The sequence below is a fragment of the Sceloporus occidentalis genome, unplaced genomic scaffold (assembly GCF_023333645.1).
Source record: "Sceloporus occidentalis isolate IW3139 unplaced genomic scaffold, rSceOcc1.0.p SCAF_5, whole genome shotgun sequence".
Lineage (NCBI taxonomy): Eukaryota > Metazoa > Chordata > Lepidosauria > Squamata > Phrynosomatidae > Sceloporus > Sceloporus occidentalis.
Window position 1 is genome coordinate 94,070,702 of NW_028316985.1, and position 144,179 is coordinate 94,214,880.

The 144,179-nt window shown below is 40.6% G+C and overlaps 2 protein-coding genes across 6 annotated transcripts; both read left to right on the top strand.

The window, feature by feature from the left end:
• The first annotated feature begins 9,743 nt into the window (after positions 1–9,743).
• On the top strand, positions 9,744–117,578 carry PROM1 (prominin 1). 5 transcript variants are annotated; one of them, XM_089524763.1, is made up of 29 exons: positions 9,744–9,825; positions 24,892–25,306; positions 51,946–52,004; positions 63,184–63,210; positions 67,267–67,472; positions 73,033–73,153; positions 74,717–74,780; positions 76,589–76,678; positions 79,578–79,795; positions 80,225–80,299; positions 81,797–81,860; positions 86,944–87,103; positions 87,622–87,774; positions 88,917–89,040; positions 93,182–93,285; positions 95,525–95,609; positions 97,647–97,793; positions 98,324–98,395; positions 99,551–99,643; positions 101,349–101,366; positions 103,891–103,944; positions 105,167–105,247; positions 105,353–105,421; positions 106,429–106,521; positions 108,550–108,665; positions 110,997–111,020; positions 111,512–111,580; positions 115,223–115,262; positions 115,754–117,578. In XM_089524763.1, exons 2-28 carry the CDS (start codon positions 25,084–25,086, stop codon positions 115,239–115,241), a joined length of 2,628 nt encoding a protein of 875 aa, XP_089380889.1. In that variant the 5' UTR covers positions 9,744–9,825; positions 24,892–25,083; the 3' UTR covers positions 115,242–115,262; positions 115,754–117,578. The 5 variants fall into 5 exon arrangements, with proteins under 5 accessions (XP_089380889.1, XP_089380893.1, XP_089380891.1 ...); XM_089524767.1 differs by lacking the exons at positions 101,349–101,366; positions 110,997–111,020; XM_089524765.1 differs by lacking the exons at positions 101,349–101,366; positions 110,997–111,020; positions 111,512–111,580.
• Positions 117,579–121,450: 3,872 nt separating this feature from the next.
• FGFBP2 (fibroblast growth factor binding protein 2) lies at positions 121,451–122,122 on the top strand. Its single transcript, XM_089526887.1, has one exon. It carries the CDS (start codon positions 121,451–121,453, stop codon positions 122,120–122,122), a length of 672 nt encoding a protein of 223 aa, XP_089383013.1.
• Positions 122,123–144,179: the final 22,057 nt, after the last annotated feature.

Genomic DNA, 144,179 nt, shown 5'->3' on the forward strand with positions numbered 1-144,179 from the left:
CTGGGGTTGTGTGGTGCAGAGAAGTGTTGCAAGGTAGGGGTGGACGCCTTGCCAACATTCCCCTGTGACAGGGAGCATCCTGGACACTAGTCAGCAGTCTCCTCTGTCATTCCTGGGTCCAGCACTGGGCTGGGCTGGGGTTCACTGATCAACAGATAGGTTTGTCGATGCCTGGAGCTGGACCCATGCTTTTGACCAACCCAGTTTTCAGCTGCAAACAATAAAGTTGTGGCCTTTTTCTTCCATACTGTAGTCCTGTGTTGCTTTCATGCCTTGCGACTTCGCCCTTGCATCAGCAAACTAGAAACACAATGTCATGGACAATCCTGACTTTGGTATTCAATTATGTATCTTTGGTATCCACTGGAGTTTGGTTCCAGGACCCTTTATGGATACCAAAATCTGTGGATGCTCAAGTCCCATTTGCCTTATGCAAAATGGCAAAATCAAGCTTTGCTTTTTGGCATTGATATATACATTTTTTGAATGTATACAGAGGGCTGTATGTAATTAAATGACTGAAAAATTGCAATACTTGGGATGAGCAAGCTGAAATGTCCACTTTAGCTTGCGCACCCTAAGGACTGCAATTTTATATGTTACATTTTTTGTTTTACAATGTCAACCTTCCCCTAACTTCTTGTGTTTCATGTTCCTATAATATGAGTTGTGCAACTTTGGACTTTCCTTTCACCTCCGAGGACGTCAAAAGCTGAATGTCCTTTCGGCTTGAATCTCATTTCAATTATGTACAATCTTTGTGGCCAATTTTTCATATAGGGCCTGAAAAAGGGCCAGGGTCAATTTCAGGGTAGGCCCTGGTAGGCCAAGCCTAGAATAGCTGTTTTTCCTACTTTACTGTGAACAGTCACACAGCAGAGAAATGCAAAACCAAAAAACCACTCATTTGTTCCTTCTGGTCTCCCTCAATATGAGGACCACACAGAAATATATACTTATTCTCACACTGTCCACTGCAACACTGCCTGAAACACAAGCAAAAAATAAACTAGCCTCATGACACAATGAGTCTAGGATTGCCAGACTGAAAGCTGGACAGGGCTCCTGTACCTTTGATAGTTGTGTAGAAAAGCGAATTTCAGTGGGGCTTGCTTGTCACACAACCAAGTAAGAAGTAACACCTGCTCCAGTCTTCTATACAACCACACAGGAGATCTCTCCAGTTTTCACTCTGACAACCCTAGTCTCAGTGCACCACTCCAGGACAGAAGGTGGCCACAACTTTGATTCTCCTCTGTAGGTCTCCACATCCAACAACATAACACAAAAAGTTGCCCTTCAAGGCTGTTTCTGATTTTCTGAATTTCACAGTAAAATAAAATAAGCCAAATGTGTCTTCTTCTCTCCTTACCAGAATGTAGCTACAGTACTGCTCCAACAAGCATTAATATGGAACTGAAGGTGAAACGGCTGCAACCTATGAATTCACCCAAACCAAGCAATAGCACATTTCCCTTAAGGCAGAGGTGATCCTATGAATAACAGACCTTTAAGACACCCTGAAATTAACAGCCCTGCTCAGGTCCTATAAACTCAGGGTTATGGCTACTACCTTGATTGAGTTGATACACCTGTAATGTGATCTTCCTCTTTTCTTACTGCCTCCCACTTTACCAAGTCATATTGTCTCATATGGCCAAAGTATGATTGCCTCAGATAGGGACAGTTCAGGCTTGATTTGCTTTAGGTTCTAGAAACAAGTGATAGACTGGAATATAAAAATATCCATTCCATGTCTGGCTGGGTTTTTTTTAACTTTCATTGCCCTCCAAAAACATACAGGTTTACCTTTCAGCTCTGTTTTAAAATATAACTGTATGAGTGTTTGAAATACTTAAATACTATGGCAACCAGTTTGAGCAAAAAGCCCATGAGGACTCTAATAATTCCATATTTAGGGCAGTGTGCAGTAAAGGAGTGTAATACAGATTTGCAATGAAAACAACAACAACATTGTTCAGTAATTTCCAATGTAAGTAGGGTAAGAAGAAGCATTTGCAGAAGTAATAATGATGTGAAGCTTTTTGTCAGTCTCTTGTTACTAATTTTAAGCTACCTTTTAAAATGAATGGTTTATTGCTGAGTTCATTCCAATAAATTAACTATGAATATTCTAAGGCCTGTTACAGACAGCCAAAATAAAGCTGCTTTGAGTCACAGTGGAGGTATGGTGTTTCAATGATGCATGCGTCCTAAGAGTCCAGAAGTCACACCAAAGCCACGCTCCAGCCCTAAGGACTGGAGCATGGCTTTGGTGCGACTTCTGGACTCTTAGGACGCATGCATCATTGAAACACCATACCTCCACTGTGACTCGAAGCAGCTTTATTTTAGCTGTCTGTAACAGGCCTAAATACTTCCCAGATCTGCAGAAGCTGCAAAGCTTTCTCACTAAGTTTACATTCTGATTGCTTTTTCCTAATATTCTTACATGATAACCCATATTTTTAAAACATTATCATGTCAACATAATAAATGATTATGCAAATTGGCACATTTGTAAAATTTTGGTCTGTTCTGTTCTGATCTACTAAGTATCATTAACAGCACAGTTCTGTGTATCTGTTCAGACAGAAGTTCAGCCCTGTTTCATGGAGTTTACTCATGCATATATGTCCCAGTGGGTATATGTGGGTACAAGCTTGTAGCCTAAGGGTTTTTCCCTCTTCATATGAGAGACAGAATTGTTCTGGTGAATAAGATTGCTGCTCTGTTTTACAGTATGAAGAAACAAAAAGATGCATGGAGGTATAGTAATGTTTTAAAAAAATTAAAAACAAAAATAATAATCATAGAAAATATTGTATTTCTAAGCATACTTAACTAGGAGGTTTATCACACATCTTAATAACATGACTTATCAGGCTGCATCCTCATCCTACCACTTGGCTTTTGTCTCCCTATCCGCTATGTGAGTACAACCTAGCTGCAGACCACATCCCTTCATGTGCTTTGGTGGCCATTTTTTAAAGCCAGAAAGCTCCCAACTTTGAAAAATGGCCGCCATAACACGTTAAGGGATGCGGGATGCAGCCAGGCTGTACACACATAGCAGAACGGGACACAAAAGCCATACAGTACAACAAGGCTTCAATTCAGGAGCAGTAAGTCGCATTATAAAAGCTGAGTGATAAAGTCCTAGGACAAAGTCTCAGTGAATTCAATGACATTTATTCTTAAGTAAATATGTTTAGGATCCTAATGACAATCCTATCCACAGTAGAGAGTAGCTTTCTTGAGTAGCTTTCTTTATTTCTTTCTTTCTTTCTTTCTTTCTTTCTTTCTTTCTTTAAGCTTAAACTGTAAATAATTTTGATGGTCTGTGACCCAGTCCTCTTTCTCAGTGTATACAGAGGATACGTTTCTTTTTGACATTTTAAAAATATCATGGATACTAGTCAAACCTCTAAGTAGCCAGATTTATTTTGTGCTTGCTAATTATCTCCTGGATAATTAGCCACACATAACTACTTCGTGCCTCATTGGTTATTGCCTTAGTCAAAACCTATTGTGAATTTTGTTAGAATCTCATGGTTTCGAGTGTGCGCTTTATGTTTGCAGACTTACAATTACTCTTCGCAGCATTCAGAATTTGTTATGGCTATCTGGCTGAAATATACAAGAAGCAGAATTGAACCAGTAACAGGGCAATGTTTTGGTCCAGGAAATAAGACAAGGGCCATAGCCATTTACTTTGGGTTCCCTTCTAATTATATGCTTCTATTAGCTCAGGAAGAGGAGGGGGATTTTGGGGTTGTGCCAGAAGGCAGGGAGAACCACAGATCTGTCCATACCAAAAGACATAATTTCTGTCAATCCTGGAATAAATGTAATATTCAGTGGGAGGGTTGTGGGCGGCACAAAAGGAAAACCCTCACATGGAAGGGAAAGCAGGAGTAACACTCCCCTGCTAGCAAGAAGCCAGAAGATTTTGGGATATACTTGAGGATCCAGAAACATCTATGTACATGAAGCCATGCCATTAGTTGCCCTTAATACTCCAACTGCTTTCCTAAGTGAGACGTGGAAGTGAGCTTTCACTTCAATGTAATTTCTGAACATTTAGATGCAGAAAGACAGACAGACAGACAGACAGACAAAAAGAAAGAAAGAAAGAAAGAAAGAAAGAAAGAAAGAAAGAAAGCTGAGGTTTTTGAATTCTCTGGAAAGAAGCACACTGCCTGCTTTCTTCCAGGTCTGAAAGGTCTGGAAATCATGTCCTATGAGGAACGACTCAGGGAGCTGGGGATGTTTAGCCTGGAGAAGAGAAGGTTAAGAGGTGATATGATAGCCCTGTTTAAATATTTGAAAGGATGTCATATTGAGGAGGGAGCAAGCTTATTTTCTTCTGCTCCAGAAAACAGGACCCGGAACAATGGATGCAAGCTACAGGAAAAGAGATTCCACCTCAACATTAGGAAGAACTTCCTGACAGTAAGGGCTGTTCGGCAGTGGAACACACTCCCTCGGAGTGTAGTGGAGTCTCCTTCCTTGGAGGTCTTTAAACAGAGGCTGGATGGCCATCTATCAGGGATGCTTTGATTTGGATTTCCTACATGGCAGGGGGTTGGACTGGATGGTCCGTGTGGTCTCTTCCAACTCTATGATTCTATGATTCCATAGGTATCTAGTTGGTCTCCAAAAGGACACCTGTATAGCTGTTCCCAAATCTCAAACAACCTAAAGTAGTGTAGCAGCTGAGAAGTTAACAGTGTGACCCTAAGCACTGAATCTGCTGGCTGAAATAGGTTAGGGTGACACAGAGAGGTCCCTCTGCCAGCAGAGCAGAGCTCTACCAGTACAGCGTATCTGTAGCAAAGCTGTAAGGACACTATTGGTGGCCTTCTGCTGGTGTTAGCAACTGCAAGGTCCTCAGATTGTAAGTGGAACTAAGTATCCACTCCATCCAAGTTCTTTAACCGTTCATCAGAGAAACTCCAGGGTCACCCCTTCTGCAGCAGTCAGATCTGAATGGAAAAGGAATTTCTTTTTTTTTTCTTTTTTAAAAAAACCCACACATCTATTTTCATTGGGAAAAAAACAAGTCATTTCACACATAGGAGTTTATCAAACAGGAGGAATTTCTCTTAAATTCGAATGAAAACAAAGTGGGGCCAGAATGCATTCACTTAAAGTCACTAGTTTAGTGCAATTACGTTGCATTCGAACTGCCTTCCCATTGCCCGAAAATAGCATGCCACTGGCAGAATTTGCGTGTGGCAGTCTATCACGCAATAACGTGAAACCACATGATTGCGTATGGAGTGACTTCCCATTGCCCGAATTTGCATGTAGTGAGTTATCACGCAATAATGTTAAACCCCATGATTGCGTTCAGATTGCCATCGGATTATACTTCCAATTTCCCTTGTCTGATAAACTCCATTGTGTGAGTGTGCTGTCAGAGGTCTGGAAGCCATGGCATATTTTCCCATATATTCCCTGCCTCTCAGCCTAATTAGGATTGTTCTATGAGTTAAGATGAACCAGGAAGTCCTGGACTTACTTAGAAAATGTTATAATCTGTTTTGTAGTCAAAAGAAGAATGCCAGAGATTCACTATAGGTGGTCTTAGGCAAGCCATCATTCCTCTTAATGCACCCATATGAACTTCAGGTACAATAATACCATCTGCTTTATGGGATTTTTTTCACGAATTATAATAAAATGCATATGAAACATTTTGAAATTCAAATGCAATATATAAATGCTCAGATAATAACTACTACTATTATAATAACGATTTCTTTTTGCTGGGAATGCATAGGGCAATGTTGGGTTGTTTTTTTTCTACTCTAGTTATGTACAATCAGACATAATACTAGGATTGCAGCAGAAAAGTAAGCCTGACACAATACAGCAGGATAGGTGGCAGAATATTGAGGTTGCTGAGCAAATTGTATTGCTCCAGATTAAAGCTAGGAGACATAAGTTTTGAATGTTCCTTTGCTTGGTGGGGGTGGTTGAGGAAGAGGAGAATAAAGTGTCTAGTCTTGTCCAGTACTTGCTAATGCTCTCCTTTTTTTCACTTGCTGCACATATGTAGTTAGTTAGCAAGGGTATGAATAAAGAATTTATATATAACTGTGCAGGAACACCGTTGCTAGACAGAGGTATCTCATGACAAATATAGAAAGCCTAGGGTAGTTTTCAGCTTGGCTGCTCGCTCAATCTTAAAGTCGGTCAGTCTGATTCCAAAACTAGAGTAATGATTAGAAATGAGGACAGTAGCCAAGGGAGTTTCACAGCTGTAATCTTGACAGGAAATCAGAACTGCTTCACAATAGCTATTCATTTTCTTTTAAGCTCAACATGTTTGTTGCTTTAACGGAGTTACTTTTAAAAAGTTATTTAGCTCTGAAAACAGTATTAAAACTGCATTCTCATGGCATTAAAAAGCTCAGTGATATACATTCCTTTTCTGTGTTGTCCCACATTTGGTTTGATCACATTTGTCCAGGTGTTTCAGATGTCTCAAATGTTGTGCCCCTACTGAAATGCCTAAGTGCACAAGAGTACACACATCCTGTCAGATATAATTGGAGAAGTAATTTCTCAGTGTCAAAGACCTGGGCTTTCATCACACTTACAGGCTGGGTCAGACAACCTTTGCTTTTGACTCATTCCTCTCTCTATCAACTGATTTTTGTACTACAGAGCACTTGGTTTCCACAAGCACCAAGCAATTAAGTTCTCTGTGTTACTTTTGCTTCCCTGGCATCAGTGGGAGATTACTACCTGCATTTTTAGATTCCCCCTTTCCTCAGTAGCAAAGGGAGAGCTGAGTCTGCAGATTTCAGTACACTGAGCTTTGCGCAGTACAGTCCGCCCTTCGTATCAATGGGGATCCATTCCAGATCCCTGCCCCCCCATGGGAAAAAAAGTGGGACCTCAAGTCCCACTGATTTTAATGACAGGCACAATTAATGGGTGCACACACATTCAAAGCAATGAAGCTTGTTGTCCATGGATGGTTAAATCCACAGATAGCAAGTCTGCTGATATCGAAGGCCCATGGTATTGGGTTGCTAGCTAAATTTCAATAACAATGGTTGGCATCCTGTTAGTGAATTATTGGCATAAGCTGGACTTAAATAATTGCAACTCACTGTTATGGTTGTTGCAGCCATACCCCAACATACACATTTTTGTGTTGTCAGAAACCTGGGAAATGAGCATGGACCCATCCAACTGTTTTCCTGTAGTTGGACCCACTACTGCAAGGAGGTCATCCACAGAGTGTGGACTCACCTGGCAGCATGTCAAGCCATGGAAAAATATGGAAAAATGGATGTGTCCTCATCCATTCTCTACTCCCCAACATGACCAAGAAATGGTCACTTGGGGATGATGTGCAGCTGCTTAGGAAGGGGCTTGCTAGTTTGGGAGCATGCCTCACTTCATACTGGGGTCTTCTAGCACCTTTGAGCCTAATTGAAAGAAAGTAGTCGGCAGCATGAGATTTCATAGATTTCAGCCCACTTCCTCAGATTTATTTTGTGGAGTGGAAAGCCAGAGACTGATGTACACAATTCATTTCTGTGTGAGAATGTCGATTCACACAAATGACTTATATAGGTCTGTCTCTGAAAGCTCATGCTGCCAACTTCTTTCTTTCGGTTAATTTCAGAGGTGCTACAAGATCTCTTTGGGGTAATTCACACTACGAAATAACCCGGTGTGAAAACTGGGTTATTTCAGGGTTGTTCACACTGTGCCCTGAACGCACACAGCATGGCATGTGGGGTGGTTGTGAAAAAGCAACTTTACCTGGTATATTGGGCACCGGGTAACTGCATCTTTTTTCCTTCAGTAGTACAGATGCGTTACCGAATCAATCCGAATCATTGGGATCCATTCCGGCCATGAGGCACCGTCATGCTGATCCGAAAGTGGTGCCAATGTGAATGCTGCACCAGGTTGAAGAGATTCAATCAGGCTACACATAGTGGGGAAGTCGATACAGTATCACTGTGCAGATCCTCACCTCCTCAGTACAAAAAAAATGAGCATGAATGACCTCTTTACATACCAGTTTTACAAACCATGGGGATTATCACATGGAGGCACTTATGTGGGCGAAACATTGCTGAACTGTTGCCGAAGTGCGAAGGTGAGATTGTCCGTCGCACTTCTAAAACGTAACTGAGACTTCCTTCTTTCCTTCCATCGACAAAGTGTTCCTGGAGAAGCCAGAAGGAGCCATTTTTTAAAATAACGGGATATCCCATTATAAAAAAATGGCTTCTCCACGAACGCTTTGTCGATAGAAGGAAAGCAGGAAGCCTCTTATGGTTTGGAAGCACGATGGACAGTCCCGCCTTCACGCTTTGGCAACAGTTCAGCCATGTTTCGCCCACCTAAGTGTGATAAGGTCCTAATGGGGCTATATCTTTGAAGTCATGGGGGATGAAGGGGTGTTGGAAAATCATTGCATTCTCTCTTCCCCTCATCAAATAGATAGACAGGCTTTTCCCTGCATACACTGTCTTCTCTCTATTTGCATGCCATTTCGTCTTGCTGGATCACAGGGGCAATAAATACCTTTGTAAGTTGGTAGGCACATCATGTGATTCAGCTAACTTCCTTAGGAAGTTCTAAAACCCAAAAGATTCTCCTGTTTTTCCCTTTGATATTTTTGTTTCCTTAACAAAGGCTGAATCCTTAGGAAACTTGAATTTCCCCACAGCGGGTTATTCCAGATATTCTGGGGAGTCCAATCCTCCTTGGAAAGGTCACCCCTAGACTCCCAAGCTGGTGAGGAGCATTGCACTTGCAGCCTCTGAAGACCCAAACCTTTAAAAACAAGAGTGCTTAGGAATTCATTGAAATCGTAGAGTTGGAAGAGACCCCAAGGGCCATCCAGTCCAACCCCCTGCCATGCAGGAAATCTCAATCAAAGCATCCCCACTGGCAGATGTCCATCCAGCCTCTGTCTAAAGACCTCCAAGGAAGGAGACTCCACTACACTCCGAGGGAGTTTGTCAGGAAGTTCCTCCTAATGTTCCTCCTAATGTTGAGGTGGGATCTCTGTTCCTATTGCTTACATCCATTTCTCCGGGTCCTAGTCTCTGGAGCAGCAGAAAATAAGCTTGCTCTCTCCTCAATATGACATCCCTTCAAATATTTAAACAGGGCTATCATATCACCCCTTAACCTTCTCTTCTCCAGGCTAAACATCCCCAGCTCCCTAAGTCTTTTGTCATAGAGGGCATGGTTTCCAGACCCTTCACCATTTTAGTCGCCCTCCTTATTGGACACGTTCTAGTTTCCTTTTTGAACTTGTGGTGCCCAGAACTGGACACAATATTCAAGAAGAGGGCTTCCTCTCAGGTAAAAGGCTCCATCCCTTTGCAGCTGGGAGAGAAATCAGTCCCACCAGAGAACACACAAGCTGGCTGCCTATGCTGCAGAAACCCTCCAGGTGTGGACACCACTCTTAAACTGCCTCAGTGCTTTGGGGGCTTTGTCTTTTGGCCTTTAGGGCTCTGGAGAGCCACAGCAAACTCCATAACCCTAACATCCCCCAGCAGCAGGGCTACCTAGTTACAACTGGTTGGTTTCTGCAGTGTGGAATCTACAGCCAGGAAGATAACTCCCCCTCTATTCTTGGAAACCTCTCTCCCTCCAAAACCCATCCCCTAAAAGCAGGCAGAGGATTAAGTCACGCGCCCAGGCGCAGAGAGAGAGAGAGAGAGAGAGAGAGAGAGAGAGAAAGAGAGCGAGAGCGCGCATCGGGAGCGCGCCACCAGGCTGAGGAAGAGGAGAAGGTGGAGGAGGAAGAGGAGGAAGAGGAGGAGAGGGGTGAGGAGGGAAGCAGGGCTGAGGGGAGAGGGGTTTGGGGGGACTGGGGCACAGAGGGGTCCACAGTGGTGGTGATGATGGCTTTGGAGAGGGTGGGCTCTCTTCAGTGGAAAGGGGCGTTGGCAGAATTGGGACTCTGCAAAAAGGAGCAGCAGCAGGAGCAGCAGCAGCTCTCCTCTTCCTCAGGTTGCCTCCTTCAGGTGAGAGGAAGCCCAGTGGATCTCTCTTCTGCAGGGCTCCCCGGGAGGGTCCTCCTCCCCACCAAAGGAAAAGCCTCGCAGGGTCAATCAATGCATGCTGCTTATCCAAGTGGAAGGCATTTGGCCATCAAAGGTGGAAGGCGCCTGGGCTGAACTCAGCGGGAGTTCAGCTCCTTGCAGAGCCCGAGCTCCCTTGGAAGGCTGCATCCACACTGGAGACATAACCCGTTTTGGCACCGCTTTAACAGCACTGGCTGTAGGCTGTGGAATTCTTGGAACTGGAGTTGGTTCCTGCGCCAGAGAAGGCTGGATCATGGCTTAGGCTGGATCATGTCTTCCCTACGTAGGGCGACCCTGTCATGGGGTTTGTCTTGGCCAGTTTCTTCAGCAGGGGTTTGCCATGGCCACCCTCTGAGGCTGAGAGAGTGTGACTTGGACAAGTTTCTTCAGCAAGGGTTTGCCATGGTCATCCTCTGCGGCTGAGAGAATGTGTGACTTGGACAAGTTTCTTTACAAGGGGTTTGCCATGGCCACCCTCTGAGGCTGAGAGAGTGTGATGTGCCCAAGTTTCGTCAAAGGGGGTTTGCCATAGCCATCCTCTGAGGCTGAGAGAGTGTGACTTGTACAAGTTTCTTCAGCAAAAGTTTGCCATGGCCATCCTCTGAGGCTGAGAGAATGTGTGACTTGTACAAGTTTCTTTACAAGGAGTTTGCCATGGCCACCCTCTGAGGCTGAGAGAGTGTAACTTGCCCAAGTTTCTTCACAAGGGGTTTGCCATGGCCATTCTCTGAGGCTGAGAAAGTGTGACTTGTACACGTTTCTTCAGCAAGAGTTTGCCATGGTCCTCCTCTGAGGCTGAGAGAATGTGTGACTTGGACAAGTTTCTTTACAAGGAGTTTGCCACGGCCACCCTCTGAGGCTGAGAGAGTGTGATGTGCCCAAGTTTCTTCAAAGGGGGTTTGCCATAGCCATCCTCTGAGGCTGAGAGAGTGTGACTTGCCCAAGTTTCTTCACAAGGGGTTTGCCAGGGCCATTCTCTGAGTCTGAGAGAGTGTGACCTACCCAACTTCACCCAAGTTTCTTGAAAGGGGGGTTTGCCATGGCCGCCCTCTGAGGATGAGAGAGAGTGACTTGCCCAACATCACCCACAGTTTCCGTGGCCAAGCCAGGATTCAAACCCTGGTCTCCAGAGTCATAGTCCAGTGTTCAAACCATTACCCCACAATGGGACCAAGGTAAAAACCAAGGATATTTAGGATTTTTAGACTAGACTTCCCTTGCAGCTGAGTGTGTCTCATTGTTTAAGGTAGCCATGCATCCACACTTTCAAGGAATTCCTGTTTGAACTTGTCTTCTTTTCAGAGCCCTGAGTCTAGTCCCCAAGGAAGGAGAAAGCAAGGAAAAGCTTGAAGTTGCCCATCAACACTTATATCTGGACATCAGGACCAAGCAGATAGACATATCCGGCTGCATCTTGCCCCTCTGGGGCAGAAATGCATTGTATTTCTGTGGTAAAACTGGTTGTTGTTGTTGTTGTTGTTGTTGGGTGCTTTCAAGTCATCTCCGACTTATAGCGACCCTGTCACAGGTTTTCTTGCCAAGAAAACCTGTAGTAATTATTTCTAAATGGACATGTATCCATCCATAGAAACCAGTATATGTGTATGCAAAGTTTATGCAGATTTCAGCTTGTAGTTTCTGTCTCCGCAGTTTGGAAGAGGCCACCCTGATCAGTGTGGAAATTCTAGCTGCAATGCAACTGAGCCTTACGGCTGCTTTTTGTACTGAATGGCAAATGTGTGAAATCCTGCCAGCTATCAATGCACAAAGCTTCTGGGGATAGTGATCCGCCTTCTGTAATTTCGAGAATCGAAGTATAGGGAAGGTTAGCAAGTACTTGCTGCTCTGCGTTACTTCAAGGCGGTGATGCATGTGTAGTGTTAGCTGAATTTAAAGTAGATTTGAAGTCCTTGTCTGATCTGAAAAGGTTTTGGGAAACAACCCCCCCCCCCCAATCATTTGGCTCTGAAGGGGAGCAAAAGAGTGAAGAGAAAGGGAAGATAACCTGCTGCCCCCTTCTTGTCCTCTAAATCCCTATCTGTAGCAGACCTGGATGGCTAAGATTTCTTGGATGTGTTTGGACTTCATGATTTTTGAAACAAAGTTCAACTGCTTGTACTTGGGTTTAGACAAGTTTATGTAGACGAACATATACGTGCCTGACTCACACTTACACACCAGCCATTCCATCCATCCACAGAACTGGTAGCTACTGTAATTTTTATATGTTTTGCTGTTAGAAGGGTGGAGTATCCCTCCTTGGAGGTCTTTAAACAGAGGCTGGATGGCCATCTGTTGGGGCTGCTTTGATTGAGAGTTCCTGCATGGCAGGGGTTGGACTGGGTGGCCCTTGGGGTCTCTTCCAATTCTATGATTCTAAGGGGAGTTTATGTTGACATTTTTAAAAGAATTCCTTTCTAGCTTTACATGGGCATCTAGCTTTCTGGTCTGCCCCATACAGGCTTATGATCTGTTTCTAAGTGAGGATGTTAACTTGAGTTTATTTCCTTTTAAAAGAACAGTTGGCTGTCTGATCCTCCTTTTTTCAGTAGTAGAAACTATTAGAGCCTGGTTGTTGACAGGAATTGTCTGGGAACTAAAAGAGAGCAGCTTGAAACAATCACTAATTATACAGTGCAGCACATCTTAACTGCTGCTGCGCTGTAGAATTTCTGTCCTACTGAATGATGCAGGGAATTGAACTTGGGGTCTTCTGCATGCAAATTTTGCTCTCTGTCACTGAACTATGGACTCTTTTGGATGCAGTGTTCCAGTCTGATATGTGTGTATCAAGTTGCCTGTTGACTTATGGTCTCCCCATGAAATTCATGAGGTTTTCTTAGGGATACTCAGGGTGGATTTGCCAGTTCCTTCCTCTGAAATATAGTCTACAGCACCTGGTATTCCCTGGTGATCTCTCATCCAAGTACTAGCCAGGGCTGACCCTGTTTAGCTACCAATACCAGACAGGATCTGGTATCTTTAAGGGTATTTAGGCATGGCTCATAATAAAAACATAGATCATCATCACACATCTTAAAAGTAGACTTTGAAGTACAAATCCCAGAACCACTTACCTTTTAATTACTTGTCTTTATTAGGGAGTCAACTTGGCTTATTCTGGGGGACTTTAACATCCATGTGGAGGCTACTCTGTCAGGAGCAGCTCAGGATTTCATGCCTGCCATGACAACCATGGGGCTGTTCCAAGTAATATCTGGGGACACCCATGTTGCCAGCACTATACAACTGAGCACTTAGAATTGTCCAAGCCATTGTATTTACCATCACCATGTATGGATGTGAGAACTGGACTGTGAAAAAGCAGATCAAAATAAAATTAACTCATTTGAGATATGGTGCTGGAGAAGAGTGCTGAGAATAACATGGATAGCCAAAAAGACAAAGAAATGGGTACTAGAACAGATCAAGCCTGAAATCTCCCTGGAAGCCAAGATGATTACATTGAGGCTGTTGTACTTTGGGCACATCATGAGAAGGCATGAATAATTGGAAAAGACAATAATGCTATGGAAGGTAGAAGGCAGCAGAAAAAGATGCCAGATGGATAGACTGAATCAGGGAGGTGACGGGCCTGAATCTACAAGACCTAAGCAGAGCAGTAAAGAATAAGAGGGGCTTGGAGATGTCTCATCCACAGTGTTGACAGCAGTCAAAATCAACTTGAGAGCAGCTAACAGCAACAATGAACTCATGCTACAGGACACACTCTGGACCTGGTTTTCTGTTCTGGGCAGGATGACAGTGATCTGGGTGTGGAGAAACTGATTAATTCCATTGTCATTTTCCCATTGTGTCAAAGGCTGATTGCTGTACAGCTGATAGCTAGCAGCTAATGTGCAAGTCCAGTCATAGAGCAGCTTACAGTTCAGCACTGACATTACTTTAATAAATAAGTCCCAAACAGAATTCAGCAATATCCAAGTCAGGTAAATGGCATCCAGAGTCAACAAACACAGACCAGGTCAAGAACAGAATTCAGGAACACGTTGGGGGAGCCAAGTAGATAAAATAATCTATGACAACTCCTGGAGGGCAGGTCTGGGAATGTATAGATGAGCAGCTTAGTGCAGCTGCTGCATAATGAGGCCTCTTCAAAACTTTCTTTGTTATGTCCACTTGGCAAAGGTAGTTGGCAGTAACCCCACTTCTGTATCTGAACAGGCAGGACTCTCTTCCAGGGCTGGTACTGCACTCTGGTCTGTCTCTGAGAAATGTGGCTGTGGAAGCTCCTGCTCTGCTTCAGCAGCAGGTCCCACCAACTCCACCTTCTTCAGTCTCTGAGTCAGAGTCCATGTCCATGTTTTGAAAGCAGGGCGTGGCAGTCATGGATTGATTGGTTGGGTTTAGACTCACTGGGATTCAGAGCCTCTGTGGGGCTGGGCGATTAAGATGGTACACCCCTGGAGACTTATGGATTCAGAGGGATTCCTGTTTCCCTGACTGGTGGTCCTGTTGAAGCCCTGGTGGATTTCTAGAATAGGGAAATGTCCAGAACAGTGGACACAATTATCCCTAAGAGTCCCCTGCTACAAAGCAGAGCCAGTGAGCCCTCTGGTTTACTAGGGAGCTAGCAGTGAGAACTGAGTGGGATGGAGACTAGAGCAACAATGGCAGAAGACTTGAAATGAGTCCAACTGAACTATTTGGAAGGCCTGTGCTGTGGCACCATCGTATCTGAATAGTGTCTTCCAGTGGAGTTGTCTTGAGGGGTCAAAGGCCATTTACATTATGTCCTACAAGAAGAAAACAAAGACCATTTGACAGCCCATTGTGAAGAATTTGCAGATAAAATTGCTTGGATTCACTCTGATTTGGATGCTATAGTTGAGACACATCCAGTGGATGTCACCTTGGCACTGCTTGTCCAGTGTTATTGGATACATTTCAGTCTGTGCAATCTGAGGATGTGGACAGGAACGCTAGAGAAGTGAGAGCCTCCACTTGCATATTGGACTCATTCCCTTCCTGGCTGTTGAAAGCAGCTCAAGGGGGACTAGCAAATTGGCTAGGGGGAGTAGTGAATACTTCACTACAACAAGGCAGCTTTCCATATTGTCTAAAAAGAGGCTATGGTAAGACCATTATTGAAAAACTTTTCCCTTGGTCCCACCATAATGGAGAACAATTGGCCAGTCTTCAATATCCCCTTTTTGGGGCAAAATACCAGAGTCTGTGGTGGCTCCCAGCTCCTAGATGAGATGGATTATCTAGATCAGTTTGATCTGGCTTCAGGCATGGCTATGGGACAGAGACAGCTTTGGTTATCTTGATAGATGACCTACACAGGGAACTAGACAGGGAGTGTGTCCCTGTTGGCTTTGCTGGACATGTCAACAGCTTTTAATACCACCAACCATTGTATCCTTCTGGGTTGCTTGCCTGAGATGTGGTCTGTGGGCACTATTTTACAGTGTTTCCGATCTTTTTTGGAGGGCAAGACTCAGAGACAACTATCGTTAACACCAAATCTTCTTTTGCTGGGGGATGCCTGTTTGATATCCTAACTACTATCCTACAGTGCCCCTCAGAGCCTGGTGTTCCCCATACTGTTTGATATTTACATGAAACCACTGGGAGGGGTCATCCAGAGTTCTGTGGTTCAGTGTCACCAGTATGCTGATGACACGTCTCTCTCTTTCCTTCCCATCTGATTCCAAATAAGTTGTTTTTGTACTTAACCAGTGTCAGCTGTCAGTAATGGACTGGATGAGGGTGAACAAATTGCAACTGAATGCAGATAAGACAAAGGTATTCCTGATCAGTCAGAAGACAGGTCAAAGAATAGGGATCCAGCCTATGCAGGATCTGGTCGCACTCCTCCGAAGTTTCAGGTTTGCAGCTTAGGGATTCCCCTGGACCTAAGCCTGGATGCCAAGTTTCAGCTGTGGCTAGAATTGCATTTGCACAGTTACAACTAGTATGTCAGCTGTGCCCATTCACTGAGAAGTCAATCTGGTTATGGTGACACATGGGAGAGAGGGTGTAGTGTTTTTCGCTTCATCATATTTTAAATGCCTTTTAATGCTGTTTTAACGTATGTTTTTAAATTAGGCACTTTAATTGTAGTTTAGTGTTTATATAAAGAGTTTTAAATTCTGATGTGTTTTTAAGGTGTTGTGCACCACCTTGAATCCTGCCTGGGAGAAAGGCAGCATATTAAATAAACAAATAAACAATTGTGTACCCCCACATTCTTCTTAAATGCATACTTATGGGAGAATTCTTGCAATCTTAATTGGCCCGTGTTTTATTTTTCTTCATGTTGCTGAATTTGGTACACTCTTGGAAACAGCTCTCGTCGATGCTTAAAGAGTGAGGACAGTCCATACTACTGCTATGCCCTGCCTGCTCTATTTGTATTGACAAAAGTCTTGAATAAATACGTTTCTAATGGGTAAGTGGTGATGTGAACCTCTATACTAGAATCCCTATTAGGGGATTTTTAAAAAATACTCTTTTGTAAAAATGTGATTTAGTACCATGTTATTAGGATGTAGCCCATCAAATAACACCTCAAATTATCATCCAACTTTAATATCTTCTCTGCTTTGACTGTTGGGTTCTGTTTATGTGTATATTTTTGGAATTAGCACACCAGTCAAATGGTCCATCCGGTGTTGTTAGCTGGCCACCTGTTCAACCACTGTCAGATATTCTGTGATGCTAAAAATGCCACAGTGTTTGTGACAGTTTAAAACTTTAATTTCATTATGATGTCATCTTTTGGCAAGGGCAGGAGTGACGGCTGTTTGCTAGCCCATTAGCAGACATTGCTATAACTCAGCTGAAACAGCAACGACCATTGACGTAGTAGCGTATTATTACAGCAATAATAACATTAATTACAACTTTAGTTCTTTGCAAATTTAATATAAAACCATTCTTTCTTAAAGACATTTAAAAAACCAAATTAGTAACAAACTGTAGGCAAGTAAAATACCTTCTTTTATTCTAGTAAAGTGAGTACGTTAAAAATACATGATCAAAATTTTCTTCACCAGTCAGTTGACCAAATCTCTTTTGACTAGTTAAATGCCCAGACTTGTTTTTGTCTCTTCTCATCAATCAGACCTAGGAAGCTCAAGAAATCCACACAACACAACTGCTATGTGATGTATTATTTAAAAACAAAGTAAATGGGAGTGGGAGATCTCAAATTTCTTTTTAAATTGAGGCTAATAAAGTCATAATAAGGCAGGGAAGTCATTCTTTGCTAATACAGTCGGCCCTTCTTATACACGGATTTTTTATACACGGATTCAAGCATACACGGTTTGAAAATGTTCCCAAAAAGTATAAATTTACCTTGATGTTCCATTTTTTATTAGGGACACCATTTTGCTATGTCATTATATTTAATGGGACTTGAGCATACACGGATTTTGTTATACACGGGGGATCTTGGAACCAAACCCCAGCGTATAACAAGGGTCCACTGTATTTTCTTTGCAGAAAATGCTGCTCTTGGGAACTTAATCTGTGCAAAGTTTACACTTTTTGTACAGAAAACTGTATTTTCTGCACACTAAACATTTGCTGTACAGAAGATAATATTTGTATTTGTTTCCTATATTGAGCAAAAACCCTCATGCTCCATTTGCACAGAATGCTGGCGAATTGGTCTGAAGGAAAACAAAATGTAACATCCTTTCCTTGGAGCTGTCCCTGCTGCCCCATAGATGTGCATGCCTTTACATGCCTAGGAAATGATTTAAAGACCTTCCTTCTATTTGCACTGTTTTAGAAATTTTCTGGGGATGGTATTATATTGCTTAATAATGTTGCATGTCTTGCTGCCTGGTGCTCTCATGGGGAGTGCTTTATAAATAATAACTGACTTTATTCCAATTAGCAAAATTATAATCCAAACATTTTGGTAGCTGACTGAAATGCAAACTAGATGCCAGTTTGAATATGGGTAAATCTTGCTTCTGGAGTTAATTTTAGGATTATCACTCTTTTGATGCTTTCACTGTGCTTTAATAAGCCAATTATTGCTCAGCTCATCATTTACAGAGATGCTTCTCATTGCACAACTTTGTTAAAAAAAAATCACTAAGCCCACTCACATTAATTCTGCTGTAGTGAAGTCCACTAACACTTGTTTGGTCACCTGTGAGATTGCCAGGTGCCCATGGTTTGTAGTTTCCTATTTATAGTTTTGTTGAAAACCCAGTATACACCAGCCCTTAACATGTCTCCATGTTAATAAAAAGTTATAATAAAGTAAATTAAAACAACATGATATTGAAACAGTATAACAGCAGTGCATGCAAGGCCCTGGAATTCTTTAGAAGGCTAATACTTCCTTCTCCTGTGGTACCGTCTTGTGGTCCCATATTGGGAGAAAGGTGGGATATAAGAAATAATAATAATAATAATAATAATAATTATTATTATTATTATTATTATTATTATTTCATGAGCTTTGGGCAAATCTAGGAATTATTTTGTTAGCTCAAGAAGCATTTATTGATTTATCCATTCCAGTTTATTTACTGCTACAGTACTTTATATGAAAATGGTAGAAAATTCTCATTATGCACTTAATAATGACAAAAAGTAGTTAAAAACTCACAGTCTTCAGACTGCTGGCCTGACAGTGTTACAAATTTCCTGATAGAAGTTCTCCCCCTACTTTAATGAAAACAATTTACCTTTTCCATTTACCCTTATTGCTTTGCCAGAGGGCTGCCACAAAGTATTTCAGCGGTCTGATTTTTGACTGACTGACTGACTGACTGACTGACTGACTGACTGACAGATTGACATTCTTTCTCACCAAGTGCATTAGTTCCATAAGATGGCCACCATGCATCACTTAGCACTATTTATAGTCAGTATAGGCTATGGATAGGAACCATGGAAACCCACTTGGAATTCCCACTCACCCACTGAACTCATTGGGTGAGCTGGGGAATATAAGGCATATAAGACACATTGAGCTGTTTGGGAGAAAAGCAGAGGGTTGCCACAAAGTGCTAAAAATTAGCAATCACTGTTTTGATTTCTTCTACTCTGTAGCCTGCGACAGAATTTTTTTTAAAGTGGCAAGAGAGCTATATCCTGCCTATCTTCAGTAAAATCTGTGTTTTATAGTAAACTAAACAAAAACAAAAACAGGTGTAAGACTGAAATCATTTTACTCTGCAAAAAAATATATATATGTGGACTATATGTATATCCTTGATCATAATCTGTGATTATGACTGAAATAATTCTCCCTTTTCCAGCCTCTGGATTATTAATTTCTAAATATTTTAGGGTAGGTTTGAAGTTAAGCTGAAAATCAGGAAGCCCTAAATTCAAATTATATCTTTGCTATGAAACTCAGTAGCTGGCCCTTGGCAAACCAGATCCTGAACCCCTATCCCATCATTACTATGAGAAATTAGAGGATGAAGGTTTGGTTGATGGGATGATAATTAGTTAATGCATGGTGAAGCGCTTTAAACACGGGAAAGCAGTACACAAATGCTAACAGTTACTTAATATAGAAGCTATGTATGAGCATTCAGGGAACTTGTTTAAATATTTTATGAAACTGGAAGGTAGCAAATTTATCCACATTTCATAGCCCTGCTAAGAAGACTTGATATTACTATGAAACAGCTAGTATTAGTCTTTGGTATGCTTTCCCAGTTAATAAAATGGTGTGCTGTGCTAACAGTCCTGTTAAAGATGAAGTAATGCTTGATGGTATAATTGAAAGCAACCTTCTCTTGGAAGCAAGTAACTAACAAGGGCAATTACCAAACTATAAAGAGAGCAATGGAAAGCTGGTATAATATTATTTTAGCAGTTTTCTTAAAGTGGAAGCAAAGCAACACTTTCAGAGTAAGAGGAGCATACTAACCTCAGGGTTAAGCGCCATTAAATATGTACCATACATCTTAAAGTAATGTTTTTGACTTTTTGTTATGAGCAGTTGGTGGCCTGTGCCACAGTCATCTCCTGGTCTGGTTTTGACCACAAGGATAGAGCTTCTCCATCTTCTACTTCCAATTATGTATTATGTCTGTTTTTTGTGTTTACCATCTGGTGATGTCCAGGTGTATAGTCTCCTATCTGGTTGTATGAAGCAGGTACAGTCCGCCCTTGCCTTACATAGGGGGTCTGTTCCGGATCCCCCTGCATAAGCCAGAAAGCACGTATTAGATATAATGGGGCTTGTGCTCGCCATGTGGCCAAGTGTATGTGCCACAAATGCACATGCCATTCTCCCATTCTCCCGGCGGCTTACACATAAGCTGAAAGCCACCTATAACAAGCCCGCGTATGGTGTGGGCTCACTGTATTTGCAATGAATAGATGCTCTCCTGCTTTGTTTCTTGTTCCTAAGCTAAATCTTCCTACTGTTTTAATTCTCCTTTGTTGCAGACTTTAGCATTCAAGTCTGCAATGATTAGTTTGAAATCTTGTGATGGTATGTTGTCAATTTCTTCCTGGACTGCATCATAGAATCTCTCAATTTCCTCTTCATCTGCATCTGTAGTTGGTGCATATACCTGAATTGTTGTGATGTTTATAGGTTTACCCTGAAGCTTTATTGATAATATACAGTCTGACTTTGAGTTGTATCCTTTGAGTGCTCTAGCTATATCTTTCCTTAGTATGAAAGCCACCCCATTTCTTCTTCTGTTTTTCATTTCCTGAATAGATTACTGTATAGTTGTCTGAGTCAGAGGCGGGGTACATACCGCTGCTTTGCGGCGGTCTGCCGCCGCCGCCAGTAGGTCCGCGGGGGAGCCGGAGCCTTCAGACGGCCCGACTCCCGCGCGGACCGAAAAAGAAGCTCCAAAATGGAGCTTCTTTTACCGTCGCGTTTGCGACGTAGCGAGGCGCCAGGGGCGCGCTCGCTACGTCACAAGCGGCGCGACACGTACGGACGCTCAGCGTCCGATACGCAAAGATGGCGGCGCCCATGTGGAAGGGGCGCCGCCATCTTGTACGTATAGAATACGTACTAGGGTTAGGGGGGTGCGGAAGCACCGCCCCTTCCTAACCCTAGTACGTATTCTATACGTACTAAATGGCGGTATGTATCCCGCCAGAGTGACCCATTCCTGTCCATTTTAACTTACTCACTCCTAGTGTTGCTATATTCATGTGTTCCATTTCCTTCTTTACGATATCTAGTTATCCCTGGCTCATGCTTCTCACGTTCCATGTTCCAATTACATGTGTAGTGTTGCTTCTAACTATGCTTGTTTTATTGGACATGTTTTCTGTCTGGCCTCCCCCACTCTTGTTGTTAGATATTGAGCTGTCTCACCAAAAGGGTTTTCTTGGTGAAATGGTCTCGCAAGGAGGGACACCTTTTGCCTCCTTTTGTACAGTGCTGACAAGTGTAAACTATGGTGATACTACTGTTCTCTCTGTGAGAGTTGACTTCAGTGTCACCCACCACTGTGGCTGCAGTCCAGTTCTGCTCCTATATTTTATGCCTGTTATGCTACTTCCCTCCCTCAATTCTCTTTTCCTGTTCCTTTTTACACTCCTAGATGTTTTTCCCACCCTCCCCTCTTCCTCCCTGCCTCCCACTTTGTCCCCATTGGCAACCCTGCTGAAATTTTCCCACCACCTTTTCTCTGTTCTTACCATAGAAAGTTCCATAAGGAGGAAGAGAGAACAGCTCTGCAATGCTTTTTGACTGATAGTGCCAGTAGTTGCACATATGAAAGCATGCTAAATTACTAATTGAATACCTCGTTTGATAAAAAACAGTATTTACATATCTATTTCAGAATAAATAGCTGCTTCATTTTTACTAGAATAAAGTGGGCATATTGCTTATTTCTGATTCTGAAGATTGACTTTTCTGTGTATATTCATCATACATATTAGAGGGGAAAGTACACCTTTCCTTACAAGTTTATTTTGAGATTTGGGGAAAGAAACCCCCTCTTCTAATGCCTCAAAATTATTACCCAAGTAACTGGAGAACCCAGGTAAGAAGAGGCTTAAATTATTTATATAGAAATTTAATATAATTACTTAAAGTTCAAAATTACTATTCTTTGTGTAAAGGTTAGTACTCATTGTTCTGGGTGGATAATTTTTTGATAGGTAATTACGTTTAAATTCCATGTAAAAGCTTTCTGTATTATGGCTAGCCCTTAAACTCATACATTTTTGAGAGCTTAATAAGTTTAATGATCTGATAATGACAATGGTTACTTCATAGTCTGCAACTTCACAACTGAACCCACTTCCCGGGGTGAGTTGGACTGGGTAATTTATATCTTTTCCATCTTTCTATTTCTGTATTAGCTGGTTAGGCAGTGGGAAAAAGCAACCTTCCTGGGAATGGAACTGGCTGTTCTAGTCTTTTTTGGGAGCTGTATAGAAAAAAGTAATAATACTTCAGATAGAGTAGAACTTCTGAGGAGTGGTAAGATAGCAAGGGAACAGAAACAGAAGCACTTCATTCCCATGCCCCAAACAGTCATACCAGTTGTGAAATTTTACTGGAAAACTACCCATATAAAACCCAATTCCTGCACTCTGTTGCAGGCTCAAAAACAGGCTCAAAAGCTCAACATTCACTTTGTCCATTCTGAAATGTGTTATATTTTATGCCTGCAAATGTCATGTATGGAAAACACAATAGCATCAAGGAGGATGAAATGCAGCAGAATATCTTATTTAAAATTTCTGGGAAGCTGACCCAATGTGTGCCTTTTAAAATTTCCTGTAAAGTGAGACATTGCTGTCCCATGTGTCTGAAATACGATAGGTATAATAGCTCAAGGATGTAACAAAATTCCTAAAAATATGCCATTTGACTGAAAAGGAGCAAAGTTAAAGGCAGCGGAAACCAGTCCAGACAGTTGACTATTTCAGGACGCTATGATATGGGACTGAGTATTGGTAAGATGTGTTGGAGGGACATGATGGAAGATCAATAAACTTTTGCGGCTTCTGGTGTCCATAAAAGATTTTCTTAAAAGTTCTTAGTCTAATCTGCATATTAGTCTTGGTCAGGCTATTTTTTGGATCCATTGGATGGGCATGGCTGAAATAACTTTTAAGAGGAGGATGGTGTTTCATGAGCTTTGATGTTTAAAGGAATACTGCAAAAGACAAGATAATTCTGATTTTTTATTTTTTTTTAGATTTACAAAAGCTATGGCACGTTACAGACTGCCCAAAATGGGCAGTCTCGCGCGGTTGCTGCGTCCGGGAACCGCAGCAGCCAAACCATGTGGTTCCTGGGCACAGCAACAAAGATGGCGCTTCTTCCTGGGTCCCGGAAGAGGCACTGCAAGGCACGAGGCGCACACTCGCGGCGCCACTTCTGGTGCGCGGCATCCGGACGCTGTGTGTCCGCGATGTCAAAATGGTGGCGCCCATCTGTATGCGGCGCTGCCATTTTGACGTAGTCGTTACGCGTGAGGGGCAAGGCACGTGGGGAAGCACCGCCCCTTGCGCGTAACGATGGCGCCCCATAGGGCCCGTCCGGAACGCGCCTAAGTCACTTGTTTGTCTAGAATTCGAAATCATTTGAATACATGGTTCCATCTAGCTGTAAAGTGTAAAATGTATCTCCGTATTACATTTTCAAAGTGTATCCTTAAAGTGTAAAGTGTGATGTGTTATAAAATACATGGCTGCAAGCATGAATATGTACATTTAGTAGCTATAATTGGCTATAGGTCCTTGCTGGATGTGTAATCAGTATTTAGTTGCAAACCTGGCTTTTATTTTTTGTCTGATGTTGTTATAACTCTATCTGTACTTGGGATATTTGCTTTCCTGTGTGCAGATCTACAGCCCTTTGCAGTTCTTTTCAGACTGTGTTCTAAACCTTGGCACACCTCAGAAGCTTGTGAAATTATCCCCAAAATAATGGCAGACACTCTGTCCTGAAAGTGCTGCTGGCGGGAGGTGGGGATGTTTGATGAATTCCTCAGTGCATATGTAGGATATGGGACAGAAAGGCAGGGCTTTCCAATGCCACTGCTATGTACAAGGAGACATGTGAAGATTCTTTGACAGTTATCTGAATTAACCTGAAAAGAGTTTCCAGAACATAGGCCCAAAGCAAGACGGGCCAAATAAATAAGCTTCCAGATGCTTCAGGAATGTGGCGTTTAGACAGTGCTTACCCCTGAAGTGGCCAGAAGGCACTCCGAGGCTACCTAAGGCAGCCCAAAGCTGCCAGCAAGTGGAGTGGATTTAATCCGCTCCTGCTGGTGGTCCGTTTTAGACTGTGGTGGCAGCCTGCTTCGGGAGTGGGCCATGCGGTCACTGCAGTCCTGGAACAATCGTGACTGGAGATTACTCCTTCCAAGCTATCTGCTTCAGCCCATAGAAAGCTTGAAAGCCATTCCTCTACAGTTAATAAAACCATGTCTTTTGAAATGTCAGAATGGCTGTTTGAGGGTTTGACTGTTGCCATTCTCATGTTAAGCACCTGTCATCTGTGACCCTGGATCTGTGAAAGACCTAGCCCCAGATGGAGTATTCATCTGTTGAAAGTTTCTAAAAATGGCAAAAAGCTTCTCTTAATTTCAGTTCACTTCTGTTCTTGTCTCCCCCTGGACAAAATCCAGTGTTACATGGGAGACTTGTGTGCAATTTTCTCCTCCCTCTTTAACAGAGTTTCTCTTAGTGATGCTTGGGAGCACAGATCTATTCTGTCTGCATAGCTTGCCAATAAGGTAGCATGTGTGGAAATTTCACAGGAGGTTTCATACATTTCACACCATTGTTATGTTCCCTCCTAGGGTGAGATGACACTTATTAAACAGCTGTTTTCTTCTTCTTCTTTTGCTAGAGACGGAGGACTAACTGAGTCTTGTGAAGTGCTGCCAAAAAAGCATTGAGAATTGAGCGCACATTCTGCATTGAACAAAGGACTGAGAAGATTTTCCTTTTTCACTTGCTGGATCTTCTTGCTGTGAAGTAATATGCACTGAAGATTTTATCCCTCTGCCCTTCTACCTCATTTTATGCATTTTGGCCAGCCATGGCTGGGGAGCTCTCTGTATTCCTTATTTTATTGCTGTGTGGGAGAACAATTTCTGAAGTGCAGCCTTTATACCAACCGCCTTCTGAAGCTCTGGATTTTGGGTTTGTCCCTGCAAAGACATATGATACTAGCGCATACCATGAACCTGGAGCGATAGGGATTTTGTTCCGAATTGTCCATGCTTTCCTCTATTTAGTGCAACCAAACTATTTTCCTCAAGGTAAGTATCTGATTTTAAACCGCTTCTCCCCTAAAACACATGCATTGGAAGACACTTTGGCTTGAAATGGCAAATCTGTATTCTATGGGAGTTTTGGTGTAGGGGGAGATGTGCTGAAATAAAGATGTGAAATGTCAAAGGCTTCTTCTCTAGATGAGCAGAGGCTATAGCTACATTTTATTTAAAAAAATATTATCACAAATATGGAGAACAAAATGACTGCAGGGAAAACTCTCTAGCAGCCATAATGTTATGTGGATGCTCAGTAAAAAGCCAAGAGCTGGCAATTCCAGATGAAAGGAATAGTGTGGAAGCACGGTGAGAACTCAAGGGGGCTTTCAGAATATTCTGCAGTAACTCCACCCTCCCTGATGGAGAATATACAGATATTTTTGTGCATTGAAATGTGATTCTTGTTAAAATAAATACTTAATATACATATAGGGTAAAGGCATATGCACCTACAGTATCTAAGAGAAATGGAGATAGTTGAAACATAACTCTGCTGCCCTGAAAGTACTGTATATATTAGAACAGGAGGGGCCAAAGCACAGTCCCTCCCCTATTTGCTTTTATGATCTCTTCCCTAGACCTTTCAGGAGTATCCATTCCTCATTTAACATTTTTTTTTTTTTTTGCTCTTTAGAATTTTTTTTTAAATCCTGTATTTTTAAAATGAGAAAATTGTTTCCCTCTCTCTCTCTTTGAAATTTTCCACAGTTCATGCAGGTCCCATGGGCAAAAAACTATCCCCTAGATTTGCTGAAGCTCCCCACCCTAGTTTTAGTGGGTGATTTCTATTACTTGTTCTATACTTAACATGTTACATCAGTCTGTCTGTACCATTTTGTCCTCCTTTTTGGAGCACTACAGGTCCTGCCATGTGTGAGTGATTGTTATGCCTGCATTTTCTGATAGCAGTTTTGTTTACTAGTTGGTGTGGGCCAACAGATACTGAATGGTATATCCTGGGGAATGCTTTTTATTTAAAAGAAATAACAATCTAAATAGTCTCATGTTGTTGTCCTGATCTAATTGCCTACCCCCCTCTTATTTCACCATTAGGGAAAATATATATTTTCAAGTAGCAAAGAGCAGCTGGGAGTGTGGGATTTGTAGACTGGGGTAATAGCACAAGGAAGAAGGGCTAACCTCTTCCCCTACTAGACCTGATCCAGTTCAAAGGCTATTGCAGATGTTTGAAAGAGAAATCAAGAAATTTGAATTTGGATCTCAGACGCCAACTAGAATGGCCTGAAGTATTGACTGGGGCAGGGGCTAAGCAGGTTCTTTGTCTATTTGCTGTTTCCAAAGTTGACCACAAGATTTTGGATGTTCAGGGAGCCTGCAGCCTTCCAGAAACTATCGTCTATACTTGACTATAAGTCAAGAAATTTGTGCACAAAAATTGACCTAAAAACACAGTGTCGATTTATTTATGGGTCAATAGGGGACAGCCAAGCTGAGGAGGAGGAGGAGGAAGGGTGGGCTTTCACCCCTCAAATCTATAGTTCAGCCCAGCTCTCTTTCACAGGGTAGCCAAGCTGAGGAGGAGGAGGAAGGTGGGCTATCTCCTCTCAAGTCTCCCCTTCAACCCGGTTGTCTTCTATGAAGACAGCCAAGCTGAGGAAGAAGGGTAGGCCTTTGCCCCTTAAACCTCCCCTTCAGCTCAGCTGTCTTCAAACATATTTGAGAAATATTTGAAAAACATATTTTCCTGACAAGAGGGATCCTAGACTGACAGTAATCTTTGCTATGCAGAATTTATTTTGAGCAAAATATGCACATGGTGGTTTTGAATGGAAAACAGCATTTTCTTCGTAGGAAGCAGCTGTTATGCACATCAAATTATATATTCTCCCTGCAGATTATTATTTTTTGTGCAAAAAAAAATATATGCTATTTTCTGTGCAAAACAACTATGTGTGAATTTGGTAGCGAATAAGCCTCAAACTGCAAGTTGGCTTTGAAAACTGTGTGGTTTTTCAGACTTTCTCGCAGCAGGAAGAACATTGTTAAAATCACTCCTTGCTTCGTTTGAGAAGAAAATGAGTGAAGAATTACATCTCTGTCATGGACAGTGGACCACACCATAGATGGGCCATCAAGTTTCTAGTAACAGATGTTTGACATTGCAGCAGCTGGGGACTTACAAAACTATGGTAGCTGAATCAAGGCAGACAACATAGAACATGTTCTGGCCATATTGTGATCTTCCCTGTCTTTTCCTTGCCTGTTCTGTTTTTTTTAAGCAATGTGAGATCTCTTCTTCCAGTACTTTTCATGGTTCTGTGGGATTAGTTCTCTATGTCATGATCTTGGTCTACAGTGAAGTTTCTGTGCTTGTTTGTCTGCTGAAGAGATGACTGTTACTGAGTTGGTGGTTCAAAAAAAAAGTGAATGTTTTAAATAGAGATGGTAGAATTTTAAAATAACTTTAAGAAATGGAGGATTGGGATTGGAGATGTACTGTTTACATTCATTTTGCAGCTATAATATGAGTTTGCCTTGACTTTAATCCTTAATGGATCGAAGCAATGTGTGTGTATTAATTGCCTTCAACCCATCATCAATTTATGGTGACCCTATGAATTAGGGTCTCCATGGCCTGTTACAGACTGCCAAAATAAAGCTGCTTTGAGTCTCTTTGGAGGTATGCTGTTTAAATGATGCGTGCACCCTAAGAATCCGGAAGCTGCACCAAAGCTGCACTCCAGTGCTTAGGAATGGAGTATGGCTTTGGCGCAACCTCCAGACTCTTAGGACCCATGCATCATTTAAATAGCATACCTCCAAAGAGACTCAAAGCAGCTTTATTTTGGCAGTCTGTAACAGGCCCAAGGCAACCTGTCTTTGATAATCCTGTTGAGGTCTTGAAGATTCAAGGCTTTTTGGCTTCCTTGATTGAATCTGTCCATCTGAAATGTGACCTTCCTCTTTTACTGTTGCCTTCTACCTTACCAATCATATTGTCTTCTCATGATATGACCAAAGTACAACAGCTTTAAGTTAACTGTTTTGGCTTCCTGGAACAATTCATGCTTGATTTGTTCTAGGACCCATTTATTAATCTTTTGATCAGTCCACAGTATCTGGAGAATTCTTCTTCAGCACCACATCTCAAATGAGTTGATTTTCTTCCTATCAGATTTATTCACCATCTGGCTCTCACATCTATACATAGTGATGGGAAATAGAATGGCATGGACAATCCTGATTTTAATATTCAATGATATGTCTTTGCACTTCAAGATCTTGTCTAGTTCTTTCATATCTGCCCTTCCAAATCTTAGGTCCAAAAGACACTGCAGAAATAATCCAGTTTGAGACTGCTTTAAGTCTCAATGCCAAGGAATTTTGGGAACTGTAGTTGGTAAAACATTTAGCCTTCTCTGTCAAAGAGCTCTGGTACCACAATAAACTACAGTTCCCAGGATTCCCTAGCACTGAGCCAGGGCAGTTAAAGTGGTCTAAACTGGATTACTTCTGCAGTGTGTTTCTGCAATTTGTGTTCTGATTTCTTGATTGCACTTTCCATTCTGATTAATGACTGACCCAGAATATGGACCATCTTGAATTATTTCAGTTTGTTCATTGTCTACATTAAAGTTATGTAAATCATCTTTGGTCATTATTTTTGTTAATGTTCAGCATTAAACTTGCTTTAGCACTTTCATCCTTGACTTTCTTCAGTAATTGTTCCAGGTGTGGTGCCATCTGCATATCTTAAATTGCTGGTGTTCCTTCCTCCAATTTTTACACCTATTTCTTCCAAGTCCAATCTTGCTTTCTTTATAATATTTTTGGCGTACATGTTTAAGAGGTATGTTGATAGTATTTATGCAGCCTTGCCCGACCTCACTTCTGATTCAAAATCATTCTATTTTTCCATATTCTGTTCTAACAGTAGCTTATTGTCTTGAGTACAGGCTATGTATCAGATAAATCAAATGTTGTGGCGCACCCATTTCTGTAAGAGCAGTCCATAGCTTTTCATGATCTGTAGAATCAAATACTTTGTTGTACTCTATAATGCACATGCTGATGTTTTTCCCTGGAATTCTTTGGTGCACTCCATTATCCGATGTGTGTTTGCATGTGATCTTGAGTGCTTCTTCCCTTCCTGAACGTAGAAGAATGATATAATGTCTTGAATTTCTAGCATTGTTCACTGTATATATGGTAGGCCTGAAAGATTAATTCATTGGTTCTTTGGTTACTGTAATCTTTTGTGCCCCCCTTTTTGTGGACTGGAATATATATTGTGGACTGGAATATATATTGAGCAATTCCAGTGTGTGGACCATTGATCTGTTTTCCATATTTGTTGGCAGATCTTAGAAGCAGAGAGGATTCTTTCTCTGTAAACTGAAACAGTTCCATTGGTATACCATCTGTTACTGCTAATGTATTTCTCGCCAGTGCTCTGAGTAAAACGTCTCCTTCGCTTTCTAAAATTGGAAGTTTGGCTTCATATGAATGAATGAATGAATGAATGAGACTTTATTTATATACCGCCGTTCCTTCGATCACGGCGGTTTACAACAACAACAACATATGGCTGCTCTTCAAATGAATCTTTCACCCTTTCATCTCTTTTATATAATTATTCCTATATAGTTATATAGTTCTTCATATATATAACTATATAGGTTTATGTAGTCCATTGTTTCCATCATCTTTTTATTTCATCTTGGTCATGTATTGTGTTCCCCTGCTGAGGTAGAGCATCCCCACCTTTGGTTTAAATTTTCCTTTTATTTCTCAGATCTTGTGGAAAAGGTCTCTTGTTCTTCCTTTTTTCCTTTTTGCCATACTCTATTTTTCTGCATTGCTTATTGAAATAGTTCTCTTTATTCCTGCACACTAGTCATTGAACAGTTGGACTCGGGGTTCTGGCTCTCTTTTTGTCATCTTTTTCTTTTCCTTCTAGTCTGTACTTTATTACTTTAAGCATTTTATCTGCCATCAATTGAAGTGTCTCTTTCTTTTTGGCAACAGATAGTGTCTTTCTGCATTCCTTCCTGACAATATCCCTGACTTCCACCCATGGTTCATCTGGTTCCGGGTCAGTTGATTCAGTATCATATGTCTTGCTTGGCCACCTACTTCTTACAGAAAGATGGTTACTACCTGGATAACTTTTTAATGTATTTTGAAGATTTAAATGTTTACAATGCAGGAAGAATTGTGCTCTCTCTCTCTCTCTTTTTAGTAGCCTTTGTCATGTGCCTTTAACAGCAGTCCGAAATGCAGAATTTAAGAGATGACACTTGTCCTAACAGGGAAAATATTAGTAAAAAGAGCCTAATAATGAACAGTTGATTACTTGGAATGGTACCATTGAGAAGGAAGAGGTGTGGTTAGGCAAGTCAACTTATGCCCATTCCAATAAGAACAATAGGTTTGTGGTGAGATAGTTGTTCACATTAAAAATATCATTTGTGACAAAATGCCTTTTTATTGTAGTAGCTGTACTGCTCAACTGTTCTGAATCTGGGACAATCACTTGTATTAGAAAAGACCTAATTTCTCAGTTATTAATAGCTGCCAAGGTGAAAAAGCACTGAGAATTCTGCAGGGATTTGGGGATATGAGAAGTAATGATGATAGGTGGTATTTATTACCAATAAAAAGTAATTACTAATCCATGTTACACACATCTATTTGGTTAGAATGTTCATACATGTATGAGAAGCAACCCGTCCTGGGTCAAAGGTGGGGTTGCAGCAAGTGCATGCTCACTTGTTCCTGAGGGAATTGATTGAAATACTGATGACATGAGAAGCAGGGATGAAATGACCTGGTATAGAGATTGACAGATGGTTCACTGTAGAGCAAATAGACATCATCTGTGAAGGCTGTGGGCCAAAGAAGCATGCAAAGAAAGAAACAATGCTGGAAATGCTTGAGTTGCTCCTCACAGAAGACATTATCTGCCACAAAATCTGTGAAAGTTGAAGTGTGGAATTTCCTTGACATCATGAACTGAGTGCATACATTGGTCTGTTACTCCTGGCAGAAGTGTGTCACGGGCAACATGAAACCTTAGGACTTTATCACATAAGAGGTTTTAAATTGAGTGTAATTAAAATTGCAGAATAGCATTTTTGAAAATATTTATCATACTATGTCATCTTTGTCTTATCACTGCTGTGCCTGTGAAACATTGTTAAAATGTCCCTTTTCATTGACAGGGAAAACCCGTCAAACCCAATTGCACAGCTTTTCCATTATCCCACAGGTGCAAAATGTAATTGCAGTGGCAGTTATAGTATTGAGCTATCACGTAGTATCAGTGTCTACTCTCCCCTTGTCCCCACTCCCCTGCACTATTCCCAAGCAGGTTATTTTCCTTCCTGCTACCTCATTTCTTTTCCTTCTCCACCTCAACATTAGGAACAACTTCCTGACAGTCAGGGCTGTTCGACAGTGGAAAAAACTCCCTTGGAGTGTAGTGGAGTCTCCTTCCTTAGAGGTCTTTAAACAGAGGCTACATGGCCATCTGTTGGGGATGCTTTGATTTAGATTTCCTGCATGGCAGGGGGTTGGACTGGATAGCCCTTGCAGTCTCTTCCAACTCTATGATTATATGATTCTTTTAAAGATCTAATTACATTAGCATAACTTTGGAATTGTGTTAAAAATAAAAATAAAAAATCTGAAAGGCATGCTGGGTGGGGCATAGGGGGGCAAGGCATAGGAGAGTGCAAGGGACTGTAAACAGCAGCTTCACTCTATTACAGATGTGCGATAATGAATGCTCCTAAATTGTTTAGATTTTCTTTTACTAATCTGTTTGTGACAAGACAAAGGCTCTTGTGATAATGCACTTAAAGTAATTGTAGTACCCTGTCCTGGGGTACTGCCGCTTCAGAGCAAGAATGAACCTAAAGAGTGTTTCTTCCTAAAATATACTTGTGGTATAGCAATAGGGAAATAAGCAAAAAGTGTAAAGTTACGGGTAAACTGCCTGTCTTTCAGGGCAAGTAGAATCATAGAATCGTAGGGTTGGAAGAGACCACAAGGGCCATCCACTCCAACCCTCTGCCATGCAGGAACTCTAAACTAGACTTGTTGAGTAAGTCTAATGATCAATGAACAAATGCTTATGTTCAGAGGAAAACATCCATTCTTTACATACAGAGCATGTAAACCCGGTAAATAATGGGATAAAAGTCTGGTGATGTTGGGACATCATGTCATCTGAAGGGAAGCATAATAATGGTGTTGTGACAATGACAACACTAGATTAACCATGTTTTTATACTGGATAAAATGTTGTGTTTGATTTTTTTTAAGCCATGCTAGAACTAGAAGATCTGTAAACAGAACCCTAATATATGTTAGCAACATACCACGGAATAATTAATAGAATCATAGTTGTGGAAAGGGCCTCATTGACCACTGAGTCCAACCCCTTGCTGAATGCAGGATCTCCAGCCAAAGCATTCCCAGCAGGTAGCTGTCTAGCCTTTTTTTTTTTTTTTTGGTAAATATCCAGAGGAGACCCTACCACTTTTCTAGGCACTTGGTTCCATTGTCAAACTGCTTTTACTGTCATGAAGTTTCCTCTGATGTTGAATCAAAATCTATCATCCTATAACTTCAAATCATTAGACCTGGTCATACCGTCTGGAGCAGCAGAGAACAGGCCCACCCTTTCCTTTCTGTAACAGCTCTTGACGTAGTTAAGGAGTGCAATCATGCCACCTCTCAGTCTTTTCTTCCCCAAGTTGAACATGTCCAGCTCCTTCAACCTTTACACTTGTTTTATTCTCCATAGCGCTTACCTTTCTTGTTGTCCTTCTCTGAACCTGCTGAAACGTTTCTTTATTCTGCATAAAATTAAATGCCCAGAACTGAACACAGTACTCCAGATGAGGCCTGACCAGCACAGAACTGATGGTTCTCAGAACGGGATTAGCAGCAGTGACATTATCCAGGAGCCACAAAGATGTTTTGCCACCTGTGGTCTCAGTTCAATAGAGTTGTGGCTGTGTTTTGAAAGAGTTTAGCATCCACTTAAGTCTTTTGGTTAGAAACAGACTGCTTTGTCTTGAAGAAGCATGTCTATTGGGAACAGAATCACCAAGGTCTATGGAAAGTATAGTTTGAGCCTTAGGTTTACATTCTCAATATGACATTAAAGAGTAGTTTAAATTGCCTTCTTGATTAGCTCCTTGAGCTGCTAAAATATAGTAAATTGATAGTGGGCCTGAAGTTTCTTCTGCCTTTGCTTTTATGAGTAATCCAATTAATCATGTTGACTTCTCTGAATAAGAGGCCAAGAAATATAGATCTGAAGCTGAAGTGTGAAAATGTTATCTATTAAACATTGATCTTGCTGCTATTTTGATAGATTTCATATCTTAATGGGATAGAGGAGCAGGGATTGAGATTCAGAAACACTCTGAAGCAAACTTCCTTAGTATATATTTATAATTTTGTTTTTCTCTTTAGGAGTAACTGCTGGTCTGTTCAATGGCTTCTGTCTCCCTATACAAGTTGGTCACATCACTTTAAATTGTATTGCTTAATTGGCTAATCCATAATCTCTTGTACCATATGTTTCTCTGTTTTATATGCTCGTTGCATAAATGATTTTGGATTGCTTTTTAAAAAATGGGTATACCTTAGTTAACAAAACCCCTGACAATTTTAATATGTATGTATGTATGTATGTATGTATATTTTTATGCCAGCCCAGAATCTCTTTCCCTCCTTGTTATCAGTATAGCTTGAGAAATTTTTTTAGCATCAGCATTGGTAAGAAAGTGAAGGATGGTGAAAAAGATTTCTGTTGTCAGGTTGCAGCAGGTGTGTTAATAAGAAATACAACTCTCGGTGTGTGTGCGTGCCTACAGCATTGTTGTTAGCTGCCCTTGACTCAATCTCATGGTGATCCTGTGGATGAGACCTCTCCAGGACCCCCTGTCATCCATTGCTCTGCTTAAGTCTTGCAGATTCAGGCCCGTGACCTCCCTAATTGAGTAAAGCCATCTGGTATGTGGTCTTCCTCTTTTTGTAATACCCTCTACCATTCCTAACATTATTATCTTTTCTAATAAATCATGCCTTCTCATGATGTAGCCAAAGTAGGACAGCCTGAGCTTGATCATCTTGGCCTCCAGGGAAAATTCATGCTTCATACCGTCTTTTTAGATTGTAAGCCTGAGGGCAGGGAACCGTCCAATTATAAAGATTGTATGTACAGCGTTGTGTAAATTTACAGCGCTTTATAAATAAAGGTTAATAATAATAATAATTCATACGATTGGCTGTCCACAGTATTCTCACCACTCTTCTCCAGTACCACATCTTATTTTTATCTGTTTTCCTCTCTGTCCAGCTCTCACATCTATACATGGTGATGGGGAGTACAGTGAATTGAACAATTCTAACTTTAGTGCTCAGATGCATAACTTTACTCTTTAGGGTCTTGTCTAGTTCTTTCATGGCTGCCCTTCCCTTTTACAGTCTTCTTATTTCTTGACTGCAGTCTCCATTCTGATCAACATTTGATCCAAGGTGTGGGAAATCTTTAAATATTTCTATTTCCTTATTATCTAGGTTGAATTTACCTAGATCCTCAGTGGTCATTATTTTCATTTTCTTTAAATTCAGGAGCAAGCCTGCCTTTATACTTTATTCCTTGACTTTCCTTTAAGTCTGTGATAATGCAAGCAGGCTGCCATAGTGAAAGGTGAAATGGAAACAATATGAGATTCTGCTGTCATACCTAGGTTTCCCAGTATAGATTATTTTGGACTGCATAGCAGGCTTCTGAACAAAATATGACTTTGTATATTTGTAACAGGCTCATCTCTCCAAACAATGGCCAATGCACCTTAAATAAAGCAAAGGAACAGAGCATTAAAACAACAGTGGCAAGATACAATATCAAGATGATTTATATGTTCTTTATTCTGAATACTGTATGCACAGCTAAATAAAACTTCATGCCAAGGAAAGCTTAATGTTTCATTATTAATTTGTTGTGCAGGACAGTGTGGGGGATAGTTTGTCTTGAGAGAATAATAATAATAATAATAATAATAATAATAATAATTTGTATCCCGCCTCTCCCTGTATTGGATCGAGGCGGGTAACAACAAACATAAGAACAATAAAAATAGAACACAACAAGCCACAAGTAAAAACATAGCAAAGCATATAAAATCCAATTCCCTATCTCCCTCCCACCTTAAAATAGCATTAAAAACAATAAAGCATGGTTGAAAAGAACTCACTGAAAAGAACTCAAAAGAAAGCCACTGTGGTAGAGCATTAATGCAGGTTGATAAATGTTTGATTTCAGAAATTGTCAAGGGAAAGTGCTTCATTAGAAAAGGCGGCAATGGAACATCACACAAATTGCGGCTTTCCTGGGGCACGTTGCTGGAGCCCTTAAAGGCTTTATGCATCATGAATTAAATAATTATTCTAATAGATTCAGTATGGGGGGTACTTATAAGTAGTTCATAGGAGGAAAATTAGGCATGGATTCAAAACTAGTAATCAATTATATTTTAAAAAATACTTCAAAAGATATATGCAGTGGTAAAACGGAATTATGGTGAGGTGTTTCTACAGGCAAGCGTGAAGCTATTTACATGCACACTTTAAAAGTTTCTCAGCACTGTGTTTCTCAGGACAGGGTAGCATGAAGTAGAGTACATGGACTGTTAAAATGAGTGTGTGTTTATGTTAGCTGTACATAGGTTTACAAATAATAAGAGTAGTATAATTCCTGAGTCCTGTTGCCCTTTCTCTTGCCATGATCTAGGTTTGGCACACCAGTCAAACTGACTAGTAAGCTGGCCGCTTTTTTATCACAGTGAGAGCCATAAAGGTCATTGTATAGTTGACAATTGACATTTAATTTCCCCCATCATTATGTCATTTATTTTCAAGGGCTCTTCGCCACAGCAGTTGGGGCAAACCAAGTCCCTTACCAAGGCTTGCCCTCCCTCTAATAACTACAATATGGATCAAACATGTAAGAATGTGTCCATACACAATTACACAAAGAGAGCCAAGGTCAGAGGAAGCATACAGGCAAGACTGAAGAGCCTGCACACACATGTTCACAGTGTGGAGCCTGACAGGCCTCAATAGCTTAGACATTTCTTAAAGTTTCACATAACCACCAGCCAATTTGATGTAGTGGTTTGAGTGTTGGACTAGTCACTAAGAGAATGGGAAACCAGGGATTGAATCCCCACTCAGCCATGCAAACCCACTGGGTGATCTTGAACAAGTCACGCTCTCTCATCCTCAGAGGAAGGCAAGGATAAACCCCTTCTGAACAAATTCAGCCAAGAAAACCCTGTGATAGATTCACCTTAGGGTCATCCTAAGTCAGGAATTACTTGAAGGCACAGAACAACATCTGTAAAAGATTTTTTTATTTCCTAGGATAAAGCTGTTGAATGTCCTTGACTGAAGTGATGATCAAACATAGGCAAATTTACATTAAGGCCATGAACCCAAATGAATTTGGCCTCTACTAGTCATTTAGATGAATATTTATAACAAGTGTTGTCATTTCCAGGAGAACTGCAAGCAATTTGTGTCATCATTTTTAGGAGGAAACTGCATTTTTTTTTTTGGGGGGGGGGAGGACTTTGTTTCTTCCTTTGGAAAGGTGCAACAAATTATTTTACTGATGGATTATAGTGGTATGCTGATATTATCACTTGCTGCTTGCTGCTTCAAATGGAATTGTTCTTTCTTTCTCTCTCTCAAATGTTTGGTGTTTTTGTGACTTCTTTTTTTGTTCCCATGGAAACCAGGTACCTACTGAAATAAGGATGTTAATCAGGTTTGGGTTTGTTTTTTTTACAGTAGAGTTTGTAAATCTTCAGCTTAGTTTGAAAGCTTACAATGTGTGGAACATTGTAATGAAAACATGGGGAAACAGAGAGCACTTTCTACATTGTTTATATATACATATCCTCCCCCAACATAAAGGTCTGTTCAGCTGTAAGGAATTAAGCCTTCTAGCATGTACGGCTGCAAGGATTTTGTTATCAGCATTCAAAGAGAATCTGACTGCAGACTTTCAGAAGAAGTAGAATTCTTGGCTTGTTTATGAATTTAGAAACGTTTGATTTCTTTGTAGTAAGAAGAAAGCCTCCTCCCTCACTTTCTCTCATGCACACACTACTTGCGAAAATGGTTTGGCAGTAGATACAGGATAGATTTTAAAAAGTAAATTTTTATACTTAATATTTGAAATTTGCTGTCAGACAGTGTAGTAGTGGCCACTAGCTTAGATGACTGTAAAAGGTCATCAGAAAATCTGATGGGGAGTGTAAGTTGACAGTTACTTCAGTTTTCCATGGAAGGGAGTTGCAACAATGAAGACCAAAACGCATTATGTTGGAAGGAAAAGGCCACAACTTTATTAACATTTAATAGCTGTGAAGCAGGGTTGGCCCACAAAGCATCAGGTCTGGTTCTGTCATCAATCAACCCCTGGTTGGTTGATGAACTCAATTGCTTGGTCATGGCCAAGCTTTGGGATGACATAGAGGCAACTGGTTAAACGCCCTTCAGCAACTCAGGTAACCGGCAGATCTCATGTTAGTTTCCTAGTCACTGGGAAAGGCTGAATCGGTGTTGCCCCCACAATGGCAACACCACATGCTCCCAGGGCCCCGAAGGACTCCCAGTCCAATGCTATGCAGCCCTGTAAACCACAACTACCAGATCAAAGATCTACGCTACCGCCTTTGAAAAGTTGTGACAGCACAGCCCAAAATCCCAGGGAGGGAGGGCAGGAAGAGCCGAGCTGGAATAGCGCCAACCATTGGTGCCACGTGACCTTAAATAGGCCACCCACCCAATCAGGAGCCGAGAAGGGGTGGAGGTTCCACCTCCACCGGCCCCTGCACCTTCATAAAGCCTGGATCTGAATTGTATAGGGCTTTGAGCCCACAAAATCATAACAGTTTTTGTAAATAATGTTAAATGGATACACTAATGGAATGAGTGAAGAGGCAGTTTGGAATACATCATTGGACTTTTGCCATCCACTGTAACACTTGTTTATCTGAGGTTAGTTTGCATGTGAAAGCACAATACCATGTCTTTTTAATTTGAGTCCGACAAAACAGTAGTAAAGTGGTAGGAAAATTAGACCATCAAATGTTATTCCATCTCTGCCAGACATGCAGGTATGTGGCATGTGCACTTTACTGCTTTTGGACACATTGCATGTTCAAAGACTGTCTGCCTCACTGGTAGTTTTGCTCTGATTCTTTTATGTGTTAAGTCATCTGAGAGCTAGGTCCGAGCATAAGAAATGTATCCCCTCAAGACTTGTTCCATTTGTGTCATGTTCTTTCTGATCAGTTTTGAAAGTTCAGAGCAATCTTCTACTCTCTTTTGAGATTCAGCTTTATTTTTTTATTATTATTTAAAAAGAGGTTTAAATTAGAGAGGTCTTAATCCAGTTATCTTCTCAAACTTGCCACTGAAGTGAGAAAAATAATTACTAAAAAGGAAGGACTTCTTGAGTTCTTAAATGTTAACATCTGCTAAAAGTGGTGTGTGTCTGAGAAATCAAAGTTTTGTTCTTTTGTCAATTCCATAACACCTTAAAAATAAGGATTTTATTTGGTAAGGTTTATTTCGGACTCTGTTTCATCAAATGCAAGGAGATTCTGTGCATGGCTCCAATGACATCCCTTGTATGGATGCATGGACACCCCAGACATTGATGAAGTGGGCTGGATTATGCCAGACAACTCTTATTAGTGCTCAGGGTGCCACAGGACTCTTTGGGTTGAAGCAGATGGGCCAAAGGTAGTGATCAGAGGCCACTTTGGCTGCGATTGGCCTGAGCCCACAATGGTTGCATGGGCAGCTCTGAAAGCAGGCCACTGCCATGGTCCCAAATGCCAGCAGGAGTGGATTTAATATTTTCCTGAAAAGGCTTGCTTTTGCCACCTCGGCGTGTCATTGGCACAGCTTCTGGCCGCTTCAGGGTGTGAGTCATCTAAATGCCACACCCCGAAAGGGTCCAGAAGCCACATTATTTGGCTTGTCTGTTTCAGGTCTTTGTTGTTCTTAAAAGGACTGTGCTCACCAGTGGTGAGTTGTCTGTTTGGGCCCAAAACAATTTGAGATAACACTGTTGGATACATTAGTGTACAAATGTGTGATCTTTAGTCAGATTTTGTATGGGATTAAATTCAAGGTGTAAATGAGTGTAAATGTGAAGTTCACATTTATACATAACAGAAAGCCTAAATGGCTGTGGGCATGAGGAAAGCAAGTCCCAGTGGACTGTACTCTTGGAGAAAAATAGAGGATGGTTGAAATGATGCTTTGCCCCTTCCTCAACTAGTGAGAGCCAAGGGCTGCAGGCCCTTGGTTATCAATGGTATCACTGAATGGAATACAGATACAAGCCCTCAGCTGGATGGCCCTTGCAGTTCAGGTGAATGAAGGTAAGTAAGGCCCAGTACAGACTGGCAAAAAGTTCCATCCTGCAGGTGGGGTGAGGGCTGAGCATCCCCATGCTGAGAACCCTCCCTACACTGCCTATGCGCCATCTTGGCTCGCAGCCATTCAGATGGCATGCACAATGATGACGTCCCTTTGGCACAGTGCCCAAATGGCACTGTGCCAAAGGGGCTTGATCAAGCTGCCCGGCACCTGCTGTGGTGCCCCTTCACAGGCGAATAAGGTGTCAGAAAAACTGGTTCCTCTTTGCGCTCTGCGGAAGCTGGATCGGTACTTCTGCGTACATTTGCCGGGGCATAAAAGGGCAACGTCTCACCACCTCTTCCTGCCTGTCTGTATCGGGCCTAAGTGTGCTCTAGCACAAACCTTTGGGAGGGGTTTGGCTGGAAAAGGCTCTTCTTAAATCCAATCTACTTCTTTTCTCTTAGGAATTTTCATGGTTCTCATTCTCTTTTCTTTGTTTAGCTTCTTAATTTCCATTCAGTATCTGTATTGCTGAGGGGGGAAATAATTTGGATTGCCTCACTGCAATGGAGAACATCATATAGAAGTCCTTTGTGGCTTGTCTTCAATTTCACTAATTTCCTGGAATGCTTCTTAAAACTAGTTCATACATGCTGTTTACATCTGTATTAGTGAAAGATGTGCGTATTTGTTATATGAATGAGGTTTTACATGTGTACGTTCTTGGTGATATTTTTATTATTCGTGGTGAAAGGTGCATAAAAGCTCACATGTGTTGGCCATGAATACAGTGTATTTTATAATGATAATGTCTAAATTGAACAGAAATGATAAATGCCATGAATTGGGTGGCTGTCTTAATATAAATGGAATGTATGTTACAGAAAGTGTTAGGTTATATATTTTTAATAGGATTGAGATTTTGTAGTGGTCTGTGACCATAATAAAAGATGAACTGAACAGATTTTAAAATGCAGTTGGGAGAGTCACATATTTTTTGCATTTTACCAGTGTATGCTTATTTAAATATTTGGTATTCATCTCTTGTTATCCCCATGTATTGCAATGAGGGATCTTTTATTCCCTGGCTATTAAAGATTAATGACCTAAGAGAGCATAGTCATCAGTTTTGCAGAGGATAAATATCTGGGAAGAATTACAAACAACTAGAGTCTTGCAATTTTAGCATAAGCTAAATAGCTAAAATAATATCTGTCATATTGTGTGAACCAATATGTCAAAATAAAATACAATTTAAGCATACACTTTGGAGTTTATCGCACTGCGTTCTGAGACCGTTCTCATCACGTGATGAGAACGGAACGCATTTGAGTATACCGCACAGTATGTGTTCCAATCGGGTTCTCAGAACGCTTAAATGCGTTCCAAATGTGTTCCAGGAGGGTACAGATATGAATGTGTTCCCAGAGAGCTGGAACGGGATGAGAACGTTCCAACAGAGGTGTGTGCGGTATTCTTATGTGTTCTCAAATCCGTTCTCGCATTCCTCCGTCTCCTGATTGGCTGAAAGAATGACAGGCAGGGAGGGAGGCAGGCAGGCGAGCGACTGCAGTGAGGGAAGCTGTGTGTGTGTGAGGGGGGAAAGAAGGAGGGAGGGAAGGGAGGAAAGTTGGGACAAGTGAGAGAAGAGGAAAGAAGGGAAAGAGAGAGAAAGAGAGAGGGAAACAGGGGGGCCAGAGCAGAGATCAAGAGGGAGAGGGTCTGGCTGCTTCTGCGGGGGGCCTCTAGTGTCATGTCCAGCGGGGCTCCTGTGCTGGCAGCCTGCAGGAGGCAAGGATGGCAGGAATGCCCAGGACCTTCTCCTCCTTCCCTCCAGGAAGGAACCCACAAAAGCTCCTCTGTTTGGAGCAACACACAAAAGCAAGCAAACAACTCCCAGAATTCCATAGCAAAGAGCCAGACAAGAATTAAAGCGGGGAGGGAAGCTCACAGGCCCCACCTGGAATATTGTGCCCAGTTTTGGGCACCACAATTCAAAAAGGAGCGTGTCCAAAGGAGGGCGACTAAAATGGTGAAAGGTCTGGAAACCATGCCCTACAAGGAACGACATAGGGAGCTGGGGATGTTTAGCCTGGAGAAGAGAAGATTAAGAGGTGATATGATAGCCCTGTTTAAATATTTGAAGGGATGTCACATTGATGAGGGTGCAAGCTTGTTTTCTGCTGCTCCAGAGACTAGGACCCGGAGCAATGGATGCAAGCTCCAGGAAAAGAGATCCCACTTCAATATTAGGAGGAACTTCCTGAGAGTAAGGGTTGTTCGACAGTGGAACACACTCTTTCCTCAGAGTGTAGTGGAGTCTCCTTCCTTGGAGGTCTTTAAGCAGAGGCTGGGTGGCCATCTGTTGGGGATGCTTTGATTGAGATTTCCTGCATGGCAGAATGGGGTTGGACTGGATGGCCCTTGTGGTCTCTTCCAACTCTATGTTTCTATGATTCTATGAAGGCACACATTACATGCGCACACACACAGGAGGCAAAAGGCTGACAAGCAGCCAAAATGGGGAATTGGGATGACAGCAGAGGACTCTTCTTTTCTAACCGGTTTAAAGAGCTGCTATGGCTGCCGGGGCTCTGCCCTTGGCCCAGTCCCCTCCCTGGCAACTTGCTTTTCTTCGGCTTGAAGAGACCTGCATGGAGCTCCTCCTTCTTCCCAGCCTTGCAAAGGAGATTTGGGATGTAACTGGCAAGGCTCATCTCTCCTCATTTCTCTTTCTCCCGATCCCTCCTTCTTCCCTCCCTTCCCTCCCTCCTCCTTTCCCCCCTCTCTCTCTCACACACCCCCCTTCCCTCACTGCAGTCGCTCGCCTGCTTGCTTTCCTGCCTCCCTGCCTGTCATTCTTTCAGCCAATCAGGAGACGGAGGCGGCCTTGGTGGAATATGTTCTCGGAACGGTTTCAGGAATCGCTGTGCGGTAAAATGCAGTTCTGATCACGGTCTGATCACGTTCTAGTTTACTAATGCAGTAATATCTGTTCCAGGAAAGTTCTCATCACGTGATGATAGGAACGTTCTCAGAACGCAGTGCGATAATCTCCTTTCAGTTTGATGCACAAAATGAAAGAGCTGAAGGTATAAATACAAGATGCTTTTGTACTGGAACATCTATGTTTTCACATAGATAGTAATTCGTTATAGGAAAAAGGTATGAAACTGATGTTGAACCTGCCATCTATTTCAGAGGCAACGAAATGCACATAGTGATCACATGAAACAGGTCAATGTGCAGAATTCATGCTGTACCACAGGATTTGGCAACTATGGAAGGCCAGGGACCACATCAGTCCAGGAGACCTTGAAGGGCCTCACATCTTCCCCCACATTTTTTTTTTTTGCCCCAGAAGGCCCACCTTTGCCTCCTTGGTGACATGAGAGTCACTTTCACCATGTTGTGGGGCACAAAGGACCATGCTAGGCCTTCTTGGTCCTAAAATGGCCTGGAGACATCCAAGAACAAGGCAAAAATGCTCCCCACACTCTCTAGAGAGCATTTGGGAGCATTGAGAGACTAAAAAAAAAAACCTTTGAAACATAACAGAATTCAAATATATAACCATGGTAGTCTGTAGAATCTGTATGTAGAGAGATCTTGTTGCACCTTTGAGACTACAGGCCAATACAGACTAGCATTCAAAGCCACCTTCCGGGCGGCTGCAGGTGGCTTGAGGGTGTATCATGCACACGCCACATGCCCCCATGTTGCTCTGGAGGTGCCCAGAGCAGCTGCACGTTATCCGGTTTCCAAACATCTTGAGGGTGTGACGGTTTCATGTCGGAAGCGCCCAACATGCTGGGAAGGTGCTGTGGAAGAGCCGCTAAAGGTGGATTTTTGGCCAGTGTCACAGCAGATTGGGGCTGTGGTGTGCGGTTGCTGTGGCCCCAATCTGCCTTTGTCAGAGGCAGCTTGAAGCCGCCCCTTCAAGGATGTCTGTTTCAGCCCTAACTGAAATAAAGAAGTTGCTTCTCTAGACTTCAGTCTACTTCCTCATATGCATCTGAGGACATAGACCAAAGTCTACAAAGCCTCATGCTTCCAACCTCTTTATTTCAGTTAATCTCAAATGTGCTACAAGATCTATTTAAACAGAACAGTATGCATAATACATAGATACATAAATAAAAAGCAGCAAGTAAAAGTTTATATTGCTTTGAAAATATATTGGAATAGTTGAATCTTTCAGGTTTAATACCAACCAGGGAGGGACCCAGAGGCCCATCCTTTGGGAGTTAATTTTTAGTGTCCTCTGTCTTGGTCCACACATGACCAAGAGGGGAGTAGCCTCTGCCTGCATTGAGATCCCTCCAAACCAAACTAACTATAACACAGACAGTATCTGTAGGTTAGTCACTCGCAACACCATCACTTTTTCTTCTTCTTTATGATTTTTTTAAACATCTTTTGCTGATGAAGAAGCAAGTAGAGCTTTGAAAGCTTGCATGATATGTTTTGTTTGGCCAATAAACATATCACTGTTTTGAGGATACTGGATTTACAGTCATTTTATTTTTCTGTATGGCCAGCATGGCTACCCTCTGGGAAGGAATTCCACGGGTCCCTCAGTGTAGATGATGATGTTGATGATGATTATGAGAAGTTATTGTTGTTGATGTTGTTCTTTCTTTCCTTTCTCTCCTCAAGGCTTGTGGCAGGGTACAACATAGATTAAAACCCATAAAACCCTTTTAACATATTAAGTTAAAACACATAAACATACGACAAATTAAAATTATCCAGCACAAATTAAAAAAAACAACACATTTTAAAACTCATAGTTTTAAATTGACTAGGTAGGCCTGCCAGAAGAGATATTTTTTTTTAATTCAGATAGCTTATTCAGCTGTCAAATCTCTCAGCAGGTCATTCCACAGTTTGAGGGTGGTCAGTGAAAATGTCCTCTGGATGACAGTTGCCAGTCTAGTTTAGTTTTGACCAGTTGAAGTAAATCTCCCCCAGAGGACCTGAGTGTACAGGGCAGATTATATCATGGGAGGCAGTCCCATAAGTAACCTGGACACAAACCATCTAGGGCTTGAAAGGTAATAACCAACATTTTATACTTTCCTTCGAAATTGATTGGCAGCCAGTGAAGTGATTTTTAATACTGGGGTAATTTGATCACACCTAGATGTTCCAATAACCAATCAGGCTGCCATGTTTTGAACAGATTAAAGTTTCTGAACTTGGTACAAAGGTAACCCAATGTAGAGTGCATTGCAGAAGTCCAGCCATGAGGCTATCAGCATGTGTACTATCGTCTTTAGGTCTTCCAGGTCTAGGAAGAGGTGCAGCTAACGTATCAGCTGAAGCTGATAATAAGCACTCCTGACCGCCACGTCTATCTGGGCTGACATTTGGAGAGACGGAGCCATGCCTTTGAAGTGACAGCTCTGTGCCTTATGCTGGCAACCTGATAGATTTGAATAGTGAGCAAATGCTGTGTGAAAAACCTCTGTAACCTATGTTAACAGTCTCAGTGAGTTCATTTGAAGGCAGTCCTGAATGTAACCTGGTCTTGAACTGTTCAGAGCTTTAGAGATAATCACCAGCACTTTGAATTGTTACTGGAAATAAAGTGGCAACAACTGTAGTTGTGTTTTTTTAATAAAGCAAACAGGGTTACTTACCCCCCCCCCCCCCATTAGTTCAGCTGTTGCCATTTTTAATTGACAGGATAAATCCCATTGACATGAAATCTTAAATTTAAGCAATACTTTTACATATCCACATGCTTACCACACGTTTTGTATTGGGAGACCTTTAACCGTGGAGAGCCACTGCCCTTTAACCATATATCTTGTCCAACTAGTGTCTTTCTGGATCTGTTAAACTATAGCTCCCAACATGCCACAGACAATACTTGTGTAGAGTGACCAGTGGCTTTATATATTGTAGCTTCTTTTCAATTCCCTGTTCTGCTTTGACATTCTCCTAACACTTAATTGAACTAGCAAGGGAAAATTTACTTCCTCAGCTCTCAAATACATGTTTTTCCTCAGCTTTCAAGTGTTCCAAGAGATGAGATGATCTAGGATTTTGTATTGTGCAGATGTTCTTTTAGGGGTAGTCCAGAACAGGTTGCAAAGGCTAGACCATATATGAATAGAACCTCTTTTAAAATCTCCCCTTTAAAAAGGAAACCCAGTCCTCTAGACAGAATCAGTGCAGGCAAGTTGTGTATAGTAGCTATAAGTTTAGAAACTAGCAGGCTGAAACAGGCCGTCCTCAGCAGCACCCTCAGTTGAACTCTTGCTCTTAATCTCTTTCAATCCCTACCAGATGGTGGCCAGAAGAAAGAACTTTAGTTAGCCATAATAGGCAACGATGATCACGATGGTGGTATCCTATGGAGTTGTAAACATAGGCCTGTTACAGACTGCCAAAATAAAGCTGCTTCGGGTCTCTGTGGAGGTATGCTGTTTAAATGATGCATGGGTCCTAAGAGTCCGGAGGTCGCACCAAAGCCACACTCCATTCCTAAGCACTGGAGTGCAGCTTTGGTGCAGTTTCCGGATTCTTAGTATGCATGCATCATTTAAACAGCATACCTCCAAAGAGACCCCAAGCAGCTTTATTTTGGCAGTCTGTAACAGGCCATAGTTACTATTTTTAAGCTCTTCTTCTCATTTGTGCGCTTATTTTAACTAAATGAGCACATTGTAGAATTTTTGGCAAAGTTTTGTCTGTCTTATTCTCTGTTCTTGTAGCAGATTCCTCCATCAGGATTATGAGAAGGGAAGATGTGGGCTTCCTCCCCCACCACCTTTTTTTTTGCACGGGAAAGTAATTTAGATTAATATGTGCCCTTGTTTGCAGTGGTAGAGATCAAACATAGACTTGCCATTTAAGTGCAGATGTAGCCAAAGAGATTGTGGTGTGTTTTGTTTTAAATGTATGTGCCCTTTTATCTGTTTCACTGGTGGTATAACATGGCACAAAATTTAAGTTTGTCACAGCATGCCCCAGCAGGGAGATGCGGCCAACCAAAAGTACTTCCATTTATCAAAGTTTCTGCAAACACTGTGGTCATCAGCACACTCCATACTTTTAGGGTGCATGTTCAATTCCTGTTCAGTCATTCACCAGTTGTAAATGTGGAGGGAAAAGGCCCCATCATTTCTGATCTTCCCTTGTTGATGGGGAAATTCTGAAGAATAACTATAACTGCACTTGAAGGAATGTGGTTTCAGTGCTTTGCATAATTGACCATGCTGATGCATAGCAATAGTAATTGTGCTTGTCCTCCATACTTACCAGTGCTGACTGTGGTGGGTTACAGACCGCCATTTAGTACGTAATGAATACGTACTAGGGTTAGGAAGGGGCGGTGCTTCCGCACCCCCCTAACCCTAGTACGTATTCTGTACGTACGATATGGCAGCGGCCGTTCCTCATGGCCGCCGCCATATTTACGTATCGGACGCTGTGCGTCCGTACGTGTCGCGGCGTCTATGACGTCGCGAGTGCGCCCCTGGTGCCTCGCAGCGACATAGAGGCGCCGCTTAAAGAAGCTCCATTTTGGAGCTTCTTTTTCGGTCCGTGCGGGAGCCGCGCAGTGTGGCTGCTGCGGATCCCGCATGGAGCAGGCGGTGGCGGCGGACCGCCACAAAGCGGCGGTCTGTAACCCACCATTGTAAAAAGGACTCTTGGAGTTTTTTTAAAGTGTGGATTTGCTTTATATCACCAGACATGGAGCCTTTTCGAGTTTTGAATCAGAAAGACAAAGGTTCCTGATTCTTACTCCAACAGTACTGATTGCCAGTTTAAGAGCATTCATTATCAAAGAGGCTTGTTAGTCCTAGAATTCTTTCTTGGCACTGTTTAAAGTTTCTAGCACTTCCTAATAGGATGGAGCTTGTAATTTGATGTCTGTCCTTGTTCTTCATGCAGTTGTAAAAATGACCAAGATCATGCATGTGAACTGCTTTGAATGCTCTAAATGCGAAGGTGGTTTTATTATTTATTTTTTAAAATGAAACTGGGTTAAATTGCTAGTACAGTTTCATGCATCCTGGCTTGTTTCCTGCGTGCAAGAATCTCAAGTGCTTGAACTAGTTAGAAGTATTTTATCAGAGAGAACACTATTTCAGTGCAGGCAGTAGTGTTTAGATTTCCTCATCGTCTAGGGCACATGGGCTTAAAAGCTTTGCTATCACCAATGCTATACTGAGATGGAAGATGCTGTACACTCTGGGAAGGCTCTTTATTAGCTGAACTGTTTACTTGTCATCTACTCATCTGAAGCTTTCCTGGCAGTGGGATGGTGTTCCAATTTCTTGTGGGTACTTAGTGTCTTGGGAGATTATCACTAAGCCTTTGTTCTCTCTTGCTGTATCTTTAGGTTGTGAGTGGTGTGTTGTGTTGAAAGGCAAAAGGGTTTTGTTGTTGATGATGTTGTTTAATCGTTACCACTGGCCCAGATTCTTCTGTGTTTGTTTTAGGACATGGAGCTGACCTTTGAAAATGCAGTTCTTAGCTCAAGTAACAATTTAGCACCTTCCTAAAGAGATTCATATTATTGCAAGAGGTGTTAGTATTGCACCGTGAAAAGTATATCTGATGAGACAGATGGCATCTTTGAATGCACAAGGAAACCAGGAAAGCGACTGAGTAAAGAATTAATGTAATTAGTCCTGTGAATAAGCTTTAGAAGGTAAATCCCCTTTAACCTCTGTGATAAAACATATGCTGTGTCAAAGCCTTGGATTATTAGTCATACAAAACAGCCCCTTACATCTGCTCTGGCATAGAGTAAAAGTAATTTAGCTAATTGGCAAATGTACCATGTCACAGTTCTAGCAATAAAGCTACTTTCATAGCACTTGACAACAGAATGCTATCCCCTGACTTATTAGTCTAAACATGCAGCAGAATGAAATAGTAAGCAGATTGTGTATGGAATGATATAGTTTTGAAAATCCACAGGAACAGGCATAAACATCCTGACAGAAGAAACATTACTGAACAGGATAAAACATACACAACCTCAGTCTTTCCTCTGCTATGCTACAGGATCATGCTATTCCTTTTTGCAAGGACTATTCCAGTGGTTCTCAAACAGTGCAATGGGGGGGGGGGGGTCATGAGAGTTGGAGGCTCTGATCCCCCCCTCCTCCTCCTCTTCCAACACATTTTCATGTGTAAAATATACATATGTGTTGAGTTAAATAGTGAATTTGCTTAAATAAAACTTCTCATTTCAACAATGTTATTTCCTTATAAATTGTTAAAATATTATTATATATGAACAAGTGAATGAAAATACATGCAATTAATAAACAAAATATTTTTATTTATATATTAAAGTGGGGGGGGGCATGATGTCTGCATGTAGATGTAAAGGGGGAGGGTCCCAAGGGTAAGAAGTTTGAATACCATCGGACTATCCTCTTTTTTTTCTAACTGAGGATCATTTACAATTGGTCCCCTCATCTACACTTGGTTTCACAAGATTCTATCATTCTGCTGCGTATATATTCTTTTGTTGTTGTTCAGTAAACTATGTAGCAGGCCTTGATTTACATTATGTGTTTGGAGCAGTGGGAAAGGCTGTCATGCCCAGGAAATGGGTTGGATGGGAATAGTTAAAGTTTTCAAAACAGCAGTAAGGAATAGTCAACGTTTTGTCTCATGAGTTTGACAATTAGGAAGTAACTATTAACATGGTTGTGCTGTTTAAATACTAAATAAAAGTTAACTTATCTATGTGTTTATTTGTAGAACTAATATTAGCTGCATTCTCATCCACATAAATATCATGATGTATAAGCTTTTGGCTTCATGAAAATCCACCTTTAATATGGATTAAAACTGAATTTCATTTAAACTATGTAAAAATTCTTGACAAATAGGACTGTAAAAATGAAACTTTGTTAGAGGCTTTGTTACTTGAGTGTTATGTGGGAAGGTGACTTCAGGAACTTTAATTTTGTGGAGTGAAGCACTCATCCACTTACTTAAACATTCCCATGGCTCCAGACTGACTTTTTGCATTGGTCAGTATGATTTAGTTCCCTACCATCACAGTTTGGCATGTAATATTAAGACCCACTTGAATCCATCTTAGTGCTTGTATCTGCCACATCTGTACGGATGGCACTGTGAAAGGCAAGCCAGGTGTAACAGAGCATTATCTGTTCTGAGATCTTTGAACTAGCAGAGTCATAGAAGAAAGAGATAGTTACACTCCAACATTGTTCTAGCTCAGTGGTTCCCAACCTGTGGGTCGGGACCCCTTTGGGGGTCGAATGACCCTTTCATGGGGGTTGCCTAAGACCATTGGAAAACACCTATTTAATTACAGTTATGAAGTAGCAACGAAAATAATTTCATGGGTTTGGGTCACCACAACATGAGGAACTGTATTAAAGAGCGTGGCATTAGGAAGGTTGGGAACCACTGTTCTAGCTTAACTCTTTTAAGTGATGCTTTCCTGCCTGAAATCCATTCTAAGTTAACTACATACTTGTGCTCACAGGAAAATGTGAGCATAAATGGTATAGAGTGCAATAGTGATATCCTCCTTCTGAGTATACTTTCAGATGCCCTATGGTGGAAATTATGAGATGTAAACTTGTGTTTTGCCTGTTTGCTCATATTTCATTCACTGTGGATTTCAATCACTCTGGTATTTCTTTTAGGCCACAGTTCATCTGTCAGTTTATTTGCAATCTTTTTCATGTAGAGATTAAACTTTTTATGCGCACAGAAAAAATGGTATCTCTTCACCTTCTTCACTTGCTCTGTATCAAACAAATGTGTGTTTCAGAGTCCCTGTTAACTGAATACAAGGCATATCAGACTTCCTCCCAGCATGTACAGCACATCAAATGAGATGATTTGCTTAGTGTATATTAAGAACTGGTTTTCCTTTAACTAGTGAAAGACGTCTGTTTGTCCTAACATGCGCTTTTCCTTAGCTCTATGTCTCAGAAAGACAGATGCTTTGTTTTGTGATTGATAATTGGAAGGGCTTAATTTGTAATCATGATTACTCAGGCATGCAACTTTGTGGAAAGCCTGTTTTGGAGAAAAGAGGAGCTAATAGAAATAATACACATTTTCCTTAATATCTAGTGAAAAAGTAATATTATGGGATAGTCAGCCCCAGAGGGAGATTACCTGTGAATTCTAAACTTTTTGGCAAATTTTGGTGCCATAAGTTTCTTATAGAACAGAGGAGTTACTCAGATGGTGAAAATAATACAGGATGAATCTGGGTTGAACCTCTGGGCTCATTTGCACTATGGAATTACCCGGTGTGGAACCTGGGTTATTTGGATGGAGTTTATACTGGCCCTGACTGCACTTGGTGCAGTTTGCAAGGGGAGGGCGCAAAAACACCCACATAACCTGGTGTATTTGGCACCGGGTCCCTTGCCACTTCTTTTTTTTAAGTCCCACCACGATACGGATCTTCACTAGTGAGAACGTGCTACTGGATCAATCCAAATCACGTGGACCATTTCCTCCCTCCTCTTTCTCCTCCTCCAGTATGAAAAGCAATGTGAATGGAGAGTTTAAATTGTGGTAAACATAGTGGGAACTATGAGCCTAATCGATTCGGTATGGCATTGCCGAGGAGACCTAGATCTCCTTGGTAAAAACAAACAAACATAAGTGTGAATGATCCTCTGTTGTTCACATGCATCCTGAATGCACGTGATTAAGGGGCTTTTTGGGGGGGAGCTGTCAAAAAAACCATTTAATCTGGGTTAATCAATACTGGGTTTTTTTCCCATGTTTTAAAAAAAGATTGGCATCATCAGTAGTGTGAATAACCTACACAAATACACTCAGGATTAAACTGTGTGAGTTTTGAATACATTTTGAATACATTCACATTTTCAACTCGATGTTTATTTGAGTACTGGTAAGGGTCAGCAACTGAACTTGCAAGATGCACAGAGATGAGGTTCCATAGTGGGAATAACAAACCCAGAATGCATGAGTGAGGTTATTCGCATTATTCCACTAAAAAAGACATCTGAATGACCCTTAATCTCTGAGTGTCAGAATGCATGCAGAATGAGCCTAAACAGGCACAATGGGGGTCCATTATTTTACCAACTACCATTGATAATTGATTAGCACTGGAATAATGTTTAAAGGAATTCATTTACAAAATTACGTATTTTGAGATTATTTCTAAAATCTGGGAAATTCCTGTTTATTTTCAGATCTTATCAAAAAACTGGCACAGCAATCATTTGGAAGTAAGCCGGGTGATTATCAAAAGGTAATGTCTCTATTTTTGCTAGTGATAGTGGTGAATGTGTGTTTACATAACTAGATAACTGGATGTTAACAATGATACATTTTTTAATCTCATGAATAAAAAGTTTCCAGATTTTATTGTGCCATATGGTTTCATAAATACAGTCAGCCCTCCCCTTACGTGGGGGATCCGTTCTGGACTCGCTGCATCAAGGGAAAAACCACGTAAGCTTCTGCCCCATTGAAAACAATGGGGTGTGTGCACACGGCACATGCACCATTCATTCACTTGTACTGCGGCTTCAGAGTAAACTAAAAGCTGTGTAAAGGAAGCTTGTATAACTTTCTGCCTAGCTGCCATGTAATCCATAAACAGATGTGTTCCCAAAATAAATAAAAATGAATGTATAGTTGACCCTCTATTTTCACGGGGGATCCTTTCCGGACCCTCTCCCCCTGCAAAAATGTAGGCTCGTGCACATTCAAGTCCCATAGGCCTAAATGGGGCATACCCACCATTGAAGAGGTCGCCCCTCCACAGATATTCAATGTCGCGGATCTCAGATCCGTGAGTTAGGAGGGGTGATTGTATTAAAAAATTGGACAAATTTAAAGAAGAAGGAACCCTTAATTCTTTTTTTTAACACTCCTTTCATTATGAGCCATTTGAATGGATGGGAAAATACCATCCATGAGTAAGGATACTCAGGCAAACTGAAGTACATGGCTTGAAGTTTACCGTGTCCATGTGCCCTGTATTTGCCATCTGATATTGGTCTCAGTGTGCTTTTTAATGACTCATTTCGTTTCTTTACCAACTCTGAAAACTCTTTCTACATTATATTTTAAGGTAACTCTTCCAGGTAGCATGTTCCAAACAGAAGAATGTATATAAAAGAAGACTGTGCATTTACAAAGGTCAAATGAGCTTCATTGTGTTCAAGTGTTTCTCACTGCGATCAGTAATGGCACTAAGCAGGGACGTAGCCAAGGGGGGGGGGGGTTCTTGGGGTCCAGACCCCCCCTTCCATTAGAAAAATGAATGGTGTGTGCTGCTGCGCCGCCACACCCAAGCCCCATTATAATGGTAGCACTTAGTCTGGACCCCCCCCCTTCCTAAAATCCTAGCTACGTCCCTGCACTAAGGGCAGACACATGTCCCTGAAAGAAAATATGGCTACTACTTTAAGTTTTCATCCTATAACCAGTTACCACAAGTGCCTGCTACATGTGCTTTAGAGTGCACATAGCTTATGAAAACCATAATATTAAAAGATGGATTTTTTTAAAAAATGAAGTAATAGGTATGAAGGGCTACAGCCCAACTCAAAACTGAGGATGTGCTCCTGCATTCTTTTGTCATATACAAGGGTCTTATGGCAGATTGAAGAAAGTGTTCCTGGTTAATGGAGATCTTAAAGACAACTAGTGTGATTTAAATTTATGTAAATTTACAGCACTTTATAAATAAAGGTTAATAATAATAATTTATTGAAAAGCATAGTTGATTAGATTTATTGACAATCTTATTAACAATTGCATGGATATTTTTATTTATGGCCATAGACCAATAAAAGAAGATATTGTTTACAAAATTTAAGAATCACATTAGATTAAAACAGTATAAAAATATAGTATAATAAACAACTTAAAACATATGATGAGTATTAAAAGTTTCAAATAGAGATATAGAGGTTAGTAAGAATACCTTCCTATGCCATCTGTTCTCTAGTGCTAATCATAGTTCTTCGTATATTAATTTTAATTGTTCTTACTAAATGCTATATGTTAATTTGAAACTTTCCATGTTCAGCATATAAACTTATGTTTTAAATTGTTCTATACTGTTTTTATATTGTTTTAATCTAATGTGATTCTTAAATTGTGTTGACTGTATCTTCATTTATTGGTCTATGACTGTAAATAAAAATATCCATCTATTGACAATTGATTTAAAACAATTTGATGCTTTTCATCTTTCAGTACTGTATGCTAAACCCAATAAGAATGACAACCAGGTACAGGTTTTGGTTGTGGGTCTTTTGTTTGCTTGTTGAAAAGCATAGGTTTTTTTTAGTGTGCTTACAGCTTGAAAAACATTGTCCTTCATGACCCATTTCCTTAGCTGTTATGTGGGTTCCCTACTTATGGTCCTTAGTACAAATGAAAAACTATGGACTGTTACAAACTGCCAAAATAAAGCTGCTTCGGGTCTCTTTGGAGGTATGCTGTTTAAATGATGCATGCATCCTAAGAATCCAAAAGCTGCACCAAAGCTGCACTCCAGTGCTTAGGAATGGAGTGTGGCTTTGGCGCGACCTCCGGACTCTTAGGACCCATGTATCATTTAAATAGCATACCTCCAAAGAGACCCGTAGCAACTTTATTTTGGCAGTCTGTAATAGGCCTATGAATGGCTTTTAAGAACATGGGAGTGTCGCTGCATCTGAAAATCCTGGTGAGAAATCTGTACCTAGGACAAGAGACTATGGTTAGAACAGAATACAAAGAAACAGAATGGTTCCCAATTGGCAAAGGGGTCAGACAAGGCTGCATTCTATTACCCTATCTGTTCAACTTGTGTGCAGAAAATATATGGAGAGCAAGCTTAGACTCAGAAAAAGGAGGAGTACAAATAGGAGGAAGGAATATTAACAATCTAAGATCATGTGGATGAAATGCTACTAGCAGAAAGTATCTTAACCTTGGAGCATTTACTAAGGAAGGTCAAAGAACAAAGTGCAAAGGCAGGATTACTGCTGAACATAAAGAAAACAAAAATAATGACTTCAGAAGACCTACATACATTCAACCCAGACAACAAGTAAATCAAAATAGTAAAAGAGTTCCTGTACCTTGGATCAAACATCAATCAGAATGAAGACTGCAGCAAAAACATCAGAAGAAGACTAAGAATGGGGAGGGCACCTATGAAAGAGCTAGAAAAGATCCTAAAGAGTAAAGATATACAGTAGAGCACTAAAGTCAGCATCATCCAAGTCATAAAATAAATAAATGTATGCATGTGAGAGCTGGACAATAAAGAAAGTGGGAAAAAAGAAAACCAACTCATTTGAGATGTGGTGTGGAAGGAGAGTGCTGAGGATACCATGGAGATCCAGAAAGACAAACAAGTGGGTCCGAGAACAGATCGAGCCTGAAATCTCCCCAAAGCCAAGATGATCAAATTGAGACTGTCATACTTTGGTCACTCATTAAAAAAGACAATAGAAAAGGTGGAGGGCAGTAGAAAAAGAGGAATACTGTACACTAAATGCCTAGACTCAACCAGGGAGTTCATGGGCAAAAATCTACAAGAATTAAGCAAAGCAGAGGATGACAGGGGGTCTTGGAGATCAATGGGATTGCCATGAGTCTAGGTTTATTTGAGGGCTGTTAACAACAACAAACAAATATAATGCCTTCTGTGTGTTACACAAGACAAGTGTATAGGAAGAGGAAAGTGGAGAGGGATTATTAAAGCCAGTTTTGTAAATCTCTGTGCATCTTTAAATAAGTATTCAAGTAGTTCTAGCTGACAGTTTAGGAAGCAGATGCTCATTGACTTATTTAAAGAGGGAGAGACAAAGTGTGACCCTGGGGTTGCAGGTAGCCCCCAGTTCTGTTTTTGTAGTCTTATCAAGCCCTTAGAATATCCTTTCTCTGGCAGAGAAGGAGGATGAATGGCTTCTTCTGGAGTGATGGTCCCAGGGACATCTTTAGGGGATGTGCAAGGTGTGGGCTGCACATAATGGGGACAACACCAGTGTTCCTCAAACATGCTATAATATTTGCCTGTGTCCCTTTAAAATGCTGGAGCTCAGTAGAAGAGATGGTGTGAGTGAAGCGAAACAAAGTGGGAGGAGAAAGACCTCAGTTTTTTAAATTTAAAATTATTATTTTAATTGAACTTTCTTTAAAAACACCACAGCCTATAAATTTTTTCACTTTAACCACATGAAAGTATGTACATGTAAACACACTGAGTCCGTGTGTATGACATTGTAATTTAAAGGTATAATTTTGATTGTATTAGTTGTTTATGTCACAACTATTGCCATTACATTCAGTGATATATGGGAATTACGATTTATAAGTAACATTAGTACAAAGAACATGACTAAGGATTCTGTGTGGTGTGGTATGGGAGGAGTTCAGTTGTGGGGTTGACACCATGAGTTACTACACTAGGTGACACCAAGCCTAATGCTGCCACTGACAGGTCCCTCTCACTAGTCAATATTCTGTTTTTAAAACCACCCACTTACAGTTGGCATGCTTTCTTCCTTTCTTTTGTGGCAGTTTTGGCAGTCTGTGTTTTCTTCAGAGGATCCCAAGAGCAGAAACTTTGACTGCAGACCTGCTGACATTGTTCAAATCATTTAAAGAGAAAGTCATCTAAAACACTATAATAGATGTGATTCTTTTTTGGGGATTTGTAGAACTCCTGAGCTGTGACTCCCTACTTTGTGGAAGAAACAGCAACAAACCTCTCCTGAACTGGGCTTAGATACAAAGACTACAGAAACTGATAGAAGCCTGCCTCAATTGAGAAGGAAGCTTCTAATAAAACCCCAAATTCTTCCCTGGCTTGGGACAAAGTTCAGTCAGAAAGATGCATGACACAATCCTCAGAAAGCCATAGGACAGTTATTTCTAATATGGGTTGTACCCTGATGTATTGCTATTGAGAATGTCAGGGTGTCAGAAAGAGAGAGAGAGAGACATAGTCCTTCTCCCTGTATAACATGGTGCTTGACAAGGAAGGGGGAGATCTTTTGGGTCAAGGGCTGACAGGGATGGATGACAGGATTAGGTATGGACATTTTCACAAGTGCTTTGAGAGGATCAGGGAAAACTGAGTTCTATTTTTTGGGAAAAAATGAAAATCTTAGTTAATGTCCATGTTACTCTGTCCTTTATATTCCCCCCCCCCCCCCCATTAAAACAGATATGGAGCAGGAAGACAGAAGTGTTCCCAGTAGTATTGCACTCCTGTAAAAGGGTGTGTGTGTTTTAAAGTAATATGCTCAAATTAGCAAGGGACATAGGTGTCCCAATAATGATGTATATAAGAGCCAAGGGAGAGTTAGTGCAGTATAGACAATGAGCTATGAATAGGTTCAAAACCTGCCTTTTCAGTGGACTCACTGTTTGGTGGCTAGGACAAAGACATACACTGTCAACCTCAGCCTCCTGTTTGGAGTATGCGGATACCAGTAATGCCTTTGTTTAGAGGTTTGTCAGGCTTACACAAGGGGAAAGATAAAGTATTTTGAACACTCTGGAGAAAAGTATTACTGCATCATCTTGGTCCCTGGTAAGTTATTTTTCACAGGCTGAAACACTTTAAGAACTGCTGAAACACAGTAAAAGGGAACATTTATTAAACCTTCATGTTTCATGAACTTGGAAGTCCTAATGCCTTTTAATTACTTTAATAATTGTAAAACCATGCCAGTAATGTTTCTTTGTCCTTCCCTTTGACTACACATTGCATTATGTTTTCCATATTTTTAATTCACTCATATCAGAAGAAATAAAAAGGGAATAAAGAGTCTAGAGAAGCACCTTAAAGCAGGAGTCGGGAACTTAGGTTTTGAGGACTCTGGCTACCTGTTCTCCCTTGCCCACAATACTTTCATGTTGCAGTTTGCCTGCTTCTGTGTATACGCTCTCCACCTCCATCCCAGAAGATTGCTTCTCCTAAGACTTAGTTACTGTCAGTAAAGTTTTAAGTTAAAACACATAAAATTTATTGGCTCCACTCTTTTGGACCTGTTCACCACTGGAAAGCAGCCCCTGATAACATCTCTGATAGTAAATTCAGCTCCAGACTGAAATAAGATCCACACTTCTGTCTTAAAGACTGACACATTTTATTTGGCATAAGATTTCCTGGGCTGTAGCTACTGCATAAGTGGACATGCCAAAATAAAATATGTTTGGCTTTGATGGTTTTGTCCTCCTGCAATTCTGAGGTGAGACTTGTTTGCTGAGGTGTCAGAAAACAACCAGAAATGTTTACTCATGGTCATGCCTCCAAAACAAATAGCTCCTGACACTTGCATCATAGGTCCAACACACTACAGAAATAATCCAGTTTGAGACCTCTTTGACTGTTCTGGCTCAGTGGGAATTGTAGTTTATTGTGGGACCAGAGCTCTCTGATAGAGAAGGCTAAATGTCTCACAAAATGACAGTTCCCTAGCATTGAGCCAGGGCAGTTAAAGCGGTCTCAAACTGGATTATTTTTGCAGTGTGTTTTGGACCATAGAGATTCCTCCTTAAAATTTTAAATAAGTGTTCTGCAAAGTCATGGAGGGTTTGGAGTACAGAGGAGAAGGTCGCCTGGACACAGTGCTGGAAGACATCTCCTTCAATTTTACACTTTTCTGTTCACTACTCCCTTAAGGGGCTTGTGGGGACTTGCTCAGAGGAAGTAAGTCAGAGACTTGCCTCTGGAACTAGCTAGTAGCCAGGAGCCCTCTACATAACTAGAGTCCCAGTTGATTGAGCTTGCTAACAGAGTTTGGGGACAAAGGCCAGGCCCACAGGGGTTCTTTACACTGGTGTTTAACAGAGGAAGCCCACAGTCTTGTTCAGTGCCTCCTTAAAACTTCTCAATATAGACACTGAGGGACCTGCTGCAGTCACTGCAACATTTGTAGGATGTTTGTCATCTTAAAAATAATAATAAGTTTTATTTATAAACCGCTATTCTGCATTGATCATAGTGATGTACAGATGTAGGGAACTTCATCTGCACTAAGTGCAAATTGGTAATCCTCTTAGAAGAGAAAATACAGCAGCTGGAGGCCCAGGTTGCTACACTTCAACATCATAGGGAGCAAGAGGTTTTCCTGACCAGAATGGACCAGATGGTCCTGGACGGGAAACACACAGAGGAAGTTGCTGGGGAGGAGGAGGTCACTTCACATACAACAGAAGTAGATAATTGGAGGAATGTCACACACATAAGTAGAAAAACCAGGGAACGTTCTGTGAGCTTGCAGCTACAGAATCTACTTGAAGTTCTCTCTATTATCAAGGATAATGAGGAACAGCAGCAGGGACAGACTTCAGGGAAAGAGCAGGGGACCCTGAGAGTACTACCAAAGGCATCAGCCACTGCTAAGCCTCGGAGGAGGTGTGTGGTGGTCATGGGGGACTCCTTGCTGAGAGGTACTGAACCAGTGGTTTTTGGGCCTGATAAGATGTCTCGGGAGGTGTGCTGCCTCCCCGGAGCAAAGATCCGTGATGTGACAGAGAGGCTAACAAGACTTGTCAAGCCTACTGACTGTTACTCCTTTCTTTTGGTTCATGTGGGAACCAATGATACTGCAAGGCACAGCCTTCAGAATATCATAAGGGATTATGAGGCTTTGGGAAGGAAGTTGAAAGAGATGGATGCACAGGTTGTCATCTCATCCCTTCTCCCAGTCGAAGGTCATGGTCCAGGAAGGGAGAGGAAAACAGCAGAGGTGAATAACTGGCTCCGCAGATGGTGCTGCCAAGAATGATTTGGATTTTTTTTATTATGGTCTGAGGTTCCATGAGGAGAGACTTCTGGCAAGGGATGGCTTGCATCTCACACCCATTGGCAGAAACGTTTTTGCCAATAGTCTCAAAAATTTGATCAGGAGGGCTTTAAACTGAGTTATGTGGGGGAGGGAGATAGTATTCTGGAAGGCAAAAGGGCTGGAGAAATAAATGTTCCTTGAAAAGTGAGATACTGAAGGAAAAGTTTCAAACAGTTCCAGTGAGGAAGCAAAATGGGAGATGTCTGAAGAAACCAAGATAGATGACTATGGAACTTTCAACCGAGCTAAATTTTAAACGGAACATGTATAAGAAATGGGGAAATCAACAAAGAGGAATTCAAACAAATAATGAGTACATGTAGGGGTAAAGTCAGAAAAGCTAAAGCACAGAATAAACTCAGGCTTGCTAGAGAGGTTAGGAACAACAAAAAGGACTTTTTTGGATATGTCCACAGCAAAAAGAAGAAGGAAATGGTAGGGCCACTGCATGGAGAAGATGGCAAAATGCTAACAGGGGACAGAGAAAAGGCAGAATTACTCAACACCTTCTTTGCTTCAGTCTTCTCAGAAAAGGCAAAGGGTGCTCAACTTGAGGATCATGGAGCAGAGGACAGAATAGTGGAATTTCAGCACAGAATAAGTAAAGAGATAGTACAGGAATACCTAGTTAATCTAAATGAATATGTCTCCAGGACCAGATGAACTACATCCAAGGTTATTAAAAGAACTGGCAAATATAATATCGGAACCATTGGCAATAATGTTTGAAAACTCCTGGAGAACAGGAGAAGTCCCAGCAGACTGGAAGAGGGCAAACATTGTCCCCATCTTCAAAAAGGGGAAAAAAGAGGATCCCAACAATTATCGTCCAGTTAGTCTGACATCTATACCTGGAAAGATTCTTGAGCAGATCATTAAACAGAGAGTCTGTGAACATCTTGAAAGCAATGCCGTAATCACAAAAAGTCAACACGGGTTTCAGAGAAAGTAGTCATGCCAGAGAAATCTAATCTCTTTTTTTGATAAAATTACCAGCTTGGTAGATGAAGGAAATGCTGTGGATATAGTATATCTTGATTTCAGGAAGCCCTTCGACAGGATTTCCCATGACATTCTTGCAAACAAGCTGGTAAAATCAATTTCAATATGTATTCATTTATATATAAAAAAATTTGAACACTTCCAAGAATCTGACGTCGAAGGCTTTTATGGCTGCTATCCATAGCTTTTGTGGGTTTTTCAGGCTTTGTGGCCAAGAATCTGTTTCAGCCTTCCCCAACTGGTCCCTTCCAAATGTGTTGGGTTACATCTTCCACCATTCTCAGATAGCATGAGAGGGATTGTAGTCCATCATATCTAGAGGATACCAAGTAGGGGATAGCTGATCAGTATAGTGCAAACAATGTTTTGTATAGTATAGACAATGACTGGCATTATTGTTAGGTTTTCAAAAAATAAACTTTTGAAAAGCAAGTACTCTTAATTATCCAGAATATGTTAAATCCATTTAGTTACAAGAAGTAATAAGACTGTAGGAAAGGTTGCAACTAGGTTCAGGATGATAAACACCAAACCATGGTTTGGCATGTTCAGAGCAAGCCGTCAAGGAGCCTCTTTCTCCCAAACTCCCCTTTCTGTTCCTTCCTTTAAGGTAGGTAGATGCCTTAGCATTCTGTTCAGAAATTGTTTGGGTCCTTTATTATCACATAAAACCTTACAAATAGCATGCTCACTATGTGAAGCAATAACTTGAAGGGCCCTTCCCCACCTACTACTCATATCTACATTTTGTATATATTCCCAAGTCATTCACCACGGGGAGATCCATGTCCTTCCTCTAAAGGGTGACATGTTTGTTTTCCTTGAGCCGACTGGCAGCACATTTCAGTTTCTTGTGAGGAGGGGGAAGAGGGGTCCTTAAGCCAATCTCATAATTGTTAGAGCACTGTAGCTGCCATTGGCCCGTTACAGACTTGGGCCGCTGCCGGTTGCAGCGCAGAGGAGTCGCAGCAGCCAAACCGCGCGACTCCTCCGCGCTGCAAAGAAGGAGCACGAAAATCGCGCTCCTTCTGGTAACCCGGAAGAGATGCCACAAGTGCCAAAGCACGCACTGACAGCGTCACTTCCAGGCTGCGACGTGTGGACGCAGAGCATCCGCTATGTCAAAATGGCGGCGGCCGTGTGGAACGGCCACCGCCATTTGTTACGGACTCTGTCCGTAATAGGGTAAGGGGCGTCTGGAAGAGATGCCTTTTTTTCAAAATGGGACGTCCTAAGGACATCCCTTATGGCGGTGTGTAACGCGCCATTGTCTCCCTTCTTCATGGCGAGCTTTTTGTGGGGGAATATGTACAGCACATTTATTCCTTGATCCAGGGCAGGTTTGCAAGAATGTCCTAGACTAAATATAGATAGTCTATCCTACATTTGTGAAGAATAGAACAGTTGGCCCGTGACCTTGGGCAGGAAAAACTAGAGAAAAACAAAAGCAGCATCTTTTAAACATTTGAGGAGTCTACAGTCTTACTTCTAAAGCCCCCAAACCTCTAAATGCAATGAATGGAAATCAGCTAGCAATTGATGGAGCTCTTGAAACCACAAGAAGTAAAGAAGTGCTGCTGCCCAGCGTGGGATTTCCCCACTTCAGTTCTGCCTGTAAGAATTCAAGCATGACATCTTGTGTAGATGATAATTGCTACTTCAAAATCCCATTCTGCCTCTACTTTGCCACCTTTCCTTGTTTGAAATGATTTCCTACTTCTTGCCTGGTTTAACACAAATAATAAAAGGAAGGAATCCTCACTGTATCTGAGGAGATGAGTTATAACAAAGGCCATTTGTAACTTCTGAACCAACACTGTGACCTGTGTCAATTTGCAAAATGGATCACTACATCAATCCCATAAAGTTTCTTTTAGTTCTTCTCTTGTCAATAGAACCATATCTTTACTAAACAAGTAGAGGCTTGTTTTTTTTAGGTAGCTTAAGAGTTAGTATACAGTAGGGAAGAGCAATAAACAATTTAGGTCTGTCCCCATGGGAGTGAAGGCTACACTTTATTTGAGCATGTATGAATAACACTTTCAAGGACTTGAGGCTTGGTTTATGGCTCTTTTTGACACAGCTGCTTCAACTGAATCCCACAGGGAGCTCAGCTCCCTAGAGGGGTGCATCTTTAAACTTGGTAAATAAACTTATGAAGTGTGATTTTCTGTATAGTCCATCAGTTATAAACAACTTCCACCTGGGATGATTCTGCCCCACCTACTAAGATTTTCAGTGAACGATATAGTGGAAAATATTGCATTAAGCAGTCCAAACAGAAGTAATAGAGGAACTAAGAAATGCAGTCTGTGCTACAAGTTGGATCTCTTTCTTTTTCTTGTCAGAACTAAGATACACAGAAAATAGAAACTGAGTAGCCAGATAAATCCTAGGACATTTAAGTTTAAATTGCAAGGTGCCTCTGAAACTAACTGAACTGTGTCTTGTCAATATTTGATGTGCTTAACTATTTGCTGCCCTTATCAATTGTTTTTAGTTTTGTGGTGTCATAAACATTGTCACTGGTTGCTTTTGTTTATTGCTCACCTGCCTTCTTTTTATGCATGCTGCCTGTGTATCACACACACTTTCCATCTGCCTTGACTTCCACAGCCAGAAAATGTTGTCCTGACTTTGCAGGTAAAACCTCTTGTTGCATCTGATGCACACTATTTGGATAGCAGTAATAACTAACCAATAACCACATGCTTCAATTGCCTTTTCTTCTTCCCCCCCTCCTACCCCAATTATGACTTCATATAGTGATGATTCCTTCTAAAAATTATTTGGGTTTCTTACAGAATTATTAGTTTAGTTTGTAACAACTAGATCATTGTGATTTTTTTAAAAGAAAAACCTATTTCCTTTTGTCTAACAAAAGTACTTAACTTTGCTTGAAACTGTAATTAGGTCACTTGATGTAAATGACTTGTGTATTGCAGTAGTTTGTACTTGGAGCTATTTTCATTCAGGAATTGGTGGAATTTTGAGGCAGATTCACTGAGAGCAGAATTAGAGCATGATGAGATGTAGCTGGTGAGAAACTGGCTTGTAACTGGCCTTGGAGGAAAATGCCTGACAGCTATCCTCTCTCTGCCCTGGTAATCGGCTGGTATTCTTAAATGTGTAGTAGCAGTGGTAGAAAAGCCAAGTAACATATAGAATATCCATAAACTTAATGTTTTTCAAGTTAGAACATTACAGAAGTTTATCCAGTAGGCATGAAAGACAAAGAACAATGGGATGCATAACCAGCAGTTCAGATATTGAAATATTGCATTGCTTTTTTAGCATTCTCATAAATGACTGTTGCTGTATATGCATATGAATTCACGCTGGCCCTGCAGGTGTTTCTTTCTTTGTGTGGGACAACAACTAACAGCTGAAAAGCCTATGGTGTCTCTCACACTGTACAATTATAGCAATTGGATATTACTATAATTGCCATGGCTGCATCCTATGGTATCCTTGAATTTGTAGTTTTATGTGCTATTTAGAATTCTTCAGAGTGTTGTGTCATGCTCTCAAACTACAAATTCCAGGATTCCGTGGTGGTTCATGTGGGTATCAGGACAATACAACTGTGCTGTGTGAAAGAGACCCAAGAGTATGTCTAGTCTAGCCCCTTGTTTCTACCTGTGGCCAGCCAGGTACTTCTGTAAAGTCTATAGCAGGAACTGCATTCTTTTACTCTTCATTGCTGAGCAATAAGCAAATTGCCTTGAAGGATTTATTTGGCTGTACTGGTTTGTAGTCACTGATAAACACACCATCCCTGAACTTTTCTAATCCCCTTATTAAAAGCAATCTGAGCCAGTAGTGTGTACCTTGCCACTGTACCATGTAATGCCAAATTCCATAACTCAACTATACATTAGCAAGAGTGTTTTCACTTCTGTTCTTAAGTTGCTGCCCACATGTTTAGCAGTAGTAATAGCAAGTACATTTCTATACTGCTTATCAGTGAACTAAGCACTCCCTAAGCGGTTTACAATGTGTAACCCCAACAAGCTAGGTACTCATTTTAACAACCTACAGAAAGATGCAAGGCTGACTGGACCTTGGAGCCCCTATGATAGAACTCACAACGTTGTGGAGAGGGAACTGCAGAGGCTAGTTCCATGTTAGTACACGCATTTAACCACTGCACCACCAGGGCTCCCTACAAATTTCAAGGGTGGTCTTGACTTCTTCCTATCTGTCCTTATTTGCACAAGAATTACACATTAGTGTTTTGTTGCAGGGACTCTACTTATCTTCTCTCGTAGTTGCTGTAGGTATATGCTAGTTCTTAGTCCTAGGAGCCCTGGTGGCGCAGTGGTTAAATGCCTGTACTGCAGCCATTTACTCAAAACCACAAGGTTGCGAGTTCAAAACCAGAAAAAGGGCCCAAGCTCGACTCAGGCTTGCATCCTTCCGAGGTCGCTAAAATGAGTACCCAGACTGTTGGGGGCAAATTAGCTTACTTGCTAATTAGCTTACTTGCTGTTCACCGCTATGATCTTTGGAATAGCGGTATATAAATAAAACAAATTATTAATTATTATTATTAAACTGTAGCATTCCATGACACTGTGAGAGCTCTTTTTCTCTTCATATTAGAGATGGGTAAATATATTTCAACTACAGTTCCCATCAGCTCTAGCTACAGGAATGAGGATTATAGGAAATGCAGTGTGAAAATGTCTGGGGGGGGGGCAACAGTTGTCCACCTCTGCTCTACTTAGAGCTCTTTTACACCTGGCTGTGCTGTGCTAGTGTGGCTCTTGTTATCTCTGTAGCTGTGCTCATGGTGATCCTAATATAGATTTGGGAGAGAGAACAGCAGAGGCTAGTTCCATGGTAGTTCAGGAATCAACATCTATGCTTGTTCAGGAATAAGTGGATGTGTTTGAAGTTTGTTGCAATTGTGAATTCTTGGTGGTATGTCATAATAGCGCATGGTTCTCTACATGGAGTGCATGGAGCCCTTTTTCATTGTGGAGCAAATGCTCCCATATTGTTTGCAAATTAGCACTCCATGCTAATGTTCACAGGGATTTGCTCCACAGTGAGGACTGGCTTTAATAATAGAATATTCCAATGTATCAAAGGAACAACGTCATTTGTTGTTAGAAGCATTGCTAAGCATGCTTTCCAGTAGTCACTGATGAAGACTATACATTGTCTTGGTACAAATGCAGAAACAGAATATGGCTGAAATCTTATGAACACGAACCTAGGAATAAGCTCTGTTGAACACAATTGAGCTTATACATGGGTAAATGCACATAGAGTTTTGATGTAAGTTAGGCAAAATCAGACAAAACATATTTTTGCATTTTTGCATTGCAGAATTCATCTTTTTCTAGTGCAGACCTTATTTAATAGTCATTCAGTCAAGAAAATCAGTGAAAAAATGTTCTGAAGAGGAAATGTATGTTTTCTGGCAGCCTTTCCCACAGCCATAATGAAATGTAGGCCCGTTCCACACGGGCACCCTAGTACGTGCTTGGCTTGTACTAGGGTTAGGAAGGGGTGTCCTTTCCAGACGCCTCTAACCCTATTATGCGCCATGCATGTACAAAATGGCGGCGCCCATTCTACATGGGCGCCGCCATCTTGACATCACATACGCTTAGCGTCCACACATTGTGCAGCAGGAATGACGCTGTGAGTGCACCATTGGTGATTTGCGCCGTCATTTCAGCGCCGCAAAATGAACCTGCTTTTTGCGGGTTCTTTTTGCTGCGTCTGGGAATCGCGCGGTTTGTCCTCTGTGGTTCCCAGACGCAGCAACCAGTGGCGCCAGCAGAGCGCCCTTTTTGGGCGCTCTGTAAAGCACCGTAGTTGTCTTTGGAAAATGCTGTGTTAAACCAGTCATTCTCAAACTGTTTCCCTTTTGAAATGTTACCCAAAGTGGCCAACTTTTCAAAGTATAATATTGTAAAATGCCCACTTAGCAATACTTAAAACAGGGGATCAACTACTGTTTGTCTCTTCATCCTAGTAATCTTAGGGGCAATCCTAGGGACCGTCTGAAACCATCACAGCACCTGGTACAGCCTGAATGCAATGTCTGTAGTCTCTTCCCTCATTTCACTTTAAGACTGTGGCTTAATGCAAACTCCATGGCATCAACTATTCAACCTACCACCTTTTGACTAATATCTATCCCAAGAATCTTAAAAGGTTTCATACTCTTTGACTGAAATATGAATTTGAATCTTTTTTCTTACAGAGAAAATTGGTTACTTTTCTTTTTTCCCTGCAGTTGTAAAAGTGGAAGTGCATTGTTTGCTCCAGAAATGTACTTTTAAAAATACATTTTCTTGGTAGCTCCTATATATCCCAGTTAAAATTTGTTTCCCAGCATCCCACTCCTCAATTCGTCTAGTCATGGGCTTGTGCTTTTTGAACAGAGGTAATGCCTATACCCGGAATATTCCAGGCTTATTATTTTCAAGGTGAGCTGCACTGAGGAACCTTTTGCTTAGAGCTGTGCCACATCCCATAAACTGGCCATGAAAGTATGGGATCAATAGCGTATGCTGCCTCTCCACTCTGAAGATAAAGGGGTAGATGTATCAAGTGTGGTGGCCTGATTTATCAAGTTAGCATAAAGAGATTAGTTTGGTTTAGAAGCTGTACCTGTAATGTGAACCTCAGTTATAATTATAACACCTGCTCTTGCTGTTGTCTCTGTCCAAACTGCAGGCCGTTTACTATGAAATTGGTTTTATAGTCTGTGCTGCTGTGGGAATACTGTTTGTTCTATTGCTGCCTCTAGTGGGGCTCTGCTTCTGCATGTGCCGCTGCTGTGACAACTGCGGTGGGGAAATGCACCAAAGACAGAAGAAAAATGCGGAGTGTCAGCGGGGCTGCTTTGCTACAGTTCTTTTTGTTGCTGCTTTATTAATCAGGCAAGTATTGCCAGGGCGGGCGCAATGTACACTTTGCTTTGCTACACAGCCAAAGTAAGCTAAGTCCAATCTATTATTTTACTGGGGTTTTCTCTTAGACTAACAGTAATGTGCAGGCAGTCTAAGGCAGGAAAAACTTTTTCTGTGTAACTGAGCCACTCCATTTTATGTCCACAGTTCAATGTAAAATTATTCTGGAACAGTCAGAGCAAAGCTATTTGAACAGCAGTCTTGTACCACTTCAGACAGACAGCAGGAGGGGAAATAGTCCAAATACACTGCCGTTCTGTGCTTTTAGCAACATTGTATGAGAAAGAGAGGATTAGCATGGATGAATTTATGCTTTTGTGTGGGTAACTTACGAAACATTCAGTTCTTTACTTAAAGCCTATAGTCTATAGCAGTGGTGTGGTGGAACATAAGATACGTTGTGGGAAGCTGCTGATCATGCAACCTTAGCTCTTTAAAACTGTACTCAGTGCAGAAGATTTTTGTTACTTTTTATGTTTGTGTTTTCCCATTATTAAATTTACATAATTCTTCATTTTGGCTTTCACAGCTTTCATTGGCAATGGGCCATTACCATTTTCAGCTACAATTTATCTGTTTTGCTTTTGATGATGAACAAAGCAAAACATTATCTTGCTTTTTTCTTTCTAAGCTGAAGTGCACTGGTTTTGACATGTAGCAAATGTCTGTTTTTAAAGATGTAAAGATCTGCAAATTTGACCAATTACAGAAGTCTTCATGCATAATATGGTGAAGTATGATACTGTAAACATTGGTTTAAAATTCCAGTCTTTAAAGGAGAATAGTAGAGAATGACCACAGAAGATCTACACAGTTTCAACCTAGACAATGAGGAAATTGAAATAGTAAAAGAGTTCATGTACCTTGGGTCAAACATTGATCAGACTGGGTACTACAGCCAAGAAATAAGACTAAGAATGGGAAGGACAGCTATTAAAGAATTAGAAAAGATTCTAAAATGTAAAGATGAACAACTGGGCATGAAAGCTAGAATCGTACAGGCCAGTAATGTCAGTGGAAGGAGCGAGGGTGGAGACCACACTGGTGACACCCGAGAAGCGAGGTGACACCCAGTCAGCCCCTCCGCATCATCACCCCACACACTACTTCATGCCTCCCTGTGCAGCTCCAAGTCCTTCATGCATTCTGTCCCCCACATGTAGTCCTGTCCTTTTCTTAATGCACCAGGGATGGGGGGTAGTGCACATGGCTCATGGAGTAGCATGCAGGGGGCACAGCGCAGCGTAAGGGGTGATGGAGACGGACACAGGAATGCTGCTGCTTCCTGGGCCCGTCCGTTTCCAGCATACGGACAGGGAGCGTACGCCATCCAAGGGAAACCCCACCCCCTAAACCCACTGGAAGCCTCAGAACTCCTACCACCAGAAGTCCTGCCCCTGGAACTCTCACCACCAGAAGTCCTGCCCCCTGCATCGGGTGGCACCCGATGTAGGAATGCTGCTGGTACAAGCCATTGTATTCCCTGTCACCATGTAGGGTTGCAAGAGCTGGACATTGAGGGAAGTGGATAGGAGGAAAATCAATTAATTTGAGATGTGGAAAGAGTGCTGAGGATACAATGGACAGCCAAAAAGGCAAACAAATGAACAGATCAAGCCTGCAGTCTCCCTGGAAGCCAAGATGATAAAATTGAGGTTGTCATATTTTGGTCACATCATGAGAAGGAATGACTCATTGGAAAAGACAATAATGCTAGGAAAGGTGGAGGGATGTAGAAAGAGAGGAAGACCATATGCTAGATTGATAGAGTCTGTTAAGGAGGTCATGGATATGAATTTACAGGACCTAAGCAGAGCAGTGGAAGGGAAGGAGTCTTGGAGTTGTCTCATCCACAGGGTCGCCATGAGTCAGGATCAACTCAAGAGTGGTTAACAGCAACAAAAGTAAAGTGTAGATAGTGGTTTGCTGGTATATCATAGGACACTTTGGGCTACCTGGCAAACCTGCTCAGTACTGGACTGGGTGGACCTTGATAAGGAGGTAAAGAATATTTACAAATTATCTTGTTATTAGTGGCTTCCATGAATGTTTTGCTTTCTAGGATTTCTTTGAGAGAAATCATTCTTGTGCAAAAAATAAAAATAAATAAAAAGGTTTCTGAATAAAAAAGATTCTTGGGGCACAAAACAATTTTCTTTTTTTCACCTTGTTTTTGTAAAGAAAACATGAATTGCAAAATAAAAAGTAAAGTATTAGGCAAAATGTAGTAAACTTGACAATGGGGAGATTTTTTAAAAAGAAAAACATTTGCTCTTGTACACAAAAATAAAGCGAGCAAAGATTTACTGCTCTAGGCCTTGATTGAGGTTTGCAAGAACCATGGAATAATAAGAGTGCAGGTAAGTTATGCTTTAATTGTTAAGAAGTCATGAGTGTGCCATCTTGTTTTGTGAGCTGAAATCACATTGGTGAAAAGGTGAGCCAGTAAGAATGCACAGGGCTAAATCAGTCCACTTGTAATTTAGGACTCCCAACTACAGTGTAACTTAGTAGCTAGAATGCTGGGCTTGGATTGGAAAGAAATGAGTATCTGCTCAGGGGTACAAGGAAGGCTTTCTTTGGGAAAATGGGGAATGCCTGGGCTAGAATGTTGTTGGGGCACTACACTGGTTTAAAATCTTTGCACAGGAAGTGGTTTCTTAGTGCATACATAAATGTGGTAGTATGGCTCCTTGGTGTCATATAGAGAGGCAAGGGTTGCCCAGAGTTTTATGTGTAAGAGCATACATGTTTCATTTGTGAATCCCAGTGATGACGAGAGAGTGGCAAATTTTCCTGGTCTTCTGACCTGTAATCCTGTAATCTGCTAATTTGGAATTAGCATCATATTTTAAAATGTAATATATGATCCTGTTCTGACTTTTGGGGGAAGGGAACTCTATTCTATGATTCTATGATTTCATGGTATATATTGTAATTGAACAGGGGTCATTGGATTTTTCAAAGGTATATTTTAAAAAGTGTACTATCCTAATTTCTGAGAAACCAAGGCCTATGATATTCTCCTTATTAGTGACAGATAATAATAATAAAAATAATAAAAATTATTTATATCCCGTTCCTCTACAACATGCAATCGGAGCGGCTTACAAAGATTAAAAAACATACAATCCAAATCCCTCAACCCTCCCTTAAAATACAATTAAACAATATAAGAATTAAAACATACTTTAAAATAATATAATTAATAAATCGTGACTGTGGGGAGGTTGGGGTTCAACAATTAGATTTTCCTTCTAGTGACTGGGGAACTATTCAGGAAAGGCCTGCCAGAAGAGATCTGTCTTTATAGCTTTTTAAAAGCTATGTAGGGTGGTAATATGACAGATCTCGTCCGCCAGACTGTTCCACAATCTGGAAGCAATAGCTGAGAAGGTCCCCTGGGGGGTCGAGGGCAGCCTTGTTTTATAAGGCTGTAACAGATTCCTCCCAGAGGATCTAAGTGTGCAGGGATGATTATATGGAAAGAGGCGGTCTCGAAGATAGGTTGGACCCAAGCCATTTAGGGCTTTAAAGGTAATCACCAACACCTTGTACTGGGCCCAGAAACTGATAGGCAGCCAGTGGAGTGCATTGCAGAAATCAATGTTTATTTTCAGTTTTGTTTTTGTTTTGGTTTTTTTTTTTAATTATAAAATATGAAAGAGAAATAGAGCTAATAGTCTTTTAAAATGTGTTTCCTAAGGTAACTTTTCTGAGACAGCAGTCTTTGTCAAAATGAGAAATTATCAAATTAGAAGTTTTTGTAAAAATGCCTCCACGGTAACATTGAGTTACTTGCTTTTTGTATTTCGAGCACAAAGATTGAAACAAGTTGTTGCTGTAATTCAAGCCCTGACAGTGAGAAATACACTTTTTATCTGCTTTCCATTGTGAAATGCCTCACTTTTTGCAAATTGCCAAACACAGATTTATTGTTATCAAAAGCAAAGCACAGAAACATTGCTGCCCTTGTAGCTGTTAGAGAAAAAATTGGGGACTGCAAGGGAACTCCTCCCATCACTTATCCTTTCTAAATCCAATCTCTGCTTTGTGCCAAATTGCCAGTTGTAGTAGCAGCATGTGCTTAACACATTTTTATAGAAGAGTCCTTGCTGGTTGAGGTCAATTTGCATCTAGCTTTTAAAAGTTAGACTTCCACAAACTTCTGCCTTTCCCATTACATGTCCCCAAGCAAAAGTGTTGATATTCAGAGCCACATTGCTTCTGAACATGGAACTTCTGTTTATCAGGTAATAAAAGTCTAAGCCATCATGGATGATCAAGTGTGTGGGGGTGGGGGTCATTCACATGTTCATCAGTTAGCTTTAGTTTTAAAAGGTAAAGATAGTTCCTTGACACAAATATCTAGTTATATCTGACTCTAGGGGGTGGTGCTCATCTCCGTTACTAAGCAGAAGGGCCAGCATTGTCCGAGGACTGCTCTGATGGTCATGTGGCCAGCATGACTGCACTGAATGCTGTCCCTTTCCCACAGAAGTGGTACTTATTTATCTACTTGCATTTGCATGCTTTTGAACTGCTAGGTTGGCAGAAGCTGGGACTAGTGACAAGAGCTTACCCAATCATGTGGCACTTGGGCCTCAAACTGCCAACCTTCCATTCTAATCACTATGGCCGTTTGCTCCGTGCGGGAGCCGCAGCAGCCACACCGCGCGGCTCCCGCACGGACTGAAAAAGAAGCTCCAATATGGAGCTTCTTCTTGCGGCGCCTCTGTGATGTCGCGAGGCGCCAGGGGTGCATTCGCGACATCACAGATGCTGCGACACGTTCGGACGCACAGCGTCCGATACGTAAAGATGGCGCCGGCCGTGTGGAATGGCTGGCGCCATATTGTACGGACAGAGTCTGTACTAGAGCCAGGGGCGTCTAGAAGAGATGCCCCTTTTTTAAAATGGGACGTCCTGTGGACGTCCCAAGTGGCGGTTTGTAACCCGCCTAAGTCACCATATCCCTAGCTTTAGTTTACACTATGGTTAAAATTACTTCTCCATCCACTGGACTTGGTCCCTACAAGTTCCATAGGAAATTCCTGTTCCCTTTAGCTAAAGATTTTGTATTACTTGCTCATTTTGTTCCTTGTATAATTGAGAAGCTGAATTTGACTTTTTAGCAGATGTTACCAACCATCTTGTAAGTTAATTCTTGAACAACACATCTGGATAAGTGCGTGTTGAAATAATGTTGTGAATAGTTCTACACAAACTCACTAAAAAGTGTCCAAATTGTTTTGACTGTTTTTATAGAACGTTTCTCAACTTCTAGTTATGGATGCTACATTAACCCTTTCCTTACTTCTAGTTCTCTGGCACCACCTAATGTTTGTGACTCAAAGGTTATATGGAGGTATTTTCCAAATACAGAATCAGAGCTTGTTCTTTGTGTAAATGTTGATGATTTTAATCTGGCAACAAATACGATGTTTATTTTTTCACAATTAAAAATGTACTATATTTGGTAAAGTAAAATAAAATCTTTCTTTTCTTTTTCTTCCTCTTTTATCCATAGTGTTGGTGTGCTTTTTGCTTACGTTGCTAACCAACACCTCACAAGTCAAGTCAGAGGAGCAAAAAAACTGGTGAACAGTAATTTCAAAGACCTGAGGACTTTCCTAAATGATACTCCTGCGGTAAAGTGACACTTTTTTTTTTTTAAGAGAGAGAGATTTGAACTTACAGTATGAATGGAGAGGCTCAGTTCAACTGTTACTGTCTTCCAAATATGCAATACAGTATGCCTTCCACATTCATGGGAGTTAAGGGCACAAGACCCCGCAAAAGTGGAAAAACAGTGACTATGAGGGGGGAGGAGTATGTGTGTGCATTCCTCTTCCCCCTACACATGCATAACCATCCCATCATCCACCATGCTTTGGCTGGCTGAAGCAAGCTCTCGTCAGCCAAAGCAAGAGGGAAGCTGGGAGGTGTGTGTGTGCATGCATGTGCTCCTTTTCTCTCCATGCTTTGGCCAGCTGAGGGAAGCTGGCCAAAGCATGGGGGAAGGAAGAAAGGGTGTGCACATGCACTCCTCCCTCTCCCCATGCTTTGGCTGGCTGAGGCAAGCTGGCCAAAGCATAGGGGAGGAGGTTGTAGGGGTATACATGTGCCCTTTCAAGCTGCTCCTTCCCTCCTGGGCTTCCCACCTTCCAAGAGGGAGGAGAAGGAGGAATGTGCCCAGTAGTTCCTGTTGAAGAAACCAGTAACCCTGAACTATTAGCAACTCATTAACCTAAGAATCATTCTTTGGTTCATAGAAGAATGATAAGTTGCAAATGTGATGAATGATGATAAAAGCAGTCCAGGAAGTATCATGAGGGTAGGATTTCAATTTATGCAAACAAATACTTTCTCTTTAGAGAGAGAGAGAGAGTTTTTCCTTTTACTTGTATCAGTAACAGGTTATAAATACAGACACAAAACACATACAGTTGGGTTTTTGTATGGTTGATGCTGAAAATTGCTGTTGACTTTATTAGGTCAGGTAAGTCCAAAACTGCCATAAAACTGTGCTCCTGACCCCATCTCATCCAGGTTACTCAGGCCTGTTACAGACTGCCAAAATAAAGCTGCTTCGGGTCTCTTTGGAGGTATGCTATTTAAATGATGCATGGGTCCTAAGAGTCCGGAGGTCGCGCCAAAGCCACACTCCATTCCTAAGCATTGGGATGCAGCTTTGGTGCAGCTTCCAGATTCTTAGGATGCATGCATCATTTAAACAGCATACCTCCAAAGAGACCCGAAGCAGCTTTATTTTGGCAGTCTGTAACAGGCCTCAGAAAGACAATATAAGCCATAGTACTGAAAGTGGAGAAGTGCAGCATATTCCCTGCCATTAACCTGCCCACCTCCAGTGATGCTGTTGCAGTGAGCTTGGAAATCAGATGGAAAAGGAACTAGACAATTAGTGTAACAAGTTTATAGCTACCAATTACACACTCAAGGGTACTTTGGGCCCAGTGAAGAAAACAGGCTTTAGCTTAAATCTGATCATTTGTCCTGACTCATTTAATCATTGAAACTTACAGGGACAGCAATTTATCAAGTTCCCCTTCAATGGGTCTCCTCTAATTGGGACTGATTAACTGTTAGACCAGTATAGTGTGAAGGTCTTTTTGTTTGTTTTTGTTTCTTTGTTTAAGTGTTTCTGTTGTAACTTATCTTTAAATAAAGTATAAACTTTTCTTCTTTTTTAGCAAATTGATTATTTGGTTAGTCAATATAACACTACCAAGAAGAAAGCACTTGCTGATCTTAACAGTAAGTTTATTCAAGCAGATTTTCTACTGAGAATGTCAGTACTGACATACCTGAAATGTACATGCGTTCTCTCTCTGTATCTCTCTCTCTCTCTGCTAAGTAAAAATATAATGAAAACAACAAAATTGCAGGCTTTGCTCTAAAGTGGACTTATTACCAAGATCTGAAGTAAACTTCCGATTGCAATCAATAGGATTATTAAAAACAGAAAAACTTGTGTTGTTCTTATGAAACTTTGTTGGGATTGCTTAACTCATGTCATGCTTAATTTTAATTAGAAAACTATACTGCTCTCTACTTTTAAAAGCAAGGATTCTCCAAGAAGGCCTTTCAGAGGCAATTGTTCCATGTGGCTTGAAATTCATCTTTTTGAGCTCAGTATTTATGTGCACATGTGAATATTTTTGATGTGAGATAGAAAGCAGAAATCACCACTCTGGTGCATCATCCTCATCATAATAATATTTCATAGCCTGACTTTTGATGTTGGCTTTATTAGACTTACAATCAACATTTTGGAGCAAAAATCAGTTAAATGATCTGAATCCTATTAAAAGAAAGTGAGCGTGGTGTAGTGGTTTGGCTATTGGACTGTGACTCTGGAGACCAGGGTTTGATTACTTGCTTGGCCATGGAAACTCACTGGGTGACTTTGGCGTGTCACACACTCAGCCCCAGAAAACCACGTGATAGGTTCACCTTAGTGTCTTCATAAGTTGGAAACAACTTGAAGGCACACAACAACAAGAAACTATTAAAAGCATGAGAAAGTAAGGATGATTCCATCTGACACCTAAAAGTTGACAGTTGGTCACATGTGATTATGTTAATGGAGGAAGTTTCATAGTCTGGATCACACCTCATGTTTTCCATTCATATTGTAGATAAAATGGGATGATCAGTTTGGGAATCATGAAGATTAAATGAGAAAAAATAGAAGAAGTAGAGGAGGATACATGCATGAAGTCCACTCATCCACACCAATACAACATAATGTTGAAGAACATGTCTGTCACCTTGCAAATAAGGTGTCTGACTTGGATAGGATAACATAGCTGGAGAAGCATAATTCTAGAGGTTACATTTTGTATTCCATGAAATATTTGTATCCTTTAGAAGATGAAAGAAATAGCTTTCAAGAATTTTTGTCTTCCCACCTAGGCAGACAACAGGAAGGCATCAATCAGATACAAATCAATGCACACTCCTAAATTCTGTACTGAAAGAGTTCATCCTCTCTGTTCTAAAAACAACATTCCTAACACTTCCCCAACTTGTGTTCTTGAAGTAGGAGAAAAAATGTGAGCCAGAATGGTGTAGTGGTTTGTTTGTTGACCTATGGCTTTGGAGACCAGGGTTCCAATCCCTGCTCAGCTATGGAAACCCACCGGGTGACCTTGGGCAAGTCACACCCTCTCAGCCTCAGAAAAGCAAAGACAACTCCCTTCTGAAGAAATCATGCCAAGAAAGCCCTGTGATAAGGTTACCTTAGGGTCACCATAAATTGAAAATGAGTTGAAGGCATACAACAAAGTAGGAGAAAAATATAAAAGTTGCCACATATGTACAGAATTGAAACGGAAGGTTTACTTTAATATCAAAACTGCATGCCTTCAAGGAAATATCCAAAGTAGCTTTAAAAAAAATAACAGTAAACTAGAATTTAATTTTTTGCTTAAAGATGTGAGGAATTTTTGGGAGATGTTTTTGTTCAGATTTATTTATTCAAGGCGTAGCATTTTTAAAATGCCCTGTTATACTAAACGTGTGTTTGGACTTGATTTTTTTGCCTTTGCCTTTTCCAACAGATGTTGGACCAATACTTGGAAAGAGAGTCCAGGAACAGCTAGGAAGGGAGGTTCGCCCTGCACTTGATGCAGCCCTAACCATGGCAGGAGGTAAAGGGAACTTCATTCATACTGACTGCCTTCTTGCTTACTTTCCTAATTTTCTGCCAAGGCTTTTATAATATGGCTGAGTGAACAACTAATTCCACATACTCATGAGCTGTTTTAAGTCTTCATTTCCTGAACAGAAGGCCTCACTGCCAAATAGTAAATCTTTGAATTTGAAACGTACATTAAAGTATTGTTTCTATATATATTTGTCACTCCTCAGTAAAAGAGTCACAACACAACTAACAAGATAATTCTTTAAAACTTTCTACACACACACACCATTGCCTGCCCATCTTCCACTTGTTTCCTTATATTTGGTTGTGGTAGTGTGCCAAGTAAAACATTGGCTGAGGAGATTATGGGTGGGGAGGGCAAGAAAGAATTAAATATTTCACTTCCATCTGCTGTTTCCCACTGCAGAACTCGCCATAGTAATTTGGAGCTGTTTGGAGTCTTGGGTTACCAGATCCGACTCAGCCAAAACTGTATTTCCAACCACAACCTAGATCAGTGGTTCCCAACCTTCCTAATGTCGCGACCCTTTAATACAGTTCCTCATGTTGTGGTGACCCAAACCCATGAAATTATTTTCATTGCTACTTCATAACTGTAATTAAATAGGTGTTTTCCAATGGCCTTAGGCGACCCCCATGAAAGGGTCATTCGACCCCCAAAGGGGTCCCAACTCACAGGTTGGGAACCACTGATCTAGATCAAGTATAGGGAAAGTGCAACCTCTGGGCTTCATTTAGTCCCTGGGGGCACTGAATGTTCCACCCCATTGTCTTGGAGACCCCTGTAGCACCAACCCCTCCAGTTCTCAAAAAGGGCATCCAAATCGGGAAAACCCACTTATGTCTCACTAACACCCCAAACACAGCAGAAATTGGCTACATTCCAGCTGATTTTAGGAACTGAAAGGGGTGTTGTGTCAATTTTGCTTATGGTGGGAAGAGCTATGTGACCCAAGGGAATGGGGAAGGTGGGAATGGCCCCCACTAGCTCTGACGTTGTCCATCTAGATTAAGTGAAAGTACAAGCGCAAGGTGTAGTAGCTAGTAGTATATAGGCAGATGGGATGTCCCATGCTAAACCTAGTAAGGGTGTGTTGACAACTGAAAGTGTTTGCATACCTCACCAAAATATTTTCTCATCCTCCACTCTTTGCTTTATTTCTCTATTTGTCTTGAAGTCAAAGTGGAAAGGGCCATTAAAGGTAAAATATCTTGAATGCATTATGTGATGTGCTCCCTTCTCTTGCTTATAACGTCCTGTGTGGTTTGTTTTGTTGTTATATTTCCTCTTGTATTCCACAGTTAATTGTTTTAGCTCAATAGGATGAAACCTCAAAGTAAAGCTTAACCAACTTTTGCCTGCAGTCTGTAACTTATTTACTGGGGGGGAGGCATTGAAGTGAATAGGGCTGTTTTGGAATAAACAAAACAGTTGGTTATTCAGTTGTTCATTGAGGCTTTGGTGCTTTTTATTTGTGAGTAGCAACATATCCCCATGCAGTTCAGTACAGCAGAATATGTACATGCAATGAGAATCTTACCATTGCTCTAGGCTAGGTCCTGATTTTATATCTGTTGTGAAGGACTGTTTGGATATTTGTTGGCAGCAAATTGGGCAAAAGGGAATAAAGGTAAATACAGCAGTTTTAAGGGACTTATTTTGCTGGCTCATTCCCTGGTTAATTTTGGCAGATATAACACTCAACAGTTTGTTTTTGTTTGTTTTATATTGCACCTTTCTCCTGGCACAGAACCAAAGCAGTTTATAACAAATTAAAACAAAATACAGTTAACATCGTATTATCTAAAAGTTAAAAACAAACAATTATATTAAAAACCACAACGTTAAAACCTGTTTAAAACTAATAATAGCAACAACAACAATAATAATAGCTGCACAGCATACTAAATTGATAAACCGTTCTGCCACGAGTTAGGAGCTCAGGGTGTGCCGAAATAAAAAGGTCTTTTCCTGCTGGTGAAAGAGAGAGGAGAGGAGGTCAACAAAACCACCTGTGAGAGGGAGATCCACTGTGTGGGAACAGCAATGGAGAAGACTCTCTCCCATATCCCCAATAGATGTGCCTGTTAAAAACAATAAATGTCAACCATTCTATGTTAGCCTAACTTTGGTTAATAGATTCCAGTGTCCAATGAAACTGAATCTTGTTCAGCTAAACTGTGCCACCAGAAGAAGTCTTATAGGCGGAAATACCACTGTCACCTTGCAACCGGAAGTGCCAGAGAAGTCAACTTGCTATATAAAAAGGCATGGTTTCATGTCCAGATTTGCGGTCAGTCCTTAATTCTGGCACTCAGATATGATACTGAACAGCACCAATCAAAAATAATTGAATGGGAAAGGCAATATAGCTGAATGTGTGCTTATGCAAATTAGCTCTTTGTAGTTAGAGAAATGCAAACCTTTCTGACATTTCTGCTTCTATAAAAATAGAAATAGACATTGTAGTAAATATGCCATCTGGAACAATTCTACACACACACACACCCTTTGAATGCAATTTCTTTGCCTTACCTACTTGCGAACCAAGAAGCAGAAGACTGTGGAGGAAGCAGATCTGGTCAGTAGGCTTGCTAGCAGGCAGTTTTAGTGGGAGGAGAGTCTGGCGCTTCAGTGTACTGCTCTTTGGTTGTTTTGGTAAGTGGCCTTCTAGGAAACTCTGTTGCCAACTAGATCAGTAGCAATAGATAATGTGAGTGCAACTAGAGTTTCCTTTCAAGATTTTGCCTTCTTACAGTATGGTCACTTCTATTTGGTAATAGTTTTTTTCAGGTTATGCTTTTTTCTCTCTAGATGGTTCACATTATTGAACTCTAATTAAGCCATTGTATTAAAATTCTTTGTTTTTTAAAAACTATTGCAGCTATTAGAGAAACAAAGGAGGCATTGGAGAATGTGAGTGTTTCTGTGGAGGTCTTGCAGGAGGGCACTGAGAAGCTGCATGCCAACCTGACAGAAGTTAAAGGACACCTGACCAACACGCTTAATGATTCTGCCTGCACAGCTGATCAAGCTGCCTCAACTTGCAATATCATCAGGAATTCACTAAATCAACTAGACATAAATGCCAACTTCAGCAAGGTAAACGAAACAAACAAACATTCTTCATAATGGCCTAATACGTTTTGAGTGATTGGGTCATTAGTCTTTCAAACTGAAGGTAGCGCCTCTCATGGCTAAGTGTTCATCCATATAAGAATTGTTACCTTTTGGTCCTCCGGATGTTATTCAACTACAGTTCTATCAGATTCAGCTAGCAAAGACAAAATAAGAGATTATGGGAGTTGCAGCTGAGCAACATCTGGAGGGAGGCACTTTATTCATCCTGTGGAACACTAAACAACACGGAATTACAATTAAGATGAAACATACATGGGTTCCATAGATGAACACCTGAGACTGGAACACAGTTGGAGGTAATTGTCAGTGGATACTAGAGCTATATGTAAGAGCAGGATGCAGAAGAATGTATATGTAGAGTAGAACTAACTCATTTTTCCTATTCTTTAGTTGCCAGGAATTAGCACTCAGCTTGCCAAAGTCAATGAAGTCCTTAAAATAGACCTCTCCAGTCTGGTTCAAAAGGTATGTTCATAAAAAAATGTTGATGTCCATATTATGATAACAGAATGCCATTGTCTGTGTACAGCTACCCACAAAGTGGATTTGAAAAAAATATCAAATGTTTCAACAGGCAGTTGCACAAGGAATGTGCAACAAGGGAGTGAGCCATAGCTTCTCCCATGAGTCTTTCTCTGGCTTTTATATTGAAATGAGGGATACATTTTACTTCTTTGATTTCTCTCCCACCTTTGGAGCCAGAAGTAGACTCAAGGCAGCTTGATTAATAAATTAATAAAACACTCATGACATCAGGGTTTCTTTAACACCCCCATCTCTACCCTTTGGGTGCATAGCATTAGTCAGACATCTTATTCAAAACCTAGTTCTTGCTGTGTAGCACTTGCACTCTCTGTTGTATTACATGCCATTTCACATCCTTGACTGCTGGTAACTTGGCAGTTTGTTGCTTGGCTGGCTCAAGTGTATAGAAGATTGGCAGTCTGGGGTAGAGAAGCAAACGCCAGGTTCCAATCAGCCTCAGAGGAGCCTTTAGCTATTGAACAAATTTCTTGCAGTGTCCTAACAGTTGCGTTACAGCAGGGGTGAGAGTCATGTGGCTTTCCAATCTGTGTTAAACTGCAGCTTGAATGAGCCCTAGCCAGCACAGGCAATGGTGAGAAACAATTGGGAGTTGCAGTTCAGAAAAATGTGAAAGGCTCATGCTGCTTTATGTGAATCAACATTGTTTGAGTAAAGCTGCTAAATTGGCCACATTTAGTGTTAGCCTTTAACATATTGCTATTTGGCTATTTTATAGTTACTTAGTTATCCACATGCAAAACCATTGCAACTGAGTGCTGATGTTCAAGTGTGAGACCAAAATAACACAGAACAAGTATTGATAGAGACTGACCCCCAAAAAATCTTAAGGACCCACTAAACTTTTGAATTCTTTTTCGAAATGACAATATATACACCACTGAGAAGGCTTCTCTGTTGAAATCTGATGAGAGTGAGTGCTAGATATAGATTTAGATCTGTTTTAAAAATAGAAATTATAGCTCCAAGTTCCTCAGTAATGGTCTTCTCGTGTAAATAAATCAGATGTCTGAAGGCCCTCATGTATCTCCTTTTGCAAATATGAGAATGGACTTTTGTGCAATTGCCTGTCTATGTGAGGACCAGCTTGTCCTCATTGTAATCAGCTCTACCACCATGCAGGTGATGGAGCTGATAACATAACATCCAAGGCCTTGAATGATTTCATGTGGTAATGAGAACATTGAGTATACATGAATGCTTGAATCATGCACCTCTAAAAAGGCAGGTGTGTAGTTAGACAGGGTAAGAAAATTGCCTTAAAGGTTGCTTGCAGTATATGTTCCAGCTTCCTTAATCATTTACTTTAAAATATGCTAGTGATATAAATCTTTGGTATAGACCTTTTAAAGTTGTAAATAAGCATGTTGATCTTTTGTCATGAAGACAATGTTGAGACATGTGAGTTTTTAATTCTAGGGTTATGCAGCATTTAACAATACTCCAGATTTGGTAGTTGATCAAACAAGGAACATTTTATCAGGTAAGAATTCTTTGACTGCAGTCATTTGCATTACTAGAGTAAACTGTTTCAATATTGTTTCGATATTACCTGAATTTTTAATCATGAAAGTTTTTATCCTAAAAAAAATGAATACAGTCAGCCCACATCATATGCAGGTGCGCTTTATGCGGCTTTCAGCATACGCTGAAAGCCACACAGGGAGGAAGGGGTGGCGCATCCCATAGGGAACAGTGGGGCCATTTAAGTATCTAGTGACATGCCAAATACATGTTTCTGCTGATTGAGTAACTGTTAATCATAATACTGTCCCTTTTTTGAATGAACAGAAGTGGTGTATATTAATTAGTAAGTTGAGAGGCATAAAGAAAAAGGGTTCGTGTCAGAGGAAGAAGGGAAAAAGAGATGAGAATGGAAGTCAGTGGATGGACTCTGGTGAGAACAACAGTTCAGTCACAATTTCTTAGTAGCTGACCTAAGCAGAGGACCAGAAATATAGAAGCCTGGAACATTGTGGCAGGAAATGCATGAAACTCCTCAGATAAAAGCAACAAGGCTAGGAAGTCCTACTTTTTTTAAAATCTATGATTGGAGCGAGATGAATCTTCATCAGCTCTCTCACTTGGCTTACAAAAGCAAAAGCACTTAGCAGTTGTGGATCCAAGGAGGGTCATTCCAACAAAATACCCAAGTCACATAACTGGAGAAAAATAAGTCCACATCATTCATTACAGCTGTACATAAGGTTGGTGCCAACATGGGTCTGGATTTAGGCATTGACCAACCCACCTATTGATTGGTGATCGAACAAACACATGGTCCACTTGCCAGGATGACAAGTCTGGGCTTCCACATGGGTGGATGCCGCTGCATGGATTCCCTGTTAGTGGAGGTGTGCAACCCAGCATTTCCCTGAGCTAAATGTGATCCTTGCTGTCTACATGGCCAAAGTCCCATTTGTTAGTCTTGTCAATACCTGCATACCTACTTCCTGGAACTGGATCCCATGTGAACTGTCTACAAAATCGTGACAAAAGAAATGAAACGTATAGTACAATTTCTACTTTCAAAGTGGATGGAGATCCATAGTTTTTTGTGGGTATTTTGGGCGATGTAGCCATGTTCTAGACGAGTTTATTCCTGATGTTTCACCAGCATCTGTGGCTGGCATCTTCAGAGAATGAACGCCTTCGACTTCACATTGGATGAAGATCCAAAGAGAACTAAGCCTGGGTTGCTGAAGGGCCTCCGTGTATATCCCAGCAGTTGACCAGAATAAAGCTAGTCAGTAGCTTCACTCTGATCCTGCCCACCAGCTAATACTTTAAATCCATCGGCTGGTGATTCCTGCCATTGCCAGAGCCTGTGCATAGAGCACAAGCTTCTGGGAAAGAAAAAGTTGATTGTTGCCATTAGTGAACTGGCACTGACACCATCCTGACTTCTGGACTGCAAAGCCACCTCACAGTAAGTCCCTAAGGCATCTTAGGGAAAGTAGATGGACCATGAATCCTTTAGACTGAAGGTGACCAACTTTTCAATTTTCAGTGACCATTCTAGGCTGGAGGTCTTACGCGTATTGTTTATCCCTGTCCTCTGAATGCCCTCACTCAGGCTGTATAATAAATCTGTCATCGTCTAGCTGTGAACAGGAAATGTGAAGCAAGGACATATATACATATGGAATATCTCTTATTATTTGCTGCTAGAAATCATTTCTTCCCTTCTTTTGTTAACCAGAGCCTGGATAAATGTTTGTAGTACTACCAGGGGCCAGATAAAACTGGCTTGGGTTCCGATCTTCTATCTTGTGAACTGTACAACACAAAATAAGTATAGAATGAAAACCCCTGAGCACTAGTAGCTGATATATCAGTTTTTGCAAAACGAGCATGTGATTGGTGTATTCAGACTTAGAAAATGTTTATTAACCTCTCTTTAATTTTTGTTCTTGCATTATGGACCTGTTCTTCCTATATAAGCAGCTGTACCTTGTAAGTTTGCAAAAAGAATACACAGTATGCATATAAACATATGACATACTGTGTGACTCATCAAAACTGTAATGCTAAAGCTATGTTAAAATGCCTTATAATGTTATAATGTTAAAATACCTAGGAACAATTAAGTGAAAAATCAATTGTTCTTCACAATAACTATCAATATGCGTTAAACTGTTGCAGTTTCTTTCTAAATTGTTAAAAATTAAGCATAGGATACACTCACAATTAAGTTATTGAAGCCGTTTTGTTTTCATGGAGGCAACTAAGCACACACTAACTCTTTGGGACTTTGTTAACGTGCAGTTCTGAGCAGTGTCAGACATGGCATATACAGTAGAAAGAGGGGTGTCCAGTTTAGAAGTACTCTATTCAATCTGTAATGAATTCAAACATCTGCTCTGCAATAACAAATGCTAAAAATGCATATTCTGTGGCATTATCATAGGCTGCTGTGAATAGTGTTAATACAGTTCAGTACCCAGAAAAGTTTCCCAATTCTTTAGTTAAAGGTATTGAATAAGCACTAAATAAAGACCTATATGGCATTAAAAAAAATTAACCAGGCAGACACTCTGCCTGAACTTTGATGACTGAATCAATGTTTGATTCATTGGTAACTGTGCACCATCATACATTGCAAAGCCAGGTTCCTCCTGCAAGTGAAGACCTGCTGTATTTCTGTTAAAATAGCTTTGCTTACACCATCACATTGAATTGCACTCAATAATTATAGCTGTTTCACCAAAATCATTTAGAGAGAGAGAGCAGCCCCAGGAACCTGAATGCTATTTCTTAATTATAGAGACCAGTGCTTTTCTTGATAGATAAAGGGGATACAAACATTTTATAACAAACAGTTTGAAATTTCAAGTATAGATTCTCTATTATTATTCTAACAAATGTCCAGAAATGAAAAAAACATGTTCGTTTGGGTATATGTTAAAATGCTTGAAGCTTTTAAAAATTGAAATAATTAAAATTGAAATTACACTTAATGCATATTGAAAGTCATGATTACTCATTCTTTCCATCTCAGGAAATTTAACAAGCAGTGTCATATTTCTTTTGCAAATTCCCATTTCTCCACAAAGTAGAATTAGATATGTCTTTAAAATGTTTGCTACAGCTGTGTAGGCATTATGTTTCAGTTCTTTTCATGCACTGCCCATACTTTGGCCTTTGTCATGCTTTTTAAAAGCACAAATCTCATCCCATAATAATTCTCAGGCTCTCATGTATCCCTACCTACTGCTTTGTGGAGAAGAAAACTGGGCTATAAGAGCCTGAAATGTTATTTTATTGCTGTCCTTAGACAGTTGGTAGAGAACATTTGTATTGGATTTTAATAAACATGATACAGTTACGTTCACATTCTAAGGAAAACCAGGAATGTAAACAGATAGGGACCTTGCTATCAGAAGTAAGCAGTGAACAATTGACTGAATCATAAGGCTTTAGCTGACTGTTGGTATTGAGCCTACTACAGTCAGCTAAAGCTTAGGACATGATTCACTGCCAAATTGTTCACTACTTACTTTCAATAGCAAGGTTCTTATCTGGTTACATTTGGCCACATCATGAGAAAGAACAACTCATTAGAAAAGACAATAAAGTTAGGAAAGGTCTAGGGAAGTAGAAAGAGAACACCACATGCCAGATGGATAGACTCAATCATAAATGATTGGCCTTGGATTTGTAGGAACTAAGCAGAACAGTGGAGGATAGGGAGGCTTGGCGATGTCTCATCCACAGGGTTGCCATGAGTTAGGGTTAATAACAGCAACAACAAATTGAGTAGTCTGAAGAAAACATAACACCTTTGCTTTAGTCCCTTCGGAAATGAAAAACCTGGGTTGTACAGGTGCAGTTGGAGACTCACACAACAGACTGATTCCCTCGCAAAAAACATCTGTATACTTTTTTTTGATATGGAGGAGAAATGATAATGTGTATTCCCAACAAGAGTCTGGAGCTGAATAATTAAGACATAGTTTTTGTGGGTTTTTGGACTATGAGGTCATGTTCTAGAAGAGTTTATTTCTGATGTTTTGCCAGCATTTTCTTGGAAGATGCCAGCCACAGCTGCTGTCAAAACATCAGGAATAAATTCTTCTAGAACATGGCCTCATAGGTTGAAAACCCCACAAAAAACCATGGACGCTGGCCATGGAAGCCTTTGACTTCACAATTCGGACATAGATTTATCTCCTTGGTAAGAACTAGACCATGTTGTTTTTGGTAACTGACCTTCACCCATGGCAACCCTGCATAGAATCATAGAATCATAGAATCATAGAGTTGGAAGAGACCACTAGGGCCATCCAGTCCAACCCCCTGCCATGCAGGAAATCCAATTCAAAGCATCCCTGACAGATGGCCATCCAGCCTCTGTTTAAAGACCTCCAAGGAAGGAGACTCTTATCACCCAGTGCATTCCACTGTCGAACAGCCCTTACTGTCAGGAAGTTCCTCCTAATGTTCAGGTGGAATCTCTTTTCCTGTAGCTTGCATCCATTGTTCCGGGTCCTGTTCTCGGGAGCAGCAGAGAACAAGCTTGCTCCCTCTTCAATATGACATCCTTTCAAATATTTAAACAGGGCTATCATATCACCTCTTAACCTTCTTTTCTCCAGGCTATTATGGGACATCTCCAAGCCCCCTTATCCTCTGCTGCTCTGCTTAGGTCTCGTAGATTCAGGCCTATGACCTCCCTGAATCTAGCCATTTAGCGTGTGGTCCTTCTCTCTATCAACTGCCTTCTGCCTTTACTAGCATTATTGTCTTTTCTAATGAGTCATGCTTTCTCATTATGTGGCCGTGAACTAGACCACAATTTCATTATAATGAGTTCGTAAATGTAAAAGTCTCTGGCTTTCATCAGCATGCACAAAGTTAGGTTTGTATATGTGAAAGTGTGCATTAAAACACCATCTCACATTTATTTATTTATTTATTTATGTGGCCTGCTTTCAGCTTCATACTTCTTTTTATGCCTTATTCTACCAATAGAGCTGCATCAAATATATCTTTTTGTTAGCATGCAGTAAATTGTTTTCTCTTGCCTGCATAAGAGTCATCAAAAATACACTCATTTCTTTCAGATATAAAAAATGTACTGGATGCTATTGGTTCAAATATCACAGCCTTTACTAAAATGCTTCCTGTCCAGAAAGTACTAGCTGACTTCACAATATATCTTACTCAGAGTGAAGCATACGTTCAAGATCATTTTCCATTAGTGGAGCAATATGATTTCTATAGGTATGTGCCTGCCATTTGGATGATGAAATGTAAAAGCCATACTTTAAAATAGTATGTTCCTCTAAGAGCTAACTGATGTAAAACCACCACTTCCCATGTAAAAATATTATATTACAATGGAATCTGAATCTGCCCCATGCAGATGCATGGTGTATTGAAGAAAAACCTGGAGAACAATTATTTTAGATAGCTATAACACTTTTGATCTGTTTTGTAGTTTAGCTAGTATCAAAGTGGTGCAACACTGAATTTAATATTTTAATTCTGTGCCCTGTTATAAAGCAGAAGTGTAAAGAGAGTGAAATATGATAATATATTGTATTGGAGGAGAGAAATGTTGCACTGTATTGCTGATAAAAAAAAACACAATCAAACTGGCAATGGAAATTCATTTGGGAATACTATATATACCTTTAATCTTATCTGTGGGTCAGATTTGTGGATTTTTGTTGTCTGATCTCAGTGTTTTACCATTCATATATTTTAATGTCATTTTTTTTTAAATTGATTTTCCTTAGATGGCTGGGTTGCTTAATTCTTTGCTGTATGGTGATATTGATCCTTGTCTTTTACTATCTGGGACTGTTATGTGGTACCTGTGGTTATGACAAAAATGCTACTCCAACAACAAGAGGCTGCATCTCGAACACTGGAGGAAATTTCTTAATGGCGTGAGTTCTTGTTGCTTCAGAATTTCATCAACTTAAGAGGATTACATTGTGAGACTATATTACATTGTTGTTGAAGAACAACAACAATAATAAAATTATTCTTGGGACTAGTAAAGATTTAATAAAGACCTTGTAAATACCACAGAATTCTACAGGCAGAACATTAAATGAAGAAAAAAAATGAGAGAGGTGTTTTAATCAAATAGTGATTAACAGTGATCAGATAGGTCCTGAAGGAGCTCATGTAATTCCTAAGATAATCAAAGGAGCCTTATGCACATTGATGACCTTAAGACTTGAGATTTATGTGAAAGATCTTCAATTGACAGGTAATAATGATGGGATATAATTACATGTGTTGCACATAATATTGTTTAGATCAGTGATGGCAAACCTTTTAGGGACTGAGTGCCCAAACCTAAAAGGCCTTCTGGCACCAGGTGTTACCTGGTGCCAGGTGTGGGACTTCTGAAGCGGGACCTCCACCCTTCAGGGCAGGACTTCTGGGATGGGACTTCTCCCCCTCACCCTCCAGGACCTTCATCTGCCTCTCCAGAGACAACTGAAGGCCTGGGAGGTGAGGGAGGAAGAAGAGGAACAGGTGCATGCCTGTTCCTCCACTTCCCCGCCCTCCATGTGCCATGAAAAAGGGCTTCACATGCCATCTCTGGCATGCGAGCCATAGGTTTGCCACCACGGGTTTAGATGTATGCATGAGATTTCTTACTGTCCAAAAAAAGTAACATGAAAATATGTCCAACATATGTATGCAGATACTTCCATTATAGTGGGCATGCTTCTCAGAGATCAAATTGACTGCTAGATGCTGATTGATTCAGTTTATTGATGAATCCAAATTTGCTAACTAATGTATGAATAGGGCAGATTGCCACTGATATCCATCCATTTTACAGTGGGGTTGGCTTCTGTTACTCTTAGATAAGCTTGCACTGGAATTATGCTCATCTTCCTGTTTGCACATGTTATCATCATAGTTGAACTCCAAGATCTTCAGCAACCTGGAATCACACATACCTGTTTATGTACACACCCACATACACATATATTTCTGGAGGCTTATAAAATAACTATATATCATTTTTAATGTCTCAGATATTTTCTGTCTTTTTTTTCCCTCCTAGTGGAGTTGGATTCAGTTTCCTCTTCTCTTGGGCTCTGATGCTAATTGTAGTCGTCACTTTTATTACGGGTGGAAATGTAGAAAAGCTTATCTGCGAGCCATTTGAAGACAAGACTTTATTCAAAGTAAGGTTGTCTATATCACTTGCATTAAATGATCAATAATAAAATGTGCACCTGAGTAGAAAAATAAATTTTCTTCTTTATAGTGTGATTCTTATGTTTTCATATACCCTTGCCAACAAGTTGATGATGAAGATATTTTCCATGTAGGTTTTTCATTGTTGCACTTGAACTATATTATCTTACTATTCTACAACAACTGAGTGAGATGGGGTGGGGGAGGAGGCTTACATAAAAACAAAAAGTGAAGAGGCACTGAGTGTAGTGAGCAAGAGAACTATTTTCAAAATGATTTATTTATGCTGTTTACAGTTTGAAACAGATCTGTTATATGTAAACATGCAGTACAAATTTAAAATGTGCAAGGGAACGTTTTGCTTGAAATAAAGAGCTAGTGTGGTGTATTGATTTGAGCATTGGATTACAACTCTGGAAGATGGAGATCAAGCATCTTGTTGGGCATGGAAACCTAATAGTCAAGTCATGCTCTCTCAGAGGGAGGCAAATGCAAATTGCCCTCTCAACAGATCTTGCCAAGGAAACCCCACCATAGGGTCGCTTTAAGATCACCATAGTTGGAAACAACTTGACAGCACACAACCACCACCAGAACAACAGCTTTTTGGCTATCCTTTCATGTAAGGATTTCTCATTATGAAAATTATGTTTTCATTTCCTGAAGAAGGAATTTTTGTTCCAAAAACATATTAAGCATGAATAAATAAAGCACTTGGCACTTTGAGAACAATGTTATTACATTGCCTCCATGCTGCAAGTGAACAGAAGTGAGCTGGCCTGGTATAGGACTGCTTCCTGTATTCCCCCCCCCCCTTTCCCCCTTACAGTTAGCTTGCATCTTTAGGTACTAAGCAGAAACTTCATTGGTCAGGTTTAATATACCATTTCAGAAGAGCTGTGTTTTGGAACATATCCAAGATATTTTTAAAAGATCAGCTTGTATTTCCTGCACCTCCATGCCACACAGATCATATGGGTCTTACCTTTTCCAGGGAGCCATCTCCTTTTACCCTTGCTTGGTTTTGGCTCATACCAGTGCAATATCACTTGGAATAAACTGATTTCTTTTTGCTTTTTCTTGAAATTTCAGGACAAATCAGCACTAAGAAAAAATTGACTTATTCAACCAATCCAACCTTTGTGGCAATTAAAAATGTGAAACATTTTCTTCTCTCAAAACTTTATATGTCAAATGACAGTGAAATAATGTTAAACAGAATATTAATGTTAATCCCACCAAGAGTGTGGAAATAATTCATTAAATTTAATTAGTTATGCACTAATTATTTATAGCCCTCCCCTAAAGAGGCTTAATTAGTTAATTTATTAATTTTGGAAGCAGACGGTTTTTTAAATGTTTGACTAAGGAAAGTCGGCTACAACCATAGAATCACAGGCGCGTTACAGACCGCGCAAAAGAGGCGCCTCCTCGGCGCCTCTCTTTGCTGCACAGCTGCGCCGCAGCATACAAATTGCGCGGTGCAGCTGCGCAGCAAAGAAGGAGCTCAAAAAAGCAGCTCCTTCTTGCGGCGCCACAAAGCCCCAAAGACGGCGCTGTTACATCGCAGCTGCGCAGCTCCATCTGGAAGCTGCACAGCAGCGACATGACAGATACGCACGCCGTATGTATGGTGCTGCACAACTGCGGCGCATGCATGACGTGCTAGAGTTGCGGGGCGTGTGCATGCGCCGCCCCAAGGCAACCCTAGCATGTTGTGGACACTCTGCAAAGGGCCCATCTGTAACGCGCCACAGAGTTTGTAAAATCACGGAGTTGGAATAGGCTTCATGGACCATTGAGTCCAACATCCTGTTCAGTGCAGGATCTCCAGCTAAAACATCTCCAGCAGGTAGCTCTCTAGCCTCTTTTTTAAAGATACCCAGATAAGGAAACCAATGATCACTCTAGGCAAACCATTCTTACTCTCATGAGATTCCTTCTACAGCCATAATCTACTCTTCTGTAACTTCAAACCATTAGACCTGGTCTTAGTCTCTGGGGCCTTCCTCTCTGTGTCACCCTTTGAGGTAGAGTGGGCCCTCCTTATCCGCATATGTGCCATCCATGGATCTGAGCATCTGCAGATGGCAAACCCACATTGTCCCCAATGGTGGTAAATGCCTCCCTCCCCCTTTCTTCCCTCCTTCCTTCCTTTCTGCCCCTGCTTGACTTTGGGGGCAGAGTCTTCCACCCAGTCAGCTGGCGCTGGGGCTTCAGTCTCAGAGCTCCTGTCCCCAGGCTTAGCGCCCAGGATAGAGCCTCTGGGCTCCAAAACTCAAGCTCCAGCCCTGACGCTGGCTCCCTCTGGCCAACAGGGTTCTGGGGCTTGATTCGGAGACCCCTTGGCTGGAGGGTGCCAGGGCTTAAATCTCAGAGCCCAGAGGCTCTGTCCAGGGTGCTAGGCCTGGGGACAGGGGCTCTGTGACTCAAACCCTAGCCTTAGCCAACTGAGTGGAAGACTCTGCCTCCAAAGCCAAGCCGGGACAAAAAGGAAGGAAGGAAGGAAGGAAGGAAGGAAGGAAGGAAGGAAGGGGGGAAGGGAGGCATGCACCACCATTGGAGACAATGCAGGCTTGCCATCTGCAGATGCTCAAATCCGTGGATGGCAAGTATGCAGATAAGGAAGGCCCGCTGTAACTCAAGGGGTGACTCCCATTAATGGCAATGGGACTTGAGCATCCACGGATTTTGGTATCCACGGGGAGTGGACAGGACGGAAAAGGGTTCTTCGCAGATACTGGGTGCACACTATATTTAAAACATGCAGTCATGTCATCCCTCAGTCTTTCTTCACCAAGGTGAACATGTCCAGCTCCTCCAACCTTTCCCCTTATGTTTTATTCTCCTTACCTCTCAAACAAAATATTCTCCAATAGTTTCTTTAAACCAAAATTTAAACTCTGGTTCAGACTAACAATTCTGTGTAGCTCTTGCTATCACTTGGAAATAACAAAACCTTACTAATCTCTTTATTTTTAATAAAGGTTCATAATGTAGTAAAATTCATTGTCTAGCAAGATCTGCAATTATAGTCTACCTTGAGGGTTAGACTAGATGTTAAAGAGAATGCATATTTCCTCTTGTTAACATTCCTGCAACATGATTTCCTCAGAGATGCATGCTTTTGCAAATCAAGCCATGTTAATCTTTTGTGACTTCGTGTCGTGTGCCTTCAAGTCATTTCTGACTTTTGATGGCCCTAAGGCAAACCTATCTCAGGGTTTTCTTGGCAAGATTTGTTCAGAAGAGGTTTGCCATTGCCTTTCCTTGAGGCTAATTGGATGTAGAACACCCAGTGGGTTTCATGGCCAAGCTGGAAATTGAGCCCTGGTCTCCAGAATTGTAGACCAACACTCAAACCTCTACACCACTCTGGTCCAGTCTCAAAACAAAGTGTACTAAAAGCAAGATCAATTATTGGCACATATCACATGCTATGACAACCAGATACTTGAGGGACTACCTCATCTAAAAATGCATTCTAGTTCAACTCTGAGCGATGTTACTAGTAAAAGAGACTGAACTGTCACAAATGTTTGTTTGTAGAGAGATCTCGTAGCACCTTTGAGATTGAGAGAAAGCAGTTGGCAGCATGAGCTTTTATAGACTTACGCTGCCAATTTCTATCTTTCAGTTAGTCTCAAAGGTGCAACAAGATATCTCTCTGCATGCTAATTCTACAGACTAGCATGACTATATCTTTGAATTATAACAGATGTTTCTTGTTTATATAAGTTTGCAATCTGAGGTAATAAAACTGGACTCAGGCTTACTTTAAATCAGGGATTCCCAAACTTTTTCATTTTGGACTTCAACTCCCAGAAGTCCTAGCCAGCTTGGTCAAAAGTCAGGAATTTGGGAGCTGAAGTCCAAAATATCTGGAGGACCAAAGTTTAGAAATCATTGATTTAAATCTGTACCAAACCCTGAGCCTTGAATAGATGGGAGGAATTCTAAAGAAGTCAGTGGTCCATTGCTATTTTTTTAAATAAAAAAATAAGCAGTTATGTTCCCTTAGTGTTTAGAATGAATGAATATATAGATATAGATATAGATATAGATATTAGAATTTCTCAGAACTAACCTGTGAAAAAATAATACTTTCATTATGTTGTCATGCTCTAGGTTTTGGACACTCCCTACTTGTTGAATCGCCACTGGAAACACTATCTATCTGGCATAATTTTAAAAAATCCAAATATTGACTTGACATTTGAAAAAGTTTACAGGTAACTCTTTGATATATTCTGATACAACCTAACTAAGTACCATTTTATTTGAAGTTCTGATATGCTTTGTTTCAGTTGTATGAAAAGTAAAAACAAATGCAGCCTGCTGGACCTGACTGATTGGAAACAAACATTTGCAGAGAATTTTCTTTTGCTGTTGGTCCTGATTGTAGCCATCCTCTATTCCCCCACTTCCACAAACACATAGACAGATGGACAGGCACAGACAGTTTTTTCTGGACTTCATGCTATTTGTTTGTTTATTATTTAATTTATATTTTTCCTTCTATAAGGTTCACACCGTATAAAATGGTTTACACCCTAATTAAAACAATACAGCCAAAAACATTCTCATATTAAATTGTTTTTAAAAGCATTAAATACAAACCATTTAAAAGCATTAGCTCCTTTTCATCCTGGAGAGAAGTGGCCAGTGGGGTCCCACAGAGTTCTGTCCTGGGGCCAGTGCTATTCAACATCTTTGTCAATGACTTGGATAACAGAATTGGGGGCATACTTATCAAATTCGCAAATGACACCAAATTAGGAGTAGCTAATGTCCCAGAGGACAGGATCAAAATTCAAAATGACCTAAATAGACTAGAAAGCTGGGCCAAAGCTAACAAAATGACTTTCAGCATAGAGAAATATAAGTTACTGACTGCATTTGGGTGGGAAAATGAAATGCACAGATATAGGATGGGGGACACCTGGCTGAATGAAACTACGTGTGAAAGGAATCTTGGAGTCCAAGTAGACCACAAATTGAACATGAGTCAACAGTGCAATGTGGCAGCTAACAAGGCCAATGCGATTTTAGGCTGCATCAATAGAAGTATAGTGTCTAGATCAAGGGAAGTAATAGTGCCACTATATTCTGCTTTGGTCAGGCCCCACCTGGAATATTGTGTCCAGTTCTGGGCACCACAATTCAAAAAGGATGTGGAGAAACTGGAGCATGTCCAAAGGAGGGTGACTAAAATGGTAAAGGGTCTGGAAACAATGCCCTATGAGGAACGACTTAGGGAGCTGGGGATGTTTAGCTTGGAGAAGAGAATGTTAAGAGGTGATATGATAGCCCTATTTAAATACTTGAAGGGATGTCATATTGAGGAGGGAGATGTTTTTTGTTTTTTGCTGCTGCAGAGAACAGGACCCGGAGCAATAGATGCAAGCAACAGGAACAGAGATTCCACCTCAACATTAGGAGCAACCTCCTGACAGTAAGGGCTGTTCAACAGTGGAACCCACTCCCTCAGAGTGTGGTGGAGTCTCCTTCCTTAGAGGTCTTTAAACAGAGGCTGGATGGTCATCTGTCAGGGATACTTTGATTGAGATTTACTGCATGGCAGGGGTTGGACTGGATGGCCCTTCCAACTCTATGATTCTGTGAAAAGTCTTGGCCGGCCTATGAAAGGAGAGCAGGGAGAATGAGGTCTCAAACACACTGTAGAAATAATCCAGTTTGAAATCAATTCAACTGCCCTGGCTCAGTGGTAGGGAATCCTGGGAGTTACTTATTGTGGCACCAGAGCTCTCTGACAGAGAAGGCTAAAGGTCTCACAAAACTACAGTTCCCAGAATTCCCTAGCATTGAACCAGGGCAGTTAATGTAGTCTCAAATCATTTCTGCAGTGTGTTTTGGACCAGAGTCCCTTTTGGCAGAGAGTTCCACAGACTGGGAGCAGCCACTGAGAAGGCTCTCTCCCAGCTGCACCAACTATACCCATGAAGATGGTGGGACTGAGAGAAAGCCCTCCCCTAAAGATCTTAAAACTCAAGTAGGCTTTTATAGAGAGATATGGTCTTTGAGATAGGTTGGGCCTAAGCTGTATAGGGCTTTATAGGTCACATAGGCTGTATAGGGCTTTATAGGTCATTATCCAACATATTGAATTCTGCCCACAAAACCGACGGTGAATCTCTTCAGCATGGGAGTTACATGCTCCCTATAACCAGCTCAACTTCTCTACTAAGTTGCTGTACATATGTATGCTATACAAAATTGCATGATGTCTAGGTATCATGAGTTCCAGGTATAGCCATGAACTTTCTTTTCTTCTTTTGGTGAATGAATGGTGGACAGGATACAAAGCATAATCCTCTGAATCTAGGCCATTATTGTTTCTGAAAGTTTCTTCTGAATGTTTGGATTATCAATTGCAAATGAAAATTTAATGGCAGTGTTCCCAACTAACATTGATTTCCATGTTGATGTGTACTTTACATGTGTCTGTAGTGACTGCAAAGAAAACAAAGGCATTTATACCACACTTCACCTTGAAAACATCTTCAATATACACGACATTCTGAATGTTAGCATGGTAAGTCAATTTAGGTTGGAGGTATGAGTGGGGTTTTGTTGTTTTTTGATACTTCATCTATATCAGTGGTTCTCAACCTTCCTAATGCTGCGACCCTTTAAGACAGTTCCTCATGTTGTGGTGACCCCCAACTATAAAATTATTTTCATTGCTACATGCGAATATGTGTTTTCCGATGGTCTTAGGCGACCCCCATGAAAGGGCCGTTCGACCCCCAAGGGGGTCCCGACCCACAGGTTGGGAACCACTGATCTATATAGTCTTTACTTATTTATCTGAATGATCTTTCAAATGGAGATTTAGAAAATAAAACAAAATAAATTGATGTTTTGATATTTCATCTGAAATAGGCTGAAGAGCTGTGAAAGAGTATGATGCTAGATATGATGGTTATTACCTGAGCTCACACCACGACCAACAGCCACCATGTAGATGAAGATTTTGTCTCTGTGAAATTTGGGTTGAAACATCAATCTGTATGCCTTGGCTTTTTTGAGGGGAGCCATAACCTGTGGGCAGGCTCATATTAGAACATGCAGTAACTTAAAAGAACCTGGCCGCAAGCCATTTAGGGTTATGAACGCTAAACAGCAGCACTTCAGCTTGAGCTCAGTAATATAAGGACCAACTATGGAAGATGATGAACGTGGTGGCTCAGAGTTAAGACACTGACTCTGACGTTTGCAGGGTAGGCAGGTCAGCCATTTGAGCCCCAAGCATCATTGCATGATGGGATGAGCTCCAGTCACTAGTCCCAGTTTCCCCCAATCCAGCAGTTCAAAAGCATGTAAAAGTGCAAGTAGATAAATAGGTACCACTTCAGTGGAGGGTAACAGCATTCTGTGCAGTCATGCTGGCCATAGACTTGTCTATGTCAATGCTGGCTCCCTTGCCTTAGTAACAGGGATGAGCACTGCCCCCTATAATCAGACTAGACAATCTTGTCAAGAGAAAACCTTTACCTTTACCTTTATGGAAGTTTGAGTTCTGTACTCCAGTCTTGACATTCTGGGCAGTAATTTGGCTCCCGTGTTTTGAACCAGTTAATGTTTGAGTATCTAACACAGAGTGCATTGCAGTAATCTAGTCTAGTTACCTCCTGCTTAACTATTGTAATATGCTGTGTGTGGGGCTGTCCTTAAAGAGATAATTGAAGCTTCAGCTGTCACAGAATGTGAGTGCTAAAAGACTGGTCCAGCTAGAGGGAACAATGTTAATGCTGGTTCTGAAGTTGCTGCATTGGTAGCTGGTTTGTTTCTGAGTTCAGTTTCTTGTGGTTTAGAGCCTTACATCATCATGGAAAGAATTTGAAAATATTTTAATAATAGATGAAAAACAGGGTTTCTGGGTGTCTGAAATCCATTGGAGGAGAATCTTAGACAAGAATATCCATGATTTGAGAGTATTTGTTCTGCATAAAAAGAACACATAGCCCTGTTACAGACTGCCAAAATAAAGCTGCTTCGGGTCTCTTTGGAGGTATGCTGTTTAAATGCTGCATGCATCCTAAGAATCCGGAAGCTGCACCAAAGCTGCACTCCAGTGCTTAGGAATGGAGTGTGGCTTTGGTGCGACCTCCGGACTCTTAGGACCCATGCATCATTTATATAGCATAGCTCCAAAGAGACCTGAAGCAGCTTTATTTTGGCAGTCTGTAACAGGCCATAGATAATTTTGTGTGTGCAGAAAACAGCACTTTTCTGCAGAGAAATTGCTGGACAGAAAACATGACATTTTCTGTGCAAATCCCCCATATGATGGTGTTTTTTGCAGAATAAATCCTAAAGTACAAATAGTCCCTAAAACTGCACACTTGCAAAGGATTTTCTCACAATTAGGAGAAAAATGGTAAAACTTTTGATTTGTTACCTATGACAACAAAAATTACAAAGACTCGTCACAATTGTGGTGCATGTGTAGAAGAGACTTGTGTCTTTGGTGAGCAACTGACAACAAAGTGTAATGACTTTCCATTGTGATTGTTCTAATGTGACACATGGTAATTGGGTGAAAACTGTTTTATTTTTCCTCCTATAGTACGCAGAAGATGTATCACTTAAAATCAAGCATATTAATATAAATTTGAGCAACATAGTCTTGCTGGATGAAATTGGAAAGGAGAATCTTTTGAGTTTCAGTGCTTCAGGAATAAATGAGATAAACTTTGCAGCGTACTTGACAGAGGTAAGACTTGAGGTATCTTCTGTTTTTATTATCTTAGATAAAATTTTGCTAAAGGATACAGTACAGTAAAATAAAATTTAAGTACATACTAGGAATATATGTGTAGGGGAAACTTGACCCCTTCCCTACTTGGGTTCAGGTATGGAGGCATCAGTGAAATGAATACAGAAGTTTATTTAATGATACAGTCTTGGTCCAGATGCCTTTTTCAACTATCTGACCCTGAACCCTTTTAATTTATAGGAATTTTGTAACATCTACCTAACAACAGCATCTGCATGTACAGCAAATGAAAAGGAAAAATGGGAAGCATGTTAGCCAATCATGACATAGTAGTCATTAAGCTATAATGGAAAATTACTAAACAAAAACCAAGTACAAATCAATCATATTGAACAGATCAAGGAATAAGGATTAAGTTTGTGCTGGATGGGGATTACAGTCCTCCTGAAAACACTCAAGTACCAGAATAGCTGTGAAAAGCACAGCATATAAGAGTATAGTGCTATAATTGTGTTTCTGTCTTTTAGATCAATAAGAGTGTTACCAAAGTGGATCTCTTGTCCTTTGCTAATGATTTGGAAGCAAGAGCAGACCAGCTGGTAAGTTTTCTCTGAATGAAGTGAATTAGTAGCAAGAGTAAGCTATCAAAATTCTTCCCTACCAGAGCAACTGTTTACTGAATACTCTGCTACTGAAATACGTTTGTAAATAGAAAAAAAATTATTAATGTCCTAGATGTGCACTAAGTGTCTGTTTTCCATAAATCTGAAGCCCTTATTACTAAGAGAGTACCAACTTTGTGACAAAGCCACCTGACTATCTGTAAGTCATCAGATTCAGTAGCAAAATGTATTTCTGCTTGTGAATACAGAAGCTAGCCATTATTGGATTTTAAAAGTAGCACCTTGACTTTTACTCACTCTGGCAAACAGTACAATAAAAAGAGCACCAATACTGCATGCTCACAATAATTAAGCACTGCCACACTGAGACTATCTTTCCACAGTAATATTTATGCTTGTCTACGGCTGTAATAAAGATGAACTGAACTGAACTGTTATATTGGGACTTGAAAGGTCGAAAGGTTCTAAGTTTAACCTTTCTCAAATAAAATAGTGTCTGAAAAACATTTTTAGGGAAGTAGTTAAACCTCTGAGTTAGAATATATGCTTTGCATATATATATACACACACACAACCTTAGGTCTAGTCTTGAATAGCAAGTCTGAGCAGACTCTTCAGCAGTTTCACACATTCCATTTTCTCATTTTGTTTGCAATACCAGGCATAATGGAAACAATGAGGAATTCCAGCTTTGAGCTGCACCCAGCCTTGGAACAAAAATTTGATACATCTACATCTCTACCCCACCAGTCATTCCAAAAAGGAAATTATACCCCACAAACTGGCCTTCAGAAGTCATGCCTTCTATCTGTCTTTAATTAAACATCTCAGTGGAGGGCGCCATTGCACCTTTAGGTCTTACAGAAAGAAAAACGGGACTTTCCTGCAAAGAAAAACATTTATTTTCTTGATAAAAGGTTGAGATTTGAATGCTTTCCATTATAGCAAATAGAAAGATATGAATTTAATTATGATAGGGGAGTTGCTTATGAAAGGAAGAAAGGTAGTAGAGAAAGACTTATTGATATTTTCCAATTTCGTATTTCATGAGAAATGTAGTCCTGTTCCATTCTTTGACACATTTTTTTCAAATAACCATCTGGAAACTAACCTTTGTGTTTATACTTTCAGCCCAAAGGAGCACTGGAAAACGCCTTGAAAGGACATGCAAATAATATCCGGGTGATACATAGACAACAAGTTGTTCCATTGGAACAAGCAATGGTAATAATACAAAACTAAAAGTGGCTGGACTAGGATAGGATGTAGGGAGGTTGTTTAGCAAGCTGCAAAAATGTTCAGCATTATAAATCAAGGTTGTGCAGATCATGTTGGGCAACTGCAGCAAGATCAATGTTTGCTCCTCTGGTGTGCTGCACTGACACATGTTCAACCAGAAGTGTAATCCAAAAGTGGGTTGAAGGTGACTACCAAGGTGAAGTTGCTAACTTTTCTGTTCTGGTTGGGTTGTGTAGAAGCAATTGTGGGTCAGGGTGCTTGAGAGATTACCTGCCACTTAAGGAGCAATTAAGGATGTTTTTTTTTTGCTCTATTTTTAAAATAAAATGTCCAGGGTCCTGGGACGATGCAAAGAAGAGCTTAGGGGCCAGATGCAGCCCTCATTTCCCAACATCAAGTTGCAGTCCCCAACTTGATGTAGATTCTAAGCATATTGATTTCTTCAGCAATGGTCTAAGACAGAGGAAAGTATGGACTATGCTGCATGTAGCTCCTAGATCTCACAATTCTCCACTCCCCATTCCACCCCTCCAAAAACAAAACAACCCCACAAAAAGCCCTTGTTGAATTCAGAGCACACATCCCTGTCACTCCAGGGTTGAGTTGAGCTCTGGTGTACTCACTTGTTAAACGGATGCCACTTGTGGGACCGAGGGGGGCGAGTAGCAAAATTGCTCCCACCATGCTCTCTAGGGCATATGATGGATTGTTCTAACTTCAAATTGTTTCTCTTTTAATGAGGCTTTATCTGAGTGCAAGGAACTGGGGGTTGGGGCAAGGACATTACTTCCCATCAGGAGGCTACAGGGGCTGAAGATCATTGCCATCATTCATCAAGCAATGATGAGACAAAGGAGGATTGCCTTTGCCACTCTCAGAGGTTATTAAATAGGAGACACTGACCTAATTAGGTAACCAAGGTCTCAAATCAGCTGCTTATAAATCTCCCAGCTAGTCCCTGGAGGCCTGTTGCTTTCAAGCTTCCTTGGTAAAAAGAAGTACTTTCCAGTGTTCATGCTTTTTACCTTGTTGGACTGGCTAAAATGCTGCATTAGTGTATCTAAACTATTGACTTCCTGAACTGGCTGATGAGCACCCCCTTGCTTCTCCCTTCATCCTGCTGGATACTCTGTGACTGACCTGGACTGAATTAAATGCTCAACAGCTTTTTGTATTCTAACCACCTGATTCCCTTCACATTTGCTGGCTGCAGCATAGGTCATGCAGCCCCCACTTCTGAGAATTGCCCAACCTGATCTAGAGTGATGGTCTAATGTCTTTTCATTTAAAGCTCCCTAGACTACTTGGAGATTCCTTTCTGTGCTTTAGCTTTATATTCACGAACAATAGTAAGCCTTGGACATGTATGCTTTCCTCTCCTTTTCTTCTCCTTTTCACATTTTCAAGCTGATCTGAAGAGTTTGTTTCCCTCTTTAAATTAACCACAATTCTTAGTTATCTTCAGTAATAAAGTTCTGTGTAGATAAAGAGTAGTTGTACTGAGCTGAATCGGAAGACAGTTCTGTTTTGCTATATATCAGATTCTTTTAGCTGTTTAATTTTGTTTTGCAATAACCTTACTGAAAAGCAGACATTTTATGTTTTTGTTTGCTTGTTTTTTCCTTAAAACTTTCTGATTATTAACTCTTAATCATTTTCAACCTTCTTTTTCCAAAAACTGACTGTCAAGAAATATGTTAGAGCTAGGGTAAGTGTTTTTCTTTTCTTACATTGAAAGTAAATAACTAATTTTAGACCCATTTTAAATCAGCAGGTTTTCCCCACTCAGGTTTAGTATTACATATGTAGTTAGATCAAGGGGTCCCCCGGACCGGACAAATACATGCTGGGAGGTTGCAGTAATTTTTTGCTGTAGCTCTTTTTGTTTTTTTAAGTAAAAATGTCCAAATAACTTTTCTGTTGTGCTGGACTATTTTCTGGAATTTCCTGGAACCAGCAGCAACCTTTTCTTCCCTCTCCTCATATTTCTTATTAATTTCATGAGAAAAATCTATCAGAAAAATTATGTTCCCTTCTCGCCACCTCCTTATTTATTTATTTATTTATTTATTTACAGTTACAACATAGTGTTCCATCAGTGGAAATGCACTTTTGCACTGTATCACTATAACTCTAAGGCCTGTTACAGACTGCCAAAATAAAGCTGCTTCGGGTCTCTTTGGAGGTATGCTGTTTAAATTATGCATGTACCCTAAGAATCTGGAAGCTGCACCAAAGCTGCCCTCCAGTGCTTAGGAATGGAGTGTGGCTTTGGCGTGACCTCTGGACTCTTAGGACCCATGCATCATTTAAATAGCATACCTCCAAAGAGACCCAAAGCAGCTTTATTTTGGCAGTCTGTAACAGGCCTAAGAAAGACATTTAAGAATTGTCAGGAGAGAATGTGTCCTTCAAATTATAGGACCACCTCAACAAATCATGGCCCAGTTGTTTAAGGGTTTTTTATTTTTTGAAAGAGCCTTAGTGGAGATCCGTGAAAATACTACACACAGCTACCCAAAAGTTTGGAATGATTAGACATGGAGGGGACAATAACTGGCATAACCAAAGGAGCTATATTGCAAGAACTCATGTTTCTTTAGAATCTAAAGGTTAGATCAATCTGAAACAGTTCTTTTTCAGTGGGAGTGGAGGTTAAGTGGTTAAATAAAGGCTTCATAATTAAATGCTTTTGCTAGTATTTCTAGCTTGTTGAAGCCTTGCAATAGTTGCATTGCTCTTTTTTAAAACCTTGCTTGGGTTACTTCCAAAATATTATCTGAGATGCATGCAGATTTAATACTATCCATGATAACATCTTGCTGCTATTTAGTTGAACTTGCATGCTATTAACATACTAATGGTGTGATATGAAACTAACTAAAGCAGAATAACATGTTACAAGAAATATGTGACTGCGACCATAAATTTCAGCCCAAGACAATTTCGCCTTTCCTTCCTTCCTTCCTTCCTTCCTTCCTTCCTTCCTTCCTTCCTTCTATTGTTGCTAATATGTACATGCACATGTCTTGATGTCATTCCTACCACCACCACTACCATTTTTAGAAAGAATGGGAAAGCTCATAGGGATAGAGTGAATATTTTTAAAAAATTAAAAAATGGTTGAGAAATGTGTTTGAAATGCCTAATGAGAATGTTGGAGTGACATTTTCAGTTTGAGATTAATTCTGTGCCAAATTCACAAATAATTTTCAGCTAAAAACAGCCTTTTATGCACAAAAATACTATTTTATGCACCGAAAATGTTTCTTGTCTATTTTTTTAAAATGTGCAAATTTTGTGTAGAACTTATGAAGCATTTTTGGGGAAGAAAATAATGTTTTCTGCACAGACCATGCTATCTACATTACAAAAAAAACAGTGAGAATTTTTCACAGAATAAATCCTAAACTTTACATCTCTAATATATCAGACAGTCCAGTTTTCTTATAATACATAGTTCTGCCCTGGAACTTGGACACCTGGCTTTAACTTGGTGTGGTCTCAGTGCCATCAGTGATACTGGGGTGCCTTTCATGGAGATTTGGCATGAAGGTGCCTTTATGTGACAAATAGACATCTGCCTATTAATGGATGTAATCACAAGACCATCTAGAGCAGTGATGGTGAACCTTTTAGAGTCCAAGTGCCCAAACTGCAACCCAAAACCCACTTATTTATTGCAAAGTGCTGCATCCCTCTGGCTTTCTAGTAAAGAACTCTGGCAAACCCTTTGCTGGGGCAACAGTATGCATGCCTTCAGAGAGGGTTCTGAGTGCCACCTCTGACACATGTGCCACAGGTATGCCACCACTGATCTAGAGTTTTGCAGTTTATATAGTGGGATACAGATAAGGCAGAATGAAGTCTCCATTGTTTTGGTACTTACAATTTCTGTTAAATGGATTTAGGGATTGCATTGAAATGCTATATTTGAAAACCTGAGAAAATACTCAGTAGACACTGTAAACCTCTTCATATATTGGAAATATAGCATCACATTATTAACATCACAGGTATCTCTAGGTTCTGATTACCTCAGTTCATCTGTTTTGGAACAAATGCTTTGTGTCCCACTTTGGGAGAAAGGCAGCATAAGGATGATGATGATAGGTAGATATATCTTCTAGGCTGTGATGTAAACAGTATCTGCACCAAACTACTGAATATGTTAAATATGATCTAAGAGATTTATGTGATATAATCTCTTTGTTTTATATGTTTTTAACCAGAGCACTTTAAACCAGAGTGTACGATTACTGCAAAAAATATCATCAGAACTTTCGGTAAGGAAATTTTTTTGTTTTGCTGTTGAGTCTACAAAAATAAATTTCTTTCTCGGCTGCCTTAATAGAAAAGTAGTAGAGATTTCACCTAGCCCGATCTTGCTCTCAGTTTCCTTGTTGACTTCGCATGCCCGTATGTGCAATTCCAGGCCGGGACATTTTGTGGAGCCACCAATCTGGGATTGGCCCGGGAAAAACCGGAAAATGGCAATCCAGGCTTTGGAGGGGGGCTGTACAAGGCAAATGGCTAAAATTAGAGGACACTGTTTACAATGGTGCTGGTGACAATGCTGCAGAATGCCTATGTTGCACATCTAGTTCTGTGTGGATTCTGTAACAAATCTCTGATTCTGGCGGACTGGAGGGCTAGTACTTGAGGATTATGACCTCCTTATCTGTTTCCTCAGGCTAAATTCAAAATGATATGAAAGCTCTATGACTAGATCTTCAAGGCTCTTTTATTAAAGAAGCTCTAGGGGAGATACATATATACAGTGGGCCCTTGGTATCCACTGGGGTTTGGTTCCAGAACCCCTCATGGGTACCAAAATCTTTGGATGTTCAAGTCCCATTATATACAACGGTGTAATAAAATTGTGTTATATAAAATGGCAAAATCAAGGTTTGCTTTTGGAATGCATATATTTTGGAATATTTTCAAGCTGCAGATTGTTGACTAATAATCTATGGATATGGAAGGCTGGCTGTATTTTGTATCCTGCCCTTTCAGTAATGGAACACAGGGATGTTAACAATACACAGAACCACCCTGCGCATGGGCCTCTTCCAAGATACTCTTAATTACAAATATAAAAAATATATGTGTCTTTTCCCTCTCCATGGCCAATTATAGCTTGGAGGTGGGCATAATTTGAATTCGGAAAAATTTGCTGGTGAAAGGATTAATATTCACCCTTCTTGAATGCTAGCTGCAAGTTATTCCATCACCCACACCCTTCTGCCTGGGGCCAAAGAGATTGGGAATTATAAACTGATATCCTGCCTCATGACTTGTTTGGCTTACATAATGTATTGAATAACATACCAGTGAAGTAACATGAAACAATGAGTTTATAGGCAGGGATCATCCCAAAGTATAATGCCTTTTGTCTTTTAAAAATCCTAATAATAATGACTATAGCAGCAGTAGTAGTAACTAAAGTAGTGAACTGGCTTAATGTGATAATCTGTTGCTATCACCATCCTCTTTCCCTTTTTCCAGGGGAAAGTGAAAAATGTGATTGGAGCTGTTGATGCTGCTCAACATCTTATAAACAATAATGCTTCATCTGTTATTGTCCAGGTAAATTTCTTTTTTGGCTTTAATTTTAAAAAAGATCTTTAGATAATCTATTATGCTTGACATTTTTGTGTGTACCTTCACACTGTGTTTCTTCCCAATCCTCAGGAAACAAAGAAGTACATGGATACTATAATAGGTTACTTTGAGCAATATGCTGAATGGGTGAAGGAATCGGTAAGACAGCTACCTTTTTACCACTGGGGCAGGCAATCTATAGATTTCAAATGTGTTTTTAAAAAATAATATATTAGTGTGCCATTACTGTTTCTGGAGTTTTACAAAAGTAAAACTTTTGTAAATAAGATTTAGTCAGATTGGATAATGTGAAAATTATATTAGTATTTCTGTGATTAGAACTGTGATTAGAACTCCATATTACTAGCAGAAAAATCACAGACTTGAAGCAATTGCTAAGGATGGTCAAGGAAGAAAGTGCAAAGGCAGGCTTGCTGCTGAATACAAAGAAAACAAAAAGAATGACTACAAAGGATCTACACAAATTCAATCTGGACAACAAAGAAATTGAAATAATTAAAGAGTTCCTATACCTAGGGTCAAACTGAATGGGGACTGTAGTCAAGAAATAAGAAGACTAGAAATAGGAAGGGCAACTATGAAAGAACTAGACAGAATACTAAAGAGCAGAGATATGCAGCTGAGTGCTAAAGTTAGAATCATTCAAACTATTGTATTCCCCATCACCATGTATAGATGTGAGAGCTGGACAGTGAAGAGGGCAGAAAATCAATGCAATTGAAATGTGGTGCTGGGGAAGAGTGTTGAGGATACCATAGATAGCCAAAAAGACAAACAAATGGGTTCTGGAGCAGATAAAGCCAGAAATTTCCTTAGAAGCCAAGATAATCAAATTGAAGCTGTTCTACCTTGGCCACATCATGAGAAGACATGATTCACTAGGAAAAAAACAATAATGCTAAGAAAGGTAAAGGACAGCAGAAAGAGAGGAAATGCATGCTAGATGGATAGACTTGAATCAGAGAGGCATGTATTTGCAGGAACTAAGCAGTGTAGTGAAGGAAGGGATATTGGAGATGTCTCATCCACGGGGTCCCCATGAGTCATGGCTGACTCGAGGGCAGTTAACAACAATTGTAGCTTTTAATTTGAAAATGTCAGTATCAGATGTTCAGTACTTCAGTTTTGTTTCTGATCTATTGTAGATTACAATGGAAGTGGCAACATGTAAGCCTATTGCCAATGTGATCGATACAGCTGTAGATATATTTTTGTGCAGCTACATAACAGATTCTTTGGTAAGAATACTTTGCACTCTAATAAACTAAGTTGGAAGGAGGGAAAATTGGGGGGGGGGGCATTTCTTCATTTTGCTTATACATTCACAAGTAACCTGTCTCTGCTGGGAAATTTTATATGATGTTGAGATTGGAAAAGGAGTGTTGTTTTAAATGTGGTGTTATGTATAAGGTTAGGGTTATTCTGTTGTCTACTGTCTTGTCTGGGCTGTCCTGCTTAGCTTTCAAGATCAGATGTGATCTGGTGCCTTACGGGTATTTACAGAGGACAAATTGGGATATACAGTGGACCCTTGTTATACACTGGGGTTTGGTTCCAAGATCCCCCGTGTATAAAAAAATTAGTGTATGCTCAAGTCCCATTAAATGTAATGACATAGCAAAATGGTGTCCCTTTTAAAAAATGGAAAATCAAGGTTTGATATTTGAAATTTGTACTTTTTTGGAACATTTTCAAACCGTGTATACTTGAATCCGTGTATAAAAAATCCGTGTATAAGAAGGGCCGACTGTATTTACCAAGATGACAATACACACTGAGGTCCTTAGTGTTGTAATGGCAATATCTCCCTTTCCTAAACACCATGAGATGTATAGGAGTTATGTATTTATATGAAGAAAATATTTAGCAAAAGACCTTAATATAATCCTGTTAAAATTAGTCCAGACATTTCTTGCCTTTATTATTAATTGGGGGTACTGAACGAACCACAGACTAAGACACACACACCCCTTCGCGTAAGGTGAGAAAGGTCTGAATATTTTAGTAAATAGGTGTACGTTGTGTCACATCTTATTGCAACCAAAATATAAAACCATTTTTTTAAATCGCTGAAGCAGATCAGGCTAATCTGCGTAATCATTCAATTACTCTTGTGTAAGCATCTACTGACCCAGAAAATACCACTAACATACAAAGGGGCAATTCCATTTCAGGCACAGATAAAGCTGCTTCTGTTAAGCTATAGTGGAAGAGGAAAGACTGGCTAGCATATTAATCTTTTGAGGCATACACATTCCTTTTTGGTTTGCTTTAGGCTGGCTGAGGGGAAGCACTGTTATTCAGTGAGTTCTTCACTGTACTTGTCTCGCTTAATGCATTGAATGTTCTATCCAGACTCTAGGGTTGACAGCACACTCCTCACTTGACTTTAGCTTGTGAGGGCTGTGTTTAGCTTGGCTGAGGCTTATATTTTGGTTTGGGCACTTACATTATGGAGTTTGAGGTGGTTCCCTGGTTTATTTATTTTCTGTAAAAGCCAAGAAATTGCTAGCTTGCAGCTTGTGATAGTATCCTCATTCCATTTACTTCAGCACAATGGAGTAAATTCTCTCTGTGTATAGTAGGTTTGTATACTTCAAGACCCACCAAGCCGAATGTAGCACAGCTACCATGTGTGGCACTCTACCAAGTGCTTGATAAATCACTTGTTTTTATAGCCACTCAAGCACAGCAAAAAAATTGACTACCAGGAAGGCTGTCAAACACCAGGCAGGCAACAATGCAGGGTTTGAAGAGCTACATTCAACTTGCGTCACAAATCATGAGGGTCATTATAAAGGGGGGGGGGTGTTCTACAACATTTAAAAAGCATGTGCTGAGCATATTCTTATCCAACTTCTTCAAGCAGAACGTCCATTTGGCACTGCATCCAGTAGGCCAGATAGGCAACTGCAGCATGGGTAGAAATCGCCTCTGGTTCCCACTTGTTGTGACAGAGTCTGGAGCTAATAAAGACGAGTAGCTGTGGTGTCTGGTTAACTAGAATCTTAAACCAGTTGGACATTGGTCTCAAATCTGGATGAAAATTAACAATGTTTAACAAGTACCAAACACATTGTGGTTCATGCAGAAATGGATTAAAGACATAGAGGGTATAGGAAGGGAAGCACACTTTCCCAAGATTTTTTCCTAGTTCCTTAAGTGCACTTTAAAAACAACTAGCATTAGCACCACAATTGCTCATATTTTCTTCTTCTTTTGAACATTAAAATATGTTTTCTTTCTTTCTTTCTTTCTTGGCCTAGAATGCCTTCTGGTTTGGTTTAGGGGGCTGTTCAGTGTTTCTAATCCCTGCCATCATTTGTGCTGTAAAACTAGCCAAATTCTATCGTAGGATGGATACAGAAGATGTGTATGATGAGTAAGTAAGCCAAAAATGCAAACACTAAATGCAGCAAAGCCCATTATGTTAAATATGTTGTTCTTTAAAGAAAAGATGTTTGCTAGGTTTGCAGATGGAATGCCTCAGATGGCCTTCAGTGGAATTGATTGTTTATACAATACCCGTAAATATACATTGAATGTTATACATTTTTATAAGAGAAAAAAAATGACACTAGGTGAGTAATAATGGGAAGACAAATGTATGAGTAGAAAGAAGAGTGGTCTTCCTGGAGAGATGTAGCTACATAAAACATTTGTGCATTTTGTTGCCTAAAACCAATTAGTGGGCCCAAACAGACAGGCCAAAATAAAGCAGCTTCAGGCACTTTGAAGGTGTGCTGTTTAAACGATGTATGCATCCTAAGAGGCCGGAAGCTGCACTAAAGCTGCGCTTCAGTCCTAAGGACCAGAACACAGTTTTGGCATGGCTTCTGGCCTCTAAGGATGCATGCATCATTTCAACAGCACACCTCCAAAGTGGCCCGAAGCTGCTTTATTTTGGCCTGTCTGTTCGGACCCACTGTTTCCAAATAGAGTATATTAATTTAATCAGTGAAACTGATTAAATTGCAAGTATTGCTTATGTTTCTCTTGGTTCAATGAGGCCATTCTAATTGGGACTAACAATTGGATTCATGTTTACCTATTTAAACAGCTGACTCCAGAGAATCCTGAGGATTGTAGTTTGTTCAAAGTTATGGGAAACTGGAGAGATACCTCTCACACACCACACTACAATTCCCAGGGCATGTTTAGAATATCAAGGGTTTGCTTTCTGATGGTTCTATGTATCAGGCACAAAATTGTTAAGAATATTGTGTATAAAATTACCTTCAGGCTTTTTGTGTTAAGGCAGTGGTTCCCAACCTTCCTAATGCATGACCCCTTAATACAGTTCCTCCTGTTGTGGTGACCCAAACCCATGAAATTATTTTCGTTGCTACTTCATAACTGTAATTAAATAGGTGTTTTCCAATGGTCTTAGGCGACCCCCATGAAAGGGTCATGCAACCCCCAAACGGGTCCCGACCCATAGGTTGGGAACCACTGGTGTAAGGTGTATACAAAACAAAAATATTTAGACTTGGGTCACATCTCTCATTATGCATATGCAAATATTCCATAACCTAAAAAATCTGAAATCAAAAAAATCTTCTGGCCCCAAGCATTTTGAATAAGGGATTCTCAACCTGTACAGGTACAAACACATATAAATTGTGGTTTACGTAGCCCAAAACTCTAGAAGAGGGATGTAAAGAATATTTGCAATAGTCTGTCCTTGATGAGAAAGAATTTCTCAGTATGTTGTGTGAGTATGGTTTTTTGCATATTTTCCAAAGATCCTTTGCATTTTGTGAACTTTTTTTTGCAATAAATTCTTGTGTAAAAAACACCTTTTGCTGCCAATTACAGCATATTTTACAGAAATATATTTGTGCAAAATGCACCCCACTAAATTGTATTTTTATGCCCAAAAAGGTTTTTGCACAAATAAAAGTTCACTAAAAGGTTCAAAAATATGAAAGATTTTCAAACAGTATGCAAGAATAGATTTTAATGTTTAATTTTTTTTAGAATGCAAAGCTGTTTTAGTCAGGAAATCAGTATGCAAAAGGTAAGAGTTAGTCTCAAAGGTGCGACAAGATCCCTTTGCATACTGAATGGTTTTTGTTTTTTTAGTTGTTTTCATGTGTGAGAATGAACTAAGTGAACATTTACATCCCTCCATTCAAACAGTAATTGTCCCAGCTCTCGGGACAGTTGGAGATGGAAATGTCTCATGAAGAATATTGTAGGACTGGATGTTCATAAAATAGCCTGTAGTTAAGACATTGTTGTGTAGGGGCAGTAGAATCATTTTGATGACAAGTATGACAAAATAGGGTCTGGGATGCTGGTCTGGGATATGACAAAAATATGATACATATTATGCTGTGTTTGCTTTTAGATTATTCTTGCAAGAACGCTTTGCTTTTGTCTTATGTAATTCTCCTGCACTCCCTAACCAATATTCTGTTCTTCCAATTGCAGTTCCTCTGTCTCAGGGACTTGGCATTTTACTTTATGATAGCTATTTTTACTTATTTTTCACTTGTCTTCACTTTTTAATTTATCAACCATTTTCCTGTCTGTCTGTCTAGTGCCTTTCTTGATTTCTTCTTTATTTATGTAGCCCATTTTTACATTATAGTTTTTCTAAAACGTAAGTGGGGAGGGAAAGCTGGTTAAATACTGTGAAGCCAAATGTTCTCACATACAGTTACATTTTTACACACTAGATAACTACTTCTTTTTTTATATTTTGTAGTGTTGAAACTATGCCCATGAAAAAGTAAGAGAATTTAATTGATATTATGGCTTGCAATATGGGAGGGATTTTTGGTATTTTTTTAATGCAGATTGTTTTTTTTATTCAGAAACGTTGCATATTTGGGTCAGGCCACATTTCTTTTGTACATTTTTAGCATATTGCTCTGTGATGTTTACATAATTATTGCAAATAGTTACATGCAGAGCTTATTGAAATAGAAAGTTCTGTAGAATTAATATACTGTGTACATGACTTAATGTACAGTCCTGGTTAAGGGCGTGCTGAGTTAGTTACACTGTTTTATATACTGAGGTATCTTAGTTGTCTTTACATTCTCTTTTTATTCATTGTTATTAGTTGCTTTAAGCAAAGATTTTTGGGAAGGCACCTGATAGCACTTAAAATAAACATTAATATTTTTTTTTAATTATCATCTTTGTAAACCATGGTATGTAACTAGTTGCATCTTGTCATTAACACAGTCCTTTCTTGGTATATTTATTTTATTACAGTTTGGAAAATGGTAATAATGGTTATCATAAAGAGCATTTATATGGTATACACAATCCAATTATGACAAGGTAAACCAGGTTTGAAACTTTATAAGCGTTCTTAATATATTTTTATTAGTATTTTTTAATTTTTTTTCACATTTTAAAGACAAATCCTTTTCATTTTGCATGACTTTTCCCTCTTAGTGCTGTCTTTTTTTAAAAAAAATCAACATATGCTCTGTTTAGTAATAGATACTAGAACTTTAAACAATGGAATTGCATAGGTTTCTTTCTGTAATTCTATCAATATTTTGCTCAGAATGTATAAATATAATTACTATCACGATTGTTTTTATATAAATATTTACAGCCCTTTTAAACTGAGAAATATTGTAGGTTGAACCAAAATTATGTACTGTGAAACAAAGCTTCAGTTATTCACATTACTCTAGAATGATGCTCAAATTAGTCCTATATTTTGCTGTTGAAAGATGTCATCAGTGCTGTACAAACAGTTGAATAATTGATTGAGCATGTCCTTTAAAACTGTTAACACCGAGTCACGCCATTTAGACCAGTCCTGTTTATATTCAAATGGTACTCTAGGATCTCAGACAAAGATCTCTCTCAGCTCTGCAATCTGACTTCCTTTCAAACTGGAGAAGCCAGGCTTTGAGGCTGCACAATCTTTAACATGCACAGCATGCATTCCGCAAATGATATAGGACCCTGTTTTGGTCAAACACAACAAGCACATTATATATGTACCTAAAGCAAATCTTTAGATTCACATAATATCTTTATCCACCATTTTAGAGGGTTTTTAAAAAGTATTTTTTAATCTTCCCTGTGCTCTTAACATACAGAGTGGCTTATATGTGGCTCCAAAGTGTTTTAGAGAGCCAGTATTGAGTAGTGGTTTGAATGTTGGACTAAGGGGCTCGACAGACAGCCCGACAGGGATGGCTCTGTGCCGCCCCTGGAAGCTCTGGGTTGAGGACACAGCAACTGGACGCCATGGCCCAGCCCGCTGGAAAAAGGAGCAATGAAACAAAGCTCCTATTTTCAGTGCTACAGGGGCTCCATAAGGGCCATGACACAGCCTTATGATGCCCCTCGTGCACAACACTGTTTTGGCACTATGCATGATGGATGTCATCATGGCGTGCGTCGTCTGTATGGGCACGCACCAAGATGGCACCCAGGGCACACGGTAGGGTTTCAGAACATGTAGTTCAGATCCAGGCTGGCACAAGAGCCAGTCAGTACAGGCCCTAAGACTCTAGAGACCAGAGTTTTACTCCAAGCTCAGGCATGAAACCTACTGGGTGACTTTGGGCAAGTCACATGCTCTCACCCTCAGGAGAAGGCAATGGCAAACGTTCTCTGAATAAATCTTGCCAAGAAAACCCCATGATAGGTTTGCCTTAGGGTTACCGTAACTCAGAAATGACTTGAAGGTGCACAACAACAAACAACAAAGTGGTTTCCCATCCGTGCAGTATAGAGAATCCAATTTCTTAACTAAAATGCATTATTCCCCATACTGCATTCAAAGTATGCACATTACATATGATTCTACCTTTCATTCCCATCATTCAGTCCCAGGGATACTAGGAAGTGATGAATTGATCGAAAGGAATGGGAGCTAACAAGTTGAAACTTAACCCCAGAGGAGCCCATACCTCTGAATGACCTCACCCAACAGTTTCGTATAGTTATTAAAAAGTATGCAGCACAAGGTGAAACATTATGGTAGTCCACAAGCCAAAGGCCATGGGACAGAACATCAGCCTCCAAGCACCATCTTTTGCTTTTTGGCTTCCAGATAGGAATCTGACTGTAAAATTGTAGTATTGTGGGTACCCATCTCAACCACATGGTCCAAAGAATGTCTGAGTCAGTGGCATTTAAAACTACAGAAAGTTCCAGCCCAATCATCAGGGTAGCATTCTCCCTGTCCATCTTCTGGAGCAGGTTATGTACCAGGTCAACCCAGTCAGTTTCCAGTTGAAACCCAGACATAAAATCAGATCCAGTGGATCCAGATAATCCAATTCATGCAGAAGACCAGGGAGCTAAAAGGTAACCAGTTTCATGTCATATTATGTCCCACAAACATGTGGAACAGTATTTGTTTTCTATATCTTCTGGACCAGACTTAATATTATTATTATTATTATTATTATTATTATTATTATCCTTTATTTATATAGCGCTGTAAATTTATTTTGAGGCTGCAGAAATCGATATTCTGTAATATTTCATTGCAAATAGTACTAACCAATGTATATGAAAACGGCAGATACTCCTGCCTATTATCTTGTTTCTCACGTGGTCTGCTTCCAACCCTTCGGTGGGTCCAGGATGCTACTACAAGAAGGTGATGGGGCAACAGGAGAAACACCATCTACAGTGTTCTGCTTCCTGTCCATTATTTCAAACCTTGTATTTAAAAGTAATTCTCCTCCTCACTTGGGAAAACACACACACTCTTTTTTCTCCTTTTTATCTTTTAAAAACTATGGCCTGTTACAGACTGCCAAAATAAAGCTGCTTCGGATCTCTTTGGAGGTATGCTATTTAAATGATGCATGCATCCTAAGAATCCAGAAGCTGCACCAAAGCTGCACTCCGGTGCTTAGGAATGGAGTGTGGCTTTGGCACGACCTCCGGACTCTTAGGACCCATGCACCATTTAAACAGCATACCTCCAAAGAGACCCGAAGCAGCTTTATTTTGGCAGTCTGTAACAGGCCTTTGTGTCTTCCCAAGGGATCTCACAAAAATCAACTGGAAAGGTTACTTTTCTCAGCCTTTACTGCACCTCTTCACTTCCCAGAAAACTGTGAAGACTGTCTGTTTGTGGGGGGGGGGGGGGGGTCCATCCTGATGAAGGCGCACTAATGGAACCAAGCCTTTAAGATGTCCCCCTCACTCATTTACGTGCAATTTCAAAAGTGTTTCCTCTCCTGGATTTCATTGGATATGTAGTTTCCCCCCTCGTCTCCTGATACAAATGAAAAATGATCTCCAAAAACTGCCAGTTTTAATATCCCTTCACGAGAGTAAGTTCACAAGGAGGGAGAGAAAAGACTAGCACAGTAGTGTTTGGAATGAATCTGAGCTCTTAAGGACTTGAGCCAGTCTGTGAAGAGATGTGTTTCTGAACTGGGGAAATTCTGAGCTGAGCTCCCCAATTCCAAAACCTGCTAATGCAGAAGCTTTTGAAAGAATAATAAAGAATATAACAAGTTTAAAGTAAAGATATTAATACAAACAAATCTAGTGAAAACATGTATCTAAAGCATTTTAATTGACAAACAAGCACATTATCTTTTTTTCCCTCTCTAAATTAACTGCTTTCTTTTAATAACTGTGGTACCTGAGACAGAGTTTGAAAAACTATTTCTTAATTGCTTTTCCTTGCTCCTTGTGGCAGCTTGTAGTTTCCTTAGTCATGTTCTCCCTAGCTTTTCTGGTTTTCCATTCTTCACTACTGCTTTTAATACTATATAAGAGGCTCTGCATTTTTGATATAGAAGAAGAGAAACCTATCTGCAAATGCTTTGAAATACAGGAAATTATTAATTTGGTTTTAAGTGTCATCACACCAGCATTAGTTCTTATTTTAATTGCTATATTATACTGAAGAGTGTCTTGCTTGATAATAGATACAAACAAACCATGCCCCCAAAACAATTAATGTTTCTGTGTTCTATCTTGTAGCTCTGTGGAACAGTGGTAGCACATACTGGAAATGTGAAGGGTAAGTTGCATGGTTTGATGACAAATGTTGGCCCTTTAAACAATTGGGCAGGTTGGCTCAGTTGAATTAGGATATATAGCTCCACATTAAGTCACCCATCCTCAAATTGTCTCTACCTCTCTGGGCTGTCTTGTCACAAGCCTGTCAGTACAGTCCGTCCTCGCCTTACGCGGGGGGATCCGTTCCGGATCCCTCCGCGTAAGGCGAATTCCGCCTATGCTCGAGCCCCATTGGAAACAATGAGGCTCGTGTGCGGCCGCGCGCGCGCAGGGCACAACAGGCACGCGCACCGCAGCTTGAGCACATATGCTCAAGGCCGCATATGGCGCACCCGCGTATGGCGCGGGCGCACTGTACCCTGTTTTTGTGCTCTCTTATGCTATCTTGGCTTGGGCCATAATGATATGAAGATACGTTGTTTTATTTTAGCTTCCTTGTTATGTGGTAGTTAGGAAAATATTCTGAATTTTCTCTTTTGTCTTCATTTTCAGCCTCTGGATTCTTCTCTGGGAAAATACCATCTTTCCAATTAGTGTTGAACTCTGAATCTTCATTTTTCTTGTGTGAGGCCTGTACTGTGAATTATTTTCAATTATTTGCTATTCAGTACCATTGAAACTTGGAATAAGTGGTTTCCATTCTTGCTTTCCTGTACCATCTCTCCATTGGGATTTCTGTCTCTCATGATCACAGTAATTTAAATAACCAGGGCTGGGTGGGTTTTGTGTTAACTATTTTGTTTCTTTTGGTTCAGATTACCTGCCCATTCAGAATTGCTCAACTTTTCTTATAATACCTGGAGAGGTTAATACAATACAGTATATATAAATGTGTTTACATGAAGAATACATTCTCTGTACAGACACTTTTGTATCTGTGTTTTTTACAGCTGTCTTACAGCAGATTTTTAATACTATTTGTTATATACTTCATAAGCAACCTGTTCAGCGTGATCAGTGTTCCTTTGGTGCTGTCAGATGGCCATAATTGACTGTTTTTTAAAAAATGGAAATCCTTCAGTCTCCCCACCTGACCACGATAAAATTTAATGTAACTGAAGGGCTGGTGTTCCTTCGTTCTGAATTATTATTCAGTATGCCATGTGACTAAGACCAAAATTATATTTTTCTTAAACATTCTGAACAAACATGAAAAGGAAGTATAATAACACATTGTCTTCCTTGGAACCTGAATAAATATATTAAGGCAAGATATCTCATAAGGACCCATTCAGGACTTCAGCAAATAGTATATTTTGTGTGCACAGTGCGTGGAAGACAGCACACTCGTTGCTGTCCCTTGATGTAATGACCAAATGTCAGAAACATCATAAATGCCTAGTTAAGTATGCCCAGCAGGCTTAATCTTTTTTCTCATATACATCATTTGCATGTGTATGAAAGGAACTGGATTTGGGATACATGCATAGAGATGCATGAATATCTGTTTATCTCATCTAGCTGTTACAACCAAGGGTGAACATCAGGTGGAAGTGACACATAATTCCATGCCCACTTTGTTCATTTAGTTTGCCAAATATGTGAGACTAAGCCCCAAATTAATATACACTGTCCTTCTATCATGACCTCTTTATGTGTAATTTATAAACTTCATTTTGGAAAAAGTATTGCCTATATTTTGTAAATTGTGAAAGGAGACTGCAGGAACATCTAAAGAACTGTTGCACTCCATTGTCCTTGAATCTGGGTGTAAGAGTTGTGAACAGAATTAATTTGTACAACTGATTCCAAAAGAACACTCAAAGCATTGTGAGTAAATATGATGTCTTTCCCTTAATTGGCGGGGACTGTTCTAATGCCAATAATGTTGGAAGTACTTTCCTACCTTAAAACAACAGTCTGTACTGGCGAGTCAGATGGATCTTCCAATGTATATTAAGACTACTGATTTTTGCAGCTTGACTGTAAAGAAGAATTTCTACCAAGAGTAATCCCAAATAATCTTATGGCTGCTTATCTACATGATGTTTGCCCATTGGTTGCCCATTCTGACCACTTGCAAGAAAGTTAATTTGTGTCGTGGTTCATCTAGTGGAAGTGGTTTTTCCCTCAGTGTTGGGGAAATGCCACATGTGAAGCAGCTCTCAAACTCAGCAGAAACGTATTACATTGGGCTATAACAAGGTTTTTTTCACTAATAGGGAAAATTGATTATTCCTACTATCCAATGTACAGAATACATATGTGTGTGTGCGCACGCATGTGTGTGTGTATGAGAGAGAGAGAGAGAGAGAGAGAGGAATTCAAAATTGTAGATTTTAATAAGTTCCTATTTTAAATTTGATAATGTCCTAAAATCATTTAAATAAAGTGAAAGCTTGATTAATGTTGGTGTACGTTTTTAATGGCAGAGGCTGCTATGTTTGGTTAAAACTTTGGTCCAGAATCCAGGCAGAATGAATTAATGCCTCTTTATAATATTTAGACTGATTTGATTTGGGCTGACAGTTAAATCTCGTTGGTTTCATTAAGGAACTGAGGTATATATATTTTGTCTCAAAATCTGAAAAGAGATCTTATATCCATACTCAGAGATGATAACATATAATAAGATACGTATATGTGGCTTTCCCTGTAAGGTATGACTTTTTCCAACTTTTCTAAAGGCAAACTTAAATTTCCTCCAAGTTTAAAAAAGCATCTTGTTCTTAGAGGCAAAAACTCACCAAACGACAATTGTAAGCTGATTCCCCCCCCCCCCCCCCAGCCACCCTGCCCCTGTAAAAGCTGTGTTTGAGACTTGACTTTGCGACACTCCCGGTTCATAGACAGAATGGATAAAACTTTAAAATGTACATCTGCCTTCCCCAACCTGGTGTGCTCCAGAGGTTTTGTATCACCACTCCCATCAAACCACAACAACATACCTAATGGCTGGGGATGATGTGAATTGTACTATGGAGGCACTGGATTTAAAGAAGAAGGATAGTATGCACTAGAACATGTACATGTGTTTATAACAGTCACAAATATAGCAGCCATATACATATGAATACCCAGAGAATAAATCCTAAGTCATATAGATTGCTATATTTTCTTATGCACAAATGCTCTTTGAAAAAATACTACATTGAAAATAAAATACGTCTATCCTAACGGAGGCAGTAGGAAACTCAACTAACAGTAGTGAACACAAGGGAGAAGAAAAATACTGGGATGCAAGGGGATTGGATTTTTATGCAAAGGCATTTTTAAAAATATTTTTCTGGTTTGGGATGGGTTTTAGGGGAAAATATAGCCTGGATTGGAAAATGAAAAGATTAAATTGCACAAGCCACCAAAAAATAACACATCAAGTAGCAGTTCACCACCAGCTCTTTTCAGTATGCCTTTCCCTAAGAATTGGCAAAGACCAATGGAAAATAATGGCACGACTCAACATGCAATTCATTCTCAAGCACCATGGTTGGAGGCAGCCCTTGTAAAGTAATTCCCTGGTCAGAAACTGGATCAAGCCATCAACAAGTCTATATTCCTTTCTTTTCCTCTCTCCATCCCCACCTGGTATTTTCCCCTTATGGGAAGCGTGAAAGGTATTATATCGATTCCAAGCTGGCTGTGTTTGCACACCATAATTACTACAGAGAAGACACACTTTGTTGCAAAAATTCAAAGGTGGTCAAGAAGGCCACACCCATTCAGGATTAATCAGGTGTTCCCAACATGTAATACTCATGTACCTTTAATTAAACATAAATATGGGTATCTCTACAGCTGCAGGAAAAGGTTCTTTGCTATATATTTTTAAAAAGACACAGAAGTGGGGCAACATTGGTTTGAAATGGAAGACATCTTTGTGATCCTCCCTTCCTCCTAGTGGCCTTTCTTAACCGATAACTGGGCAGAGTCACACAAGATGCAGTATGAATTGCTGTGGTGGTTTAAAATGAAGTAGCACAGTGAAGCTGCTGATCTTCCTCTTCTCTACAACTAATAACAATAATAGGGAAAATTCACACTTAAGAGAAGTATCTATCTCTGTGTGAATTTTCCCACAGTTTTGTGTCACCCAGTAGTTTACTAAAAAAAAAAATCTAATGATGAAAACGATCTGAATTAAAGTTCAAACTGGGTATGTGTGTTTTAATCTGGTTGAAACATGTCATCTTCAGGACAGTACGAAATGCTCCTTCTCTTGAAGAGGTATTAACCACCTCTAAAGTCTAAATGGAAAGCCTAGGCCCAGCTGATTGTAATGACTAGGAAGGGAAAGAATAAAAAAGAAAGTGGTCTGCCACCACATTTTTGGGCCATGCAAGCTAAAAGTAGCCATAATAACATAGCTTAACCATGTCCTGGTTGTATCTGATAATTGTGAGAGGTATTGTTTGCAAAACATGGGGCAAATTGGTCATAGAGGCTTCTACCTTGTCATACTCTAAGCCCACTTGAAGGAAGCCCACTCAAAAGTGCAGGTACAATGGTAGCAGGAAAGTATTTCTTTTTCTTTGTTGTCAGTACTGCCATTGATAGGGATCTAAAGCAGCCTCTAGATTCTACATGCTGTGCTTGGTCATATGTATTGAATCTGCTGACACTTGCACTCCTGTTGTTGACCCAATCATTTCATTGTCCTCAGCCTTGAGAATGCATAGCTACACTAACATTTGGAAGCATGCGTATCAATAACATTGGGATCTAACTCCAAGTAGAAATTAGGCCTTGTCTGAACTGCTGGCTAAAATACAAGGAACTTGGCAAAGGACACCCGAAGCCATTAACCTGAATTAAAATTGACTTCTATCTCTGTAACTGCAGCATAAAAACCAAACCAAATGAGATAATCATCTAACTGTGACAGTAGATTCATGATGGGTTCCCTTACTCACCGATCACTTTTCACTACCTGAGTAATGAACATACCCCTCTAGAACAGTGGTTCTTAAACTATCTGATGTGGAGGACCAGTGGTGTTTTCTTTTCCTCCTTGGTGTGTCAGGAAGTGGCAACATTGCAACTATTTCAGTCCTCACCACCACTTTGAGTAGTATTGCTGTGGAGTATGCCATATCACGTGTATTGGGCTCCGTGTAATTTGAAGAGGCCGATGGTTGTCAGGGAGGTAATGAAATCTTGAGTTACTCTAGACAAAGTGGTCTCAGTGTATATGTTAAATTGACAAAAACTCCTTGGACTTCTCAACATGATTGTACACAATGAGTTTTAGGCATCAGGGTGGAAAGTACATCTTAGGAGTGTTACAGGCAGCCGGCGCTGCTGTTTGCTCCGCGGGGGAGCCGCAGCAGCCAAACCGCACGGCTCCCTCGCAGAGCAAAAAAGAAGCTCCAAAATGGAGCTTCTTCCTGCAGCGCACTTATGATGCCACGAAGCGCCAATGGCGCACTCGCGATGTCATAAGTGCCACGTGACATGCGGACACACAGCGTCTGCTACGTCAATATGGCGGCGGCCGTGTGGAACGGCCGCCGCCATATTATACGTATTGACTACGTACTAGGGTTAGGGAGTGCGGAAGCACCGCCCCTTCCTAACCCTAATACGTAGTCAATACGTATTTTATGGCGGTTTGTAACCCACCTTATTCTTTTCTCAAATTACCAATCCCAGGTATAGATACCCAAAATTGGTAGTCTGTGGACAGGTTATCTGAGCAGAGGGGTGTAATCTTTATGGACCACAACTGCTCTGCTTACCCAGCCTTCAAATCAAACACTCAGTATCCTGGTGGACTCACTGGGAGATTAGTACCTTGGTTTTCATTCTCTAGATTTCCATTTAAAGCCAGGCTGGCATCCCTGATACTTTAATTATTTTTGAGCTTGACTTTAACTTTTTGCTACTTCAACATGGCCAGAGAAGGCAGTATATAAGAAAACTAGAAAACAGAAGGTGCCATGTGCTAAAGATCCAGACGAATTGTGTATATTTGGCAGAAATATTTCTTTCAGCTGTGTTACGGCAGCAAGATTTGTCTTGTTTCTTTCTGGAATGTTCACAGGTTTTTTGGCATTCCATTGAGCTATAAATTATGACCATATGTATACACCAAGGGAGTTTATTTAAAAGGAGGCAGAGGTGGAAAACTCACACATGCTACCCAACCTAAAAGAGAGACTTCATTGTATGCCAGTCAGTTAAAGAAGCCCGGTTTGATTTCCTCTCATTTGTTAAGGACAGGACTCCAAGGATCTGTCTCCGTAGTTCACTATGAAGGGAGCCATCATCCTTTTAATCCTTTTTATCAGTTTTATGGAAGGCTTAGAACAAAACCCAAGAGCAAGGGAAAAGATCAATGGTAAAGAAATTCATTTTCAGACTAAAGTTAAAGATGCCTGCACAATGAGTATAACTGGAAATGGTGAAGCAAAGCTAAGAATAGAATGTAGGACTCGGGGAAAGGCTTACTGGTGTGAATATACTGGAAAACCATACCTTTGTCATCCTTTTAATAACAATCCAAGGACTTACTGGAATCAAATTGCCATGGAACTAAGGAAACGGAACAATGCCTGCTACTCTAATCTGGTTCTGAAGCCAAGAGTGTGTCAGAGGATTTCTGAAGCTCACATGAAGCAGGTGGGTTCCAGCATAAGGGCAAAGACAAATCCTGTCCAACAAGTAGATGCTGTCAACCATGTAAAGATGGTTCAGAAACCTCCCCTTTTTACAAAGCATGTTAAAGAAAGCCAAGCAGCAAAGGGTTCCATTAAAAAACCAGGGAAACCAAAACCATCTTCTTTACCTGTGGTAACTACCAACAACTACCAACAAGGTCAAGTAACTGGAAATGATTCTGAAGCCATGAAGTTAGCACGCAAGCATTGCTGGGAATCCCTGCATAACATCTGTTCTTATATCATCAGTATTTTTAAAGGCTGACGAAGAAAAGGTAAATCTTTCTCTTTTTATCATATTGTAGCTCTAGCAGGAGTACTTTGAAGTCTTCTTCCCAAGTATATAATTTGAACAAGGCTTGCAGGTTTTTCTTGTTACAATTACAGCTGAGTTCACATAATCACACTAATAGAATAGTGTTGACAGTGGTCCTATATTTTTTCAAGCACTGCTTACAGTATCATAAGATGTCTAGTGCTTTGGGAAAACTTAACATTTGGGTGATGAGTTGGTTTCATAAAATTTATTTGGTAGCTATGAGAGTTTGAACATTATGCTGATTGTTGATGCTGCTTCAGTTTTGGTGTGCAATAAGGAATGAAAAAAGAGATGGGATTTCCTTTTAACAGAAGTACTTTTTTTCTTAACTACTTAAGCATCATTCAGCATACTGAAAGGAATCCATACAGGTTTTGAGGTGACATGCATATCTATTCTGAATTTACTCTTTCACCAACATAGATTATTAATAATCTAAAATTTGCTTAATCACTTGATAGTTACAGTTGTAAGACTTAAAGTAAATGAAATATGCAATCTCTAAATCACTGGTCCCCAAACTGTGCTCTTTAAGGGATTTTGGACTTCAGCTTTTTTGTTCAGGAAAAATGTGTCCTTTCTCATTAAAAAAGCTAGTTTTCTGAAGCTTAAAATGGGTGCCCCAAAGTAGTAATAACTTGCTGTGGCTGTGTGTGTGTATGCAGGCACACACACACAGATATTTCCATATTACCAAGAATGTGGAAACATGTAAGTACTGTATAAGCTCAGTGGTTGCTAGTGACTCGAAGCATTAAACATGGCTATGTCCTGGCAATCAAAATTGAGCATACAGATGTCAACTTCATAAAATAGGCCAGCACCAGGGTGGTGATGGTGGTGGGGTGGATACATACAGAAATGGTGTGGGCTCTGTAAGTTATTCAATGCCTGCAATTCTCACAGCTACAAATGTGGGTTTGTGATTGTAGAATGCTAGCTAAAGTTACATATGTGTAGTAAACCCGCCTTTTAAGAATGCTTACTCTGCTGCAACCAAATGATAGGTAGCACTCGTAATAAATGTTTATAGTATAAGATGTATGTGTAGTTAAATCATGGTATGCTGGTACTGAATATCCAAATTGTGTTTTAAATTTGCAGCTTTGTTAATTTGTTTGTTTCTTGCTTTGCAGGGCAAAAGTCTTAACAGTTGGACAGTTCTCATCAGTGTACATTCTCACCTGGGTTTATGTATCTGCCAGCTTGGCATTTCTTACTATTTTTACACAATAATCCAAACGATTCTCAACCATTGAATCAGCATAGCAAGTGATAACAGCCATATGTTACTTGTGTCATGCCAGTTTAACCACACTGTACTTGGAATCATATTGTGCCAGCATATTGCCTGAAAAAGCAAAATGAGTGTTATTGCTTCCTTTTGTACAATGAATTAAAATTATGAAACATGCATTTGTGTTTCCTGAAATTATATGTAATATAGGCCAACCAAATTCCCATTTCAGACGAATTTGTTAGCAGAAGTGTTAAGCAATATCAGACATGTAGTTTGTAACAAGCTGCAAAAAGATGGAGGTCTGGTATAAGTTCTGGTATAACTAGACTAATACTGTTGCTGCTGAAATAAACTTGAGGAAATGTATCTGTATTAATGGGGATAATATGTGCTTCTATTGAAGGCATCAACTTTTAAGCAGCTGCTGTCATGCAGCTCCTTTCTGTGCTGCAAAGGTTGGGTGAAGTTACATGGGCAGAAGTAACACCATGGCTGTGCCCCATGTCACTATTACTCTTTGGAAGCCAACCTTGAGCTTTGAAGAAGATCATCACACAACATGTGATAAATAGAACTTGTGTCTACATGAGGTTTTTGGAAGAAATGCAAGCATAAATTGCTTCTTAAAAAATGAACTTGGTATGAGAGAAGAAGTACCAATTCTGGCTGCAAAAGCTGCAATTGTAACATTTAATCCTTTAAGATAGGACAGGATGAGACAAAATGCCACTTTTCAGATGTTCCTGGACTGAAACTTCTAGGATTCCTCACAAAAAGCTATACTGGCTAGGGCTGATGAGGTTTGCAGTACAACATCTAGTGGGTTAAACTTTGCCCAGCTATACTTCAAGATGCTAACATGTCTTTTGGCCAGATGGTGGTGATTAACATATGAAATACTTTGCACAGCCATATACGTTTCTTGTAATCCTACAGTTTCCAGAATTCTGTTCCTTGGTCATGGATCATAGTATAAATGTTTTCATTCTTTCTTGTTTATCTGTGTGCCAAAAGAAAAATTTGTAGATAAAAATCTGCCATAAATTATTGAATCAACAACAGCACTAGATGAAATGATGGCACAATCCTGCCCTGTCCACCTTTCAAACACAGAGCTTCACTCATTGTTATATTCTTGAATGGAAGAATAAGCACAAAAGATTTATAAAAGACATTTTCCTCAAGAGCTTGTTCAGGCCTTGCACACACAAATGTAGTTCCAAGGTATGAGAAGCTCTGGGTACATACATAGTTTCCCTGTTGTCCTGTACATGACATCTACTGCCTTCTTAACAAAGCATTTATTTTGCTGCCACAGATTTATTTATTTATTGTATTTATATCCTGCTCTTCAGCCAGAAAGGCCCTCAGAGCAGCTTACAGTTAGCTAATTAGACATTTCCCTGCCCTCAGGCTTACAATCGAAAAAGACATTATTAAAGACAAGATTTAGGAACAGAAAGCAAGTCAAAGGAATTGTGAGATTGCTCCATAGATTAAATATATATTTCTGCAAAAGTAAAACAAAGCACAGTGAGAAATTTGACTGGCCAACGTATGCTATGGAAAAGCTATGGACCATATGTACTCGTAATTCTCACTGTACTACAGAAACCAATGTGTTCATTAAGTAAACACGCCTAATGTGTAGAGTGCAAATACATCAAGTCTTCACACCAATGGTATACCTAGTACATTGGACATCCAACACAGATCATTTTAACACCATTGTGGGAGGGGTAATGTCCATCTGTCAGTCAGCAAACGCAGAAGAAATGAAGGTGGCTGTAATCTCAATAGGTTGGAAACATAAACATTGAGCATCAGAGGGCACTCCCAATATTCTGGGTGTCTCCCACTATGCTGGCTGGTTCCTTTCCATTATTAACAATTAGCTTCACTATGGGGTGAAATAGACAGGCAAGAGGAAGTGGCCAGAAGCCGTTCCCAGTCTGATCGCCTTGGAGCTGCAGTGAACACGCTGTGTCCCAAGACTGCCTCATGCCAGGGTCCCAAATGGACCGTGGCAAGGAGCAGAAAAAAGCAACTCCTTTTGGGCCCAGTTTTAGGCCACCCCAGGGCACCTTCCGGGGACTCTGGGGACATGCATCATATAAATACCATGCCCCCAGAGCAGCTGGAAGCTGCCACCTTTTGCCCATCTGTTTTGGGCCATTGTTTTCCAAGTTGTAAAGTTCATACACACACATATAAACCAAGCCACTATTGACTGCTAGGGGAAATGTTGGGTCAGTAGTTTAAAAAAATTCAAACACTTGTGAAGGGGAGTTTTATGCCTGTTTCATTATCTGGTTTGGAACCATGGATAAGACATATAGGCTGATCATGTTTATTGAAAAGAAGTCTTATATGTCTAGATGCAATCAGTTTGGAAAAAGACTACAACAGAATCCCCCAGCCAGCAATAAAGTTAGTGAGTTTTAAATCAGGGTGCAGTTAATTTACTGACCATTACAGTTAGGATTGCAGCACTAGGCTGTATGAACACTTCCTTGGGAGTCAGCTACATGGAATAAAAGTAACACCATGCCCTGTGGTACACTGGGAAACTTACTTCCAAGTAATTACTTAGAAGTAATTTCCCCTGAACTCAGATTTAATGCTACCTAGGTATGTACAGAAATGTAAGTTTCAACTGTCTTGAAATCTGAACAGGCTTAGTTGGAGCTTAAATGCTATTTAAAAAAGCATTACAGGTTCATGTACAGTCCTATGTAGGGTTGCTTCGAAAAGAATGGGATTCTACTAGTATTGTATGCTGGCTGGGGCTTATGGGAGATGTAGGCCTGAACATATGGAGGGTCATATGTCCATCTTGGTTCCAAAGAGACATGCATAGAATCTGCCTGGGGTTTCAAATCCTGTTAAGTCCTAGTCCAGCACCACAGTGATAGACCTTAATTTCACTAGAACTGCCTTACTCTAATATTCACAATAACAATATTGCTGTCGGTTAAAACAACAATGATGATGACAGAACAGCTAATCTTGCTAGCTTTTGAATAAAGTTTTTTACTCTAAATTTTTAAGCTCACCAATTCTAGGGCACATTAACCTAATAGTAAGCACCAATGGGACTGTGTTGAATAATCAAGATGTGTATAATTGAGTTGCACAAAAGTCAATTAGCTTCCTTTTTAAAAAAAAACAAAACACCTTAAACGCTATAATCAGCAGACAGGGATGAGCCCAAAATACATTTAAAGAGGTCACCAAGCCTCTAAATGCTGCTACTTTTAGATTCCATTTTTCCTTCCAAAATGGAGTTGGAGGAATGAAAGGAAAGGGTTAAGCCATGGACACTTCTAAAACCTGAGGAGCAAAAAAATGCTCCTTTATTAGGGCTGCTGAGAGAGTATAAGTGTTGTGTGGACACACAAGTGATTTTAATTGCATGCTCTCTCTCCCCATACATCCCGATGACAGACCAGGTATCAGGAGAGGAGCACATAGTTAGTTGGTGAATGGAAAGCCACTGAAGCAGTGGCGTACCTAGGTGCCCCTCCCTATTACTTGCACTCAGGGTGAACCCACATCCGCACCCTTGGCACACCCCTACTTCACACCATTAGGTGCCAGGGCCTTATAGCTGCTTATTTAGCCCTGAAGAAAGCTTCTTTGAAATGAAGATGAACATATTTTAATCTTTACAATGAAGATAAACACCCAAGAAGACAAGATATAGAAGCCAGCAGCATGGGAATAAAAGGCAAGGAAAGGAGATTAGTTTGACCTATTTCAACCAAGATGATTTGCCCTTGGAATGGATGTGGAAAGCAGGGCCAGTTCTATCAATATTGCAGTAGAGCGGAGTAGTCCCAAACAGTGTGACGACGAAAGCAATGAATGGGGCTACTTTTTCATCAAGAAGGCTTTGTGTCTCCCTCCTCCATGCCCCATATTCTTACCATGCCCATGCTCCTCCTGGTCATGTGCTTGCTGACTTCTGCCACTGTTGCCTGCCCACCCTTCCTGTATGAAAAGAATCCCTGGCCATTCAAAATGCATGTCTTAAAAGCACTTTTTTAAGCAGCTAGCTATGAAACAGGGCGGCAATGAGAAGAAGGAAGAGGGAAGTGTAAATGCAAAGATGGATGGCCAGTGCTGGGACATCTCCCTTACTCAGCCAGCAGGAGAACTTGGACCACTGCTGGAGGTAAAACATTCCCCACAGGTTGTCCTTCCTACCCTATGGGACCTGACTGTGGTAGCTAATAACCTTTCTCTTTATGGAGGAGGAAACAAGCTCTCGGCAACAGTTGTTTGCTTGATGATCAGCGGTAGAAACAGGACAGCCTTCTGTTCACTATCATATGGGAAGAGCAGATGCTACTTCTTACTAACCTTTTTTTCGGTGACTACAAAGCATCCATACTTTTTCTAATGAGTGATGGGGCTTGTTCATCTGCTTTGGGAAGAAGAATTCTTAAGGTAAATCTCAACCCTGTTTATGTGAAACAAGGAATAGCAGGCCATGTAGAAATGGAGGCATAGGGAGCAATTACTTTCAGATATTTTTAAAAGCATTTTTCAGATAGTTAAGTTAGTTTGGAAAAGAAAGGGTCTATGTTCTTGACTGAAATCACTGTAGGGCTTTTAAAAAGAAACAGCAAGAAAAATACAGCTTGCAGATCGATTAGCTAGCTAAAAGGGTTTTCTAACACGTTTCATGACATTCAACTGGGGGCTAGCCATAACTCAAATATCAGCCTAGCCTCGTTGCTCCATGTTGCATAATGGCTGTTTTGAAACCTAGTAAGTGCCCTTTTGTATGATGTGTGCATTTGGGAAGTTAGGTGAATGTGTTCCTGGCAAAATAATTGCTTGTTCACTAGTTGATACTACATCTGGCTGGAAAGTCACAGTCTCACAAGGACAATCTTCAGGCTGTTTATATGTCGTTGTTCTTGCTTGCCTTCAAATCATTTCTGACTTATGGTAACCTTAAGGCTAACTTATCACAGAGGTTTGTTGGCAAGATTTGCTGTGGGGGTTTCTCTTTGCCTCCCTCTGAGGCTGAGAGTGTCACTTGCCCAAGGTAACTCAGTGGGTGTCCATGGCTGAATCAGGATTTGAATCCAGAGTTGTAGTCCAACACTCAAACCACCACCGTGGCCCTGTTTACATGTTATCCCCTTCCCTAGGGACAAAATTTGTATCCTGCCCAGTCCTGCTGTCTGAGTGGTGACGTTTTATTTGATAGTCATTTGATTGAAGATTACAGTTAGCCAGTCAAGGACCTCATGACCAAATTCCCCTTGAATTTGCCTGGAAAGGGAGCCGGTTTACAGGTGTTTCTCTCCTAATGCCAATATGTTTGAGTCAAAATAAGAATCATAGAATAATAGAGTTGGAAGAGACCGCAAGGGCCATCAAGTCCAACCCACTGCCATGCAGGAAATCCAAATCAAAGCATCCGCAACAGATGGCCATCCAGCCTCCATTTGAAGACTTCCAAGGAGGGAGACTCCACTACACTCCAAGGGAGTTTGTTCCACTCTCTAACAGCCCTTACTGTCAGGAAGTTCCTCCTAATGTTGAGGTGGAATCTCTTTTCCTGTTGCTTGCATCCATTGCTCCGGGTCCTAGTCTCTGGAGCAGCAGAAAATAAGCTTGCTCTCTCCTCAATATGACATCCCTTCAAATATTTAAACAGGGCTATCATATCACCCCTTAACCTTCTCTTCTCCAGGCTAAACATCCCCAGCTCTCTAAGTCTTTTCTCATAGGGCATGGTTTCCAGATCCTTCACCATTTTAGTCGCCCTCCTTTGGACACGCTCCAGTTTCTCAATGTCCTTTTTGAACTGTGGCGCCTAGAACTTGACACAATATTTCAGGTGGGGCCTGACCAGAGCAGAATATAGTGGCGCTATTACTTCCCTTGATCTAGACGCTATACTTCTATTGATGCAGCCTAATAAGAGAAATGGAGTGCCTGGTTAAAGGAAAATACAGAGCAAGCAAACAAACCTGTGTCCTTTATGGACTTCCTCCATACAGAAACAATAGATGAGGGTAAAATGGAGACAGTGTTGCACTGTATGTCAAAGAAGCTAGAGCACCAAGCTAGATACCTTATCCGTGCTTGACTCTTTCACAGAATCCTTGGCTCACTTATGGGGCAAAAATAGCAGGCCTGGAAGTAATTACTACTTAAGACATTATATTGTTACTTCACCAAAATGTGACCTTGAGATGGAGTGGGAAGTCAAGGAGACATCCCAAAAGAGACCATATAATGTGATTTGAACTCATATAACCTCCATTTTCCAATTACAAAAAAGAGGTAAAATTTCTAGATATCCCAAAAAAAAATTGCGTCCTGGATTTGATGAGGCAACTAATCAGATTTAAGGTGACATTGGACAACAATGATGCTGACCAGGACTAAGGGGCAAAACAGACCGCCCCAACAGAGCGGCATCCCAGCACCCCTTTCAGCGATGGATCGGGGCAGCGGCAACCACACACCACAGCCCCAATCCAGCAGTTTGCCACTCTAAAAAAGACACAGCAAAATGCCACTCCTTTTTAAAGCGGTGTAGCTTTTTGACAGTTCTTTGGCCTTTAAAAGGTTTGCCATCACTGTACTAGTGGACTGAAGAGTGGTTAATGTCACACCAGTCGTTGAAAGGGGACCCCGGGGAGTCTAGGAAATTATGAACCAGTTAGTATTACATCTTTTCTGGGTAAATTGATGAAAGGTGTTATTAAAGACAAAAAGAAATGGCATGCAATAGTTAAGGGCAGTCTGGCTGGAAAACATTAAAGCTTCTGCAAAGTTAAATCTCATCTCATTTGCTCTTTAGAGTTCTTTGAAAATATCAACATACAGAGCAACAAGAGTGAGGCATTAGGCACTACTATTTACCAAAAGGTTTTTGACAAGGTCCCATACCAATGAATCCTGAACAACCATAGAAGTCATGGGACGGGATGAGCAGTACTGTTACAGGAGGAAAACTCCTTTCACATTGTCTGAATCCATTCATTTCAGCCTCTAGAACAACAGAAAGCAAACTTGTTACATTTTCCATATACATTTCAAATACAGTCATATTATTTCTGAATCATTTCTTCATGAGGCTAAACAAGCCCAGCTCCCTTAACTGTTCCTCTTAAGTTTTGGTTTCCAAACTCTACTATCTTGGTTACCCTTCTCTGGACAAATTCCAGCTTGTCCAATGTGACCTGTTGAATACATTCTTTTTTAAAAATGGTTTTGGTCAGAAACACACATAGAATTCCAGGTGAGATATAATCAAAACAGAACAGAATGTTACTATTACCTCCCTTGAAAATAGATGCACCCAGAAACTGCATTAGTTTTTGTTGCTGTAGGTTTTTTTTTATTTTTTGCTTCATCACACTGTTGACTTTGTTTATCTTAGGCGCTGCACAGACGGGCCCTATCAGACCGCACTTCCAGACCACAACTTACCCCTCGCATGTGATGAGGGCATCAAAATGGCAGCGCCCTGTACATACGGGTGCCGCCATTTTATGTGACAGATGCCTAGCCATTGGCGCCTTGCGGTATCACAACCGTGCCGCAGAAAGAACCTGCAGAAAGAACCCGCAGAAAGAACCTTTTTGGGTGGTCTCTATCCCACCTTAGAGATCTATTAAGATCTCTAAATCATTTTGACACATGCTGTTGAGAAGCTGGGTATCACCTGCCTTATACTTGTGTATCTGATTTTTCCTGCCAAAGTGAACTCTGGGATAGGGTCACTTTAGGGTTGTCATAAGTTGGAAATGACTGCAAGATTTACAAAATACAGAAACTTACATTTATTCTTGTTGAAATTCATTCTGTTTGTTTCAATAATCTCTTGAAATCACCTTGAGTCTACCCCTCACAATCTGATGTCATCTGCAAATTTGATGAATATCCCTTCTGTTCTTTCATCCAAGTCATTTATAAAGTTGTTGGGCCCAGGGCAAACCCTGTGGCTTCCCACTTGCCACTTCTCTCTAAGGTGTGAAAACCCATTGGTGAGCACATTTTGGGGTTCAATTCATCAACTAGTTATAAATCCGCCTAATATTATCATAGTCTAGCCAACATTTTACTAGTTTGTCTGCAAGAACACCCAGGGGGACATATTAACACCATTCTGAACTTCTATTATTTGTAACACCCAAAAAAAGAGAGAAGAATATTCTGTCATGACTTGTTTTTAGGAAACCCAAGCTGGCTCTTGGTAATCACAACATTTTTTCCTAAATATTCACAGATCAATTATTTTAATGATCAGTTCTAGAAATTTTCCTGGTACTGATATAAATCTGACCAGTGAGTAGCTGCCCAAGTCATTGTTTTCCCCTTTTTGCCTACAGCCAATCTGCAGGGACCTCACCTGTTCTCAGGAAGTCTCAAAGATTATGGATAAAGCCTCTGGAATTATATCTGCAAATTTCTCTAGAGCTCTTGCATGCAGTTTCATGCTGGAGAATTTAATTCACTTAAAGTAGTTACTGTATATACTCATGTATAAGTCTAGAAATTTTAGTCAAAAAGGTAACCCCAAAAACCTGGGTCGACTTATCCACGGGTCAATGCAAGTACTCTATTTTAAGTCATATATATTAAGTCCATCTTGGGAGCACCAAAAAGAAGCATGGATCCCCTCTACTCTCTCATCCATCCAGCCTTTAGGATGAGTACAAACAGTTATGCCTGCCAGTTCTTTGGCATCATTTTCCTTTGCTTCATCCTTTACATCCTTTCTTACATGCCCCTAAGTTTTACCCTTGACTTATCCATGGGACATATCAAAATCCATAATTTTGGCCCCAAAAACCTGCCCTCGACTTATACATGAGGTCAACTTATAGTCAAGTACAGTCGGTAGGTGTTTTTATCAGCCCCTTTTACCTAACTTGGGCTGTATCTCTCTCACTACAGTGTACAGTGGTACCCCGGGATACGAATTCACCGCGTTACGAAATTTCCGGGCTACGAAAAAGTTAGATTTAAAAAAACTGTTCCGGGTTACGAATGATTTTTCGGGTTACGAAAATCTTTTCGGCGCGTTTCGGCGCGAAATTCAAACCGCGGCTAGCGGCTAGCGGCTTTCCAGCGGCTTTTTCGGGTTGCGAAATGTATCGGGTTACGAACGGCGCCGCGGAACGAATTAAATTCATAACCCGAGGTAGCACTGTATTCTTTATTGTACCTTCACTCCGTTACATACTATTTTCCTTTTGGAAGAAAACAGAGGCAACCTAGGTACTAGGCACACAGTTTCACCATCTTTCTGTTACCCATTAACATTTCTCCCTCTTGACTCAATAGGTATATCAGTGTCTGGTTCTTCCTCTTCCTTGAAACATAGCAATAGCAATATTAAGTACATTTCTATACCACTTATCAGTGCATTTAAGCACTCCCTAAGCAGTTCACAATGTGTAAGCTAACTGCCCCCAACAAGCTGGGTATTCATTGTAGCGACCTGAGGAGGATGCAAGTCTGAGTCAACCCTGAGCCCCTGGCTGGTATTGAATTCACAATCTTGTGGTTTGTGAATGAGTGGCTGCAGTACAAGCATTTAACCACTGCACCACCAGGGCATAGCCAAACACCCCCCCCCCCGACCCTTTATATATATTCTTTTAATGTCTGAACTCAAGAAGTGTTTAAAAAACAAAAGGGTTTGTTCCAGCTATGTTAGAAGGCAGTGGAAGAAGATGGAACTAACAGGACTGTACTTACTGATTTTATAAAGCTATGGGAAACATCATATGGCTAGAACTGAGGAGAGGAAAGCGCAGCAGAGTATGGGTGTCAGGAAGATGTAAGAATGTTCTTTAGGGATCTAGAGGGTTCTTTTTTGTGGGTCTACTGACTGAGCAGCAGTGTAAACTGAATAACCATATCTATGTATCTTCTTGCAGTTGTATGTACCTATAGGAAAAGAGATTCCAACTAAACATTAGGAAAAACTTCCTGACTGTAAGAGCTGTTTGACAATGAAATATGCTGCCCTAAAGTGTGATGGAGTCTCCTCTTTAGGAGGTTTTTAAATAGAGTTTGGACTACCATCTGTCAGGACTGCTTTGACTGTGTATGACGGGGCTGCACTGGATGGACATTGTGGTCTCTTCCAACTCTATGATTTGATGATTCTAGGTCTACTCCTGTTCTTTGTCACTGGAAAGACCTGACGTCAATTCACACAACTTAATTATAATTATAATACTATGGATTTCACTTTAACTGCTGTGGCAACATCCTAAGGAATTCTGGAGTTTGCAATTTAGGCAAGAGCATTTAGAATTTTCAGCCAAAGAGCTTTAATGTTTAATGTTTCACCGAAGTACAAACCCTAGGACTCCATAGGATGCAGCCATGGCAGATTAAGGGTGTTTTAACTGTGTAGTGTGCAAGGGTCCCTAGTCTATGGAGTCTGGACCAGTTTTCCACCCATGGCTGAAGCTCACAGGTCTTTGGTTTTCTTTAGCCTTCTATATGTGGCTAAACAGGGGTATGTGGGTGAATATATGTTATCAACCAGCCTTCTAAGATTAGGTTCTTCTCACCTGGCAACACACAAGATACTCAAGTACTTCCACAATAGAGGTATTTATTACCACACTGCATGGAAAACACGTGTGGAATATTGTCTCCATTGCAGGAGAGAAAAAGAGATAAACTAGGATGGCTTGTAACTCATTGGTGGTATATTTGATTGGTGTTAGGACCAATAATGGACATGTAAACTTCTGTCATCTTCTTTTCTGGGACAGTTCTGTAATGAATTATTCCTGAGTACCAGTCTGGCCTTGTTGTTCTGTTTTTTCCCCTTTGTTGGATGGGTTATTACATTCTGAAAAATACCTGACATAAATCTTTCAGTTGTGAATCTCTGTCAGAGGAGTCTGAAAAAATATGGCTGCTTTGTAAGTCTTGGCTGTAGATGGCGTTCTTGGTGAAGGTGGAAGTATGAAGTAAATGTAGCAGTTAGTAAGTTTCCCATATAACATAATGGTTATATGTCTATTATGTCATTGCATAATGTCATTGCACAATACTGTCCAGAAACTGAATCTCTTTTGTGGAATGCACCAGATTAAGGCTGATGTGAAATAAAAGCTATTTATGTCCTTGTAGAACTTCTCACTCAGCATGGCAATACTGTGCCATGATGTCAGGTTTGTGTGCTTCTATTAAGCAAGAGGTCATGCTTATCATTGCTATTGGTGCAGATAGACGTTAACTCAGGAGCTAGACTAGATGTGTCAAACACCTTTACACAATGAGGAGAAGCTACTGGGCAACAGCAATAGAGTGGTGTCAATGAGAGACACACTAGTGAAGGATCTCTCAGTGTGTGAGAGACACACTGGCTGGCACTTTAGCTAACCCTTGTCAGTATGGTGCACAAGGAGTCAATGGTAAACCACTTCTGTGAGGGGGACCTATTGGGGAATATATAAAAACAGCAGGTTGTCTGTTAAACTATGAGATAGGCCCAGTTAGAAATAAAGTTAGGACAAGGTAGGCATAGAGACAGGGACAGTGTTAGAAAGAAATGGATTACATTATGAAAAAAGTTAAATGCAGCCAATTAAGAAGAGAGGAATAGATGAGGTCTAAACAAGGTTTTGGTTTGATGGGAGCTTAGAGTATGGAAAGAGTCTTTGGAGTTCACGTTTCTCTTATGTTAGATAATAACTCTTTACTAGTTTTATTTTCTGTAATTGTCTGGATAACTTAAGAATTGATGAGGAGGATTGGTCTTGTTTTGCCATATTAAACCCAATGATCAACACATCCACATCTACCTTGAGCTCAAGAATCAGACCCAGAAGGGGATTTAAAGGTAAAAGGGCAGGGTGAGTGATAGGAGCCCAAGGTCTGGAACTGTGCGGCAACTGGGTAGGGGATTCCATCACAGTTACAAATGGAAGACAATGATATCAGCATCCCCTCCCCTATAAAATACTGTGAATGAAGCAGGATAATTGTCTTGTCTGGAAGCACTCCTAACCACATGCTTGGAAACGTGGAACAGGATTGCTCAATACATTATGCTGAAAACATACAGTATTAGGGGCATTGAGGGGCTTGACAGACCACCCCGAAAGGGTGGGCTGGAGGTGCCTGTTTTTGCTCCTGAGGGACACCACAGCAGCCAAACCACGTGGCCTTCCTCTGCACAAAAAAGAACCTGCTAAAAGCAGGTTCTTTTGGTCCATGTGGCAGACGTCATGAGTGCACCATTGGTGCGGATGCTGCGCCACGCTTGCATCATGATGGCAGCCCTCGTGTGGACAGAAGGCTGCCATGATGGTGGCGTCATTACGTACTAGGGTTCGGGAGTGTGCGCTCACTCTACAGTCCCAAACCTTTGTTTTGGCCCGTTTGTACCGGGGCTGAGATACATTTATTTTCAGGGTGAAGGATGTGCCTTCAAAACCATTTTTGACATACTTAGAATGGGTGTCTGTAGTTGCACTGTACGACCTAAAGTAAGGCTGTTTCTCCAATTGGATTCCATCCAAACAGCAACAACAGTAGCACTCTACTTTATTAAATGGTATCTGGCAAGATGTATCTGATCTTTTCTAAAACTAAGTGAATACATATTTCATTATACTGACAATGCCATGAAGGCAGTTTTAAGAGACTTATCTCAATATCTCCCTGCCGCCCTACCCCCTCTCCCCACTACTTCATATATGGAACTGGGTGGCCTTTTTTATGCTGAGCTAATCTGAGTCACTGGGCCCCTTCTACTCTGAACACTGTTTGCTGCAGGCATCCTGCTGTTTCTCACATCAAATGCAAAATCTGTTGATGCTAGCTGCATGTCTTTAAACAACTGCATACTTGCCCTGGAGATCCCCAACCTAATCAAGGTTCCTAGAAGTTTTTAAAGATGAAAGATTATCCTGGTTGGTTGCTGTTCATTGCATGAAACCCTGATATGACACTGATGTAGCTACTATAGTCTTGTCTGTTGCGTGAAGTCTCTTTGTTTTAAACAAGAATGAGAGACAGATAGAATGTGCAAGCCCAGTCATCATACCCAGTTTTCTATCTCTCTACACTTTTGTTACCTAAAATGGAAATCTGCCTGGAAAGAAATCTAGAAAGGATCATGCAGATGCTTAAAATTCCTAACCAAACTACTGACTAATCTGCTGTCATACCTTACCTTTCCTTGGTCTGACCCACTGAAAACTGTCCCCATCTTCTTCTCATGACCCATTGCCACTGAAGGTGTCCCTGATAAATGGAATCTCGATATTCAGAGGCAATGTACATCTGAATAGTAGATCTGATGGTGGAGACAACAATGAGATTCTGTTGCAGTCTTTCCCCTTTAGTGAATGTATAGCAAACATTTACAAGCCAAAGGGATCTTGTAGCACTTTGCAAGATCAATACTGATTTTTCAGGCTAATGTGACTATGGGCCCAAAAAGACAGGCCAAAATAAAGCTGCTTCGGGTCACTTTGGAGGTATGCTATTTAAATGACACACTCATCTTAAGAAGCCAGAAGCTGGACTGGACTGTGGCTTTGGCATGGCTTCTGGCCTCTTAGGATGCATGCAGCATTTAAACAGCATACCTCCAAAGTGACCTGAAGCAGCTTTATTTTGGCCTGTCTGTTCGGGCCATATGTCTTTGATTCTACCACCGTTTAAAAGCCAGTTCGATACATTATCTTAATACATTATCTAAATTAAATTACCCAAACAATTCATTTTGTCTTCCAGCACCAGTCCTTCCAAAATGGCATGTATCTCCATTTTGCTCTTTTCACCTGTCTAAAGGTCCTTCAAAACAATCTAATCCAAATCATTAATTGTCCCCAAAGTAGTCACCACTGGATCTCTGATAGACAGCTTGGCTCCAGTGCACCAACAGATCTTGGTGTAAGCACCAAAATATTTTCTGTAGTATTGAGACAACAGGTTAGCATTAATGCAAGCTATCTAATGAGTTCATTGCATGCACTTTTCATCCCGATCCGGGCACAGGATGGGATCAGGCTGGAATGGGGGGAAACAGGTTGTATCACACACAAAATTGCTGCTGTGCTACTGCCTGACCATCACCTGTCTCTCAGCCATGTTCTGCCAGCCAATTTTGGTGTTACCGAAAGCTTCCATGGAAGCAAAATCACCAGGAGAAGCACAGTTGGGGGACAGGTGATGGTTAGACAGCAGCACAGAAGCACCTTTCTGTGCAATAAAATCTGTTTCCCCCTGTTTCAGCCCGAACCCGTCCTGTGCCCGGACTGGGTTAAAAAGTGCATGTGATAAACTCCTAAAGCAGGGACGTAGCCGGGGGGGGGGGTTCTTGGAGTCCGGACCCCCCCTTCCGTTAGATAAAATGAATGGTGCATGCTGCCGCGCCGCCACACCCAAGCCCCATTATAATGGTGGCACTTAGTCTGGACCCCCCCCCCCTTCCCAAAATCCTGGCTGCGTCCCTGCCTAAAGCATTCCTCATTGCATGTAACACCACTGATTTTAAAGGAATTATTTTGCCCTTTTACATTGGCAAGGATGTTTGTTTGTTGTGCAGATTGAATGTGAGCTAAGCTAAACATAGGCCTAATTCCATGAATCTGAATGATTTCTCTTAAAACTAAGGAGGTTTATTTTTCATAGAATTATGCAGGTGGCAAGAATCTCAAAGGTCAGCTCACCTGATCCTTTGGCCATATAAGTAATCTACTGTTGCAATATCTCTGATGGGTGTCCAGCAACATCTGCATAACGGTGTCTAAGGAAAGATTACCAGTTTCCAGTGTATTGTGTTCAAACCATATGAAAGTTTTTCCTAATATTGAACCAACTTCCCACGCCCTTCCTGCATTTGAACCCATTAGTTCAGGGCATGTCCTCTGAAGCAATTGTGAAGATACATTTATGCATTAATTTCATTTCTAAAGGAAGCAACAAGTAATTTTAGCAATTTTCTGCTCAATGTGAAAAATTCTTACTATTCACAGTTTGGAATTTATCCTGTGTGAAATTCATGTGCAAGTTTTTTGCACAAAACCATAACTTTTGGCCTAGGAAATAGAATTTCCTGTGTATAAAATACTATTTCAATACAAAAAATATATATTTCTTATACATGAAATCCTGTAGTTTGGGGAAATATTTTGCACAAAATTTGCACATGGAATTTTTTTTCTGCACAAGGAACAGCATTTTCAGCACATAGGATAAATACAGTCTCTTATTTCATTAGTAAATGTGGTTTCCTTTGCAAAAAAATGCTGCTTTTTACACACACACACACACAAATGTGCAAATTTTGTGCAGATCAGGATTGTGGTTTCCAACACTTGAGAAACAACTGTTCCTCATTGTGGTTTCCAAAAAATATGGAATCCTGGGATTTGTAGTTTGTTGTGGCATTAGAGCCCTCTGACAGAGAAGGCTAAATACCTCAAAAAAATACAATACCCAGGAATTCCATACATTGAGCCACACAGTTAAAGTGGTGTCAAACTGCATTAATTATGCAATGTAGATGCAGAGGCTCCTATTTCTATCCCACCTCCCTCACAAGTATATTGGTGGGAACACAGGAGAAGACTTTCTCAGTGACTGCCCCCAGGCTCTGGAACTCCCTTTCCAAAGAAGTTAGAATGGCATTCTCCCTACTTTCTTTTCTCAGATAAGCAAAGGTTTTTCTGTTCCGACAGGCATTTGATGAGTGATTATATAAGATCCTGGATATTGCAAATTCTTGTGCTGTTCTCTCTGTTCAAGTTTTAATGTTGTTGTTTTTTCTGTTAGTTTAATTGTGTTTTAACTTTTGTATCTTGTGGATTTTAACAATTTATTTTTATTGTTGTAAGTTTCTTTGAGTCCCATACTTGGAAAAAGTTGCTATACAAATAAGTTGGCCTTTCTTATACACCGTTTTTTTATACATGGATTCAAACATCCATGGTTTGAAAATGTTCCAAAAAGTATAAATTTCAAATATCAAACCTTGATTTTCCATTTTTTATAAGGTGCACCATTTTGCTATGTCATTATATTTAATGGGACTTGAGCATACACGGATTTTGTTATACATGGGGGATCTTGGAACCAAACTCCAGCGTATAACAAGAGTCCACTGTATTATCATCATCATCATCATCATCATCATCATCTCTACATTTACACAGCTTCCCCCCCCCCCTGAAATCTTACAGCATCTGGTGTCCATTTTCATAGAATCATAGAGTTGGATGAGACTACAAGGACCATCCAGTCCAACCCCCTTCCATGCAGGAACTCTCAATCAAAGTATCCCCGACAGATGGCCATCCAGCATCTGCTTAAAGATCTCTAAGGAAGGAGACTCCACTACACTCCAAGGAAGATTGTTCCACTATCTAACAGCCCTTACTGTCAGGAAGTTCCTCCTAATGTTGAGCTGGATTCTCTTTTCCTGCAGCTTGCATCCATTGTTCTGGGTCCTAGTCTCTGGCGCAGCAGAAAACAAGCTGGCTCCCTCCTCAATGTGACATCCCTTCAAATATTTAAACAGGGCTATCATGTCACCTCTTAATCTTCTCTTCTCCAAGTTAAACATCCCCAGCTCTCTAAGCCGTTCCTCATAGGGCATGGTTTCCAGACCTTTCACCATTTTAGTCACCCTCCTTTGAACACGCTCTCGTTTCTCAATGTCCTTCTAAAATTGTGGTGCACAGAACTGGACACATTATTCCAAGTGGGGACTGACCAAAGTAGAACAGAGTGGCACTATTACTTCCCTTGAACTAGACATTATACTTCTATTGATGCAGCCTAAAATTGCATTGGTCTTTTCAGCTGCCACATCACACTGTTGACTCATGTTCAACTTGTGGTCTACTTGGATTCCTAGATCCCTTTCACACATAGAAGTTTATCGCAGTTACCTTAGAATGGCACCTGAGTGTTTTTAAAGGGGCCGTTCCTGGAATGGGAGGCGGTGGGTAATGTTGTATATTGCACAGTGAGAATGCCGCTGCCGAGCGTTCTCTTTCTGTTCTGGGAATGTTCCCCAGGGCTGATTTTCGGGAACGCTTTCTGAAGCGTTCTCGAAAATCGGCCCTCTAGAATGGAATGGAATGCTCCCAGAATGGAAGGGGAACGCTCGGCGGTGGCATTCTCGCTGTGCGATATACAGCATTCCCCGCCGCCTCCTGTTCCAGGAACGGCCCCTTTAAGAACGCTCGGGGGCGTTCTAAGGTAAGTGCAATAAACTCCATAGTCTCATTCAGCCAGGTGTCCCCCATCCTATATCTGTGCATTTCATTTTTCCGAACTAAGTGCAGTACCTTACATTTCTCCGTGTTGAATTTCATTTTGTTAGCTTTGGCCCAGCTTTCTAGTCTATTCAGGTCATTTTGAATGTTGATTCTGTCCTCTGGGGTATTAGCTACTCCTCCTAATTTGGTGTCATCTGCAAATTTGATAAGTATGCCCCCAATTCTGTCATCCAGGTCATTGATAAAGATGTTGAATAACACTGGGCCCAGGACAGAGCCCTGTGGGACCCCACTGGTCACTTATCTCCAGGATGAAAAGGAGTCATTGTTGAGCACCCTTTGGGTTTGGCCGGTCAACCAATTACAAATCCATGTAAAAGATACCTTGTTTGCAAGAATGTCATGGGGAACCTTGTCAAAGGCCTTACTGAAATCAAGATATACTATACAGAATTCCCTTCATCTATCAAGTTAGTAATTTTATTTTAAAAAAGAGAGATCAGATTTGACTGGCATGACTTGTTTCTCTGAAACCCATGTTGACTTTTTGTGATTATGGCATTGCCTTTCCGGACCCGTAAAAAGTTCACAGACATTTTACAGGTTCCCTCCCCATCTTTCTGTTGCGGCCCATCCTCCCCTCTCCAGCCAAGGTTGTATTCACAGAATTTACCTGCATCTGTTTGGTCCTGAGACAGAGACAAGTTGGAACTGGCAGGGAAGTTTCAGAACAAGGTATAAAGTGCTGGTTATTATCTTTAAAGTTCCAGAAGCAGAATGGTGCCATTAACCAGTGAGGGCCTTGACACATTTATTATTATTATTATTATTATTATTATTATTATTATTATTTCTACCCCGCCTCTCCACAAGATCGAGGTGACTTACTTCAATTAAATCCATACAATACAATAAAGTAAATCCCACTATCCCCTCCCTCCTTAAACTAAATCAACATAATAATTACAATATAACAATAACTATAATAAATATAATTAAAACAATTAGAACATTCACAAACAGGAAACACAACATCATAGGGTAGTCACTAGGATGGTTCATATCACTGGGGTGACTAAGTCGATTATTCAGGGAAGGCCTGTTGAAAAAGTTCCGTCTTGATAGCCTTTTTAAAGACGTCACGGGTGGTAATATGTAAACTTGCCAAGAAAAACCCCATGATAGTTTTGCCTTAGGATCGGCATAAATCAGAAACTACTTGAAGACCCACAACAATGACAGTGGGATTGTGTGGAAATCTTCTCCAGAATTTGCCTCTGGCTAAACAGCAAAGGGAAATGCTTACTTATAAGCATGGCTGGATTATAGGTAGGATTATAGGATTACTGAAGCAAATGTGCCAAGGCCCTCATTAGTTAATGGCACCATGTTGCTTATGGTAACAATCATATACAGATTTCTTGTATTATCAAGACAGTACAAGAAAGTTCTTGTACTGTCAAGACAGAAATACTCTTGGGAATATGGAGGCTGTAGCCCTTTCTCTTCTCCAAATCTTCCTAAGGGTTGCCAATAGTGATCATCAACCCCAGCTCTAGAGTGAATGAAATGGTGGGTGGGACATTGTGGTTACTGCCCCTGAGACCTGGCTCCAGTCATGGCAGCTAGGACACAGGCAGGGGGCAGACCTAGAACCTCTCCTTCCCTTGGGCCTGAAAGGAATTGGCTGTGGCTCTAGGGATGGCTCCTCTTGGCCTGGCAACACTGCCAAGCCTGATCTGCCGCAGCACGAATCTGGCACTGCAACAGCAGGATTTGCATACCTATACAAAGGAGACCCTGTTTTTGGAATTGCTTTAGGGCCCCAACCATGTTAATCTAGCTTTGTTTATCAGGAAGTCTGTCACCAAGCTGCTGACTCAGTTTTAGCAGTAATTGTGCAAAAAGGAAAACTACGGCCCTTGCCTGTTGCCCTATAGACTTAACTGTCACCGAGATAGTCGGCCTGTGTTTGGGAGTTTACTACATTGGACTGCAGGTGGGAACTGACACACTAGAATATTCTTCCATAGAAAACACTATCTGTGCATCAGAAAGCCAGCATTTCAGAGCAAAATCTGAGGCCAGAGATTTCACGCTCTGCTAGGTTTCTAGTGCAGGAGCTTTTAAGTATGTGAGCTTTATGAATAGGTCCAGCCAAAAGGTAACATGTTTACCACCTTTCTGAGAAGTCAAGGCTTAGGGTTACCAGACTGAAACTGGCGATGGATCCTATAACTTTAAAGGTTGTGTTGGAGAGGGAATTTCAGCAGATGTTGCTGGTTACCTGGTTGTGTGAAAATCTCTCTTCTACGCACCCATGAAAAGTACAGGATCTCTCATCCATTTCTATCCTGGCAACCCTAATTCCCTGGTGGAAAACTAATTTTGAACAAGGGAGGACACTTTTTAAAGACCTTTGGCATGAATCTCAGTTTGGAAGAGCAGTGGCTGGACTGTATGTAGGAACTGGGAGGGAGGGTGAACCACAGTTCAGACAAAAAGATACAGTTCCAGGATAGTCTCTACCAATTAGCCTGGTAAAGCAGGCTGCTTTGAGCAACAAAAAAATGGCAAATAGAGCAAGGCAAGAAATGGTCTGGGAATGTTGCAGTGATGAGAGGCTTCCAAAGGAAGGTGTATTGCAGTAGCCAGTCTATTTCAGGCAGCAAAATACTTCAGAGTAATACTGGAAGCTAGATTGGGTACCTTGGCTTCCAGTTTGAAGAACTAAATTAAATCGAATGGAATCTAATGGTATACATGGTGCATAGACCCCTATATGAGCATCCCACACCCTGGTGCCTTCCAGATGTGTTAAGCTAGTAGTAGTGGTGGAGGTTCCTCCTCCTCTTCTTCTTCCTTCTTAACCTCTTCATTTGTTCTATCTTGAGAGATTTATTATTTCCTTTTGGGATCAATTATTCAACCAATTTTGTCTTTTTTTGCTCTCTTATTTTTTCCTATGCTATTAGGTGACATTACCTGCAACAAAACAAAATTAACTTGTAAAAACCTCCAGTCATTCCCAGGTTGTCTGACCTGACAGCTGGAGACAATAAAGATAGGATTGTTTTAATGCCACTTTGCTGCTGAAACAGCAATTTGTCTTTTGTGTGGCCCTCAAGCCAGGTTATTTCACCAGTTCTAAATTTTTATCAAGTGGTAGAAAATTAAATGAACATCCTGCCTTGACTTGTTTATCAAATGACAGTGCAACTATGCCAGAATTTCAGGGATTTCCATACTAGGAATTGCTTTTATAAGCCCGCATAACATTCATAACTTTGTAAGAGACGCCAAGGTACTGCCATCCATCACATTGTTAGGAAGACCAAGATTTTCTGTCAATGTATTTGGCATTTTCTGTACTCTCATCTCTTTCATATCTGGTAATTAATCTGGCAGAAGACTTGCCAATATTTAAACACAAACAGATTGTTCTGGTACATAATTAAAAGGTATACCCATTTATAATGCCCACACATTAAATGTATATATACCAGTGATCCAA

What these genes read in the sequence shown, in the direction of transcription:
- PROM1 (XM_089524763.1), top strand. Translation starts at nt 25,084, where the DNA reads ATGGCTGGGGAGCTCTCTGTATTCCTTATTTTATTGCTGTGTGGGAGA. An exon ending in ATGTTGTCCTGACTTTGCAG is followed by an intron (nt 63,211 to 67,266) that starts GTAAAACCTCTT and finishes TCCAAACTGCAG; the next exon opens with GCCGTTTACTATGAAATTGG. An exon ending in ACATTTGAAAAAGTTTACAG is followed by an intron (nt 93,286 to 95,524) that starts GTAACTCTTTGA and finishes ATGTGTCTGTAG; the next exon opens with TGACTGCAAAGAAAACAAAG.
- FGFBP2 (XM_089526887.1), top strand. Translation starts at nt 121,451, where the DNA reads ATGAAGGGAGCCATCATCCTTTTAATCCTTTTTATCAGTTTTATGGAA.